The sequence below is a fragment of the Uloborus diversus genome, chromosome 7, assembly GCF_026930045.1.
Source record: "Uloborus diversus isolate 005 chromosome 7, Udiv.v.3.1, whole genome shotgun sequence".
Lineage (NCBI taxonomy): Eukaryota > Metazoa > Arthropoda > Arachnida > Araneae > Uloboridae > Uloborus > Uloborus diversus.
Window position 1 is genome coordinate 3256619 of NC_072737.1, and position 144179 is coordinate 3400797.

The 144179-nt window shown below is 34.5% G+C and overlaps 4 protein-coding genes across 4 annotated transcripts in view; 2 read left to right on the forward strand and 2 right to left on the reverse strand.

Annotated features, from left to right (window-relative positions):
• Nucleotides 1–16226: 16226 nt before the first annotated feature.
• LOC129226376 (decapping and exoribonuclease protein-like) lies at nt 16227–36400 on the reverse strand. The gene is made up of 6 exons (XM_054860979.1): nt 35841–36400; nt 28431–28654; nt 26107–26332; nt 24251–24386; nt 18707–18792; nt 16227–17211 (listed from the first exon to the last, which is right to left on the reverse strand). Exons 1-6 carry the CDS (start codon nt 36134–36136, stop codon nt 17097–17099), a joined length of 1083 nt encoding a protein of 360 aa, XP_054716954.1. The 5' UTR covers nt 36137–36400; the 3' UTR covers nt 16227–17096.
• Nucleotides 36401–37389: 989 nt separating this feature from the next.
• On the forward strand, nt 37390–99505 carry LOC129225642 (CCA tRNA nucleotidyltransferase 1, mitochondrial-like). The gene is made up of 9 exons (XM_054860109.1): nt 37390–37530; nt 49043–49364; nt 64574–64768; nt 72658–72784; nt 77092–77177; nt 84273–84380; nt 88781–88893; nt 95840–96004; nt 99274–99505. The coding sequence occupies exons 2-9, from the start codon at nt 49073–49075 to the stop codon at nt 99490–99492; spliced, it is 1305 nt and encodes a 434-aa protein (XP_054716084.1). The 5' UTR covers nt 37390–37530; nt 49043–49072; the 3' UTR covers nt 99493–99505.
• Nucleotides 99506–110658: 11153 nt separating this feature from the next.
• On the reverse strand, nt 110659–112212 carry LOC129225640 (RNA-binding region-containing protein 3-like). The gene has a single exon (XM_054860108.1). It carries the CDS (start codon nt 112210–112212, stop codon nt 110869–110871), a length of 1344 nt encoding a protein of 447 aa, XP_054716083.1. The 3' UTR covers nt 110659–110868.
• Nucleotides 112213–129146: 16934 nt separating this feature from the next.
• Nucleotides 129147–144179, forward strand: part of LOC129225643 (ubiquitin carboxyl-terminal hydrolase BAP1-like) — a 59706-nt gene continuing 44673 nt past the window's right edge. Inside the window, exons 1-3 of the mRNA XM_054860110.1 lie at nt 129147–129477; nt 131341–131425; nt 133542–133668. Of these exons, the coding sequence (XP_054716085.1) occupies nt 129396–129477; nt 131341–131425; nt 133542–133668 (294 nt within the window). The 5' untranslated portion in view covers nt 129147–129395. The remainder of the gene's footprint in view (nt 129478–131340; nt 131426–133541; nt 133669–144179) is intronic.

Sequence of the window (144179 nt, forward strand, 5' to 3'; positions counted from 1 at the left end):
GGCCAAAATATCCATTTTGAACACCTTCTCAGTTAATTATCGCAAGTTCTCTTGGGATGTAAACTTGCGTCACTCAGAAACGTTATGAAATAGTAAATTGAAAACTCATACGTACGTAGTATGATTCAAAAGTTTGAGGACAAGCAGTATAAAACCTTACCTTGAATAGTTCACATTACCGAAGCACATCTATCATCTATCTGCAAAATTGTCACCTTGAACGACTATGCACTTCTGCCAATGTTCGTATAGCTTTTAGAAGTACTCCTGGCAGCCATTTTTCGCGACCTCCTATAAGGCATCTTGCACTGCTTCTTTAACTTCATCCTGGGGTAGAAGGCGACTTTCACGTTGAGGATTCACGGTTTGATTAATCAATGGTCTGATATGACAAACAAATATCGTACCGTTTCGTCGGACTTAGCTCCGTGTGACTCTTACCTGTTCCCAGCAAACAAACATTTGCATGGACGCCGCTTTCTTCCGTCAGGAAAAGATAAAGCTGCATCATAGTAGGTTGCGAAAAAGGCTTCCAGGAGTGTTTCGAAAAGTTATATGAACACTGGCAGAAGTACATAGTCTCTCAAGGTGACCCTTTGAAGGTGGATGTGCTTCGGTAATGTGAACTATACATTTTATACAGCTTGTCCCCGAAATTTTGGATCGTACTACGTACAATCTATATAGGATGTAGTTATGCTTCTCTTTTTTGACTGTTGTAAGATGATAGAGAAAGAACTACAGCCGAAAAAAGAGAAAGAAAAAAAACAAAAGGAAGAAAAACAAAGACACTGTTTAATATCCAACTGATTTTTTTTCTTTTAATTGAACATATAACTAAGATTTCAGCAATGTTGTAATAATGTATGGATTATGTACGCTATACATAGTTAAAAAACGTTAAATTATGTTGTTTAATCATTCAAAAAAAAATTTAAGAATAAAAATATGAAACCGTCAACAAATTATGCAATTAATTGGAAAGATTGCACGTAGAAATGTTTTAGTCATGAAATTAAACAAAAAAGGTAACAGATAAATTACAATATTAAATCAAAATAGGAATATTTTAATATTTATTCAAAATTTATGAATAGAAAAATTTGCATTTTTCATAAAAGCTATAAGAGTGACATAAATTTTTCTGAAAAAAGAAATAGCCATGAAAAGAGCGAGCTTCTTAAAACTTAGCTACAATAAAAAAAAACTCGATATTTACTCCAAGTAAATAATAACGGAATACATATACTACTTGATCTGATGTTTGCGCACACAATATTGAACAAGTTGATTGTTTAAAATCTTTTATAAAGCACTACAAACAAGTTCAAATTAAAATTTTCAATTTAACAATAATTTTCTGAAATTTAAAAAATTGCTTAATAGAAAATCCTTGAAACTTTTATGTAAAATATTATTATAAATATGATGTAAACGAAAATAACTCGTTCATTGATGTTATAAAAATACATGAAAATAGTTACTTACAATAGAAAAAAAATCGATCGCTATAAATGATGCAAAAAAGATGGCGCATTACGAAATAAAGATAAATTAAGAATGAGAAATACGCAAAATGACATTTCTTGAGCAAAATAAATAATCGCTAAATATTTAAAAAATGCTTGAAACGACGAGGGAGGGGCGGGGGAGGGGGGTCACCCCCTGATTTTGGAGTAACTCACAACGTTAAACTTCGTTCACAACTTCGTCCTCATTTGTTTAGTACAAAACCACTACCACCAACGCCTCGGAAGAGTTTCTGAGTCGACTTTAGCACTTCTGAAGAAAAAAATCAAAAGTCCCTTTGATTTCCGCAATTATGTCACCATTCAAAGCGTCTTTAATCAATTTCTTACATTAATGCTCTAAATTCTTCCTAAACAATAGATTAAGTTTGAAAAAGAAAATCTCCAATTTTATAAATGGTGTTAGTTTTAAACAACTCAGATGTGCAACTAGAAATTAATTTCAGAATTACAGGGAGGGAGGGGGGGGGGGGCAGGCAAGAGTTCTAAAAATTCTCTTTCGTTCAACGGAAATCTACCAAAATGGCACAAAAATCGGTTTCTCCATCTCATATGTGTTTCCATGGTGTCCCCAATCCGGCAATATACACTCTATAACAAAAAAAAAAAAAAAATCGCGCCACTGACGCCTACACACTGCCGAGCCAGATTACAGTGGTTCATGGCTCGATCGGGTTGGTATGGTGCCGACTGGGGATGTATAGTCTTTAGCTTTTAACTGTGTCATGACGATCATCGAAGACGTGTTTGGAGACGCCCAGGGCAGAAGAGGGATCTTGGTTTCACTTTTGTACGCCACACTGGCCCTCAACAAGGCATTATGGTCTTGGGTGCTATTTCCTTTGATAACTGGACCCCTTTGGTCGTAATTAGAGGTACACTTACTGCACAGTGGTACGTCGACGACATCCTAAGACATGTTTTGTTGGCGTTCCTTTTGCAGTACCCTCGGCTGGTTTTCAGCAGGACAATGTAAGATAACATACGGCATGTGTTGCTATGCATGTCTGCAAACTTGTCAAACTCTTCTGTGGCCTGTTAGATCGTCAGATCTCTCTCCCATCGAGCATGTCTGGGATATGATGGGATCGCGATTGCCTCTGGCAAGGAATGTTGATAACCTCGTCCGACAATTGCAGCGAATTTGGCCGGAAATACCGCAGGACAACCTCCGGGAGCTTTATCGGTGTTTCCCACGTCGTTGCTTCAGCTTGTATCTAGGCTAGAGGCGGGTCAATACCTTATTGAACTTGTTACTGTAACTCTGACATAAATTATTCAATTATTCTAAAAATTTAATCATTTACTATTCTGTGCATTGTCTTCCTATCCACCAATTTTCGTCTCAATCGAATCACTCTTTCTTGGTGCGACGATTTTTTTGTTATAGAGTGTATGACCAAATGATCGTCAGTCTGAGACGCTGTATTAGTTTTGTATTGAAATAAGTAATTAATAGCCACAAACAATGAGTAAATAGGCTTTTTAGAACACCCGATCGAAAACAAAAAGGGAAATGCACAACTGGAACGTACACACACCCCACATGCGAAATTTTAACCTTCTACAGCTTACCATTTTTGAGTTATGACTTATAAGAGATACATACGTACATCCAGCCGCAAGAAACAACGCAATAATTAACTTGTATGGTACCTGAATGTAGTATTAAAAACTCTCTCTGGGGTGACTAAAATAGAAATTCATACTGAAGTTTAAGGAAACAATTTTATATGAAAACAATAACTCTCTTTACTTTGCATTAAAAAGTGAAACAGCAAAGGTCTTTTTTTTTTCGAAAACATCGGCCAATTCCATCGGCTTTTCGATGCTTTAATGCCGATGGGCCGATGTTTCCTGCAAGTTAGCATCGGCCGCCGATGCCGATGCCGATGGCTAAATTGTCGAACCATCGGCGCCGATGCATCGGTCGAGTCCTACATATCACATGAATCATATGTCCCATTTGAGTATTCCCGAAATTACACAAAAAAAAAAAAAAATGCTTCTGTGATGAGCAGCTAAATAACGCACCGCACAAGTCAATCGTCAAACAGGCTACTACTGTGCTGCCTTCTGGTCACTGTAAGACACGATTTCGGTTGCACAGTATTCTGTTTCATGTGTTTTGCTCTTTCTCTAGCTGTCTGCTGCCTATTCCTTCTTTACCATAGGGCAATTTCTTGGCTATCTGCTGCCTTGATTGCTTGCGGTGGAACATTTCTGAAGTGTCGGACAGTTGTTCTTGCAGTTTGAAATTGGTCTTCAAAGTAGTGAAACGATGCTATAAGCAATTCCTGAGCTCTGCAGTCACAATTGTCACGTTTCAACCAATTTCAATGTTTCCATTGATTTGAACTCAGCTAAAATCCATTAGATGTCGCTTATAGATGGATTGTTCGACATTTCATACTGAGGTAGTAACTCAACGTCGCGTCGTCTAAACTGAGACACGCAGTGCAATCGTTCACTCAGAAATACTTACCTATCACCACCAGAGTCAATTATCCCACTCTGACACTCCCCACCTAGCCAAGCTGGACGTGTCTGCATGTGTACATAACTAAAGAAAAAAATATAAAAATGAAAGAAAAATACTGCTACTTTTTTTCAAGCCGTACAATTTCATTCTTAGCCAAAAATCATATTCTTGGTTCCCAATACAGTAACATTATATCACAATAACAAAATAGTGATAAAATTATATCTTGTTATACAATTTCCAAATAACCTAGTTTATGAAGCCAATCGTATATTTAAATATTCTATATTTTATGAGCAAAAAATTAAAAACTCTTTTTTATTTGCCCCGGATTAAACTGGAACTCTTTGCTAGAGCTTCAGCTATTAATAAATAATAATTATAATCTCATATTTCTTCCTAGAAAATTTAAGATACGACATGAAATATACTGTGTAATGAAAACTAATTCAATATCTGAGGGTGATATTTTATGCACATGAAGACAGTAAACAAATTTAAACATTCCCTTTAATCCTGTTTCATTCAAAGAGGGATTAAATCGGAGTATCTAAAAGCTTTAAGCAATTACATAACACTGTGCTTTTGTTTGCTTGGCTTAAAGAGTAATCAAAGTAATTAAAATGACTTATTTTCCTGAAATATGTTCTCATTTGAAATTTAATCGGTTGTTCAGTTTCTGAGGATGGACAATCTTCAGGAAAAGATTTAAGAAGAATAAAAATTTGACTAAATAGAAAATCGTTTATCATTTACAGGTCAATTCAGATGAAGTAAATAATCCTAGTTATATTATTTATCATTCATTAAACTAATTAAACATAATTTGAACTATCTTTTTTAAATACCTTGTGATTTTACAGATTTCTAGCATTTTTATGATTAGCATAAGAAGAAATCATGTTTTTCTTTTAGGAATGAGAAAATGGCATTTTTTAACGAACAGATCTTTGTTTTATTTTGAGAAAAATTCGCATTTATTTCTTGGTCGAAAAGCAAAGTAAACGAAACATTTTGTGATAACTCGAAGTTGAAAGATAAGAAGACTTGGGGATGATATCGGTATAAGAGAAATAGGGAGACTTCGTTTTTAAAGGTTTTTGGTGCTTGGAGTATATTTTACTTTTACTTTGCAGGAAAAGAGGGATTACGCAACACGTACACACCGTGTTTGGTCATTGTATAAGTTTCTGGGCATTTGAAGATTTAAAAAACAGAACATTTAATTATTTAAACCGAGTCCTAAACAGGCTAAGTAAGTAAAAAAAGGTGGCAGTTATCATTTTTTACCAGTCAATCAAGTAATAATAGCGAATACAATCTAAAAGATAAAGTGGATAAGATATTATTGCATGTAAAGAGTAGAATAAAGAGAAAATAGTATTCTCAGAACTAGAAATTATGTTTCGGGAATATGTTTTGGCTTAAGGGGGTCCGGGACACAATAATTGTCTAATTTTGCAATTTTTTTTATCATGTGAAAAATTACTCCGTTTTTTTCTGCTTAAAAGGACGTTTGAATCTTGTTTCTATCTTAAATTGAACGAAAGATATAATTATTTTTGTTGCATGCACCTAACTAATGTGTACTTAACTTTAAAACTTTACACGCGTTTTTCTCCATGATGCAATTTTTCCCGATTTCTTGCACTCAAACTCTTATAAGTCAGGAACCGATAAAGTAATGAAACTAGGAGCATATCTTTTTCAAACAGTTTACTTTAATTTTTATTCGGCGAATTTGAAAAAAAAAAAAAACGTTTACTGCAAAAATTATGATTTTTTTAAAAAAAAGTATCTTTGAATTTTTCGAAATTTTTCTTCAAATATTTTTTATTTTTTATTGAATCAATATTTTTAAAATCGCCGAATAATAATTAAAGCTTAGATATTTGTGCGTAATTTATTTTTAAAAAAATGAAAATTGATCAAGAATGTTTTGAGTTATAGCAAATTTAAAGCAACCCCCTTTTTTAAAAGAACCAATTAAATTTAAGTAAAATTTTTTTTTTTCATATTTATGTTATGATTTTGCTTATTAAATAAATGGTGAATCAGTGTAAAAAAATTCAAAACTCTAAAGTATATAATAAAAAAAATTTCAAAATGTGTCCCGGACCCCCTTAAGGAATGTGGGTGGCTAAGACTGGATAAACGAATTTAATTCTTGAACTATATTATTGAAAAAGTAATCAAAATTTGAGTCTAAACCTAGTCGCTGCTATGTAGTTAAATTTTACATCAAACATTGTTTCTGTCTACTAAATTAATAAAATCCTTTTAAAAAGATTTTAAGCTCCTTAAAAAGTAGTTGCATACAAAAATGATTACAAGCCGATTCTGATGGTAGCTGTGAAGGCAAAAATTATAAATAATTTGTTTTATTTAGGGTTTTTGTTTCTTATAGCCATATGTGAATTATTTGGATGAACGAATTAGAACATGTAAAGAGGCTGTCACAAAAAATGCTTATGGCATAAAGCAGACGAAACCGGTCAAATTATTTTTTTTTAAAGTCATTTAAAGGAAAGAGATATTACCAAATCGATAACAATTGTAAATATAACCACTGAAAAAGGAGTTTAAGTAAGAAAAGAATTTATCCAACAGTTAACCAAAAAACGAGTAAAAGAAAAAACAATTTTACACACAGTGTAAAGTTATCTAAATACATATTTAAAACGCATTGGACAAATATTGAGAAAATCATACTTTTAACGAACAGCGTCCAAGTTCTTAAACGCCTTTTTTTTATGGATAGTTTCTTGCAGTAAAATTATTTTTAAAACCTAGTATAAAAGATATATTCTGCACTAAGTTTTATATTTCAACGCCCTAGGGGCATGTTTTATTAATAGCTGACTGTGCTCAAATTTTGAATGCGTTGTTTTTATCAAAGTGTCACAAAACTAGTTGAATTTCCAACTCCCTTCTCCCACACCCAAAATATCCCTACATACACGCAAATATATATGTATGTGTGTAACAACAGTTCAGCAAATTATTTGTTTTAAAGTTGGCACATTAACTTTTTTGTGCACGGAGGAGATTATTTTAAATGATAACAATTTCGGAAAAGCTCTTAATTTGTTCCGGAATTCAAATCGATACACTACTGCTATTCTCTTAGAAAGCGTCAACGTATTAAATTTCCAACAAAGAAATAATGGTTTTTGTTATTACTGATCCCACAAGAATTTCTTTAAGCGCAGCATCATTTATCTTAAATATTAATGATTAAGATATCAATAAGCAAAACAGAATCACTGAACTACAGCTATTCAGGAAACTCAAGTAATTAACGACTAACTTCATTTTTCTATTTTTGCAAATAAAACTCATTTAACGTTCGCGTATTTCCACATAAGATAAATTTGAATAAAAGTAAAAAAGTAAAATTTTACTTGTATTTAAGAAAACAGAATCATGAACGCAGTAAAGGAGAGAAATAAGTTAAAGTCAACTTGTTATTCAAGCTGAATTTAATTGAAATACATTGATTAATCTGGCTATTTGCTTAATTTTTAAATCTCTGACGAAATATAGATTATATATTAATTGCTAGTTGGTTTAAAGTGTGATATAAGGTATGTGCGGATTATAAAGCCTATCTAAGGGAAATTTGAAATAAAACAAAAACTATGCATCTGAATCCAGAAATTGTAATATTAATTAAACATACAGATTAATTACTACAAGAAACTAACAAAAAATCACTAGTTTTGCCGAAAACAAGCATGAAATAAAACATTTTTTAAATCGTTGTCATTAGGCTTTATTATACTATGATAGGATAATAAGGCATAAGAACTTCAACACTCTTAAATAATCAAAATAAGCTTCTAACATTGTAAATTGAGATCAATTTTAAATTATATACATTAATCATGCATAAAGTCTTTAAAATGACAAACAAATTCTTTGTTTAACAACCGTCAGAAAACTCAAAATTATCTTTGTCATAGATTGTCCCACCGCCGCTTTCCTTATGATACCACCTGCCGCATTTTAGATATAGTCTCATATCATGCATCTTATCCTCTCACAAGTGAGTGACAGTACCAAATAGCATCATTTTCTTTAGTATAATTTCCTGCATTACTGATTTACGTCTTTTTTTACTTTCTTCTCTTTCTTATTTCGGTCAAACAAGAAAGTTTTTTTGAAGAAGAAAGTTGTTTTTTTTTTTTTTCATAATTTTCTCTGGTGTAGGCATAAGCTCCTGAAATGCTGTACTTGTTAATTTAGCGAGCCGCACATTGCCCTTTTCAGCGTTTGAACTAGAACCGTAAACCATGTGGTAAAACTTTTCCGAAAGTCTGCTTGGGATACTACTATAACAGTGACCCAATTAGCAAGCAGTCGTAACTACTTATAAACATTCATAATATATTGAAAAAGATTTAAAATAAGATGTAAAACTGGCAAACATTGTTGCAAAAACAAAGAAGTATAATAAGGCCAGCGATTAAATTTGGTAGGCCTTATTAGCTGCTGACATCCGTGCAAACGAATCGCGTCGCACTGGTCGCAGCAAGTGAGCAACATGCCGCGATCAGTATGAATTGCCATCTATGAGTGTTATCTACCTACGAGTGTGTCCTTGAGTGAATACGAGCATTTTAAATTGTATTTTTATTGTTTAGGCCTTATTAGCCGACAGGTCTTAATATCCGCACCTACGTTACATTATTCTGACTTTTTTTTGTTAATAATTGGGACTCTTTCATACAACTTGTAATTTGATATTACACATTAATTGCATTTTTTTCCTTCGGGAAAATTTAACACTGAAGTCAAGTCTGAAAAGTCAAATTTTGTTCTTACCCCATTTTCCCCACACATGACAGAAATTTCTTCATAAAAACGAGGAAAGTTAAGCATGTGTAGCATCTAAGTTAAATTTGTTAGCGAGCTTTCGGAAAAATTAGCTCTAAAGGTACTTAAAATAAACAAATAAATAATGAAGTAAATAGACAAATGAACATATAAATATCTTAGTATATAAATAGTTGTAAATGGGCGTGTGTGTATGTGTTTATATTCCTTATACAGTTTACGTCGGCCTTAATTTGCAGCGGAAGTTCTTTGAATCTCAAGAATTCACATAAGGGGGTATTCACTGGAAAATCCGTGAAAAGGAAAGTTTACGACTAGTGATAAAAATGACTAAATTTTTCTTTAATTAAAAAAAAGAAGATCAATGAGAGCTAAATTTAAATTTTGAGTCAGATTTATTTTACACGTTGACGGGAAAGTTTACGATATTTCTTTTTTCCTTTACTTAAGCCAGATTGTTCAACTTGCGCCACTTCACACAAAACCTTTTTTTAGAGGCAGACCTTGCAACGCCAGGCAAACGCAGCTGGTAGATAAATAAATAAATTCATGAAAGAGTAAATAAATATTAGAAACTAAAGGTTTGACCTGCTTTCTTAAACGAGAGTTTTCTGTTTTTTTCTTACCGTTAGAAAATTTTCAAATTGACATCATTTGTTTCCTTAAGGTGCATGACAACTTTTTGTTAGCTAATTTTTTATTTACATTTTATATTTAATTTTTTTTCTGCTCATTTTTCGAGAGGGTCCAAGTTGTGTTGAGCTTTTCACTGTTTGACCCACAGGGGTTTAAAGTTACAGAATTGATGCTGAAATAATTACCTGTCGAATGACATGCTATTACAAGGTACGGGCAATAATTACATCTAAGGAAATATGTAAATTGTTAAATGAATTCAATATGAATCAGTTGGGATTATAATCGCTAGAAATGTCCCAGTCAAGTTTCATTTAAATAGCAATTCTCTCTGTGCCTCTACTGATCTACTGAAGATAGAGGAGTTTAATGACAACTGTTTTTTGGGTACTGCTTCAACATCTTATCTTTTTAGAACAAATTAAAACTGAAGCTCAAGAAAACTTATGGAAAATTCAGATTCACTCAGTTTTATGGAGCAACCAATGTAATTGAGGAAAGTTTAGAGGACTTAACATTTTACAAAAAATCTACAATTTCAACGATACAACAATTATTTACAAGTCTTTGAAATTGCAATCTATAGCAATGGAGACGCGAAGTTATTTTTGTTCGGATTCCTCACATTCAAAAAAATGTAATCAAAACTGTTTTATTTGTTTCCTGGTTCTGATAATATTCCTTTATCTTTCCCCTATTGTGCATCGTTTCGATATTTGCTTTGGCAAGGGTATCATAAGATACTTGATTTGTTGCGTTTTCTATCACATTTGGTTTTTCTAGGTCTTTATTTTATTGCCTCCCATATTCCGAAATAAAAGGCACTTGAGTTTAAAAAAAAGTTTACCTAATGATTAAAGAAGGTGAAGAAGGAGTGAGTATCTGAATAAGTTAGTTAACAAATGAAAAAAATCAAGTTTTAGTTGTGTTTAGTTGATTAAAATAATATATTACCAGGTAGTGCCGCAAATGAATAGCAATGTTCTGATTGCAAGTTAATACCAAAAATACTTCTTTTATTTTAATTAATAACGCTTAAGAAATAATATTGACTAAACTAGTTAAATGTTGTATACAATTTATAAATTGGTACATCGTCAAATGAAACTAAATGGTGAGGCTTAATCTGCGTCAAACCTACCAGAACTGACGTTGGTCGAACCTCCTTTAACAGCCTTTTCAGCAAAAAGATAAAAAAACACATTTAAAAAAACAGTGAAAATAAAAAACAAGTATGATTTCTTTCAGTACATCAATCTGAGAACACAAATAACTTAAACTAATTTTGTGCAAATAGCGCAAGAGAACTTACTTCAAAAAATTACTTTTTTGCCTTAAAAAGACATTGCATATGCTCCTTGATTCTGCTTCAAAATGGTCTGAAATAGAAACAACTTTAGATTCTACTTGACACCACGCTGTCATATAATTCTCATCAGTTAAACAAGCATTTCGATATGAAAAAGAAAGAGTGGGTCAAACCTTCCTATTCGAATCTCCCCAGTTTACCCAAAATAAAAGACTATAATTAACTTTGTAAGTGTATGAAAAATAGAAAAATAGTTAAGACATCGTGAAATAGCAAATGTATGTTTTGCGGTTTTCTAATTCTGCATGTGATTCTTTTACGATAATATCTTTTTAGTGGTGTTTCTCTATTCAGCAAAATACGTTTTAGAACGAAGGAAATAGTTCACTCATTTTTGATTTCCTATAATATTTTAAAAGATTATTTGAATCGAGGAATAATTGTTCTTTCTGCAGAGTAATGTTAAAATGTCTGCGTATAAATATTTTACAACTCTAGAGTACATAAATGTATTTATGGTACAAAATAATTTCTTGATCAGAAATGTTCACAAGTATTCATTTCGTGAAATTGAGTGAAATTTTTCTTAAAACTGGATTTCTCAGTTTAAAAATTACACATATTGAGAAGTACGGTTAGTACAAATGAAATGTTATTTGCGAAGATACAAAAAAAAAAAAAAAAAAAAACTTTTTTGGACTTTTTTCCAAAATAATTTTTTATATCGTTTTTATATCGTCGTTTGTTATCTGTATTGATTGGATTTCGTTTTCAATTCCTTCTCGAAATTCCTATATAAACGAGCATGATATTTTCAACTAAACGTTTAATAAGTTAGAATGAGTGTTTAATGTTTGGTCAAAGTAGTTAATATTTATTACGAATTTCATATTGGCTATCAAAAGTAATGTTTTGCTTTAAAAAATGCTTCCTGAATTTGCAGATTTTTTTCTGTAAATTTTTTTAAAATCATATTTTAACATTTTTGACTTTTTAGGTACACATTTTGAACCCGTTCAAATTAATCTAGAAGTCGGTTCATTGGAGGTATATTCAAACAGCGATAAGTAAAAAACCTATTCTTAGGGCAAAAAAAGGGTCACTGCATTCAGAACTTTCAACCTAACCCTCATCAGAAAAGCGGGTTAGCTGAAATATATACCGGTACACTGAGAATTGTCATATAAACTGGAGTTATCGGTAATCTCTAATCTCGGATTTAATTTATATTATTCCATTTCCTTCGAAAACGCACCATTTGTAACTGATTCGCTAATGCATAACATTTTGGGTCAAGCCAGGAGTTTAAAAACATTCTAAAAGTTCTAAAATGTAACTAGTTGCGCAGTTAATTAAAAATTAACGTAATTTCATATGTAAAATATTTTAAATGCCCCTCCCCCCATCCGCACGAAAAACATTTACCGTGGTTTGCCCCATAGATATGTATGTATATATTTTGTCTCCAAAATGAAGCGTATACGGGTCTCTCTTTCTTTACACACACACACACACACACACACACACACACACACATATATATATAACGCACATTACATAAGAATCAGCAAAAATTATATCAGAAGCATTTTGAAAGCACTTTTTTTGCCGCACGGTGTTATTGAAGTAAAAATACAATTAGCATTGTAACTTTTCATTGCTATTGAAAAAAAAAAGGAAGTATCGTAGGGTTGGAGGCCCAAATATCACAAATGTTTCGAATATCGCACAACATGCTGACTAGTGAGGTGGCGACGTAGGCAATAAATACTGTAACTATTACTTAGCTTATTAGTTTAGCGATTATTGGTTTCCAAATCGGACTGAATCGGACCTAAAACCGAACTGAACACTGCATGTGTTGAATTGTGATTGTGAAAGCTATCCATTGCAGATTGAGTGAAACAAATAACTTGCTGAGTAGTGGAATTATAACTCCTAAAACCGGACTAAAAAGATGACAGAATATTATCATTTTCCAAATTCCACGTGTCTAGAAGCGACCTTACGGTTCATGATTTTGGAAAGCATACTGGTTAGAAAGATAGGTCTGTAGTTCTACAACTGATTGTTAAGATTCTTCTTTTTCAAAATTGGGAAAATAATTGCCTTTCTATTTATGGAAAGAATGGCTTCATTACAGCTATGATTAAATAATCTTTAGATTCGAACGTTTTAGAAATTCGGGATGGATTTTGTTCGGAAAGATAAATATGTGTATATTAAAGTGCTTCGTTACAGAGAGGGCATTTAAATTTTTTATCATCTTGTAAATCCAAAGCAAGTAAAACAGACGTAATTAACAAATTAGCGTAAAGTATTAAAACCAAAATTTGAGTTTTCATCTAGTGATTAATGTGCAGTAGCTTAATATACACCAACTCCTTACTTATAATTTAACTTTCGAAATAATCATTAAAATCCCTTTTAGCCACAACTGAAAATAATTAATCATCAATTTTCTTGAATTAAATAGTACTGTCGCCCCTTTCTACGTAGGAGAACACGGTTATATTTTTAAAATTAATTGCCAATATTTTCGCTCAACGAAAAAAATAAAAGGTTGACAGAAAAAGATATTGTATAGTTTTGGTCTATTTTAACTGTAAACCAGCAATTATAATCATTTTTAGCTGTTTTGTTTTGTCCAAAAATGTAATGTACATCGTAATTTCATTGATCTCATGTTAAATGTCTGAATGTCTGTCTCATAGTTTTTTTTTTCTAATTATGATTTGCACTTGTTGGTATTTCTATTATTTATTTTAACTTATTTTTGAAACAAATAAATAAATAAAATAAAATAAAATAAAGCGTGCAGAAAAAGAGGTTTTAAGACAATGTTCAATACATCGGACGAACCTTGCATAGTTCTCAACTAACTTGACCCGTAACGGTTTATGAAACATTTTGCGACGCAAGATGGTGAGGCGGAGTGTATTTAACTCCAACATTATATCTCTTGTGTACTCGAAATAAAACTAGGATATTAAAATAGTAAAATTTTCAATGACTTTTTGTGTTCTTTATAGAAATTCAACTGATACAGCACCCTAAGTGTGCGTGCCTAGCCTATATTAATAAGTATTCTGCACAAAACTTTAGTATGTAGATACAGAAACAGCGTCTTCGTTTATTGTTATCACTTTTTCATAAACTTTCAATTTTTTTCCCTGTTTTTGTTCCTCAATTAACAGAAATACACAGGCAAACCCTGACGAGACTAACTTTCTGTGTAGCATTTTGTGGTTTTCAATAGCAGTTCAAAGTTTTTCTAGGAATGAAGATACAGAAAGTTCGCCCCCCAGTGACCACTGACTCCCCCTAAGAAAACTTTCTTTTGCACCTAAAAATATTCAGTCGCTGGACATGTTGCAGGCATTGATGTAGGACCTCCATTGTTGCCATTACTTTGTAAACTATTAAAGAATTGTGTCGAGATTGAAAACAAAGCGAAGTTAAATTAAAATTCAAACAACAAGCAAAACCATGCTGGAAAAGAGAGAAAAGCTGAAAGTGCTTTGAAACTGGTTTACGAATGTCAGGGAAAACGGTCATATTTTACTTCACCAATTACTATGTGATTACAAATTGCATAATTTAGCATTAACTTTTTATAATTCAGATATTTCCATTCTGTTAATTTATTTTTTATAATTTGAAACTGCGCTTAGTTGAGTCACTGTGATTTTAATTTGAGGTTGCCAAAATAAATGCACCTTAATTGGAAAAAAAATCATTACTTTGTGTCTCCTGGATTCTTTTCGGTTATTGTTATCAGTCGGTTATTGTTATCAAATTGTATTTGTCCCAAAGTGATCACATTAAGCGGCGCCTACTGTAAGATCTATACAGGTTTTATTTTAATTTTTCGGACATTTAGCCACTAGATGGCAGCATTATGAACTTCGGTTAAAATCCTATGACGCAATAGTCTCCGTTTCTGCTTTTTAACCGTTCAGGTCGGGAGTGAGGGGAATTTCCCTTTTGTTTTGATGCCAGATTCTGTAGCTAAAGAGATTCAAAATAATCAAAGTGTTTACTAAAAAGCGAATTCATTTATCTTTTGATCTTAACTCAAGTTGAGCACTTCGAATAAACAACTCCGTCGTTTTAGGGCCGATGGCGTTGATAAAATAACAGTCAGTTCATTACTAGAAAACCAAGACTTGTGACAAAATATCAAACTCAAAGAAATTATAACAAAGATGAAGATGATGATAGCTTTGCAGCATTCTAACTTTCTTCCAACATATGTACTACAGTCTCAAGAATCATCATTTCTATACGCTTAGTTCGCGCGAAAAAGTATGAAATAAAATAAGAATATAATTTCTTGATTAAAACACTGAAAAAAATGCAGTGTTGATCTTAAGAATAGAGGCGGTACAGTAAAAGCTATTCGTTAAAAGCTGTATACCGCTGAGTTCTTTTTCTCCCAATTTTCAATTTAGATCTTATTGCGTGCTTTAGAGTTGCACTAAATATAAAGATATTAAGATCAAACGCATTTTTTTAAGTGCTTTAAATCAAAAAATTATATACTTATTTTATTTCATACGTTTTAGCACGAATTAAGCATATAGAAATAGTCTTTAGAGTTAGAAAACATTTTTTATATTTTATTTTAAAGTTGCTTGGTTTTAAAATCTATTTGAGGTGAAAATTTTTGAAAGTTACAACATATTTTCTTGATACCTATCCTTATTAAGGGGGGAAAAACGGCATGGATTTTCATTTAAAAAATTTACTGGGCATGAAGAAAGAATAACTTTTTTTCCTCATTAATCATAATATTTTCAGTATAGCTCGAATTTACACTCGTAAGTTCAGCCTTGAAACTGATTTGTTAAATTGATTGACAATTCATTTATTCATTTTATCATTGTTTATGGCAACAATTAAAAAGCGGAAGTATTTTAAATTTATAATTAATATTATTTTGGCAACAATGCAAAACAGGAAGCAAAACGCAGGATCATGACAGATAATGTCAGATAAGAAATATTCTTTAATAAATTGAACATAACATATTCAAGTTATAACTAAAACAAAATGAACCAAGACAACGAAATTAATAAGGTGACTAATATACTAATGCTTAAACTTAAAAATTTTTCACTATTCTCGAAGACTGATAACTAGTTTTTAAAAAAGTCTAGTGGCTGCTTCTAGAGGGCTTTCTCTGCTGACGAAGTTTTTCGTATAGTTTTTTTTTTTTTTTTTCAAAATGTTTTACAATGAAAACAACCACATTCAAACCAGTTTTGACGTGTCACAATATTGTTAAACATTTGAAACTAAACACACACACGCATACAATGAATTTTAAAATAAATAAATAAATAAATTTAAAAAAAAACGAGACATGTGTGATTAAATTGATCTGTGTTCATTTATTATTAAAACGTATACAATTAAAAATAATTTTTAAAATATTTTTGTAAACAAATTAAAATACTTTGAGATGTTAAAGTGTGATAATCCACTGTGAAATGAGTTTGCACTCTACATTTAATGAACAGCTTGTGATAATTTATCCTATTAACATAAAACTAAAAACATTAATATCCTGATAGTTTCATCACAAAAAAAAGGGGGGGGGGAGAAGTAAAGAATTCGTTAAAATAGAAATAAGAGTATGGTTCACATTTAACTTAGTAATAAAAAAAAGACTTATTTTAACCATTCGGACCTTTTAAATAAAAAAAAAAGTTGAGCAGAACAACAAAAACTGATACCAACCTCATGCTCTCTAAATTAAATTAGCATTTAATTCAAGATTTATGTAAAATAAAACATAATTTGTTTTTATGATACACATTTTAATATTTACTTCAATAAAAAAAAGTAAAATTACCATTTTTTTATAATTATTTGATAGTTTATTGATTATCATTATTTGATAGTTTAATTTAGGGCATTGATTTCTGCTATTTCATGATAAAAATAGTAAAAACAAGATAAAATTCCTTGCCCTTTCCAAGTTTTGAAAGAAAATTTCATAAAACCAGATATTTTCCCTGTTTTTTTTTTTTTTTTTTTTGCTGAATTTTGATTTCCCTGCATTTTCCCCGTTCTTTCAGGTGTTTCCCTGTGGGCCTTAAAGTTTGAACACAATCCCAAAGCAATGAGCCACTTTCGTTCATAAAAAAAAGGAAGTCTCTGGCTCCACAAGCCAGACCATGATTGGCCATGATTGTCAGTTTAACATCACTATCGCCTTAATCAGTGATAGAATTGCTTTCGGTTAACAGATGCTCCGGTTCATCGGCACTCGGATAATCCGTCTCGTGGAAGGTCAAAAATGGACGTTGCCCACGTACCAATCGGGGAGGATCTGGTACTTGTGCGGGGGCGTCAGCTCTTCGCAAGTGATGTCCTGCCTCGGACTCCAACGGAACTGGTAAACAACACTGCAAAAGAAACAATGCAGACAAATGTAGGGGAATGTGGGGCAAATTGATATGGTAAAATATTTTTGCAGTTCTCAGCGCCACCTATGTATCAGTATTTTACCAGTGTTTTGAAACACATAGTAAAATTCGCTACTCATATCTATTAATATTTTGTGTTTCATCATTTTCACATCCTTTTACAAAAAAGGAAGTATTGTATTCGCAAAAAAATTTTCACTCAAAAATCGGCCTTCATTTCCATTTTGCTCACCTCCGAATGAATGTTGAATTTTTTTTTTCGACCCGACCACACGTGGATATATGCCTAGGAACCTACAGACACCCGAAATATCCATTTTGACGACCCCCGAGTTAATTACAAAGAATTTTCTCGTGACGTCCGTATGTACGTGCGTATGTGTGTATGTATCTCGCATAACTCAAGAACGGTATGTCCTAGAAAGTTGAAATTTGGCACGAAGACTTCTAGTGGGGCCTAGTTGTGCACCTTCCGTTTTGGTTGCATTTGGATGTTCCTAAGGGGGTCTTTTGCCCCTTTTTGGGGAGAAATCATTGTTAATTTCGATTTAATCTCAAGTGGTGTTATAATCTGTCGAACACTTGGCGATATATCGCCAGTCTTTTGGTCGCCATGTTTTGTCGCCAACTTGGCGACAAATTTTGCGATTTTTTTTTTTTGTGAAATCTGTTTCAATTTGGCCACTGTTGATGATATTTAGAGAGTAAACAATTGAATGACATTAAAATTGCCAGTAATGGGGGAAATGACATTAAATTGGAGTAAAAGGAAGTCATGTGATGCACACATCAGCTCGTTTCTCACTATTATCATAAAAGGATAGTTTTAGTGATTAGCATTTCAAGTATTGATTCAGATCTAATGATGTCCAGTGAAAAACTTCTTTACTTAATATTAGGCATGATTCAATTTTAAATGCAATGAGGCAAAGTCAAATAGTTCATTCTCATCTTTTATTCATTCATTCATCACGTTACTTACGTACTCATTTATTAAATGATTAATTTCCGTTCCTTCATTTATTAATTAACTTATTTATTCATTCCTTCATTTATTTGCTCATTCATTCACAATTTTATTCCTCCATTCACTTTTTCTCGTATAATTATTCGTTACTTACTCATTTATTCATTCATTCGTTCGTATATTCATTTGTTCGTACACATTCATTCTCTAAAAAAATATATTTAATAATGAAATAGAGATTTTTTTTTGTAAAATACTTATTTTTTTTACTTTGCCTGCGCCTTTAGTAAAATATTTTATTTTTTACATACTCATTTTGCTTGAATTAAAAAAATCTGACGAGGGCACTACACTTTACATCAGTCAAACTCTGTTTGCCAGCGACTGGGGAAAAAAATTCCGCATAAGCAGAAAGGTTCAAAGACGGCTCATGCGACTGTGCTTTATCATAACCATCAGGTTTTCACACACACAGAGAGAGAGAGAAAAAATAGTCCGGCAACTTACTTGGGATCATCCTTGGTGACGCACTTGTTCACGTGATCAAAGAAGAGAGACAGAAAGTTGAGGCAGGCAGCAGGAGACCACTGGCCCTGCAGGAGAAAATAAAACACAGGTCGAGACCTCTTACTACGTTACGTTGCCACATCACTGACAGGTGATTGACACCGAACTTTCCGTGCAGGCTGCGTCAGTTACTGAAGACTAAAAAATGCGATATGAAACTTTTAAAAAAGAGTTTAAGAGTAATGTAAGGACCAGTAAAGTATTTAAATATTATTTATAAAAAATAGGTTTTTTTAATTTTTTTAAAGAACTACATTTTCGCATTGCGCGCCTGGTCTGACTTGTAAAGGGTGTTCCAAAATTAACGCAAGATTTGAATTTGCCACCATTTTTTCCATAAATTGTTGGCAGCCATGAAAAAAGAACAATTTGACAGTTGAGAGTTTAGGGTTCGTAAAAATGGGGTGTTATTGTACCATACAGCTAGAGAGAGAGTGAAACATTTCAATGACTGCATAAGGCATTTCCTTGTCGCGTACTCTCTCATTTCGGTCATCAGAATTGGCACCCTAGATCGTGTGATTTAAATTTCTTCTTATGGGGTTATTTGAATTCAAAGGTCTATGTCAACAACCACCCGTGCATTACCGTGTTGCGATACCGAGCGCCAATAACAGTAACTGCTTGACCAGCCTCAACTTTCATTATTTTTGAAACAATTGTTCAATAATGAAAGCGCGTTATTGTATCGTATAACGCTCCATTTTTGATTACCCTAAACTCTCAGCTGTCAAAATTGTTCTTTTTTCAGGGTTGCCAACCATTTATTGCAAAAATGGCGGCAAATTCAAATCTTGCGTTAATTTTGGGACACCCTTTATTTTTTCTGAAAAATACACCCGTGTTAACAGAAAATAAAGAAGCAGAAAATTTTAGAAATAGCAGCAACCGTCAATAAATCAAATATTTAAAATTTCCTTTTTTTTTTTAAATTCTAGTTTAGGAGGGAAGTACCTCCCCCACCTTCTGGATACGCCCATACAACGAGTCATTGAAGATTGGATTTCATAATTCATTACGTTAAGCAGCAGTTAGGGCCAACATTTGAAAGAAGTTACATTCAAAAAAATATACTGTAACGGATTCGGTGAGACTTCCAACTTTCTTGAAATGACGACACAGTTCTGGATTAAGAATACAGGAAATTTATTTACACTATGTACAGGGAAGATCGTCAACAACTGCTAAATTAATCATCAGCAATTAAGCAAATATCACATAACACCGTAAACTCAACGGTTACACACGTATTTACTTCCAAATACGAAAAAACAACACAGCGAAATGCCTCGCAATAAACAGAGCTAATACACTCTCAGTTCGAATTCTCAATCGAAACTCACTTTTTATCACGCGGGACGCTTTTATAAACATCGAAAGAAATCTCTCAAATATTCCACAAGATTCCAAACGCTTTTCGAAAACAGTAGACCGTTATCAAATTTTATCAAAAAAGAAATAGGGGGGTCGTATACTTTAGCCGAATGTATAGGGGTTGTATATTCATTACGGGAAACTATTTACAGGTTACGTTACTACAATAATTACTATTTACAGAATTTGTAACAATACGTTAACAATGGTTCTTTAGTATAAATTTGTTCAGTAAAATTGTACAAAACCGTGCAGTAAAATTGAATTGTTAAATTGTTTTTCATTTTTGAAAATAGTATCGGTGAATGAATGACGCTTTACAAGTACAGGGTGGTTCAAAAAGAACTATGCTGTTTCGAAAAGCTTGGGTGCATTAGAGTCAAGCTCTCTGATAAAGCGTGAAAAAAAAAATTAAAAATTACTTTGAATTTTGACATCTGGAATTCAAATTATGTATTTCGCAGTCACGTGTGTGTTTGTGTCTGTGCGCAGGCATACGTATGTAAGTACAGTCGGACCTCCATATATCAAAGTAGCAAATTGCCGGAAAAAAAATCGATATATAGAAATTTAGATATATGGAAACGATCTTATTTTATTATAAACTAGTGGTACCCGCACGGCTTTGCCCGTAATCGAAAAATTAAAAGGTTTTTTGGTTCGCCTGTATATTTACAATTAATGTATGATGAATTTTCTCGCCAATTGGCTTGTACCCATGTTACGGTTCCACGTTATGATAATTTCGTATCTCGCCAATTGGCTTGTGCCCATGTAACGGTTCCACGTTATGATAATTTCGTAATTTACTCGTACATCTTATGATAATTTTGTTCTTAAAATTGGAATAAAAAAAGAACAAAATAGAATTTTCGAAAAATCGCTTCGAGGTGCACACTCCCATGCTACAAACTAACTTTTTGTCAAATTTCATGAAAATCGGCCGAACGGTCTAGGCGCTATGCGCGTCACAGACATCCTACAGACATCCAGACATCCTCCGGATAGAGAGACTTTCAGCTTTATTATTAGTAACTAGTGGCACCCGCACGGCTTTGCCCGTAATAGAAAAATTAAAAGGTCTTTTGGTTCGCTTGTATATTTACAAATAATGTATGGTGAATTTTCTCGCCAATTGGCTTGTACCGACGTTACAGTTCCACGTTATGATCATTTCGTATCTCGCCCATTGGCTTGTGCCCATGTTACGGTTCCACGTTATGATCATTTCGTAATTTATGATAGTTTTTTTTCCTTAAAATTGGAATAGAAAAAGAACCACATCGAATTTTCGAAAAATCGCTTCGAGGTGCACACCCCCATGCTACATACTAACTTTGTGCCAAATTTCATGAAAATCGGCCGAACGGTTTAAGCGCTATGCGCGTCACAGACATCCTACGGACATCCTACAGACATCCTACAGACATCCTCCGGACAGAGAGACTTTCTGCTTTATTATTAGTAAAGAAGTATCCTAAAACATTAAAATAAAAGATAATTTTCATGTATGAAACCCAATTTATAATTTACACGAGTATCGGATTAAACGAAAGTTGATGATTAAAAAATGAACAGAAATTACATTTTTACGCCAACCATACATCTTCATATTTTTCGGCAATTCAACTTGATCTGCAACATGAGGGGATTTTGGTTTTAACAATGTCATCGAGAGAAAAGTAAAAAATCAATCTACTTAACTTGAAGGATTTCTACTGAAGCTAAGAAGACTAGAAATGATAATCAACAAACAAAAGGGATAACTTGAAACTGATTTTACAGTGTTACTGGTTACAACTAAGATTTGAAATAAACTTGAGGGAATTTAAGAACTTCAGAACGGAACAACGACTTAACTACACACCGTTCAACCTCAGATTTCTTATGACTTTCGTAGCAACCATTAGTGAACGTAATTTTATCTTCTAACCTTCATTTTTCATGAGACAAACAGTCTAAAGTGGAAAAAAAAAAATCTACGAATGTCTCGAAAAAAAATTCGATATATAGAGATTTTTTCGATACATAGAAACAATTTTTCTATATAATGAGCAGAGAAATTTGCTGGGATTTCGATATATAGAATATTTTGATATGTGGAAGTTCGATATATGGAGGTTCGACCGTATGTGTTTGTGTGTATGTGTGTGTGTATATGCTTGTGTGTGTAGGATATGGACGCAACCCGGAGACGGTTTTCGCAAGAAGAGCAGCATCGTGAGGTCGGTCGACGGTGCTGCTGCAGAGGGAGGTGGGAGGAAAATAAAATCATAGGAATTCAAAACTGTCAAGTGAGAACAATAAGCAATGTGATTGCTCAAAAAAAAAAAAAAAACCGAGTAGAAACCGCTTCAACTGACTCTATTTTTCTCTACTAAATGTCTCTGCGTGTTGTCGCATGTGCCCAACAAGTTACTTATTATTCCGTTAGTCAAGATGGTGATCAAGAGAGATTTAATTTAGAACTTCATGGTTGGCCCTTTTAGGTTACCAGACTTAACACCACGTGACTTTTTTTTTTTTTGAGGAGATTTGTAGATGATACTGTGCTTTTTCACCTCTTACCTGCTCACCGTGAAAACTGAAAAATCAGATCACTGCAGCAATTGCTTCTGTGACTGCTTATATGCTTTGCTACAACGTTTATGGCCGAGATTTGAGAACAGGTGTAATGTTGTTCAGTCGGCAGGAGAAGGGCACATGGAACGTGCATACAGTAGAAGACCGTTATAACGCACACCTTGGGACCAGAGCTTTTGCGTTATACAGGTTATTGCGTTATATAGATTATTTCACAAATTTTGAAACTAATATTCAGAATATATATCTATAGAAATGCACTTCAGAGTGAGTTTTATCTGCAATGAGTATTAAAGCACCATTATTACAATTAGTTGTTCACAAATAAATATGTTTCACAATCAAAAGAAAGTGCATTATCCTGCACTTCTGCTAGCTTCATGGTTCGCATAACAGCTGCATTTTCAAGAGCCATCTGGTATTTTCTGTTTACTATGAGTACTCATTTTCAATTTAAAAGCTTTGAATTAAGATGGAAAGATGAGAAACTATTTCAAAATTTGATTTTCCTTACAATTTTAGTGCTTACAAAGCAAAACAGAGGGATTTTTTAAACTTCAAAACATATTGTTTACTTCTGAAAAGTAGTGCATTTTATAGAGAATTGCGTTATATAGGTTGGCGTTATAACGGTCTTCTACTGTATGTAAAATTCCGTTTTTATGCACTGTTAAAAATTTCCTTGAAATTTTACGGTAAAAAGTACTGCGATACATGTTGCCGGCACTTTTTATTGTAAAAACCGATTTTACTGTAAAGTTTCACGATAAAAAAAAAGCATGGACACACGGCTTGTTGTGCTGAATAAAAATGAGAAAATGCGTGTAGCGGGTTTCGAACCAAGATCTCTTTGATTGGATACAGCCGTCTTAACCACAACCGCGATTGGGCTCGCAGAGGGAAAGGGAAAGGCGAAGCAAGTGCTTCACTCCGTAAATCACGTGGTATACCAATGGGAGCTGCAAACGCTTGCTTTTTGCGGTACAATTTACTGTAAAATTTTCTCTGTACTGTAAACTCCCTATTTTACTGTAAAACTTCCCTTAAAAAATTCCTGATTTCTATTTTTTTAAACTCTTAGAAACATACACGTTTAGGACTCCATCAATCTCTATGGTTGCGTTCGACGGTTACAAACCACAGCGTTCTATCATCTATCGGTTACCTCACCGGTTACCATTTTCAGCTGTTGATTGGTTGATTGGAGCACGTGATCATTAGCTGTCACGTGATTAACTAACCGGTCGCTCCCGGTCGAGCTCGTCGATTGCAATTAGGACTCCATCAATCTTTTTGAATTACCCTGGATACAAAAATGAATCAATTGTTTTGGGCGTAAGTAATCAATTCAAATATACCTCAACGAAATTCGCAAAGCAAATCTTTGTAGTAGTACTTTTAGTAATAATTTGAACAGCAGAAGAAAAAAAAAAAATCACACGTAAATTATGAGGTTCAAACAACAGCTGAGGAATACTTTTCGCCATTTGAGGCTTTACAGTCACACATAGGGGAGGCTGAACCGACCTGCGCCATCTTGGGAATATCTCTGACTGGGAACTCTTCCAAGGTTCGGACGATCCCGTCATCGTCTCGAAACCCACAGACGATTTTGGGTATTCCCGCCAGAAAAGACTGTAGCCACCATTTCAACAGCTTGAACCTAACAAGATAAAAAAAATATACTTAAGTGAATGGAATATAATAATTTAAAAAAAAAATGTTGTAAAATTAGGATAATAGCTACAATCAGGAAGCTGATGAAGCTGTAGTCTGGTATGAGGCATCCAAATGATTCACATTTAGACGCCATGGAGACTAAGCGGTAAGCGCATATCAGATGCGCAGCTGGGATAATTTGAAAGCATGATTGCTTGTGCTGTTGGCGTAATCAAACGGATGTGTCGACTTGGATGGATGCTGCTCTGACCAGAGATGCCTTTGAAACGTAACCGGAACAATACGCACAGTTGTTGGATTTTGAGGAGTGGTGTACACTATCACATAAGCGGGTTGGTCAAACAGGCGTATCGTCCGCTACTTCGGCCGGAGCGTTAAGGTAGTTGCTAGGTGTTGGCGACAGTAAACCACGGAAGGGATAGTTCACCATTGCAGAGTCGTGTTCCAGGAACAATAACGAGCGTGCAACCAAAAGAGCGAACCCTTCTACATCAATAACGTCGCTAGCATTCATTCGACATCATTCACCACCTTCCACATATCTGGTGATATTAATGAAAACCAGTTGAAGATGACTGGTAGACGCAGTTAAGCGGAGCAGCATCCACCAAGACCCTTACTGAAGAACAAAACATTGGACTTTCGTCGAGTTCGAGCAAGCTGGATCGTTGCTTACTAGAGGCATATAATCTTCAGCAATGAACCCCGATTCAGGCTCATTGGCAATGATCTAAGTGCACGCTTGTGGAGGGGGTCAGATCCAGAATTTGATATTAGGCGGCATATGGCAATTAGACAGTGGAGGGAACTATTTATTTGGACAAACGATTGCCTCTCTAGTTCTCCTTTAAGGCACTAAGCGGGCTCGCAGTTACGTGAACGACATTTCAACACCGGTCGTATCAAGTCGCCAAAATGCCATTTATCAGCTACACAATGATCCTCTACATATTAACGAGCCTTTCTCAACAATATCCTCAAGGAAATGACACTCCCGTGGCTTGTTAGGTGTACCAGACCTCTCGCTTCAGACTTGGAAGGCTACTACATTCCGTCCCAGAATACTGGGGAGCCCAAATGCGGTTTGGTGCTCTGCATTTGGTCATTGGTGACTTTAAGGTCCGAACCGTGTTTCCGTGTGCATCACAGTCAGAGGAGATTACAAAGCTTAATGTTTTGTAACATATTTCTCAGGAAATTCTTTAAAAATGGACAGAATAATGTCCATCCTCGATGACAGTAAACTAATACGCTCGCGCGCTATCAGATCCAAGGCTCACGCTTGAATCTGATAGCCTGAAACGAAAAAGAGGAATTGAAACAGTGCACTCAGAGGATAGTTAGCTAAAACGAACGTCCATGTCAGAATAGGCGTATGACTTCTATGTGCTTCAGAACATTTGCAACTTCTGCTTTTCCACAACGATCTCGGTCATTTCCAGAAAGTTAAAAAAAAGAGAACACAAAGACTGAATTTTACAAGTAAGTGAAAGTATCCATATTAAAGCACCGTTTTATACGTTATTGAAGGCACTGTATTAAAAAAGAAGTATAAAAAAAAACGTACAATAGGTATTTAGGTCTTCATTAATATGTATTGAACTATGGCGGAACCGATTTGAACAACGTATGATTGCCAATTCCTGAATTAAGTGGGAAGGGGGGGGGGAGGGCACAAAGGTGACGACGTCAAGATTTCTCACCTGCAAAAGCTCCTCCTTTGTCTCTCGGTCTCGATGATCCGCGACGTCTTGAATTCGACGTATTTACCCATGGAGGCGGGGTCTCTGCCTATGTGGGCGGGGTCTACGCCATCCACCTCAGCACTGAAGAGGAGGGCGTGGCCGTTGAGGCGGCCCTTCATCACCGCATTGAACTCCTCCTTCTCGTTGACTGGGACGGACGGATCGGGAGCAGAGCCCGGTGCATCTGGAAAGTGGACAACCCCCATTACATTGAAAGCGAATAACAACCAGCTCGTTACGGCACTCAGACATTGCAGTTTCACGCTTGTTTAGGGCCGCAAGTCCGGCTATAGTACAGTAATAGACAGAAAACAGTAAGGATGTCTTCACAATGGTAGCAAAAATTATTTGTGATGGCCTATCACTTGGTCAAATTGTCAAGCAACATTTCACAACGTTTACTTTTTTGATTTTACCTTTTCTCTCAGATGATGTTGAAGAAATATATTGTCCATTTTTCACGAGAAGGCACTTTGCCCCGCCTTCACGAAGGCGAAGTTCAATTTTACGCAGGGATGATCGGTAAACATACCCCCTCGCGTGTAAATGAGACAATCAGACAAAGTTAACTTTTGACGTGCATTTTACTATGCAAAAAAAGTCAAGTGTCCTTAGCATTACTTGTCTGTTACTACTTTTGTTCTCACATTTTAAAAACAGCTGCTTTTACGTCAAAATGCTATGATTCGAATATGCCTTCTGCCGAAAACAGCGAAATGGAATCATCGGACACCATCTGACGAAGGCGGAGTCGAGTGCTTTCTTGTGAAAAACGGTCGACCTTAGCAATTCCAATAAAGTATAGTGGGTAGGAGGCGCTGCAGCCTCAGGCAAATTGCGACTGAGAGGAAAAATCAAGACCGAAACACATACGTACGATATACGACCTGACTAACAAGATATCTGCCTTATCCGCACAAAATTGAAATGTTTTACCTCTTTGGCTAGTTTCTTAACTCACCGCAAGGTCTAGCGAATAGTACAGTGGTCGGCGATGCTACAAGATAAACCAGAAAACTTCGCAATAGTCAAAAGTACTTGTTCCTTAAGTCCTTACATTTTTCCATAAAATACAAACTGACGGAGAATCCTACACGACGCTCTGTGGAACTCAAAGCAAATAACTTCGACAACTTTTTTTGTCGTTCTCCCTATCAGCAATTGCCATTTCAGTTTCAGTAAATATACAGGGCATTTGAAAACGCCCCCCCCCCCCGCATACAGATCCCCCCTTGATCTGTAAAACAGGAAGAAACACTGCCATATATATATATATATATATATATAATCTCATGACACAACTGTAACTCAAATACATGTATCTCAACAGATCAATGTAACTAGTCTAATCAAATCAGTAACACATTTTGTTTTGCGCGAAAATACCTAATTTTAAACGGGAATAGCCAAATGTGCTGCGTTTTCCTCACAAAATCTGCAGAGGCTCACTTGCAGAAATTTTGAAGAATCCTGCAGATATTTTAAAGATATGAGGCTTTACCTTCGGGAAAACTGCAGTTTTCATGCAGAAATCTGCAGCTTTCCTGCAGAAAATTGATGATCTTTGATCAACCCGCCCGGTCTCCTACCCGCCCTGGCAGACCAAGCGATAAATGCTTGGCTATGTATGTACTTTCTCTCCATACAGAAATTTTTAATGTACCTCATGAGTACTTGTTTTGTGTAGTCAGCTCTTAGTCTAAATCATCTGCTCATTCGAATAGTTCCCAATAAAAATAGATAATTGTTGAATAAAAATGTTTCAAGATCGTCTGCGTACATTAACATACTAACGGAAGTTTAAAAAGAATTGGCAATGTAAATTCATGATTGCAGCTTTTATCTTGCACTTGGCGACATTTTAGCAGCAACGAATTTTTTAAACCAGCAATTTAAATTAGGATGACCTTCTCGTGGATGCAGCGTGTCGTTAGCTCCTGAGGTGCGAATTTAGAATAATTTTACAATAGGAGAACTATTCGCAATTCAAATAAAATAGAGGGGCGTCGCAGTCTCTGGCCGATAGCTGCATAAAGATGTAAAACAAACCACCTGCTTTTAAGCCAAGTGAATGACAATCAATTTTCTTCGCGTGTATGAGTGTCTTTTTGTATTATTTTGAAATTAAATTCGCATCACTAACTATCTGAAATCTACGTTTTAACCTAAAGGAGGAATGGAATGCTTTCCCATTTTGGCTAGTTTCTTAAATCAACGCAAGGTGGCGTATTCAAGTTTTAGAGCAGAGAATTTAGGAAATCCAGCCGGATGTCGTGACTCACCGGATGTGACGTACTGCTCGAACTTGTACCCCCAGGCGCTCATGAGGCGGTCCCTCTCGGTCATAGAGTCCCTCCTCTCCACGTCTTGCTCGGTGTCGAATGCCACCAGGTACACGACCGACCGATACCGCGTTGCACAGACCAACCAGTCTTCGCGGTTCTCGTACACAGTGCAGCACAGTTTCGTCAGCAGTCCCCTGTAGCACACGAAGTCCACGCCCGATCTGCGGGGAGAACGAGAAAAGATGAGGCACAGTCTGACTAGGATGAGATGAGGCTTGACCTCGAAAGAGTTCTTTTTCTTGGAGAGAACCCGCAGTATGTGGAGGGACAGCTATATTTAGCACGAAGTAGGGTTACAATCGCAGTATATTACTTTAAACTAGTTTAATCCACTACGAAATTGCCTAGTTACTTTATTGACTAGTTACTTTATTATACTGATTTCAAACACAGTACGTTCTTGATACACATGTGGTTGCTTAAAATTAATAAATTTACTAACAAAAATAAATAAATAAATAAAAGAAAGAAAAAGGAAAGTGAATTTTTTTTACGAAATTCCAAGAATTTGAGGAATGAACTTTAACTATGTTCTTTTCTGTTTAGAATGAAAACAAAGTTTAAATATTATTATAACATATTGAAATATCAAATTGGCCGACTTCTATAAATATCAAATTCGGAGGGGGGGGGTCTACCCCTAGTGTCACCCATCTGAGGGGTGACACCCGAAGTGAAATTGCAAGTTTTTGAAAAATACGAACCTAAAATACATTTTTAAGACTACAAATTTGAAAAATTTCTGGGGGGTAAACCGCCAGACCCCCCACGTTTTTTTTTGAGCAATCACTATTGCTTATTACTTTTATTTAACTGTTTTTGAATTCCTGTCATTTTATTTTCCCACCGCAACCCTCCGAACCACCACCGTCGACGGGCTCCTCACGATGCTGCTCCTCTAGCGAAAACCGTCTCCAGGTTGCATCCATGTCCTACACACACGCGCATACATACACAACTACACACACACGCGCGCACACACACACACACAAACACATACACACAACTACCCACACATTCATGCCTGCACACAGACACAAACACATATGCCTACACACATACACATACCCCGCCTCCACGCACACAAACACTCATACACAGAACTACCCACACACTCCTGCCTGCACACAGACACAAACACACATGCCTACACACACATACACATACCCCCTACATACAAACACACATACCTTCCACACACAAACACACACGCCTACATACACATGCACACTCGTGATTGCGAAAAACATAATTTGAATTCAAAATGACAAAATTCAATTTTTTTTTTTTTTGTACATTAGCCCACTTAAAATTTCGTAATAACACAAATAAGGCAATGAGAAGGAAAGGGATGTTAAGAGGCAAAGTTAAAAAATTGGAGATAACCAGTACAAATGGTAGGTGAGCCTCTCCTCTGTCTTGGGGCAAGAGATGGTTGTAGTAGCCCTGGTAGGTACGTTATACACAGAGACTGATTTACGTCGGGGCATTCTGGGCCCGGGCCCGTGGCACCAAAGGAAAGGGGGCACCAAATTTCTGTCATCATTTTTTTTTTTTTTTTTTTTTGAGCAAAAAGACAAGAGTGCAAAAAGACAGAAAAAAATTCCAAAACAGTTTTATGATGGACAATGTGAAGAAGTCATATTAGACTCTAAGCAAAGTTTCAAGGTTTCCTGTTTTTATGCAATCTGTGATAATTTGATTACAAAACTAAAATTCCGAATGTCAGCCTATGATGGCGTATTAAAGAAATTTTCTTGCTTGTTTGAATGTGACAAGCAAAAGATTCGAAAAAATGCAAAAGATCTTTAAAAATCTTACTCCTGTGATTTGGAGGAATCTTTTCCTGGTGTACTTATTCATATTAGTTCAATCATTGGAAAAGAAAGTTCAGTCACCGAAAAGTTAAAAAAAACCCATAAACTTGGTATTTTATGGATACTTTTGCCAATGTAGCTACAGCCCTGAAATTGTTTTTGACTTTGCCAGTCTCCAATTGTAGTAGAGAACGATCATTTTCGCTACTGAAGAGAACTAAGTGTCCTTTGCGTACTCTCATTTCTGATAGTGAATTATTTACATTAGCTCTATTATCAATAGAAGGAAGTTTGACAGCAAAACTTGGTTATAAGGACATTATAGATGAATTTACCACAAGAAAACAAAGGAGAAAACAAAGCAACGCAGAAAGCACATTACGATTTATAGAAGACATTTACTACAAGAAAACAAAGGAGAAAACAAAGCAACGCAAAAAGCACGTTATGATTTATAGAAGACATTTACTACAAGAAAACAAAGGAGAAAACAAAGCAACGCAGAAAGCTCATTATGATTTATAGAAGACATTTACTACAAGAAAACAAAGGAGAAAACAAAGCAACGCAGAAAGCTCATTATGATTTATAGAAGACATTTACTACAAGAAAACAAAGGAGAAAACAAAGCAACGCAGAAAGCTCATTATGATTTATAGAAGACATTTACTACAAGAAAACAAAGGAGAAAACAAAGCAACGCAGAAAGCTCATTATGATTTATAGAAGACATTTACTACAAGAAAACAAAGGAGAAAACAAAGCAACGCAGAAAGCACAGTATGATTTATAGAAGACATTTACTACAAGAAAACAAAGGAGAAAACAAAGCAACGCAGAAAGCTCATTATGATTTATAGAAGACATTTACTACAAGAAAACAAAGGAGAAAACAAAGCAACGCAGAAAGCACATTATGATTTATAGAAGACATTTACTACAAGAAAACAAAGGAGAAAACAAAGCAACGCAGAAAGCACGTTATGATTTACCTTAAACATCATAGTTTCTCCATCTGCGACTGTAAAAAATTCTCACATGAAAATCAGGAATTTATTTTAGAGTTTTCTTTTTATCAAACTAAATACCAAAAAATTACCTTCATATTTTAGGGGGGGGGGGTGCGCCACAATTGTCAGTGCCCCGGGGCACCCAAGTGTGTAAATCGGTCTCTGGAGCATGATTTAGAAAAACTTTGCAATGAAAAATTCATTTTACTCGAAACTTGAAAATGTCCACTTACATCCCTTCGCTTCTCACTGCTTCAAACGTAGTTGTTTCTGAAAATTGTTGAATTTCATGTTTTCATGTGAACATAGAGTATCAAAACTTTTTATTCTTGGGTTTGTAAGGGGACGGGGGGGGGGGGGACACACACACCACAAATTACCGCACCGGATGTCACCAATGCTAGGCACGCCACTAAGTTGTTCATTTTCTCAAGAATCAGCACAACTTAGTTCTTTATCCTCTTCACCAAATAATTCACCTTTAAAATATTTCATTTCTAATTCTTTTAAGAAATTTCATTTTTGTGGTCTTCTAAAGCTAAACCGACCTACACCAGGTTCCTGGTATGAAAAACTTTTACCATTTTTCCCCCTTTAGGACCAGAAATAAAGAAAAGACAAATAATTGTGAACTAAAAGAATTTACTTTGGGAAAGAATTTAACTTTTTTGCTCCATTTGTTACGAAAACAATTTGGAAAAATTAAATTTCAGACTTCTGAAAGTTGATTAGCACTGCCAAATAACATTTTCTGTTAATTAAATTTATTCAGTTCAACTGTAGCATTTGATTTCATTATAGGATTTGATGGACTATATTGATTACTAGTGGCTAGTGGCACCCGCACGGCTTTGCCCGTAGTAGAAAATTTAAAGGTCTTTTGGTTCGCCTGTATATTTACAAATAATGTATGATGAATTTCTCCCCAACTAGCTTGCCCATGTTACGGTTCCACGTTATGATAACTTAGCAATTTACTCGTCCATCTTATGATAATTTGCTGGGTAAAATGTCCTTAAAACTGGAATAGAAAAAAAAACAAAATCGAATTTTCGAAAAATCGCTTCGAGGGGCACACCCCCATGCTACAAACAAATTCGGTGACGAATTTCATGAAAATCGAACGAACGGTCTAGGTGCTATGCGCGTCACAGAGATCCTGACAGACAGAGAGACTTTCAGCTTTATTATAAGTAAAGATCAACTAAAATAAAAAATATTAATAGCATTGAAATTATCGAGAATGGTTCAACAAACCCTGATTCCCTACTTGTTTTTATCTTATTCGAAAGTTTTTCTTTCTCTCTAAAACAGATTAATTTGAGTTTTTTGAAATCAGAGCATTTTCTAAAATAGACATTAGAAAAAAAAAGTCATACAGTAAATTAAGCAGTTTAAAATTAAATCAGTAAGCCAAAATAAGCATATGACCTAATTAGGGATTTAGCTACTCATCAGATTTGCCAGCATTTCGCATAAATATGTAGTTTATTATCATTTGTGATAAACCATAAATAACATTTGATTTTTTATTGCATTTATGTTAAACATTTCAGATTTAACAATGATATACAATTAATTCAGTAGGATTTATTTATTTATTTATTTTTTTTTTGGACTGCCCCTCCCCCCTTCCCCTTTCTATTCCTGGGTTCTGGTAAGTATACCAGAAGTTTCGTCTAGAACTAAACGAGCCTACTTTCCCGTACACCCATACTACTTTCTAGTACCTGATCAATATTCTCAAAAATAGCTAAAATCGCAAATTGTTTCAAACATATTGTTTTAATATTTTAAGCAGATTTCTAGGAATAAAATATTCCTCACTTATATCTAAAAAATTAGATGCGTAAAAAAAAAAAATATATATATAAATAAATAAATAAACGAACAAATAAAATAGCAGCACCCTTTAAACAAAGCAGCTAATAAAATTTTTCCCATTAAAAAAAAATTCTTTAACAGCTTCCAAAACGAAAAAGTAATAACTAAAATTAATAAGCTCATTAAAATAAATACATCATATCAAAAAAAAAAAAAATCGTTTCTTTTTCCCCTGTTGCCAAAAATAATTTTTTAAATGAATTAATGCACTTACCAAAATAAATAAAAACAATAAAATGTCAACTCAAAGAAATAATTTTCTGTCAAAAAAAAAAAAAAATCGTCTGTGCATATCTTTATGTAGAAACATTAATGACTTCGAGTTTATCCGCCGAAAACTGAATACCTAAATTAAAACTTAGTGAAAATAAAAAGTCATATTAACAATAATTATTTCACAGTTAAAACCATAGCTGCGGATTCGGAGTCGGAGTCAATCTCATTTTGGGAAAAAGGAGTCGGAGTCGAATATCCAAGAATCGGAGGCAGTCATTTGTCCTCCGTGTATACATTTTTGCCAAAGCTACGAAGTCAGAGTCGAAGTCGGGGAGTCGGAGTCCGACTAATTGTCAGGCACAGGAGTCGGAGTCTGGAGTTTTGTCGTCAAGAGCTATTTCCAACAAAATTTGTTAGAAGCAAATCTGCCTTCAAGTACGGAATAATCTACATTGACTTTCAGTTTCCCCGTAGGCGCTAATGTTAAGGGATTTGAACTGTTCAAAATTGAACGGGAAATTGTTCAAATCAAAAAGATGTTTTATATACAAGTTTTTCATCAAAAGCTTTTTCCTACAAAGTTTGAAGCAAATTCGCCTCACAGTGCTGAATCGCCTTGCATTTTGCTGTAGGCGCTAATGTTAATTTTTTTGAACTGTTCAAAATTCAACAAAAAATAGTTCAAATCAAAAAATGAAATATAGGAATGAGGTGTCTTCACCGAGATCTTTCGAACAAAAGAAAATTTGTTCGAATCGGACTACTCACTCAAGTTATTAGGGGGAAGGGAGACAAACAGACAGACTGACCGAACGACAGACATCTATCCCCATCTCAAAACCCTACTTAACAATTTTTAATTTTTCGATATTTATTTAAACTTTATTTTTTTATTTTTGACTTTTTTTTTTGTTTTTTGTAATATTTTCAAGATGCATTAAGCCTTCTTTCATGCTTTTTTCGTCTTTCGCCGACTTTTACTGGGAAAGTAGGCTAAAGAATAGTACTACAACATACACCTGAAAAATCAAATTTTTAGTTATTTGCCAGTGACCAATAGATACAGTGGTGTCGCTACGGAGGCCACCAATCAAATTGGCCGATTTCAAATCTCAAACATGAACCAATTTCCAATAGTATGACGGAGAGGGGAGGGGCAGTCCACCCCAGGTGTATGGGGGACACCCAAAAATGGAATCGCAAATTTTTGAAAAATATGAAGCTAAAATGCATTTTTAAGACTACAAACCCATATGGTTCATTCAACAGGTCATATTGTTAACACTTTCGAACCTGTTTATCTCGAACCTGCCTATCTCGAAAACCTCTCTATGTCGAAGTTTTTCATTTTCCCCGTACCATAAAGTATTAATTCAATGTTTTCCCTCCATGTTTGCCTCGAATGAAATTTTCTGAAAAACTGTATATCTCGAATTTCGACTAAAGTGTCTTTCTTGAGTTCGATCCCCAATGATCTTTATTAACTGGAATTTTTAGACAAAAATCATTTTTCTTAATATTAGCAGTCGCATAATGCTCCAGAATTAAAACTTTATGTACCAGAAGCAAGTTTTCCAGCTATTATATCCATACGGAAACTGAGAGGAAGGGGACATTGTTGATTAGTAAAATTGCTTCCAAAGTTTTACTTTCGAGTCATTGCTAGAATTTCTTATTTTTAGAACTTTTTTCAAAACCTCTGTGCCTCGAAACCTCCATATCTCGAATTTTTCTTCTCTCCCGTAAACTTCGAGATAGACAGGTTCGACTGTACTTTGACCTAATAGTGACTTCCTTTTATGCCCAAAAACTGAGCTTCATTATCTTTCCCTGTGTTAGTGATACATGTGAAGTAATTAAGAAGTCATGAATTTTATGCACCCCCTTATTATTTTTTTTTTTTACATCTTGATGGCCTACACATTTGCGTTTAGGGAAAGTTATACATAAAAATCATGCCAAGTTTTTGATTGTCTTTTGTACATTAGTTCACTTAAAATTTCGTTAGAACACAAAAGTTGTTTCTGAAAATTGTATAAATTTCATGTTTACATATTTTTTTTTTGATGTATGTAAAGAGGGGGGGGGGGACACACACACATACCACAAATTACCGGGTGTCACGCATGCTAGGTACGCCACTGGTGGATACTTTTAGTTTAGTAGCCACTTTTTTTTATCATTTTACAGTGATCTTGTCATCCAAGAGTATATTTTTTAAAATGAAAATAAAAAAGGTACTACAGTTAAGTAAGCTATGGAAGAACGCATCTCACTAAAACACTGTAATTATGAATATTTTTTAAAAAAGTTAAGTAATAGAACAAGTTAATTAGAATTAAGTAATATAAAAATTAAGAATAGAATAATATGCATATTTGTGCGTTATAAAAGTTTTGAGCAAAGTTTAGGTCACTCACTTATTCGTTCGATTGGGGAAGTGGTGCTGGACATCTTCCTGATGATTCAGCACCCAGTGTAGGAGGGAGTCGATGTTTTCGGTCTTACCAAATTCTTTTCTGATGGCCTGTTCGTAGCCAGCACTCAGATCGAAATGCACTTGAGGTGAGCGAGGCAGGGACACGTACTTGAGCTGGTGCTTGTCGTCACAGAACTGACGATCGAAGTCCAGGGAAAAACCACCGATTTCGGAGGGTTCCCTCAAATCCGGAAAATGCCCTTCGTAACTATGGGCACGGTGCACTTTTAAAATCATTTTTCCAAAATTAAAATTGATCGAAGTGAAGAAAAAAATCAACTGAAGTAGAAAAATATCCAACTTCAGCTTTTGTTCAGAAAATAAACGCAGCCAACACGACTGGGGTCGAAATGAGCATCATCCGAAGACTTGTTTTAGTTTCTAAAATGACTTTGGAACGAACGAAAATGAAATAGACAAGCCTTTAAGACATCTGTAATGCTCATAAGTTTTCAGACATCCATAAAAGTGTTTACAGACTTTGATGAACGATTCATTTTATCATTTCTCTCATATTCTAGCCAGCAAAACTAACATTCTTGGAAACATCATTGTTTTGTTTACATAGAAACGCCCATGCTGCGGTTAACAGGTACGCATTTCTGCGTGAATAAAAGATCAAATTTTATAAAACATTGGATGCAAAACCCCATTATAAACATTGAGGTATCAATGAGAAAAACATATCTTGCAGTAAAAATCCTTAAATATTATCTAAATATGTATTTTTGCAATGGTTGCGTTCGACGAGCTCGACCGAGAGCGACCGGTTAGTTAATCACGTGACAGCTAATGATCACGTGCTCCAATCAACCAATCAACTGCTTAGAATGGCAACCGGTTGATCATAGAACGATTCGGTTAGTAACCAGTTACTTAACGGTCGACCGGTGAGTTTCGTCGAACGCAACCAATGAAAACAGTTATTTATTTACTATAAAGGGGGTCCTGAGTTCGAACCTCGATGCTGGAAGATCCACAGTAGTCATGAAAGGGGACTGGGCGACGTCAAATAGGCTCGTGGTCTCAATGTCCTCCAAGTGAAACGATACCTCTGGGGGTGCTAGCACCAGGTAGCTATTAGCCCCTGGTCTAGTTCTAAATTTTCATTAACTGTTCGATCCGGTGATGGTGCTGCTATCTATCGGTATAAAAAAAATAATGGAGGCAAGGCACTTAGTATGCAGTCCTCGATATAAATACAGTTGTATGCGTTGTAGCATGACTCGGAATCGAAATTGAAATCGAAATACCTCACCGGTTGCCATTTTAAGCTGTTGATTGGTGGATTAGAGCACGTGATCATGAGCTGTTACGTGATTAACTAACCGGCCGCTACCAGTCGAGCTCGTCGAACGTAAGCCTCATGAAACATTGGATGCAAAACCCGTAAAAAACATTGAGATATCAATAAGAAAAACATATCTTGCAGTAAAAATCCTTAATTATTGTTTAAATATGTATTATCCCAATGAAAACAGTTATTTATTTACTATAAAATGCAGTCTGTAACCGTCACGGGAAAGCATGCGAATGATGAAAGAATGCGAAAAGTATCAACAATTGATCCCAAGGCTCTTCGTTTTTAAGTATAACTTCTTTTTGAACTGAAATTAAACGCTAAGAGTTAGGTATTCACTTTAATATTTATTGTTGTATTGTTTTAGAAGTAGTCTGTGCTTAGCGAGCGATTAGTTAAACTTCAAAAAGCATTTGATTCTTTGAAATCGACTCGGCCATAAAATTCCATGTCTCGTAAATGAATTTTTCTTCCATTATTTTTTAAAGAACATAGATTAAGGGCAAATAATTGTGTTCTTTTATAAATGAAACTTGTATGGAAAACTTTCCTAGTTATCAAGAATGGTTTCTCTCTCCAGAAGAATTTGATATTTTTAATGAGGGATGAATGGATGCTTTAGTGGATTTTCGATTGAATAAGTTTTTTTGAAAGTAATTTTTCATTCTCAGCACATATTTATAATTTTATCTTTTAAAAATGTCTTCCAAAATGTATGGATTTTTTTTCATAATGTATTATTTTAATTACAAAATTTTAACTGATCGTTACCATTTAGCCCGACACGTTGATTTGATGACGTCAATGTTCATGAAATATTTTGTACATTTTGGGCTAACCAGTAACTCTATGCTGGCCCGGATAACCCAATAGGCCCTGGCAGGGCCGCCAAAAGGTAGGGGCAAAATCCCCAGGGCCTGACCCGAGAGGGGGCCTGGGCACCTGCTCAAAATGAAAGAATTTTTTTTTTCAGAGTATATGCTGCTAACTGAACTTCTTTTTGGTGTTAGAAAAGCAAAAACAACTCTCATTCAACATGTTAGCCCATTATTGAACATCTGCATGTTCACAGCATCAAGTGCTTGTTCCTTTTTTATATTTTTTACAAAGAAAAACTACCAAATACGATTCCGTTTCTCCACTGTACACTGACTCATGGTACGACGCCTAGAATTACTATGAAGCAGATGTCGCGGTATAGAAGGCATACTTAAGATTACTGAAATGTAAATAAGAGGTGAGGGCAGTCAACACTCTTTTTTTTTGGTTGAAGAAAGGCCCTGCAAATTACTATTTTTGCCTGGGGCCTGGGTTGAGCTCTCGGTGGCCCTGGGCCCTGGCCTAGGGTCGCAAGCCGAAAAGCGCGCACATCACAAAGGAAAAAATAATAACCGTTGTTGTATAGTTGTTGTATAATTGTTGAAAAAAAATTTTGCGTGCTGGTATATAGCGAAGCGAAATTCAACTAAAATTATTGCAGTCAGCCATGCTAGGCAGAAAAAAAGCAATTGAAGGAGAAGGGAGGAGCGTAATGCTTCATTTGAGATTGGGGTCCTTCTTCTGTACAAAGCAGACGATTTTCAATATCTTTGATTTGAACAATCATTTCTTCAAAATATAGCTTTGCCCAGGGATGGACTAAGTCCTCCAATAACCTTGACTCCCAAAGGGCGCACAGAAATAGAAAAGTAAAACCCCACAAAGTCGCACAGGTTCGATGGCATCACAAGAGAAAAAAAAACAGAGTTGCACAGGTTCTGGGGGGGGGGGGGGAGCAGGAAGTCACACAGGCTCAATGAAAAAAAAACTAAGGAAGGCGCACTGGCCCACGGGTCAATAGGCCAGTTCGCCCCTCGTTTTGCTAAAGTAAAAAACTGAAGAGGTAAGTCAGACACAGAAAAATAAGTACAAACAATGATCTAGAAAATGTTCAGTAATAAAACTTGTTTCCTAAACTATTTTTCTCTCTTGATGTTTCTAAATTATGTCAGTATGTGTTTTGCAATTAATAATTTTTTTTTTTATATTTATTTATGACTGCCACATGGGTGCCCAAAGTTGAAGTTTAGGGGGGAGAGAAGAGTTATCAATTTACCAAATGAAACTTCAAATCTTGACGAAATACGAGCATGCACGCGTACCAACATCTAAGGAAAGGAGATATTGAACATCCTTACAAAAAAAAGGGGGTCCCCAAATTTTCCGAATTGTCAGACATTTTTTGTCAAATAAAAAAAGATTGGAGATGTCACGGTGACCTCACATGACCCCCTCCCCCCACCTCCTCAGGGCACCTCTGCCAATCATATCACCTTTGCACAAAATATTCAACCATAGTCTGCTTCAATTCTATACACAAACATGCATTCCATGTAAGTCCCTATACCTTCGTATAATGTTATCAGAGATGGTTACCAATTTTCGTAATTAAGTCTTTGATTTTGGAACCCTTCGGGGAAGAACCCCACCCATTTCCCGAATGTCATAAAAGATGTCCTACAATTTTTCGTCTTGAACTTAAAAAAATTTTCTCACTAGAGTCACCAAATTGTACCCGCATAAAAAAAAATTTAACGTTGCACTTTAGGACCTCAATTTTCAAAAAATTTCCAGGGGAGCTCTTAAGACTCCTACCATTCCCCAGCATCATTAGTAAAAGTAGTCGAAACATTTTGTTTTCAATGCTGTAATTTCTATGGGCGGGGGGGGAGGGGTAAGAATCCCCAAGTTTTCCCCTTCTTTAACAGCATCAAAGATAACATAAGGACTTCAGTTTCAAAAACTTTCCGAGGGGAATTCCGAATGCCAGTACTTCCTGCTTTAAAGCCTTAGATGATGAAAAATTGCTTTTCTAACTCTTCAATTTCAAAAAAATTACCAGGGAAGAACCCTTGACCCCCCCCCCCCCCCCCCCCCCCGCCACACACATTTTTAAATGTCATCGATGGAAAACACAGAAAGAAGCAAATTCCTTATTTTGTCAAACAGGGGAGTGCAAATAAATCCTCACTTGTAACTTGTTACGCCTCTCAGAATGGCTGGAGGGGGGGGGGGAATGATTTTGATAGAGTTCGCACATGTGACGTGGGGCATAATCTCTAAGTTTCGCCTAGGGCGCAAATAGATGCTAATCCGGCCCTGACTCTGGAACCTTTCTGTTATTCCCCGGTGAACCTGAGTTGATCAGTAGCTTCATTTGAACATGACCTATGAGATGGTTCCATCCATTGAAAGTTTACATCTCTGATCAATGACGGAGAAAAATAAAGCAAAATGATTAACCATATGCTACCTCAATATTTTTTTACAGGGTACAATTTTCGAGTTTCCATGCCCGGGGCACTTTAAGTCATTAACATAATTTTATATGGATTAACCCATATATATTGATTGTTCCATATTAAATCAACAGTTTATTTCATAAATTTTTGTACTGCACCATTTTTAATTCCGATAAAATTTGATATAATAAAATGTATCAACTCTCAAACTGCTATTTTTTTTTTCTTGGAAATTTTTTATTCCTGAGATATATAGCTATTTTTTGCTCTGTGGCATTTATTATTCAATTTCAAAAAGCTCTAGTAAATTTATTTAAATTGGTAGGAAGATGACTTATTATAAAGCTGAAAGAATGAGCCTTTATGTGTGCATAAAAAGAAACTACTAGAGTGAAACCTAGCAGAAAAAAGTCAATGAGAGAGTTTACAGTAGGAGACTATTGTCTTTTTCTGTTGCAGTAAGTTATGCACACTAGAAGCAGAGAAAAAAAAAAAAACAGTGATAGTCCTTTATTATGAAAAAAAATAAGAGAAACTAAAAATGGCTTGTGGACATGAGCGACCATATGGGGGACAAGTGGGGGCTCAAGCCAAGCCCCCCCCCCCCCCCCCGCTAGAAATTAGAACTTTCTTGGTTCTAGTTCTTTTTTCTTTGCAAAAATTGAAAAAACATTTCTTCTTCAACCATTAATGAATAAGTTATTAAAGATGTCAAATTTTAATAACTCTTATCTGTAATGAAATCGGTTTCCATGGGGAAACCGATTTCCTGCTAAACCATGGGGAAAGTGTCTGAGCCCCCCACCCCCCACCCCATAAAATTTTGCATATAGGCGTCCATGCCTGTGGATTAGGTGATAGAAGTTTTAAAATGCTAGGGTTAAAATCTGTTGTGTTGTTCCTTTAAAACAAAACGAAAGGGTTTCATTTCAAGGTGTACAAGAGATATAAGCCTTTAAAATAATTCAATAATAACTTTTGCATATTACTTAAAAGAGACAAAGTAAATTGCCATCAAACCATATTTTATTGAAATATATTTTTGCAATATAATTTTATACAACAAATAGCTTTTATAATTTTTTATTCACTATATTTCCTATTTATAATTTTTCTCCAAAAACCAATGTTTTATTTAAAAGTTTATGTATCTTCAACGTCCTCTATGTAGAATTTCAAACATGTAATACAATTTAAGATTAAAATATCCATTTAGGATTTTAGGTTCATCAAACCTAAAATGTATACAGATCTTGATTTTCTCTTGGATATCCACAAACATGGATATCCAGGCGAATCACTAATTAGTATAGCAATTAAAATGTTGTGGACAATGTAGCATCATTACAATGCAAGTGACAACACTGAATATTTATAGAATGCGAGTTATAAATCAATAGTTTAGAGTTGAGTTTGATTTATGCTTAGATGCTGAACTTATTATATTGCTCATTTGGAAGAAGAGTGCCACAATATGAAAAAATTAAATTTTACAAGAGAAGCGTTTGAAGTTGAACTCCTCAGGCAATTTGCATTAAGAAAAGTAAGTTTGCTGTGCTCTCTGGTGGTTTATATATGAACAAAAAATCTCATTTTTTTTCAAAAAAGATAACATTGTTTGAAGGCCTTTAAGTGAAAAAAAAAGAGAAAATTACAAGTTTTGTATTGTGGCACTTTTTCTAAACGAACGATATCTGCTATATTTTAGGGACGACAATGAGATTATTTTCCAAACATATGTTTAGACTTGTCAGGTTTCTGAAATGCTCAACCGGGACACCAGAATGGCTCCCCCCCCCCCCTCCTGTGTCGCTGGTATGCAAAAGAGTACATACCAGTGCTAGAAAAATCTTTAAAATGTTGTAATGCCCTGTCAGGCATGTTTGTCTAAAAGATAAATGACTGAATAATGCTCGTTTTTTTATTGTATATAGCAACAAAAATATTTGAATTTGTAGTATGGCATTAATCAGACAAAAAACGTAAAGCTTTATATCTGAAATAAGAATTTTTTCAACATAAAACAGAAATAGTAGTTTAAATGAAAACTCGCCATTAAAATCACCAATATTTTCAATTATAATAAAACATGCCCAGCCAGGCATGTAAGAGTAAAAGATTCACAGCCAATCGGAATTTTTGCATGCCATGGGCATGTCGGGCAATATAATTTTTGAGCCCTGGTACATATACACCCTGGGCTAGTTTTTAAGAGTTTTTTAGAGAGTAGTTCATTCTCAATGCTATGAATGAATGGTTACTAATTATGAACCAAAACCAGGCAGGTAAAGGAAAACATTTTATTTCTCGCACGTTAATATTATATTAGTTACATTAATTAGAACTAACCCTTTGGATGAGGAATAAAAATTTGAATAATATTTACCCTGCCAAGAACTTTTTCAATTTTGAGCTTGTTGAGATCTTTACAATAAGCTAATCCAATACTAGTTTTACATGTTAATGTTATGTAGGATAAAGCAATTACCCCAAATAATCCTTCACCATTCATTATTTTAAAACATTTTTGGTCATCTTTTCTCCGATTCATTTTTTTACGGGACGGGAAATAAACGGGCCGGTATTTTGTCTGGAAACCAGGACGTCTGGCAAGTCTACATACCAGGCAGTGAGAAGCGAAGGGATGTAAGTGGCAAAATTAAAAATTTGGAGATAACCAGTACAAATGGTAGGCGAACCCCTCCTCTGTCTCGGGGCAAGAGATGGTACGGAACAAATCTGATATACCCCCCTCTTGGCGACTTTTTCCTGTTGGCGCCAAAAAAGCGTCGCCAAGAAAACTATGTATGACGTCATATGTCATACATCGTTCTTAGCGATGCTTTTTTAGCGCCAACAGGAAAAATTCAAATTATGTCATTAATTATTTAATGAAATTAATTTTTTTCCGTTGTTTCTCCGGGATACGAGCCCTCGGTCTCATAGTACTTTCGTAATGAGACCCCTGCCTCGGTCTCATTACGAAAGTACTATGAGACCGAGGGCATCCCTCCGACTGTTAATATACATCACAGTCGGATATAAGTCACAGATCTCCTCCGTTCAGTATACAATAAAGTCACAGATTTTATGTGAAATTAACACCATTTTTGTGCTACAAAAATGCCAACCAGACCAAAATACAAACTACCAGAAACACACTAAAAACACAATAATTCAACACTTACCTTTTTTACTTTTCTTTTACTTCCTCACGTGAGGCAGTGCACATATGTTCCGCTCTTAGGGAAATTATCCCATTTTTTATTATCATTACTTTACAAAAATATTTAAATTATGTTTGTTTTGACAAAAAAAACAACCTTATTTTACTTGTATTTTGTACTCCACCCAATTAATTTCGCGAATTATTTCCAAAAACTTTACAAACATATCCTCATTTTTGTATTCACAATTTTTCATTCAAAAATTTCAATTGATACATTTGGACAACATCACAAACCGAACTCATAATTAAAATAGAAAATTCAACTAAATTAACATTAAAAAACAACAAGAAAAAGAATGCTCTAAAATAAAGTTTGAATTGAAACTTTATTTTAGAGTATTCAACTTAAAATCTCCCTAAGAGCGGAACATATGAGCATCTACCTCCTACCACAGAGACACGTGCAAAAAGACAGACTTCGAGAAACTACTTTCCAGCGTTCAAGTTGCAAAACCAGGGTTGCCAAGTTATCGCCTTATTGGCGATTTTCGTATCGAGCGAAAAATTAAAATCTCGCCAAGAGGGGGGCATATCAGAGGAGAGCCGATATTTCTAATAAGGGGTGAATGGATGCTTTAGTGCATTATCGATTGAATTGTTTTTCTTAACTTATTGTTCATTCTCAGCACATGTTTATAATTTTAACCTGATTTTTCTCATGCACATTCATAATTAGTTTTAAAAATAAGTTAAAATGGTATTTCCAAAAAAAGTCTCGTATAACACCGGTTTCGATACTACATGGAACGAATTAACTGTATTATACGAGGGACGCTCCTGTATTTTCCAAAGAAGACAATATCCTTTGAAGGCCTTTCAGCCAAAAAATAAAATAAAATAAAGATTTTATATTGTGGCACTCTTTTTTCCAAACGAGCGATATATGCTATATTTTGGGGACGAGAATGAGATTTTTTTCCAAACAAATGTTGCATGAATTACAATAGTTGAGGTAGGAGATTTTCTAATCTAATAGTATCTCTTCAATTGTTTTTTGAATATTTGCAGAGTGAGCAGTAAATCTAAAAGCAAGTCAGTAAATGATAAAATGTACTTAAAACGTAACAATTCCAATTCACATTTATTGTGTTTGTTATTCCATCACACATCACTCGAGCACACCACATGCTAGGTGCTACTATGTACGAGATGACTAATCAGGGTTGTAAGAATTTCGGCCAGTGGTGGTCTTAACCATGGATAAAACCGGTTTAAACCGGCCGGGATGAAATCAGTTTTATCCAGTTTTGGCCACTTAGATAATTATCAAATTTTAAATGAAAACCAATTAATAATTCATTAAAAAGAAATGCAAAACAAACCACAATCAATCATCTTTCATTATTTAACTAAATAGTATGTTTTACAGTTTGAAGAAATTACAACATGTTTAGAAGATAAGGTTTACATGAAAAATATGCAGCATCATTGAAAAAATAATAATAATAGAGTAAAACATTGTAAGTTGAATAGATAGATTTTAACTCTAACGCACAAATGTACAAAGCATTTGAAAGTATTTCAAGTAATTTTGAAGAATAAATGAGAGAAAAAAAAAACTTCTTTTTTAGAAACATATATAGGCATTTTTTAAAAAAACAAAACTAAAGGTACAGGGGGGAAACACTTTTGAATATTAAAAAGCAACACTACTGAAAAGTTACTATATTTATGTTACTGGCTGTTTTGTATTCCTTATGTCTTTTGTTTTAGTTGTGAGCCATTTCAGTTATTAATTTTGAAGAAAGTTGAAATGTATTCACTACCATTGTTATAATAATGTAAATTACTTCACTAATATTATATTTAATTAACTAAAATTGCTGTGCTTAATTAAAAAACTTCCAATTAACAGATTTATTAGTTGCAAAACACACATCTCTCACATACATTCAAATTAGAAATGTGTTTTCACGTAATTTAGTTTTGCCAGTTCTATGGTGGTTAAATCCAGTTTTGGCCGGTTTTAGCCAGTGGCCTGGATAAAATCAGTTTTGTCTGGCCAAAAATACAACCCTGTGACTAATAAAAAAAAAATTATAAAAACTAAACTGCGTGACTATCGACTAAAGCTTTGATGTAAAAATATAAACCCATTGGAAAATAAGCTACTACAAGCTCATGATATTGCAGAGAGGCGAGTAGCACCAACAAGCAAGTTCGAATGCTGTTGAAGCAACTACCTACGATCATGAGAGATTAGCAAAGAGCAAGGAATGTAGACCGCAAGCAGTTTAAATATCCCAAGGTCATTAGCATATCCAAGTAACGTGAACACACCTGTCACTGCTATTGCTGAGCACACGTGCCATCAGATTCAATCTAGAACAGGGTTGGCTTTCTGCCGGCAGAAACTGGTTTCTGCCCTGCCGGTGGCAGAAACTGGTTATAACCGGTAAAAACCGGCAGAAACTGACAAAAACTAAAAAGCATCTTTATTAATTCAAGTAATTACAAAATGATGTTTGTTTAAGTAAACTAAAAAATGTAATTCTATTTCATCATTATAAAAAATAAAACTGATTGCCCTTGATTTAGTTTGATCAGAAAGAGAACTGTTTAACTGCAGATGCTCGTAACATTTGTATTAATCTAAAGTACGAAAAACGTAAGGGCACTTAAGAAAAAGAAGTGACATACAGATTTAAACAGCCAGTTACTGGTTGTTATTTGCTAGCTTATAGGTGTCATCTAAAATGCTTGGGATTAAAATTATCATTTGCTTGAGAAGAAAATGCCAGAATTTTACTTGCCTATAGTAACCTCGATTTTATACCTAATATCACAGTTTTACAAAACAAATTGATCCTATTTCCCAAAACTTATTTTTCCAGTCAAATTTTAAAACCACCCAAGTTACTACATAGTAGATCATTTTATTTAAAAAATATATACAATTGATGAAAGTTTCATGAATCTTTGCTGTATCCTTGATGGCATTGCCAACTAGTTCTTCTGTTGCGAGAGTATTCTGTTATTTCTCCTCTATTCATATTAAATTAAGAAATTATTTATATTTTCAATTCACCTTTTCTTAAAGACAGCTGCAGAGGGCAAAAAACATAATTTTTGATTTTTAATGATATTGTAAATAAATTGTGCTTTGGCTAACATTTCATTATTTTCCTGTGCTAAATTCCTATTGGATATCAAAGATCTCTTTTATGTTATTTTTTGAGTTTTTGCCAGTTTCTGCCACAAATGTGGCAGAAAAGTGTTTTTGCCATGCAAGTTTTAACCAGTTCAGGGGTCTGGCTAGAGGATATTTGGGTCCGTTAACGGACCCTTCACAAAAATCCGATCAACCAAAACGGACCTTTCACAAAATCCCGATCAAACAAAACGGACCCTTCACAAAATTCTGATAAACAAGATCGGATCTGTCAAATTGTTTATTGAAAGAGCAAATCTGAAAGCAAAATAACGCATATTTCTGTGTATAAACCGATAATTTTTGGAACCTTTTTTTAAGTCAAATTAGAGGGATCAGCTTATACAAAATCGGCTAATTTTGAAAAAAAAAAAAAAAAAAATCGGCACTTTTGGGATGCTCCTGCAAGAGATAAATAATTGCTACTTGCCAAATAAATATAATGGTTGTTTGTTTTATCACAGCTAATTAGCAGCGGTGGTTTTTGTAAACTTTTCTGAAATGGCATTGGTTAGCACTTTTCTCTGCTCATGATTTAATAAACAATAATATTATATATCTGCGAAATGAACTTAGAACTGCAAAGGGATAGTAAGGGTGAGGAAAAAAAATATGATCGCTTCAGATAGGGTTACCAACTTCAAAATTATCACCACTTAGCGTCTGGTGTTGAACCTTTATAATGACTTGATTAGAAAATATTCTCATCATTTTGCCAGCTTGTCAATATATGCGTTTTTATGGTGCGGTGCGATGTTTAATTGTTATTTTGGGAGAAAATTATATGGGTTTTGATTTTTCGATGCTAACAAGGATGATTAACTTTAAATAAACTCTTTTAATTACCGTTTTTTTTTTTCTTTAGATGTCTACATTTTTGAAAAATGCAATCTTTTAACATCCGATATGAGAATCATATTTCGTTCTTTTTTCAAGCTAACTTCGCTTAATTAGGATTCAAATAAATGAAAAGTCTCTTTATTTCTGTTAGAACTCTCATTTCAAGTTTTTAAAGCAAAATTCCATTTTCTGTTATGAGTCAAAAATCAAAATGCTGAATAGATTGGTTTATTTTATTTTATTTTTTGGGTCAACTGTGTCCACAAGATATTAATGATATGTTTGTCATAGGACTCTAAAATGCAATTTTAAAATAATTTTATCAAAAAATATTTCTTTTACAAGCCGTTTTTATACTTCTGATGCCTTCACTTTGAGAATTGCAATCTCTTTGCATCCGCTATGGGAATTCGATTTTTTCTAATTTTTAATGATTATTACGCTTTTTTAAGAGGTAAACAATTGAAATATCTTTTTTATTTTTGTTAAAATCACGGAATTTATAAGTTTTGAACGAAATTCTGTGCTTTTTAAGAGTGTCTTGGGTCAAAAAGTTGAATGTTGAACCCTATTCTGAATTTTATTTTATTTATTTATAGTTTTGTTACAATTATTTTAAGTACTGTACAGAAATATATCTAGTATAATTTAACCATAATGTAGAATGGTAGATAAATATTGATACTTGAAAGAGCGATGCCCCCCCCCCCCCCCGCCAAATATCAGAAAAAAATCCGGAATGATTTTCTCGACGTAGAAGAGGAAAACACTCAACTTTAAGTTTAATTGATGCAGTTTGTGCCATCTCTAAATTCTAAAATTTCGTTTTATAACATTTTTTTTTTATTTTTTTTTTGCGAAATTTTTTGATTTTTTACAAAATTAATTCATTTTTCACAAAATTATTTGATTTTTCACAAAAAACGGACCCTGTGAAAAATCCTGGACAGACCCCTGCAGTTTCTACCAGTGGTTTTAACCACCTCGGCAGAAACTTGCCAACCCTGATCTAGAAGCTTCTATGTGATGTCATTCACTGCAGAGTTCTGCCGAGGTGAACGGCAGGAAAAATAAACATTCGGTAGATTCGACCAACACGAATGAGTGTTCATAAGCGTTCGCCCCCCCTGTCATGCTGATTGATAATACATTGGAAATAACGAAAAACATACTCTTTTACTATTGTTGTTGTGAGGTGATGGAAAAGATTATTTACTGTTGCTGCTAAAAGACATTTATGCCTAAGAACAATGAACATTGCATGAATTGTATAATACTTGTGCTATGATCTGTTTGAAAAATGTATGCATTGAAATCTCAATCGGGCCTCAATCCCTTGCAGTGGTGCCGGCGATGCTCTGAAGTCCGATTGATGAAGATAGCGTCCCTCGGCCTCCTCCTCCTCGTCCCCATTGGACGGCGGCTGTCCCATTCCGTGCGTCCCGAGTCCCGCCTGAGAAAGATGCTGCTGGACACCCCCCACTTCCGAGCCCTCTTCGATCCGGAGACGGAGAGGCTCTCGGAGCTCTTCCGCCAGTACAGGCATGAGCTCCGAATCGCGGGCGGAGCAGTCAGGGACCTGCTCATGGACCGCCGCCCGGAAGACATAGACTTTGCCACCACCGCCACCCCCCAGGAGATGCGGGAGATGTTCGAGAAGGAGGGTAGGGATTCCATCTCTCTGTTCTGTAGAAGTGTTATTCCGCAGGGGGGCCCGTGCCCCCCCCCCCAGGGCCCAATACAGGCTGGTTTTGCTACCGTTTTTCGGTACCTTCACAAAAATCTTGTTTTGAAATCGGTTCTTTCACAAAAATCAAGTAATAAAATCAGTGGCTTCACAAAAACATCGAAAATTTCACAAAAATTCGCATTTTAAAATATAAAATTTGTTTCTCTGTTTAAAACAAAATATACTCATGAAATAAAATTATAAGCAGGTTTATATGAACAATCGCTTAAATAGCAACCTTTTTGTAGTATTTTAACTCATTTTTAGCTGTTTCTCGCCAAAGTGTATTTATGCAATATTATCCCAATCTTTAAACATCTGTTTTGAGGAACCGTTTTTCTCATAATTTCCTATATTATACACAGTACATAGACCATTAAGCTGAAATTACGATGGTATTTTCAGTACTTCTTGGGTTTTTAGCTACCCCCCCCCCCCCCCCAAAAAAAAAACGAAACCTGTTAAAAATACTAGATGACATTTACACTTTTCGAACTAAAATTTCACTTGTTCCACTACTTCTTTTATAAAAATTAGGATGTCTCTAAAATTTCACAAAAACAATGCTGATAAAAAAAAACCTTCACAAAAATAGAATGATGCAATCAATACTTTCACAAAAATAGGTAGCGAGAAAAAAATCCTGGATTGGCCCCTGCCCCCCCAGAACGCTAATTTGAACAATTTTCAAAAATACTTAAAAACAGGGGTGATTGTGGTCCGGTATTTTACCGAATTTCCGGTATTTTCGGCCGTATTTCCGGTATTTTCGTGCCCGAAAATACCGGAATTATGTTCTTTTTTTGGTTATGCTTTTATCTCCCTACCTCCGCAATTTATTTTAAATTATATAATACTCATCAAATATACCTGCAAGAGCCTTAAGATGGACACCTATCCCTTAAGGTGGACAAATGTCAAGATAATTTGTATGACAGCAGCTTAAAAGTGATTTTGTAATCCATTAAAAATTTAATTAAATGTGAACGCAATATTTTGACTCGGAAACTATGGCAAAGGTGCACTTAAGTAATAGGGGCCAAAGATTACCCCTCTCCCGTTCTCGCTTTGATACTTTCAGGTATTTTTTGATGAACTCACAATCACCCCTGATAAAAAGTAGTCGAAAACTTTGTACTGCATAGTGAATAAAATATGACAACGTATATGAAGTACAAATTGAGAATGGAAAAAGGTTAAAAAACCAGCAAACAGCTGTTTCGGCACTCTAAAATACGAGTGCCATCATCAGTGGAAAAAGGTTAAAAAACCAGCAAACAGCTGTTTCGGCACTCTAAAATACGAGTGCCGTCATCAGTGGAAAAAGGTTAAAAAACCAGCACGCAGCTGTTTCAGCACTCTAAAATACGAGTGCCGTCATCAGTGGAAAAAGGTTAAAAAACCAGCATGCAGCTGTTTCGGCACTCTAAAATACAAGTGCCGTCATCAGTGGAAAAAGGTTAAAAAACCAGCAAACAGTTGTTTCGGCTCTCTAAAATACCAGTGCCGTCATCAGTGGAAAAAGGGTTAAAAAACCAGCAAGCAGCTGTTTCGGCACTCTAAAATACAAGTGCCGTCATCAGTGGAAAAAGGTTAAAAAACCAGCAAACAGCTGTTTCGGCACTCTAAAATACGAGTGCCATCATCAGTGGAAAAAGGTTAAAAAACCAGCAAACAGCTGTTTCGGCACTCTAAAATACAAGTGCCGTCATCAGTGGAAAAAGGTTAAAAAACCAGCAAACAGCTGTTTCGGCACTCTAAAATACGAGTGCCGTCATCAGTGGAAAAAGTTTAAAAAACCAGCAAACAGCTGTTTCGGCACTCTAAAATACGAGTGCCGTCATCAGTGGAAAAAGGTTAAAAAACCAGCAAACAGCTGTTTCGGCACTCTAAAATACGAGTGCCGTCATCAGTGGAAAAAGTTTAAAAAACCAGCAAACAGCTGTTTCGGCACTCTAAAATACAAGTGCCATCATCAGTGGATAAAGGTTAAAAAACCAGCAAACAGCTGTTTCGGCTCTCTAAAATACAAGTGCCGTCATCAGTGGAAAAAGGTTAAAAAACCAGCACGCAGCTGTTTCAGCACTCTAAAATACGAGTGCCGTCATCAGTGGAAAAAGGTTAAAAAACCAGCATGCAGCTGTTTCGGCACTCTAAAATACAAGTGCCGTCATCAGTGGAAAAAGGTTAAAAAACCAGCAAACAGTTGTTTCGGCTCTCTAAAATACCAGTGCCGTCATCAGTGGAAAAAGGTTAAAAAACCAGCAAACAGCTGTTTCGGCACTCTAAAATACGAGTGCCGTCATCAGTGGAAAAAGTTTAAAAAACCAGCAAACAGCTGTTTCGGCACTCTAAAATACAAGTGCCATCATCAGTGGATAAAGGTTAAAAAACCAGCAAACAGCTGTTTCGGCTCTCTAAAATACAAGTGCCGTCATCAGTGGAAAAAGGTTAAAAAACCAGCACGCAGCTGTTTCAGCACTCTAAAATACGAGTGCCGTCATCAGTGGAAAAAGGTTAAAAAACCAGCATGCAGCTGTTTCGGGCACTCTAAAATACAAGTGCCGTCATCAGTGGAAAAAGGTTAAAAAACCAGCAAACAGTTGTTTCGGCTCTCTAAAATACCAGTGCCGTCATCAGTGGAAAAAGGTTAAAAAACCAGCAAGCAGCTGTTTCGGCACTCTAAAATACAAGTGCCGTCATCAGTGGAAAAAGGTTAAAAAACCAGCATGCAGCTGTTTCGGCACTCTAAAATACCAGTGCCGTCATCAGTGGAAAAAGTTTAAAAAACCAGCAAGCAGCTGTTTCGGCACTCTAAAATACCAGTGCCGTCATCAGTGGAAAAAGGTTAAAAAACCAGCATGCAGCTGTTTCGGCACTCTAAAATACAAGTGCCGTCATCAGTGGAAAAAGGTTAAAAAACCAGCACGCAGCTGTTTCGGCACTCTAAAATACAAGTGCCATCATCAGTGGAAAAAGGTTAAAAAACCAGCACGCAGCTGTTTCGGCCCTCTAAAATACAAGTGCCATCATCAGTGGAAAAAGGTTAAAAAACCAGCACGCAGCTGTTTCGGCACTCTAAAATACAAGTGCCATCATCAGTGGAAAAAGTTTAAAAAACCAGCAAGCAGCTGTTTCGGCACTCTAAAATACCAGTGCCGTCATCAGTGGAAAAAGTTTAAAAAACCAGCAAGCAGCTGTTTCGGCACTCTAAAATACGAGTGCCGTCATCAGTGGAAAAAGGTTAAAAAACCAGCATGCAGCTGTTTCGGCACTCTAAAATACCAGTGCCGTCATCAGTGGAAAAAGTTTAAAAAACCAGCAAGCAGCTGTTTCGGCACTCTAAAATACGAGTGCCGTCATCAGTGGAAAAAGGTTAAAAAACCAGCAAGCAGCTGTTTCGGCACTCTAAAATACCAGTGCCATCATCAGTGGAAAAAGGTTAAAAAACCAGCACGCAGCTGTTTCGGCACTCTAAAATACAAGTGCCATCATCAGTGGAAAAAGTTTAAAAAACCAGCAAGCAGCTGTTTCGGCACTCTAAAATACCAGTGCCGTCATCAGTGGAAAAAGTTTAAAAAACCAGCAAGCAGCTGTTTCGGCACTCTAAAATACGAGTGCCGTCATCAGTGGAAAAAGGTTAAAAAACCAGCACGCAGCTGTTTCGGCACTCTAAAATACAAGTGCCATCATCAGTGGAAAAAGGTTAAAAAACCAGCACGCAGCTGTTTCAGCACTCTAAAATACGAGTGCCGTCATCAGTGGAAAAAGGTTAAAAAACCAGCAAGCAGCTGTTTCGGCACTCTAAAATACAAGTGCCATCATCAGTGGAAAAAGGTTAAAAAACCAGCACGCAGCTGTTTCGGCACTCTAAAATACAAGTGCCATCATCAGTGGAAAAAGTTTAAAAAACCAGCAAGCAGCTGTTTCGGCACTCTAAAATACCAGTGCCGTCATCAGTGGAAAAAGTTTAAAAAACCAGCAAGCAGCTGTTTCGGCACTCTAAAATACGAGTGCCGTCATCAGTGGAAAAAGGTTAAAAAACCAGCAAGCAGCTGTTTCGGCACTCTAAAATACCAGTGCCGTCATCAGTGGAAAAAGTTTAAAAAACCAGCAAGCAGCTGTTTCGGCACTCTAAAATACGAGTGCCGTCATCAGTGGAAAAAGGTTAAAAAACCAGCACGCAGCTGTTTCGGCACTCTAAAATACAAGTGCCATCATCAGTGGAAAAAGGTTAAAAAACCAGCACGCAGCTGTTTCGGCACTCTAAAATACAAGTGCCATCATCAGTGGAAAAAGGTTAAAAAACCAGCAAACAGCTGTTTCGGCACTCTAAAATACAAGTGCCATCATCAGTGGAAAAAGTTTAAAAAACCAGCAAACAGCTGTTTCGGCTCTCTAAAATACAAGTGCCGTCATCAGTGGAAAAAGGTTAAAAAACCAGCACGCAGCTGTTTCGGCACTCTAAAATACAAGTGCCATCATCAGTGGATAAAGGTTAAAAAACCAGCATGCAGCTGTTTCGGCACTCTAAAATACAAGTGCCGTCATCAGTGGAAAAAGGTTAAAAAACCAGCAAACAGTTGTTTCGGCTCTCTAAAATACCAGTGCCGTCATCAGTGGAAAAAGGTTAAAAAACCAGCAAGCAGCTGTTTCGGCACTCTAAAATACAAGTGCCGTCATCAGTGGAAAAAGGTTAAAAAACCAGCATGCAGCTGTTTCGGCACTCTAAAATACCAGTGCCGTCATCAGTGGAAAAAGTTTAAAAAACCAGCAAGCAGCTGTTTCGGCACTCTAAAATACCAGTGCCGTCATCAGTGGAAAAAGGTTAAAAAACCAGCATGCAGCTGTTTCGGCACTCTAAAATACAAGTGCCGTCATCAGTGGAAAAAGGTTAAAAAACCAGCACGCAGCTGTTTCGGCACTCTAAAATACAAGTGCCATCATCAGTGGAAAAAGGTTAAAAAACCAGCACGCAGCTGTTTCGGCCCTCTAAAATACAAGTGCCATCATCAGTGGAAAAAGGTTAAAAAACCAGCACGCAGCTGTTTCGGCACTCTAAAATACAAGTGCCATCATCAGTGGAAAAAGTTTAAAAAACCAGCAAGCAGCTGTTTCGGCACTCTAAAATACCAGTGCCGTCATCAGTGGAAAAAGTTTAAAAAACCAGCAAGCAGCTGTTTCGGCACTCTAAAATACGAGTGCCGTCATCAGTGGAAAAAGGTTAAAAAACCAGCATGCAGCTGTTTCGGCACTCTAAAATACCAGTGCCGTCATCAGTGGAAAAAGTTTAAAAAACCAGCAAGCAGCTGTTTCGGCACTCTAAAATACGAGTGCCGTCATCAGTGGAAAAAGGTTAAAAAACCAGCAAGCAGCTGTTTCGGCACTCTAAAATACCAGTGCCATCATCAGTGGAAAAAGGTTAAAAAACCAGCACGCAGCTGTTTCGGCACTCTAAAATACAAGTGCCATCATCAGTGGAAAAAGTTTAAAAAACCAGCAAGCAGCTGTTTCGGCACTCTAAAATACCAGTGCCGTCATCAGTGGAAAAAGTTTAAAAAACCAGCAAGCAGCTGTTTCGGCACTCTAAAATACGAGTGCCGTCATCAGTGGAAAAAGGTTAAAAAACCAGCACGCAGCTGTTTCGGCACTCTAAAATACAAGTGCCATCATCAGTGGAAAAAGGTTAAAAAACCAGCACGCAGCTGTTTCAGCACTCTAAAATACGAGTGCCGTCATCAGTGGAAAAAGGTTAAAAAACCAGCAAGCAGCTGTTTCGGCACTCTAAAATACAAGTGCCATCATCAGTGGAAAAAGGTTAAAAAACCAGCAGGCAGCTGTTTCGGCACTCTAAAATACAAGTGCCATCATCAGTGGAAAAAGTTTAAAAAACCAGCAAGCAGCTGTTTCGGCACTCTAAAATACCAGTGCCGTCATCAGTGGAAAAAGTTTAAAAAACCAGCAAGCAGCTGTTTCGGCACTCTAAAATACGAGTGCCGTCATCAGTGGAAAAAGGTTAAAAAACCAGCAAGCAGCTGTTTCGGCACTCTAAAATACCAGTGCCGTCATCAGTGGAAAAAGTTTAAAAAACCAGCAAGCAGCTGTTTCGGCACTCTAAAATACGAGTGCCGTCATCAGTGGAAAAAGGTTAAAAAACCAGCACGCAGCTGTTTCGGCACTCTAAAATACAAGTGCCATCATCAGTGGAAAAAGGTTAAAAAACCAGCACGCAGCTGTTTCGGCACTCTAAAATACAAGTGCCATCATCAGTGGAAAAAGGTTAAAAAACCAGCACGCAGCTGTTTCGGCACTCTAAAATACAAGTGCCATCATCAGTGGAAAAAGTTTAAAAAACCAGCAAGCAGCTGTTTCGGCACTCTAAAATACCAGTGCCGTCATCAGTGGAAAAAGTTTAAAAAACCAGCAAGCAGCTGTTTCGGCACTCTAAAATACGAGTGCCGTCATCAGTGGAAAAAGGTTAAAAAACCAGCATGCAGCTGTTTCGGCACTCTAAAATACAAGTGCCGTCATCAGTGGAAAAAGGTTAAAAAACCAGCACGCAGCTGTTTCGGCACTCTAAAATACCAGTGCCGTCATCAGTGGAAAAAGGTTAAAAAACCAGCAAACAGCTGTTTCGGCACTCTAAAATACCAGTGCCATCATCAGTGGAAAAAGGTTAAAAAACCAGCACGCAGCTGTTTCGGCACTCTAAAATACAAGTGCCATCATCAGTGGAAAAAGTTTAAAAAACCAGCAAGCAGCTGTTTCGGCACTCTAAAATACCAGTGCCGTCATCAGTGGAAAAAGTTTAAAAAACCAGCAAGCAGCTGTTTCGGCACTCTAAAATACGAGTGCCGTCATCAGTGGAAAAAGGTTAAAAAACCAGCACGCAGCTGTTTCGGCACTCTAAAATACAAGTGCCATCATCAGTGGAAAAAGGTTAAAAAACCAGCACGCAGCTGTTTCAGCACTCTAAAATACGAGTGCCGTCATCAGTGGAAAAAGGTTAAAAAACCAGCAAGCAGCTGTTTCGGCACTCTAAAATACCAGTGCCATCATCAGTGGAAAAAGGTTAAAAAACCAGCACGCAGCTGTTTCGGCACTCTAAAATACAAGTGCCATCATCAGTGGAAAAAGTTTAAAAAACCAGCAAGCAGCTGTTTCGGCACTCTAAAATACCAGTGCCGTCATCAGTGGAAAAAGTTTAAAAAACCAGCAAGCAGCTGTTTCGGCACTCTAAAATACGAGTGCCGTCATCAGTGGAAAAAGGTTAAAAAACCAGCACGCAGCTGTTTCGGCACTCTAAAATACAAGTGCCATCATCAGTGGAAAAAGGTTAAAAAACCAGCACGCAGCTGTTTCAGCACTCTAAAATACGAGTGCCGTCATCAGTGGAAAAAGGTTAAAAAACCAGCAAGCAGCTGTTTCGGCACTCTAAAATACAAGTGCCATCATCAGTGGAAAAAGGTTAAAAAACCAGCACGCAGCTGTTTCGGCACTCTAAAATACAAGTGCCCTCATCAGTGGAAAAAGTTTAAAAAACCAGCAAGCAGCTGTTTCGGCACTCTAAAATACCAGTGCCGTCATCAGTGGAAAAAGTTTAAAAAACCAGCAAGCAGCTGTTTCGGCACTCTAAAATACGAGTGCCGTCATCAGTGGAAAAAGGTTAAAAAACCAGCAAGCAGCTGTTTCGGCACTCTAAAATACCAGTGCCGTCATCAGTGGAAAAAGTTTAAAAAACCAGCAAGCAGCTGTTTCGGCACTCTAAAATACGAGTGCCGTCATCAGTGGAAAAAGGTTAAAAAACCAGCACGCAGCTGTTTCGGCACTCTAAAATACAAGTGCCATCATCAGTGGAAAAAGGTTAAAAAACCAGCACGCAGCTGTTTCGGCACTCTAAAATACAAGTGCCATCATCAGTGGAAAAAGGTTAAAAAACCAGCACGCAGCTGTTTCGGCACTCTAAAATACAAGTGCCATCATCAGTGGAAAAAGTTTAAAAAACCAGCAAGCAGCTGTTTCGGCACTCTAAAATACCAGTGCCGTCATCAGTGGAAAAAGTTTAAAAAACCAGCAAGCAGCTGTTTCGGCACTCTAAAATACGAGTGCCGTCATCAGTGGAAAAAGGTTAAAAAACCAGCATGCAGCTGTTTCGGCACTCTAAAATACAAGTGCCGTCATCAGTGGAAAAAGGTTAAAAAACCAGCACGCAGCTGTTTCGGCACTCTAAAATACCAGTGCCGTCATCAGTGGAAAAAGGTTAAAAAACCAGCAAACAGCTGTTTCGGCACTCTAAAATACGAGTGCCGTCATCAGTGTCCTCTGGAGTTCTGACGTAACCTTGACGTCATCGTTTCCGGTACTGCTCTCATATCTTTTACAACTCGTCTCTCATTCCAGTGTTCGCCTCGACTGTGTTTCAGTCGGGTGAACCTGTCCTCGTTTTTAATGCACTGATGATGTGTATTTTAGAGTGCCGAAACAGCTGTTTGCTGGTTTTTTAACCTTTTTCCATTCTCAATTTGTACTTTATATACGTTGTCATATTTTATTCACAGTTTTCAAAAATACTCTTTTTTTTTATTCAAACAAAGATGAACGTGCTTTGAGAAAACGAAGTGGTTCCAAAGTGAGCGGGGGACGACGAGAGGTCATTTAAGACTTCCCCCTCTCTCTCGTTTTTGGTATTTATTTTTTCTGTAGTTAGGAACTCATTTGAAACGTCAGTGATTACGAGATCGTATCTTCTTCCGTGTGACAGTTGATGGATAAGCAGTAAATCTGAGGAGAAAAATTCACACCACTTTCGTTTTTCTCGGAAACGCTCCCGATTGACGACGGGTGAAAATGTTATGCTGCAGGGGGGACTAAAAAGATGCCTGCTTGTGTTCATTGTAACTAATAATAATTTTTAGTTACCAGGGGATTTACGTTTAAGGAATTTTACTAAATAATATTGATAATAATAATAAATATGTATTGATGTAAAGAGAGGGAGAGAGAGAACGCTGATAGAGTGTTGTGAAAAAAAATTGTGCCCCCCCCCCCCTAAAAATATTTTCTGGTTTCGCTCCTGTTATTCCGTCAAGGGAACCCAAAAGTGGGGAACGTGAGGCGGGGTGCATGCTTGCCAACACTACTGTTTTTAATGGGAGACTCCCGTTTTTTGCTTCCATCTGCCGATTTCCCGTTTTTTACGATTTTCTCCAGTTTTTGCATTTTTTTTCAGTCATTCATCAAAAAGTTTCACTTTCTTCTCAATAGATGGCGCCCTTTTCTAGTCTACCAATGTCAGGGAAATAGAATTGTTTCCTATTAATAACACATTAAGGAATAATTAATTTTTTTGGAAAGCTTTCCGCATTGCACGTTCAACGATGCACGTGCTTTGGCGAAAATTGCAGCAGATTTCAATCTTTTTGCATCTTGAAAGTTTTTCCATTATTTTGAAAGTTGGAAGTTATTTTAACATGTACTACCCTATACCTACTTATTTTATACTTTAGTTTCATTATATATTGATTTTTTTTTCTTCAGATTTTACGAGATTTTAGTAATTAAATTTTTGTGGCTTCTTTTTTGGTAGAGATGAGGGAATTTACGAGACTTTAAGCAATTATATATTATCCTTATTATTTGATTTTTTCCTTTGCAGTATATTTTTCTTGCTGACTACCAATTAGCTAACATCTGCAAAAAATCCTCATTTCACTTTAAAACTAGTATTCATGTTATTTAAAAGCATAATTTAATAATTCTGTTGTGAAGATACATCCCTAATGAATCACCTATGTACCTCTCGTGAAATCTCCTGTTTTATTTTCTTCAAAGGTTGGCAAGTATGGAGGTGAAATTCTGTGATGACAGACCACGTAAGGGGAATTTCGTTGGAATGGAATCAAAGCTGTAAAATGGAAATGAAATTGGAGCTGAAAACTTTTTTCGTTGTAATAGATATTTTACTATACTGCCGTGCTCACCAGAATAGTCGTATCTGCAGCTGAGTTCAAAAAGAGAAATAGCCGTGTAAAGTTTTGCGCCTCCATGTATTTGATTCAAATGCAACTTTTTAAAAAAATTTAAAAAATATTTCCATTAACAAATGACCATAAAACTTTGTATTTAGGTGAAATATGTGACAAAGAACCATCTGGCGGCTGTAACTCAATTTTGACAAAAAGTGCAGGTACGACTTTTGTGGATAGCACAGCAGTATATTGGTATTTGTTGCAACGGGATTTCACTGTAGTTAACAGTTTTCAAAATGAACTAATTGAGAATTTGTTTTAACACTAGAACAACTGACATTTTCTGTATACCTAGAAAGACTGAAGGGGCCTGTGTGGCCCCTACCCATTTTTGGGGTGAATTATTTTAAAAATTCTTCCTGAGTGTGTCCACATGCCCAATGCACCTTCTTTCATGACTAAATAAAAACTTAGTATGCAATTATTTGTAGTGTTTCTCTCTATACTGGCCAAAAGCTTGGATCCGTTTTTCTTTTCAAGAGCAATGGCTACCATTAGGCTGGTAAGCTGTCAGTACTGTTTATAGCATTTGGATATCCAACTGGCTGTATAAAGCGGAAGTTACAGGTTAAACCAGAGAGAATGGCCTTTTTTTATGCTAGACCAATTAGGAGAAAGAAAGAAAAAAAAAATTTTAATTGTAAAAAAGCTTAGGGGCCACTGTGGCCCCTCCCGTCTTTCTAGGTATAAGTATCAATATTTACAGTACTATGAGGTGAATGATAAAATGATTAAACAAGCATTCAAACAGTGTCATATAATGAAAAGTCAGGAAGTTACATTACGTTCCGTTAGACATTATCCGAGTTATTAAACAACAAACTATGCGAGGGGCCACACAGGCCCCATCCGTCTTTCTAGTGTTAAAATTGACAGCACATCGAGGTAAAGCAATGTAGTTTGTTATAAAACTTGCATTGAAACATTTTTACTTTCTTCTATATCTAATATATAGAAGAAAGTATTGGATTCGTGCAATTTTTCAAATTTTGAATTTTGATGGATTCGAACGTTTTGAGGTGTGCTGAGTCCATTTCGACCATTTTTGGAAAATGTCTGTGTGTGTGTCACGTGTCTGTGTGACCAGTTTTTTGTGGTCGCTCTACAGCAAAAACTAAATGATAAGTCTTATAATTTTCTTATGATTGGTGATTTGTTAAATTGTTCATTGAAAAGGATCTTGAGGCGTATACTTATGTTTTACGATGAAATCATTACTCCAATTCGAATTTATTAGTCACTAAATTTGGAATTCTCCTGAGTATAAAAGTATGGAAATTCATGAAGTCGAACAAGTATTAACTAGGTAATGGTTACCTGATTATGTTATTATTATTATTTTTTTTTTTTGAGTTATATAGGGGGAATGTATTGTATGGCAAATTGAAATAGTTAAGACTAACTTCCCTGGTTCAAATTAAACAAATTTGAATATTTTGAAAATAAGAGTACGTAAAGAAAGAACAATTTATTTTGCAGTAAGACTAGCTTTGAAATATTATTTTTCATTTTTGATAGTACATTTTTACCTTAAAAAATCTAGACTCTCACTTTTTTTTTTTTCCATCACGCAAAGTGATTATTTTTTTCTAATGAAATATTTTCAATTTAATGGTGAAATTTTTTTTTAATCAGATGAATAAATACACAAACAATACAGGAATAAGTAAATAAACTAATTATAGTTAGAGAACACATAAATGAGTGAATAAAATAGTGACTATAAGAAAATAAGTGAATGGATTCACTCATCATAAAGAAAATCAACTAGTTAGCTTTGCCCCACATGTACCTGACAAATTGTAAAATGCATTTAAAATAAAAATAAGCTCAATATTAACTAAATAAGTTCCGCACTGAACATGAGTAGGTTTCAATGAGTATGTGACTGTTAATAACAAAAAAACTTTATCATTTTAAAATAACAATAATAATTTTGGACCTGCTACAAAATATTACAATATGAGTATCCACTAGGGTGCGTCTTATTTTTTAAGGTGTTATTTTTTCATGAGGCACCCTCTCATTTTGTTCCTTTGGATGAAAAAAAATTCTCATGTATGAAAAATAAATTTGAATAATATTTAGAGAGTGCTACCACTGCTGAAAAATTTGTCAACTCTCTCTTTTTTTTTTTTTTTATTTATTTATTTAGTCTGGATAATAAGTAGCAATCAGTGAAAAGTTTGTATTGTCACATGGAGGTAACAAAGAGAAAAATTACAATAATGCTGAATGTAAAAGACCGAAAGTGTACACCTGTGATATGAATGGCATTACCGAACTTTCAAATGCTTCTTTGACATTATTACATAAAACCATTAAATACTTATTATTTTCTGGTATATATAGGAAATAGGTATTTGTGTTAGGTTAAATCCAACCAACCTAATTTCGTGTTGATTAAAAATACGTCAAGAGTTGATTTTTACACCATTTTTTTCACAATGAATGTAATTTTAATCCCTAGTAGCACCCCCTAAATTATGTTCAAATTTTATGAAACTTTTATGTGTGTATTTTTTCATCAAAAGGAAGCAATTAAAGGGGTGCCCCATAAGAAATTCAAAACTTTTTTAAAAAGTGCATTATAAGACACACCCTAGTATCCACTTTTGAAAATCACATGCATTATTAAATGCTGTTATTTTCAGAGGTCACTTTTTCTTGACTGGAATAGACTACATGTGTTACTACATAATTGAAATATTACCAGACAGGTAACGCTAAAAATAAAAAATTCTGTCTGATTATCGATTATATGGAAAGGCTAATATCCAGTTTACAGGTGGAAGTGGACGTGTTCATTACCTTTCAGGTGTGTTAGTTTTCTGATATAGTTTTTCTGATGTGCGTTTGCCTCTTAACTGTTTCGACTCACTCTGTAAAAATGACAATTTATTCACTGCAATAAATTTTAAATCAAAACTATATTTGATCCATATTATCACTCAAAACTCAATTGGATTATGTTGTTTACAGCATGGTTTTGAGCTTACAATTTTGCTTTTAAATATTCGAACAAACTGAAAACATTTTATTTTCTTTTTGTTGTTGCCATAGAAAATCATTTTGTTTCCTCTCATTTCCACCTCAATGAAGAAAATAAATAAATAAAGTCCAAGTGAAATTATGAAACTCATGCATCAAAATCCCATCGCTATTTTTCCTTCTTTCCTGCTAGGTTCATTCAGATGGAATCGTCTTAACTTGGCCAATGGCCAAATTACATACAACCCGTGGTCCACCATTTCAGTTTGCCACACATTCTTCTACATACTTTTCAAACTCAGCCATTTCCTGGAGTGCAATTTGTAGATTATGATCCGACATTTAAATGAAACACTAGCTGCGTTGCCCGTCTTTGCATGGTCTACCTTGAAAATAAAAGTTATGTCGAGTGACGCGTGTTCAACTATCAGGTTTTGAACAAAAAACATCAGTAAAATTTTGAGGCAGGTTGCTGAAAAATAACCAAAAAGTAGACATTTTAAATCGCCTGATGACAGGAAAAGCCTATAAAACAAAAGCAAGAATTTATTTGCTCATATTCGAGACAAAAAATGGCAACAGATCTTTCGTCTCAATGATTTTCTTCACGCTATAAATTTTAATAAAAGCGTTGTTACGGAAAGTTGAGATGAAGCACCGAATAATCATTTGAATGGAGGAAAGCCTTCGAAAAATAGGGATTTTATGTCGAAATCTAAGTCTCATTAGTTTTTAATTGATATCTCTGCTAATTATCATCGTAGGATTATGTTAAATAGCCAAACATGAAGACGGAAAGATGACGAATCCATTGATACCTGATTCGATGGTCAGTTCACTGTGGTTCCGGAAAAGAAACTTGGGCATACATACATAGGGACATACGCTCAGTTTTTAATTATATAAGATTAAAATACAGTGGAACCTGTCGATCTCGAATTTCACGGGATGGGAAAAAATTTCGAGATGAAGAGGTTTCGAGATGCGGAGGTTTTGAGAAACTTATTGAATCTGATGATGAAAATTTTTGAATTTTATGCCAAAGACTAAACATGCGAAATATTAAAATTCTTCTGTAATAGTTTTGTTAAGTATTTATTCTACTATTTTATACTAAGTACTTTATTTCAAGTTTAAGGAATCATTTTGACAGTAATGAAATTTTAAGCATACCTTTTGCAAGCAAAATATGTAGTCTTTTACTATTTTTCGGTGCCTGATTTTTTTTAGATTCAACTATCCTCTCTTGAGGTTGGCAATGTCTGAAAACCCATCTTGCTCTATTGTACATACTTAACTTGGCGGCAATTTCATTTTTCTTCATTAATGGATTGCAGTCCAAAAATTCTAGAAATTTCACTTTTTCATCATTTGAAAAAATCTTTAGCTTTCTTTTCACGCCTATCATCTCGGTTTTCTACGCAATCACTTCAAGCAAGAGATCACTCACGGATCAGTACCTAAACCAGATAACAGATATTGAAACGGGTTTTAATTTGAATGACCTTAAACTACGAACTTGAAAAAGTCACCCCACATGTCAAATCTGTCAAGCCCAACCCTCTCCTCATTGTCCCATTGTCTGCCCTCTGCTTTGCATCCGAAAAAGTGCTCGAAATGACTGTCTTTTCGTTAGTCTTACTGAAAAAAATAATATCTAGGTGCATTTCTCCTTTTTTTCCCCTGCCATGAGAATAGTGCTACTGTTTCTGTGTTTAAGGAAAGTTTGCTGTTTTGAAGAATGCTGGGCTTCGAATTTGAAAATGTCAGCATTGCTGGAATTCGAGATATAGAGGCATTCGGGATTTTTTTCGAGATAAACATGGAAAATACATTAAATTTTGGCTGAAAATGCAGGGAAATCAAAAAATTTCGAGATAGACTGGTTTTTGAGATAAGCAGGTTCGAGATAGGTTCGACTGTATTACCAGACAGGTAGCACTGAAAACAGAAAATATTTCACCGTTTCATATTTGCCTCACATTCTTCTGCACGCTTTTCAAATTAAAACATTACCATTTCCTGGAGAGGAATTTGTAGATTATGATCTGAAATTTAAATTAGGCATTAGATTGTGATCTGACGGTATTATTATTATTTTTGGATTCTGATTTCTCGATTGCAGGTGTGCGCATGCTCCACAAGAAGGGGGAGGCTCATGGCACTGTGACCGTGCGCATCAACGACCTCCAGAACTTTGAGGTCACGACCTTGAGGGTGGACGTGAAGACCGATGGTCGTCATGCAGAAGTGGAATTCACTACCGACTGGGAGCTGGATGCTGGGAGGAGGGACCTCACCATCAACGCCATGTTCCTCGGTAACTTTCCCGCTCTCGGAAGGATATTTGATAGAATACCGTATTTTCCATAGACTAATAATAAGAGTAGACCGAGCTATGGCAACCCTTTTGCTGCTCATAAACCAAACCATGTGACTGGTGGATATCCTAGCAACAGCGTGCGTTGATCGTAGCAGACGATCAGCGAGAAATAAAATAAATTGAATTGATGGAACAAGGATGAATGATCTTTTATGGAGTTCGATTTGCGAATTTGCTATTCTAAGTTGCAAATATTTTGTTGATATAGTGAGTTTTTCGTCTAGATCGTATTGTGCATTTTCTTTAGTCAATTTCAATAACTCTCTACGCAATTAAAGATGCAAGCGCTTAAAAAAGAATCCGCAAACGGTAAGATTTTTACTTAAAATTTCAATTTAAGATACCGATGAGTACATTTACGCGTTAACGCAAAACGCTTACGCCATTACGTTCACGCCAACGCTGACGTAGCAGTTCCGAATGAAATAAAAGTTGCTGAAAACTGTGATCAAAAACTAATGCCAAAGTAATGCATAACTAAAAGAAAAACAGTTCAATCTCTGCACCTGGAAAAAAAATTATAATGAAAATACATTACGTCTTAAAATACATGTCGAGTGCCAAACTGTAGATAATGTTGCCATCTAGCAACCATTCCGCCAAAGGTTTCGTCAAGCCTTCCACCAGTCACATGATGTATCCATGAACCCATTTTTTCATCAGCAAGTCTGGGAAAGCTCGGTCAACTCTTATTATTAGTCCATGGTATTTTCCTGCGTATAATCCGCGGATTATACGACTCAAATGTTGTTTATTTTATGAAGCATGCATGTTCTTCCTCGCTGCCTGCCTGTATGTTGGTTATTTTACGTTGCTTGAATGTTCCTCTTGGCGATTCAGGTCATGTAAAATAAGCAAGATTACAGTGAAATAGGTAGCCATTTGCACAAGATTAGACCGTTTGCTCCTTTGTCTTGACTCTTTGTTTTTCAAGTAATTAGCGTACTGTAATCAAGATTTCAAGGAGAAATCATTATATTTTACATTATATTTCAAATTAATTTTGATTATGCCTTCAAAGTAATTACTTTTTCACGTTTTTAGTTTAGTTGCTCAAATGGTATGTTAAATTCAAACTTTATCTTTTAACATCGTATTATCCGCAGATTATACGAAGCTTTTTTTCTTCAGGCTGATTTTAGGACCTGGGGATTATAGGCCGTCCGCGGATAATACGCTGGAAAATACAGTATTTGATTTTTAGTGTTTGCCAATACAGGCGTCCCTCGTATTCTTACACTAGTGGTACCCGCACGGCTTTGCCCGTAGTAGAAACTTAAAAGGTCTTTTGGTTCGCCTGGTATATTTACAAATCATGTATGGTACATTTCTCGCCAACTGGCTTGCCCATGTTATGGTTCCACATTATGATAACTTCGTAATTTAATCGTCCACATTGTATATAATAATAATGATAAATATCATGATATATATAAAGATGTCCCTCATATGACGCGCTACTTGTACAACATGGTTTCGATATTACACGGTATGAAACTTGAATTTATTACTTCATGGTTTTGATATAACACAAATGTTATGTTTAAGAAAAGATGGAATTTGATGTTTGTTTGATACATTCTGTTCATGTTTGATAATAATTCTAATAGGTTTTTACTTTGTTTTAATGAAACTTAGTTTATTAAATAATGATAATATTAACAAATATTATCATTATTGTGATAATATTTGTTAGTGATAATATTAACAAAATTATCACATTGTGATAATTTTGCTCGGTAAAATGTTCTTAAAATTGGAATAGAGAAAAAACAAAATCGAATTTTCGAAACATCGCTTCGAGGTGCACACTCTATTGCCATGCTACAAACTAATTCTGTGCCGAATTTCATGAAAATCGGCCAAACGGTCTAGGCGCTATGCGCGTCACAGAGATCTAGACATCCAGACATCCTGACAGAGAGACTTTGAGCTTTATTATTAGTAAAGATTTAACAAAATTTTACTGATACAAGATGAGTGAAAAATACAAGATACAGACACACACAAACAGGACAGATACTCTACGAAATCATGACGACAGAAATGATGCCAAACGACTTCTCAGATATATGAAACTTTGGTGTTGCCACACAACAACTTCAAACTTATCTTCAACACGTATAACACGGTTAATGCGTTCCGTGCAGTATCCAAACTGTGTTGTACAAGACTGTTTTAAAAATCATGTCAACATGTATAGTGTTGTATCGAGACCGTGTTATATGTGACTTGGAAATAAGGTAAATCAAGGAACCTGTACCATGTTGTATCGAAACCATGTTATACATGACTTGGAAATAAGGTAAATCAAGGAACGTGTACCGTGTTATATCGAAACCGTGTTATACATGACTTGGAAATAAGGTAAATCAAGGAATGTGTACCGTGTTGTATTGAAACCGTGTTATACATGACTTGGAAATAAGGTAAATCAAGGAATGTGTACCATGTTGTATCGAAACCGTGTTATACATGACTTGGAAATAAGGTAAATCAAGGAATGTGTACCGTGTTATATCAAAACCGTGTTATACATGACTTGGAAATAAGGTAAATCAAGGAATGTGTACCGTGTTGTATCGAAACCGTGTTATACATGACTTGGAAATAAGGTAAATCAAGGAACGTGTACCGTGTTATATCAAAACCGTGTTATACATGACTTGGAAATAAGGTAAATCAAGGAACGTGTACCGTGTTGTATCGAAACCAAGTTTCATAAAAACAAAGTAAAAACCTATTAGAATTATTATCAAACATTAACAGAATGTGTCAAACAAACTTCAAATTCCATCTTTTTTTTTAAACATAATATTCGTGTTATATCAAAACCATGAAGTATTAAATTCAAGTTTCGTACCGTGTAATATCAAAACCGTGTTGTACAAGTACCGTGTTATACGAGGGACGCCTGTATATATATCATGATATTTATCCACTGCTTATTCGTTTTGAAAAATATTATGGTATCTGATATTTTCGATATTTATTTTTGGAGTTATGATCAGTATGGGTCCCAAATATGGATCATTCTTGTTTCTCCTTTTTCATGTCAAGAAACTCAGTAAATAAATGTATTTCTGCACTTCAATAAATAAATCAAATTCTTACTACTTTTTTTTAAAAGAAGACTTTTAATGCATAATTATTCAAACAGTATAAAATACGTTCTCTGTCGACGTAGAGCAAGCCAACATTCCAAATCCATCATAAAAAGAGTTCGTGCTGGTCATGGAAATCCTGGAAAGTCATGGAAGAAAAATAAACAAATTTCAGGCCTGGAAAAGTCATGGAAAATTAATATTTTCATTAAAGTTCATGGAAATTTATTTAAAGTCATGGGAAAATGTCTTGGGAAGTAAGAAAATAACAATAGCTAAAAGAGCGCTAGAAATTTTGAGTGATTTAGTAATATTGCATGTAAATTGAACGATCTCTAAAACAAGTCCGAGTTTTGGAATCCGATTTCATCCGCTACTGTAACAGCCGCTCGCCTATTTTCGTAATGTGATTTTACTACTGAAGCATCACTAATTTTAAATTCACCATCATTTTCAGCACTTCTTTTATTTTATATTCTGTAGTAGTAGACATGCACGTTCTTGATTTAGCCCCCGCCCCCTCAAAAAGTGCAATTAAATTGCATCCAAGTTTGTTTCAACTACTTGTAAAAAATTCATTAATGAAATAATTCAAAGAATTATGTACATTGCAGACTTTAATAAATCAAAAATTAAATAAATTTACAAAAGCCGTATCCAATCTGAACCTTATTTTTAGAGTTTTCTGTATTTCAGGTCCTGATTCCATTCATGTGTATTATCCCTTTGCTTTGCTGTTGCATGCATAGCTCCGGGCCCTTTTCAGGGTTCAGTTTTTGATGTCAAAAACCTTTTTTTGACATGGCGCACCAAAAGCTAGTGGAAAACTCAAAAACTATCACAAACTGAAATACTGACATTATTGTCGAATAGTCTTTAATCAGATTTTTTAAAAATGAAAAAATTTCTTCATGCTGAAAACTATTTAACTATAATTAACTGTTAATATAATTAAACTCTTCATATCAATCAAGTTAATCAAAAGTTACAATTGGTTTAATTGAGCTAAAATTTTAAATTTTCCCTTAAAATAATTTGTTATGCTGTTAAAATAGTAACCTATATTCAAATCATTAATTCCTGTTTTCAAGGTTGTTCTGTTTGATTTTTTTAAATAACTTAAACAATTATTTACAAGTCTAAATTTTTATCAGTTTTTTTATCAGTCTAAAAAACCTCCAGGCGGGCAGGAGAAACCTGGCAGGATTTATATTATTATTATTACTTTTAAGTAAAAGTAAAACCAAGTTGATCAGCACTCAATGATTAATTACAAATGACGTAAATATTTTTGATGATGATATTTTTTTTCTAATTTATTTTTTTCTATAAACTAATATAATAAGCACTTATGTCAAAAAGGCGTTTTAGAAATGACAGTAAAAGCTGTGTTTCAAACAGAATAAAACTGCTAGCTGTCAAAAACCTGTCAAACCTTTCTTGCACTGGCAGAGAAAATTGCTTTAAAAAAAAAAGTCTTTCACATTTAGTCAATTCTTTTTTTTTTATCTTGTTCTTTATCTCAGACAGTTTTATTCACAACATTATTGCACTTCTATATGTGCACCTTTCATTGTTTTCAAAAGATTTAGATGATTTTTGACTTCGTGCCAGGCACTCGGCTCTGGCGAAGTAAGGATTTTTACATTATGATGCATTGCCAACTTTATATCGCGCTGTTGCGATACATCACTATGCTTTTCAAGCAGTTAAAGTTTAAAATGAATTACTGTGTAATTACTCATTAATATTTGAGTTCAAGATTTGAAAATTCAAATGACTGCCTGTGGCCAGGGTTGGCCAGATTGGACCCAATGGGTTTTTTCGAAAAAACCCATTAAAAAAAAACCATTATTTAGCCCACTTTCGGGTTTTTTAAAATTTTCTGAGAAGTTTTTTAAAAAATTAATTAATTTAAATACTTTCACGATTTAAACTTTTTTATTTGTTCTTCACCACAGACAATGGACATAAAAAAATGAATTTTGAACATTGATAGTATTTCTTAACTCTTAACGGTGTTAAAAAAATACTTTAAAGATTTTAAATAAATATATTTAACTTTTTTCTTTATAACTCAAATTATCTCGACTAAGTCCTGTCACGTGTGATTTTATCGATATTTGTAGATTGTACAGAGGAAACTACTCTAGCTAAAAGGCTTTCATGTGAATTATTTTCTGCAAACCAACACGTCTCAAATCTCGAACAAACATGGTATATTTTTTAGAAATTAACAGGTTTTATAAACGGTCGGACAGAAAACAGAATAGGATGTGCAGCATTTTCATTATCTTAAGAAAAAGTTTAATATTTCTTACTCTGTATACAGAAATAGAAAAACAGGCAACATAAAATTCAAAGAAATGTCTTGATTAAGTTGGAATTCAGTAAAAAAGGATTTAAACTATTTGAAGTTCTACAGTAGTTTTGCATAGCAAAATAAAGTACAATAAAGTAAAAAAAAATGTAGTAATTAAAAACGAACAAAAGATTTTATCACTCGAGAAGTATCTTTGCTTTAACTGTTGATAATCATGGAAACTAAAAAATCTGAAACTTCACCATTCTTGTGTTTCGTCGTCTTTTGTACTTTTCTTCAGAAAAAGCTGAATTTTCCAGCTGTTTTTACCCCAAGACAGTTTTTTTGCTTTGTACACATACTTACCCCAGTAAGCATGAAATATCTTGCCTCAGTATTGCATAAAGGTTGACATGCAAGAAAAATCATCTTGCATTAATGCTGCCTCAATGTTGTTATGTTACTCCATTTATGCTGTCAGAAGGCTGCCACAATATTGACTGACAAGGTGTATGCAGCATAATATCAGGAAAATATCAAGGAAGGCTGCTTTTGTAATATTGCATACGTATTGATATGACAGAATAATATCAAGATTTTGTCATGACAGCATAAAATCAAGGTCTAGGCAAGATGATCTTGCTTTTGTAATATTGCATATGTATTGATATGACAGGAAAATGTCAGGATACATTGACATGACAGTATGAAATCAGCACGTTTGCAAGGTGTTTTATCTATTTATTTATTTGTTGTATTTTCACTTTAAACTCGAGAATTAAATTTTATTCTTTAATTATTTCTGTTATTCTTCAAGAAAGTTTTTTAGCCTAAGCTGACATCTGATCGGAAATTCATATAAAGGTATTAATAGTACTCCCAATTTAATTTAAAAAATGAAAGTTTCTTCGTTTAGCTTAATACTTGATTTATTTTTTAAATTCATGCTTCTAATTGTATTATAAAGACATAATATGCCTGGTTAAAAATAATTGCGGAAGTTTTTATAACACATTTTGGAGTAAAAAAAGCAAAATAATAAATTAGTAAATAAATACAATAAAGTACATTTCCAAATGGATGTCAGCATTGAAAATATCCCATGGACAAAACACATGAATTTATCTTAAAGAATAACATAAATAACCATCGAATAAAATTAATCTTACTCGTGAGATTGAAGTGATAATACGAAATTCTGGGCTTCATGTCCTTTGTTTCAAAATCTAGGGACGAAAAAGTTATTTTCGGCCATTTCTAACATTGATCGCACATCGTCTGCGATATGACTTGTTTAGTACTATATTAATAAACAAGTGCAGTTATCAGTCATTTATAAGTTATTCCTAAAACAATACTAATCCACACTAATAACTAAGCATCCAACTTAACGAAGCCTAAAGAACGCTACGCAGCTCCTCTGAACCGACTGAATCGTAGGTCGAAGGAGAAAGATGTGCTAGCGATGCGAGAGACGCTGGGTAGAAAAAACTGTGCGCATGCGCAAGTATCGACAAAGGTCCACCTGTTCTATTGTGTACTAATTACCTTGACAGCGACAGCATGAAATCAATACATCTTGACGGCGTCAACATTTGTAAGGTAATATCAATATTGATATTTTAAGATGAATGCAATGTTGCATACGTGTTGTTATTGTAATATTGCTTTTTAATCTTTATGCAAGCTTTATGCAGTATGAAACTGTCAGTATTGACGCCGTCAGTATAATATCAAGATCTATCAAGAAATTTTGCTAGTAGGGACGCTATAATATGCTACAAGTACCCCACATTTTCCCTAACAAAAGTCAAAAAACACATCTTTTTTAAAAAAAACCCAGCTTTAGTTGGTTTTTTTGAGTTTTATTTAAAAAAACCCAAAAAACCCTGGGTCCATGGGCTTTTTAAAAAAAACCCAGATTTTTGCCAACCCTGCTTGGGGCTCGATGTCAGTAAGAGTGATTTGTGATAAATTTTGTAAAACAAGATGTTTTTTGTTATGAGCTACAAAAAAAATTTCATTTCTTCATCTCTGAAAAAGAGGAGACATTTGGAATGGAATTTTTTGAAAACCCTCATACATTTTTAAGGGTTGTAAAGTAGACACAGTAAGGAACAAAACAATGAAAGTAAAGGTTTTTTTCTTGAGTAAAACACTTTTAAAGTTGAAATCCTGCGTAAACTTTAAAAATTTTTCTAAATCCTACGGTACTGCCACACCTACAGAGGCTACTCTACCCTCAAAACAGAGGAGAGGATCTCCTACCATTTGTACTGGTTATCGCCAATTTTTTTCATTTTGACGCATACACCCTTTTCATCACACGGTCTCAGATGAATCTACTGTTATTTTCTGTGTATAAAATGAATGTTGAATACTATTTTCCTGACCTCGAGCGGCGTCTTTTCTTCCCACAGGACTAGACGGCACTTTGTACGACTATTTCAACGGCAAAGAAGACCTGGAGAAGCGAAGGGTCAGGTTCGTGGGGGATCCAGAGTGCAGAATTAGGGAGGACTACTTGAGGATACTCAGGTATTTTAGGTGAGTGCTGAGAATTTGTTTGCTCTTGCTATATATATATATATATATATATATATATATATATATATATATATATATATATATATATATATATATATATATATATATATATATATAGTAGGGGAATGTGGGGGCAAAGTGAAAGGGTTAAAATAACGTAATTTTCTCAAAATGAATGTATTGGGAATTTGTTTTTGAACAGTATTTTATAGTTAAACTTGCATTGAAATATTATTTCTTATTTTTGGCAGTCAATTTGTATCTTCGAAAGGAAAGAGCAGAAAATTTTCGCTTCTGTTTTTCATGGGGCAAAGTGAAAAATGAAATGTTTTTTCCAATTAAGTATTTTTTATTTGATTACTCAAAGTATTTTTAATTGACTGAATCCGTAAAAAAAAGCAATGCGGTTGTTTCCTTCAGTCAAAAGTAGTACTTTTTGTCACTGAAATTGATAGAATAAGCAAAAAAAAAAATATGAACCCAGAAAAGTCTTTCATTTTCCCAACAGTTATTTTTTAATTAATTTTCTAAAATGTCCGATTTTTCAAACAAGGCGTCGTCTAGATGATGTCACAAATGATGCACTGTAGCGCATCTTTCTACTACGTTTCCACGTTATGATAACCAAGAAGTCGGTTAAAATTGTACTCTACTCTTGCTATCAAGCCTATCGTTGCCAATACACGTCAGTAAAAATGCGAATTAAATATTTTGTTCTGCGAATGGCAACGTGAATGGCGTTCCATCATTTGTGGTGTCACACGACAGAAGCGTAAACAATGAAAGATCATCGATTCAAGTAATTTTTTAAAAATACAAAACTTAAACAAATTATTTAAACAATGGTTAGATCCAATGTTTTTAAGCATGTTCTTTCAGAAAAAAACACTTTTAAAATATTGGAAACGACCCCATTATGAATAAATGAATAGATCTTGAAACAATAAACAAGTAAACATATAAATAAGTTCATTAATTTGTGAAAATAATGATGAAATAAGTGAAAATTAACGAATAAATGAATAATTAAGTAAAGAAATGTAAATGAATTAATTGATAAATGAATACATGAGTGATTTCATAAATGATTGAATAAGTAAACGAAATGAACTAATTCGCTTTGTCCCATCCACTTTGCCCCCACGTGCACTTGGCTAATTCTACGAAAGATTTGAACATTTCTATACAGTTAAAATATTACCAGATCGCAAAGAACAGTGCATACTTCACCATTTCATTTTGCCCTACTATTCCACTTTACCCCACATTCCCCTACATACATGCATGAGATTCTTCCTCGAATCAGTGATTTTCCACTTTTTTGAGCTTCTTTATTTGTCCTAAAATTTTGTCAAATCTTGTTTGCGATTTTAGATGAATCTATAATCTTAATATATTTTTGAAGATATCTAATATTAAATGCCATTTTCTTAAGGTTTCCTTTGTTTAACTAAAACCTATGTTTTGGAAGCATGCCAACATTGAGAACGTGCTTTGCCGCTAATTCCATGCCTTGCCCAAAGTTTCAATCCTGTTGATCCTAAAAATATTTCAATTGCGTCTCTTGAAAGTTATTTCAGTCCATGCTTCTTTAAATCGTCTTATTTTATGTTTTTTAAAAAACAATTGGTGTATTATTATGTTTTTGAATTTCATTTAACATTGCTTTGAGACCTTCTAGTTGTAGAACAAATATAGGAATGAACTGCATAATAATGAATTAGAATTTAGTTTTTAATGAAGTAAGCAAGTGTTTTGTTGGAAATTACTTCTCGAAATAATATTTTTGGTGTACACAATTTTGATGGACTTAAAAGATTAAAAAGATTTTCTTCAAATATTTCATCTGAGTTTTCTTAATTTCCACCACACATATAAATCCGTGTTTCGGAAACATGGCGACTTCAAAAGCATGTTTCGTCAAAAGTTAGGGTTGTGCTTGAGGTTTCAATCCTTTTGCATTTTGTTAATCTTTTAAATTATTTAAGACTAGTGGCTTTGCCCATAGTATAGAAAATGAAAAGGTCATTTGGTTCGCCTGTATATTTACAAATAATGGATGATGTTCATTTGATAGCCCTTGTTATGGTTCCACGTTATGATGATTTCGTAATTTTCTCTTCCACGTTGTGATAATTTGCTTGGTTAAATGTTCTTAAAATTGGAATAGAAAAAGAACAAAATCGAATTTTCGAAACATCGCAAAACATCTTCGAGGTGCTCCCCCCCCCCCATGCTATAAACTGAGTCTGTGCCAAATTTGATGAAAATCAGCCGAACGGACAAGGCGTAGAGATCCAGACAGAGAAAGATCTCGATATCCAGACAGAGAGACTTTCAGTTTTAGTATTAGTAGTAGTTATTTTAACTTAAGCTAATTCAAAATGGCTTGTTTTATTATTTTTTTAAGTAAATATTTTATTTTTTAAATTTGATATTAATTGTCGCTATATTATAAATTTTGTTTTGTAAATTCATCTAAAGAATCAAAAATCCCTTTGTAAGGTATGACTTCATTCTAATAACAATAAAATATTTTTTAGTAACTTTTAAATTCCAAAAGATTCCAATACACTTGTAAGGGTGCGATGTATATTTACTTTTCTCTTCTGGGAAAATTTTCAAACCCTGCCCCATATTTTTAAATCATGAAAAGTTACTAAAGTGACTATGTGTATACCAGTTTACACCATTTGCAAGAAATGTCTAGCAGCATATGTAAACCCATAAAAATGTGGTTTGGAACTGCTCCAAAACCACAAGTTCTCCAAAAGTCAATTTAATATGCTCTGAAACTGTTCCAGAAATGGGCTTTTGATTTTCCAATCCTGTAGTTAGGTTTTTTAAAGTTACCAAACTTAAAGTGATATTTCGCCAAATTCGGCACCTGAAATGAAGCCAGCCGTGCGATCTTGTCAATTTCTTGCCGTGGACATAGACAGCAATTCTAAAATACCTGGCAAAGCTTCAAAAAGCGGCGTTGTATTAAATAGAGACGTAACGAGTACTCGGTACTCGGCCAATTAGCCGAGTACTCGGTACTCGGCCAAATTCTGATCAGATACTCGGCCAATACCGAGTAGTTGCAAAAAATTGAATATTGTCCAAGACAGATACTAAAATTTATAAAAAAAGAGCAAGCATTAAATTCTGCAATCATTTACAATTAAAATTTATAAGTCAAATTTAAATTTTGAGAATAATGAAGTTTGTAATGCTTCAATGGAATAAATCTTTATTTTAATGTCCTCAAAGTTAATAAAACTTATTAAAAATTATGCAAAAAAGGTAAGTATAGAAAATATAGAATTTTTATATTAAAAATGGATGTTTGCTCGAAACAAAAATTAGTTATAAAAAATGTAAAAATACCTTTGCTTAAAAAATAAAACAACCTTAAAAGCACAGTGCAGGAACTCTGCAGACACGTGTTTTGGCATTACAAGGAATTCCTTTTTCAATGCACAAAATGGGGGCTCGTAGATTTAAAGGCATCCGACAAAAGTCGTATTTTTTTGTTGAATGTCTTTACATTCTTTAGCTCACATGTTATGCACTGAAAAAGACGTTCCTTGTAACCGGGGGGGGGGGGGGGGGGCAGAAACACGTGTCTGCAGTGTTCCTGCACATTTGTTTTATCTGCTTTTAAAAATTATTTATGTTTGGCGGACTAGAACTGTAATTGATTGGTATACAGTGAAACCCCTCCTAACGGACACCCCTCTTATGTGGACAGGTTTTAATTCCCCAGTTCCAATGCAAATAGCATTATTAAACCCCTGTCCTGCGGACACCTCTCTATTGTGGACAAAAAAAAATTGTCCCGTTAGTGTCCACATTAGAGGGATTTTACTGTACTTTGTTTTAATTCCAACTTGATTAATCATACCTTTTATTTATTTATTTTTAATTAAAAAAAATATTTTTTTGTAAAATTTTTGACACAAACGAAATTGTATATATAATGCGTAATTAAATTTCAGCAGGAATTTAGTTTTAAAAACTATTATATGGACAAGGAGGTTTATACTCCTATTCCAATAAGTTCAAAATTCATCACATGTGTGTCTGTGGTTCTTCTTAAAACATAATTGGTACTTGGAACTCGGCCGAGTACTCGGTAACTCGGTACTCGGCCGAGTAATAAAAGGCCGAGTACTCGGTACTGGGCCAAAGTGCTACTCGGTACATCTCTAGTATTAAATGAAAATGAATAGAATGATGACTAAACTCAAATTACAATGAATGAATCACATAAAAATAACATCTATTTGCAATGTTTAACTCTATCCATAAATCCATTCCAGGTTCTACGGGAGGATAGCTCAAAAGCCAGAGGACCACGAACCGAAAACTCTCGAAGCCATAAGGAGGAATGCAGAGGGCTTGAAAAGTGGGTGCTTCTTTGAAATTCCTTTTTTCATGCCAGCGTTACTTATCGTGTGGAAGTTAGTCGGTCTTTTGTAGTGACGCGAAACAAACCCAAACGAGCTGATGTGTGCATCACATGACTTTCTTTTACTCCAATTTAATGTCATTTCCCCATTAATGGCAATTTTGATGTAATTCAATAGTTTACTCTAAATAACACCTACAGTGGCCAAATTGAAATCAGATTAAAAAAAAAAAAACTTTAAAAATTAAAAAAAAAAATCGCCAAATTTGTCGCCAATTTGGCGATTAAAAGACTGGCGATATAGCCCCAAGTGTTAGTCACCCAAGATAATTTTGTCAATTATGTCCCAATTTGAATGAAATTTTCATGTGCCACAAAAAAATAAATAAATAAATAAATAAATAAAAAAACTAGCTGATGTGTGCATCACATGAACTTTTACTCCAATTTAATGGCAAATTTGAAATCGAATGTAAAAAAAAAAGAAAAAAATCTGCCAAGTTGGCGACAAATCTTGGCGTCCAAAGGACTGGCCATATATCGCCAAGTGTCCAACAAATTATAACGCCACTTGAGCTTACATCGAAATTAACAATGATTTCCCCCCAAAAAGATGCAAAATGCAACTTTAGAAACACCCGAATGCAACCAAAAGGGGAGGTGCACCACTAGACCCCACTAGGAGTCTACATGCCAAATTTCAATTTTCTAGGACAGACTTTTTGAGTTATGCGAGATACATACACAAACACATACATACATATGGACGTCACGAGAATATTCGTTGTAATTAACTCGGGGATCGTCAAAATGGATATTTCGGGTGTCTGTACGTTCTTAGGCACTTATCCACGTATGATCGAGTCGGAAAAAAAAAACTCAACATTCATTCGGGGGTGAGCAAAATGGAAATTTAAGGTTGATTTTTGAGTGAAATTTTTTTGGGAATACAATACTTCCTTTTTTGTAAAAGGAAGTAAAAAGGGTGGACGTAGATAAGATTCCAAAATTTGCTTTTGTAGCTCAATGTCAATCAACGCAAGAAAGGGGGGAAAAAAGAAAGTTCTGTTTCTGATACACTTGAGTCTGAATGAGATCTAACTATTTCATGCGCAATTTTTCGTCAATGAAGTTAGTTTAATATGAGTTTTCTTTTTTTCGTTTTTACATTTCATAATAACAATCATAGTTTTTTCGCTTCATATTTCAATTATTCTGATGCCATAGCCAAATTGGTGTTGCTCATCTGTTAAAAAATAACTATCTGTTATAGTTAATTAACTTAATAGTTCAAACCAAAGTCAGTGAGTTATTATTATTTGCTCTTCACATTCATGGTATTTGTTTAAAAGTATTTTAATAAAGCTGTAGAAAACTAGATTGCTGTTTCAATGATGCAGGGGCGTAGCTAAGGGGGGGGGGGTTTGGGGACAAACCCCCCCCCCCCCCCCCCCCCCCCCCCCCCCGAAAAGTTAGTCTCAAAAAAAAGAGAAAAAGAAGAGAGAAGAGAAAGAAAAAAAAAGAAGAAAAGGAAAAAAATTCCAAGCGATTATATATATATATATATATATATATATATATATATATATATATATATATATATATATATATATATATATATATATATATATATATATATATATATACATATATATACATATATATATACATATATATATACATATATATACATATATATACATATATATATATATATATATATAAAAGAAGTAACCCCCCCCCCCCCCAAAAAAGTCGGGTCTAGCTACGCCACTGCAATGATGCATGAATATTTTAAGTTTAAAAACATAAAAGTATGGGTTTTGGGTTAAATTCTCTAAAAATGAAACAAGCTACATCCGATCCCGGTAAAAGAAGCTTTTCTATTTTTGCCAGAGTATTTTCAAACATATTTTTACCAGCTTTTTCCATGGTTGTTTTTTCCTTTGGCAAAAACGTACCAACCCTAGTCCATAATAAGGACAGAAATGCAGTCTTTGGATGTCAGAACCAGAATGTTGGTGTGTTGCATGTAAAAAGATTTCGTTTTTTAAGTTACATGAGCATGCTTTCAAGTTTCTTTTAGAAGAATCAATGAGTTTAAGATTTATACATTTTTTAATTTTATTTTTTCTCATTTTGTAAAAACACGCGTGCAGCAACAGGTCTGCTATGCCAAACCTTTCATGTACCTTTCTACATGGAGGCTTAAGATTGCTTTCATGTTTTCATACACAAAAAAGAAAAAAGAAAAAAACGCTGGATGAAGTGATGACGAGTAATAAACAACATGAGTACTAAATTTTGAAAAGTGAGACCAAAAATTTAAGTTTTCAGGTCTATTTAAATGAGTAAAAAAACAAAAGATGAAGGGATTTCTTGAAAAAAAAAAGGAATCCTGGTGCAAGGGAAAATTTAGAAGCTCCATTCCTAGGGAAAATGCAGCTCTGATATGACTTCTAGAAAACAGGGTTGGCTTTCTGCCGGCAGAAACTGGTTTTTGGCATGCCAGTGGCAGAAACTGGTTATAACCGGTAAAAACCGGCAGAAACTGGCAAAAACTAAAAAGTGTCTTAATAACTCAAGCAATTACTCAATGATATTTGTTTAAGGTAAACTAAAAAAGTTAACTTCATTTCATCATTTTAAAAAATAAAAAACTATGCTAGTGCCTTTGATTTAGTTCAGAAAGGGAACTTTTCAATTGCAGTGGCTCGTAGTATTTGTATTAATTTAACAAAAGGATAAAAAATCATACTGGGGTGCTTAGGAAAGAGGAGTGACATACAGAATTGAACAGGCATTACTGATTGCAATTTGCTCACTTATATGCTTCTTCTAAATTGTTTGTGATTGAAATTATGTCACGTGCTTCAAAAAGAAAGTGCCAGAATTTTACTTGCCAATATTAACGTAGATTTTGTACCTAATGTCACAGCTTTGCAAAACAAATAGGCCCTATTTCTGGAAACTTATTTTTCCAGTCGAATTTTTACCAGTTTCCCAGTTACTAGATGGTGGATCAGTTTTAAAAATTATACAATAGATGGAAGTTTCACGAATATTGCTTGTTCCTTGATGCATTGCCTGCTAGCTCTTCTGTTGCAAGAATATGCTAAAGCTTCTCGTTTGTGCGTATTAAATTGAGAAACTATTTAGATTTTTAAACCACCTTTTCTTAAAGGCAACTGCAGGGTCCAAACAATGTAACGTTTGATTTTGAATTGTGATTATATTGTAATTAAAATTTGCTTAGGTTAACAATTAATTATTTTTTCCATGCATTTTCTATTATGTTAATAATTGTCATTTTATGAGTTTTTGCCGGTTTCTGCCGCAAATTTGGCAGAAAGTGGTTTCTGCCGTGGCGGTTTTAACCGGTTTCTACCAGCGGTTTTAACCGCCTTGGCAGAAACTTGCCAACCCTGATAGAAAACCATTAAAATATAAATATACAGTGAAATACATTAACTCAAAAACACTTAACTTGAAAAAACAGTTAGAACAAAATGATACATCAGTTCAGTGTACTGTGCAAATGAATGCTAATCTTTTAACATGAAGAAATATTTAGGTCCCCTCAGTTTTGGTGTTAAAACATTTTCAGCTGTAATTAAATTTTGATACTAGACAGTGATAAACCTTGCAATTCTAAATTCTTATTTATTTAATTGCTATTATTTTTCAGTCTTTGGCATTTCAAAATAGTGCGCAGAGCATATTTCAACCAAAACCTCATTTACTACCTTATTTGCTTGATTACTTAAGATTTACTGAGACAGATTATGCATCATTGAAACGATGAATAGTGCACATAAATACTAACTCTAGAATATGTAAATGACAGGAGAAAAACATTACTAAAGAAGTCCATGAGCACTTAGAGTTGTTGTAAAATGGCTGTAATACCTCGACATATGTTGGCATCCATGATAGATGATGCAATCAGAGCAAAAGAAAAAAAAATAATAATAAATAAATTAATTTGAATTTTGACATCTTGAATTCAAATGATGTTTTTCGCAATCACGAGTGTGTGTGTGTAGGCGTGTGTGTTTGTGTGTGGGGGGTATGTGTGTTTGTGTGTGGGGGGGGGGTATGTGTATGTAGGCATGTGTGTTTGTGTCTGTGTGCTGGCATAAGTGTGTGAGTAGGTGTGTGTATGAATGTGTGTGTGGGGGGGGGGGGTATGTGTATGTGTGTGTAGGCATATGTGTTTGTGTCTGTGCGCAGGCATGAATGTGTGGGTAGTTGTTTGTATGAGTGTATGTATGTGTTTGTGTGTGTGTGCATGTGTAGGTGTCATATGTATTTGTGTGTGTATGTGAATTGAGCATCGTGATTGCTCAAAAAAAGATGCATAAAATTTTGAAATCAGACAGCACATCTATGTAGATTTGTGTGCTCTTATAATAAAGGTTTACGCTGAATTTTCACCTTTCAAAGAACTTTTTTGATCCCAATATAATAAAAGAAGTTCTGTATGAGTAGTGGAAGAATTTTTTAATTAATCAATAATTTTTTTAACATAAATGATTTATGTATTTATTTATTTATTTTTTGGATAAAAAAGTATATTCCTAAATGCATTGAACCAGGAGAAATAATATCTACAATAGAAAACATGATGATTTTCTTAAAACTTATTTTTTCTATTTTTTATAAGACTTCTCATTGATACATTAGGTAAATTATTATATGATTTTTCTTTTTTTTTAAATATTTAAACAAAATAAAGTCGGACCTCCATATATCGAAGTAGCAAATTGCCGGAAAAAAATTCGATATATGGAAACAATCTGTTTTTTTATCACAAAAATCTCCTGAAACATTAAAATTAAAGCTCATTTTCGTGTATGAAATCCAATTTCTAATTTATACGAGCTTCAGATTAAACGAAAGTTAAGAATTAAAAAATTAACAGAAATTACACTTTTGCGTCGTCATACATTTTCATTCTTCGGCAATTCAACTTGATCCGCAACATTAGGGATTTCCATTTTGACAATGTAATCGAGAAAAAAGTAAAAAACCAATCTACTTAACCTGAATGATTTTTACCGAAGCTAAAAAGACTAAAAATGATAATCAACAGACAAAAGGGATAACTTGAAACTGATTTTACAGTGTTACTGGTTACAACTAAGATTTGAAATGAGCTTGACGGAATTTAAGAACTCCAGAGCGGAACAACGACCTATCTTCCCACCCCTCAACCCCAGATTCCTTGTGAGTTTCAGACCTTGAGTGAACATAATTTTTTCCCCTAAAAGTCTAAATTGGAAAAAAAATCTACGAATGTCTCAAGAAAAATTTCGATATATAGAAACAAATTTTCTATGTAATGAACATGAAAATGTGCTCGGATTTCTATATATAGAAAATTTCCATATGTGGAAATTCGATATATGGAGGTCCGACTGTATGTGTTGATCTTTTGATTTTAAAGTTGTGTAATGTACATCAGTGTGATTCATTTGTAGATACTGCAAAATGCTTTCCGTGCTTAAGAATACATGATTTTAATTTTATAATATTTATTAATCATAGAAGTCAATGAGTATAAAGAAATCAATTGACAACATTTTATTTTTAATTGTTTATGATTAGTAATGCCTGAACTATCACAGTAAATTATTTCATTGATTATTTATGCCAAGACCCATTTACGTGGTGTTTTATTTTAGTAGTTATAGATTTTCAAAATATTTTCCCTGTAGGAAACTCTGTGTATGAGGAAATGAAATTACAAGATTTCAGCCTTAATTTATTAAATTAATTATGAAAAGTTAGGTAATAATATGAATATGTAATGTTCATTAACAATTAAGTCATAAAATCATGACTTTCCAAAAATAAAATTGTTCTTCTTACATATTGTGTTTAAACCAAATAAACCCTGTTTAAACCAAAAGGAAAAAAAAAACTTGGTTTAAACCATCAAAATTGGTTGTTATGGTTTCTTTTCAAAAAGAAAAAAAAAAAAACTTTTTTTTTACTTTCAGGTTTGAACTTCAGTTCAAATTAACCAATAATTCAAATCATCTAATTTTTGAAACCTCTTCTTACATGAGCTAGGAAAAGGTCCTTTTAGACAAATGTGTATTTCATTTTCCTTTTATATACTATGAACATAATGTACAGATTTTTCTGTTTAAATAAAATATCTAAAACTTTGAAATGAACTAAAGAGAATGCTATTAGATTCTAATGATTACCATTCACCACAGCTAGCACAGAAAAATAATGGGAGGAAAAATCGAGGAAATTCCAGATTCCTAAGAAAAGGGAGTTGACAGATGTGTTGGTAGTTTGGTGTTTGAATCTAGCGGTTTTTTAACGACTTGGGGTTCTCGAGGGACTTTTAAATGTTTCTTTGGAAAGCAAGAGAAACACAATTTATCACTTATATCTGAAACAGAAAATAAGTTTTTACAAAAATCACGTCTGCTAAAAAGGCAGACCTCTGTTTCTGGTTTTATCTTCAGAAATTGTTGTGGTAGTAGTAGTAGTAGCAGATCTGAAAGTGTGTAACATTTTCCTCCCTATATTTTCTACTTTAAAACTTTTAATATTCTGTCATAATATTTTGCACACTACTTTTCTAAAAATTCCTATGATAAAAAACATTTGGGCATTTACTTGGGCATGCATGATGACGGTGTACATTTTTTAAATTTATACCTCTTATAACGACCGCTCGTTATAAAGACCTTTTTCTCTGGGACGGAGATGGTCGTTATATCGAGCGTCGACTGTAATAATAATAATAATAATAAGATCATGCTTCTATGTTTTGTCATTAACCAGCATGATATGATTTAAAATTATTCGAAAAGCATGAAATTTGATTAAAGAATGACGAAGATCTCACGTAGCGATGGAAACGAACATTGTAGAGAAGTAATAAATTAGATTGAAAATAAGTGTTTTTATCTTTGAATATTGAACTATTTCACATAGAAGGTTGCTTTAACAGTTACGGCTTAAATGCCTGCACATGTTTCTCTTTTAATCGAACACTTAAAATTCAAAACCAAAGCCAGTTGAATTGAGTCCGTTTTTTAAGTGTAATTTTCCCTACCTTTTCAGGCATTTCGGGAGAGAGACTCTGGATGGAGCTGAAGAAAATTCTCGCCGGAAATTACGCCAAAGAAATAATGCTCAAGATGATCAGCTTGGGTATTGCACCACACATAGGTAAAGATGATATTTTAAATTCTATGAATACTGTCTGTCCAGCTTAAACAAATACCATTAGTTCCAACAAAGTATATTCATTTTAGTTGTGTATTTGATGATGCGGGTAAAGTTCTTTACGTTAGCGACTCGATAACCCTCGTTTCAAAATGCAATTATAAATCTTTAGCTATTTAAAAACAGCAATAAATGTAAGTGATAATTTTTTTTTTTTAAATTGAGCTCAATGTACAAAAAATAATGTAGTTATTAAATAAAAGTACATTGCTTGGAAAGTAAGTATCTCACAACTTTAATTACAAAACCTTTGAATGACACCATTTCTCAATGTTTTTTCAATAAAGTTGCAGTAGTGGTATATTAGATTCACACTAATCATTAAAATAGTTCATTGTTTGCACAATTAACGTAAGGTAGTAAATATACCTCTATTTCCAAACACTGAAATCTGTTTTTAAATTTATTTAATACTTTTATTTCCTTGAACAAGATATTTTTTTTAATTTATGAGTAAAATAATTGGAATTTAATCTGGCCATTGTTTATGATTACTTCTGGTATGATGCAGTTTCATGTAAGAATGGAAAAAAAAATTGATATTGAAAAGTATTTCTGCTCAAAAGTAACACATTCTAGAGAATGACCCAGCACCAAAGAAAGAATTAGAATACGATTGAAAGGAAGAGTATTTTAACTGTTTCCCCTACTATTTAGAGAAATTATGCAGATTAAATTTAAAAAAAAAACAGGAAGGAAATTTTTTTTTTGCTTTACTTAAAAGAAAACTTCAGATTTTGTAGTAATTATAGTCACATTCAAAAAATAATAAAGCATGAAACAGATCAATGCCATTTTCTTCTCTTCCCTTTTGTTTGCTCGCACTCCACCAAACAAGTGAATTGTCTAAAGTGAAAAAACCAACGTAAATAAAGCACAAATTTTGAAGAAAAATTTTTCTTCAAAATTTGTGCTTTATCTACGTTGGTTTTTTCACTTTAATCATATCGTAGCACAAAGCTTATATGATAATTTTTTCATTTTAGTGAATTGTTTGCTCCATTTTCAAAATTGCGCTAACTGCAGAAATGAGTTTTTGAGATATTTGAAGAAATACATTTTGAATTTCCCACTACAGTAGTGAAATGTTGGATATATATATATTTTTTTCATGCTTTATTTGAAACGTAAACCAATCAAGCTAGCATGTGTGGTAAAGCAAAAGGACAAAAGATGACAGAAATGCAAAAAATAAAAAAGGTTGGAGGGGGGAGAAATTGCAGATACAGTAGAAGACCGTTATAACACACACCTTGGGACCAGAGCTTTTGCGTTATACTGGTTTTGGCGTTATATAGGTCATTTCACAAATTTTGAAACTAATATTCAGGATATATATATATATATATTAGCACTTCAGAATGAGTTCTATCTGCAATGAGTATTAAAATAGTAATTATACAACTAATCATTTACAAAGAAATATGCTTTACAATTAAAATAAAGTGAATTATCCTGCACTTCTGCCAGCTTCATAGTTTGCATAACACAGGGTTCGTACGCTCCTTCAAAACTCCTCCCATGCTCCTTCATTTAGGAAATTTTTTTGAAGGGCCCTTCAAACTCCTTCATTTTGGTTTGAACTCCTTCAAAACTCCTTCTTTCTTAGTTCAAGACATACTCTTCCTGTATGACAGTAGCTTGAAGTACTTCGGTTGACAACTTTGTCACAAGGGTGAAGGTATAAGGGTGATTTTAATGTAGTAATTTCGCATATTTATTTTTTCATAAAGATGTGATTTACAAATCGACCATAGAAGTTATAAAAGTTTAAGGTTAAAATATTTTAGATGACGAAGACATTTCATAAATAAAGTAAACCATGCTTAAATGGTGCTTGGCTATTTTTTTTTTTTTTTTTCAATTTTTATGATTATTATATAACTTTTCCCTCCACCTCACTCTCAGCCGCAAAAGTCAGTTTGTCAATTGTTATTTAAATATTTAAAAATACACAAGTAGTTGTACTATATTAAGTGATTGTGTTAAAAAGGAACAATTGTTTAGCAAATCACCATTATGATATGAGTCATCCACAAGTGACCTTGAGGGGGAGACGGGTTCATGAAAATGTGACAAGGGGAAGAGAGAGAGAGAGAGACAAAAAGTAACATCACACAGTTATAACAATATTTTTTAAAAAATATGACATGATAAAAGAAGGAGTAAGATAAAGTGTGACACTTTGTGACAAAGAGGAAAGGGGTCAAACATGTTGAAAAAAAGTGTGACATTATTTAAGGACAACCCATTAGTACTCCTTCAAAATCTCATTTTACTCCTTCAAAACTCCTCCAAAACTCCTTCATTTTATTTCTGAAATTGAGTACGAACCCTGTAACAGCTGCATTTTCAAGAGCCATCTGATATTTTCTCTTTACTGTGAATATTAATTTTCATTTAAAAGCTTTGAATTAAGCTGGAAAGATGAAAAACTGTTTCAAAATTTAATTTTTCTAACAACTTCTATGTAAGCAAGGCAAAACAAAGGGATTTTTTAAACATAAAAACCTATTGTTTGCTTCTGAAAAGTTGTGCGTTTTATAGAGAATTGCGTTATATAGGTCGGCATTATAAAGGCATTCTACTGTAAACTGTTTAAAAATTTAATTTTCCTAACCATTTTTAAATTGGCAAAGCAAAACAAAGGGATTTTTTAAACTTAAAAACCTATTGTTTATTTCTGAAAAGTTGTGCAATTTATAGAGAATTGCGTTATACAGGTCGGCGTTATAAAGGTATTCTACTGTACTGTGCTTTACCTTCTCACAGCAGTACAACCCCCACTTCGAATTTCAAAGTACCTTTGTATGACATCAAATAATTTCTGTCAAGGTTGGCAATGTTTTGGGCACATTTACCGTTCTGCCCCAAACTGCAGTTTTAGAGAAACTGTATTTTGTGTGAAAATATCAAAAACAGAATACAATGTGTCAAAGTTATGTTTTCTATTGAATATTTATTCAATGTGAACATTCAGGTATAAATATATATGTCACTTATTTATACAGCTGATTAATATCTAGTTACATGGATCTTGGAATCTTGATCTAAAAATTTCAATCTGAACGTATTTTTTTTTCATAATAGTAACCAAACTTTTCGACATTTATCCATATGTGCAAATGAAAGTTCAAAATATTGTGCAATAATTATCTTAAATACAATAAATGAAGGGAAAAAATATATATTTGTGAGTCTTTTACAGCTTCGTGCGTGTGAAGATTTTCTTCTTTTAAATATGGTGCCATTTCATAATCTAAAACTAAATTGCCACCAAACTAGTTTAGGAAAATGCCAATATTTTTTTTTTGTAAAAATTGTCAGGCTACACCATAGTTTTTGTTTATTGCAGTTACAGATTTAAAATTTAAACTGAAAAAAGAAATTTCACAAATTTTAAAAATATAAATGCATATTATCAATTTATTGTCCTTTAATCTGTGATTTAAAAATTTAAAAAGAAAAAAAACCGACTGAGTCGCAACTGTAGAATTAAGAGTGCAAATTGAAAAGCCTTTTAAAAGCCTTGTACTATTAAAAATCAATTTCAAGTATTTTATTTGATAACAAATAGAAACTGGCAACGTATAAAAATTTTAAATCATTGCATTTAATTTGCTTGTCGGCCAACAATGAATTTGGTTATCAATCGCGTGAATAAAGTCTTAGTCGTTCTAAAATCTGCTTTAAAAAGGTTATAATTCGAATTCTATGAAACATGGAAGTTCCAAACACATTCTATCAGACGCGGAAAAAAAATCTTTTTATTTCGGTACTAAATTTTAAAATTTTTTAAATGTGTTTTTACTGCAAAAATTGCAAAAAACCTTTTAAAAGGTTTTTAATTAATATCTTCGTTAATTAGGGTCATCTGAAGATGCAACCTAGCTAAGAACACTCTCAATCAACTTTTCCTTTCGAAAAATTTAAAAAAAAATCTGTCCATCCGTTTTGGTGCTAGAGTACCACAGACAGACACACAGATACACAGATAAACAGACATGTCAAACTTATAACCCCCTTCTTTTGTGTGTTGGGGGTTGAAAAAAGAATTTTTATTAAAACATTATGATGAAATTTATATGCAGAAACCATTAAAAAAAAATAAAAGAGTTATATAAAAGTTTTCAAAATTAAAAGCAAGCAATGCCAAAAAGCGTAATTTCCTGCCCTTGCATGCATGTTTTTGCTTCATGGGGGAGGGGGAGTTATGACCCCCCACCCCCAGCTACACCACTGGTTGTTTAATGTCTTGTTTTCAAAGTATTTTATATGCATTGACTGAAAGTGAGCTCAGCTATTGTTTGATTTTCGGTGTTGAGACATCCGATCTTTCCCAGGTCTCCCTGCTCATCCAGATGTTGTGGAATTTGCCTGTATGTGCGACAGGTCCCACTCCATGAAGCCCCATCCTGTCACCCGATTGGCTGCCCTCCTCAGGACAGAAGAAGAGGTGAGACTCCGCCCCTTTTTGGGTGACAATCAGAGTTTAAAAATAAAACGAGCTGATGTGTGCATCACATGACTTCCTTTTACTCCAATTTAATGTCATTTCCCCATTATTCGCTATTTTAATGTGATTCAATATTTATTCTCTAAATATCACCAACAATGGCCAAATTGAAACCAAAAAAAAAATCGCCAAATTTTTCGCCAAGTTGGCGACAAAACTTGGCGACCAAAAGACTGGCGATATATCGCCAAGTGTCCGACAAATTATAACGCCACTTGAGTTTACATTGAAATTAACAATGATTTCCCCCCAAAAAGGGGCAAAAGACCCCCTTAGGAACATCCGAAAGCAACCAAAAGGGGAGGTGCACAACTAGACCCCACTACGAGTCTATGTACCAAATTTCAACTTTCTAGGACATACCATTTTTGAGTTATGCGAGATACATACGCACATACATACAGACGTGACGAGAAAAGTCGTTGTAATTACCTCGGTGATGGTCAAAATGGATATTTCGCGTGTCTATACATTCTTAGGCACTTTTCCGCATGTGGTCGAATCGAAAAAAAAACTCAACATTCATTTGGGGGTGAGCAAAATGGAAATTAAGGGCGATTTTTGAGTGAAAATTTTTTCGCGAATACAATACTTCCTTTTTTGTAAAAGGAAGTAAAAACCGGTATTTCAATCTGGACCCATAACCAGGGTTGGCCGGATTGGACCCAATTGGGCTGGACCCAATGGGTTTTTTTTGAAAAAACCCATTTAAAAAAACCCACTATTTAGCCCACTTTTGGGTTTTTTTAAATTTTCTGAGAACTTTTAAAAAAAAAAAAAATTAATTTAAATACCTTTACAATTTAAACTTCTTTTTTATTTCTTCTTCACAATAGGCAATGGACATAAAGAATGAATTTTGAACTTTAATACTATTTCTTAACTCTTAAAGGCATTTGAAAAATGCTTCAAAGATTTTAAATAAATATATTTAACTTTTTTCCTTCAACTGCTCAATAAGGAGCTCAAATTATCTTGACCAAGTCCTGTCACGTCTGATTTTCTCAATATTTGTAGATTGTACAGAGGAAACTATTTTAGCTAAAAGGCTCTCATGTGAATTATTTTCTGCAAACCAACACGTCGCGAATCTCGAATAAACAAGGTATTTTTTTGGAAATTAACAGTTTTTGAAAACGGTCGGACAGAAAACAGAATAGGATGTACAGTATTTTCATTATCTTACAAAAAAGTTTAATATTTCTTACTGTGTACACAGAAGTAGAAAAACAGGCAACATAAAATTCAAAGAAATGTCTTGATTAAGCTGGAATTCAATAAAAAGGGATTTTTTAAACTACTCGAGGTTCTACAGTAGTTTTGCATAGCAAAATGAAATACAATCAAGTAAAATGCAAAAAGAAAAAAAAAAATGTCGAAATTAAAAACGAACAAATAAACAATAGATTTTATCACTCAAAAAGTAACTTTGCCTTAACTGTTGATAATCATGGAAACTAAAAAAATCTGAAACTTCACCATTCTTGAATTTTGTCGTCTTTTATACCTTTCTTCAGAAAACGCTGAATTTTCCAGCTTTTTTTATCAAGGCAATTTTTGTGCTTTGTCCATATACTTATGCTACAATATGCTACGAGTACCCCACCTTTCCCCTAAAAAAAGACAAAAAACCCCACATTTCTTTAAAAAACCCCAGCTTTAGTTGGGTTTTATTTAAAAAAAACCAAAAAACCCTGGGTCCATGGGCTTTTTTTAAAAAACTCGGGTTTTCGCCAACCCTGCCCATAACCCCGATTTTCAAAAGGGTTCAAGAAGTTTAGGTTAAATATCACCCCCCAGCTCAGTCAATTCCAGCCGAGGACTGCAGTTTCGTGCTTATTAGCACTCATCAGCCCGGCATAGGAAAATGACCGAGCTGGAGGCAGAAAACCTTTTAAGGAAGCCAAGAGTTCCAAACAAACAGGTAGCTAATATAGAATTAGGAGCTGATAGCTAATATAGAATGAGCTATTCCATAGCTATTCTATATTCTAACTGGTAGCTAATATAGAATTAGCTATTCTATATTAGCTACCAGTTTGTTTAGAGCTACAAACTGGTAACTAATATAGAATTAGGAGCTGGTAGCTAATATAGAATTAGCTTCTAATTTCTAATTCTCTTGGCTTCTTTAAGAGGTTTTCCACCTCCGGCTCAGTCACTTTCCTATGCCGGGCTGATGAGTGCTAATAAGCACGAAACTGCAGTCCTCGGCTGGAAATGACTGAGCTGGGGGTGTATTTCATTGTATTTCTTCCTTAACCCTGGGCTATAGGGCGTTAACTTACTAAAAATACCATGCCTTGCCTTCAATCTTTGAGTTGAACCGAACCATTGCTTCGGTCACTCATCTGATCAGTGCTACTGTCCAACCACGGATTGCATGGAATTTTCAAAAGTCCAGATAAGACAAATCTATCTGAATGAGGGGGGAAAAGTAAAAATTTCATGCTGATATTCCGCTCATTTCATAGACTAATAATAAGAGTAGACCGAGCTTTCTCATTCTTGCTGATGAAGAAAATTGGTTCATAGATGTATCACGTGACTAGTGGAAGGGCTTGGCGAAGACTTTGGCAGCATGGTTGCTAGATGGCAGCATTATCTATAGTTTGGCACTCGACATGTATTTTAAGACAATGTGTTTTCATTAAAAAAAACTTCCAGGTGCAGAGATTGAACTGTTTTTCTTTTAGTTATGCATTATTTTGACATTAGTCATTAGTTTTTGATCACAGTTTTCAGTCACTTTTATTCCATTCGGAACTGCTACCTCAGCGTTGGCGTAAACGTAATGGCGTAAACGTTTTGCGTTAACGCAAAAATGTACTAATCGGTATCTTAAATTGAAATTGTAGGTAAAAATCTTACCGTTTGCCGATTCTTTTTCTGGCGCTTGCATCTTTAATTGCTTAGAGAGTTATTGAAATAGAATAAAGAAAATGCACAGTACTACCTAAACGAAAAACTCACTCTATTACCAAAATATTTACAACTTAGAATAACAAATTTACAAATCGGACTCCATAAGAGATCATTCTTCCGTGTTCCATCAATTCTATTTATTTTATTTCTCGCTCGCGTTGATCGTCTGTTACGATCAACGCCCGCTGTTGCTAGGATATCCACCAGTCACATGGTTTGGTTTATGAGCAGCAAAAGGGTTGCCATAGCTCGGTCTACTCTTATTATTAGTCTATGGCTCATTCGAATGAGGCTCTGCTTCTGCAAAAGCCGACATCGCTAAAAAATAATAGATTTGTCCATTTCCGGCCGTAAAACGGATGTTTGTCTTTCCATACAATCCGTGGTCAGACAGAAATTCTTATATTAGCTACCAGTTTGTTTGGCACTCTTGACTTCATTAAGAGGTTTTCCAACTCCAGCTCAGGCCCTTCCTATTCTGGGCTGATGAGGGCTAATAAGCGTGAAACTGCAGTCTGCAGATAGAATGACTGAGCTGGGGGTGTATTTCATGTGTTTCTGCTTTAGCCCTGGCTAATGGCCCCCAGTAATTTATTTTATATACCATGCCTTGCCTTCAATATTCGAGTTGAACCGAACCATTGCTTCAGTCACTCATCTGGTCTGTGCTAATTCTGTATTAGCTACCAGTTTGTTTGGCACTCTTGGCTCTCTTAAGTGGATTTTCGCCACCAGCTCAGTCACTTCCTATGCCGGGCTGATGAGTGCTAATAAGCATGAAACTGCAGTCCTCGGCTGGAAATGACTGAGCTATCGGTGTATTTCACGTATTTCTACCTTAGCCCTGGCTATAGGGCGGTAACTTACTGAAAAGTTGACTTTGCTTGCCTCAGAAAATTTTAAGATTTTTAAGTGTAAGAAGTAACTTCTTTCAACTTATTTCTAGTCATGTGAAAAAGATAACTTTTTTTTCAAAGAAATGTTTTAAATTGCCAGAAAGTCGACTATCTTGGCCTGTCCAAATCTTTTTTGCAGATATTCTTTAATTATTTTTAAAATTTTATACTAACTTACCTCAAATTAAACGAGTTCTAGTAAACTACGTAGACTTAAAGGGATAAAATAATACTCTTTCAATCTTTTTAATTATCTCAATAACTCGAAAGTCTCGAGGGACCGGCCGAAACTTTCTCGAGAGTTTGAGACCCGATGAAAACTTTGCGCTGTACACTAAACAGTAAATGTATTAATAGATTTTGATATATTTATTGCTAGAAAGTGGTCAGTTAAAAACCGGTTTCTGTTTGATTGTAAGATTCCATCTCTCTAAATAGTAAAATTATTATTCTTAAGTCTGATTAAAAGTGTTCTTCAAAAAAAAAAAAATTAAATCTTATATATATATATATATATATATATATATATATATATATATATATATATATATATATATATATATATATATATTTATATATATATATATTTATTTTGTTTTACTACCTTTTTTGATTTTTTTTCTCATGTATGCTACCCAATTTGCCCCCCCCCCCCCCCGCCTCATTTTTCTCTATTTATAATGTATAACTATGATATCTATCGTCAGGGGGCAAACCTAACCTGGCAGCAATGTAAAGGCTATGCAGATCATAATTACAGTGCAGCCTCTTTAGGTTTGCCCTAACTATAAAATCTGATTTGAATTATATGCATCTGTACTAAATTGGTTTGACATTACATTATAATTTTTTTTTTGTTTTGAAATGATAGTTTTATCAATTCTAGAAACATCAATCCCAAGTATACTTATAAATGTAAATTTCTGAGGACTGAATCTTCTAAATATTTAAAAGAATAAATAAACAAACTTTATTACTTTAGAATTTTATTTTATATTTTTAATATATTTTTTTGTACCTAAAGGATATTTTCCCTTCAAAATTCCTAGTTTCCTCCCAAATTTCCCAATTTTTTTCTAACTCTTAAGTATGTGTGAAAGATAAACATTTGGTTCGCTCGCAGTAGTAGTAAATGTAAAAAGATTGCAAGAATTTAAAAACCAAAATTTTACTATACGCGAAAAGAATTGGCAAAAATCATAGCAAAAATGAACTCTTGATAAAAATCGAAATCTTCAAAATTGAACCTTTCTTAAAAAAAAATCATGAACCGAAAACAAATCCTTTTCGTACAGGAACATAAAAACAACACATTTCTGATCACAAACGTTTTTATTATACCTTACATACTTGTGTATAAGCCGAGAAATTTATTACAAAAACTGATGTTTGAAGTTAGGGGGTCGACTTATACGCGGGGCAGAATTCCCGAAAATTTTACCCAATTTTTCTTAGAAAAAAACATTCCAAAACGTGAACATTTCCCCAATTTTAGTCCACCCCTTTTAAGCAGTTGCTAAAGAAGTAACTACTTAAACATTCTGCTATGACTTTAATTGGTCTGACCGTGATATAAAGAATAAACAATTACAGTAAAACGGCCGACTACGTGAAAAGTGCGGAGGATTGCCGTATTCAGGCTCATTAAAAGAAAAATAATGTGATATGGCTGTAGCATAAAATTTTATTAATATAAAATCAAAATAAAAGCAACCAGTAAAAAAAAAGACGTATCGGCAAAATCGAATTTTTTACAAGAATCGCGATTGCAAAAGTGAACCCTTTTGATGCAAGAGACTAAACTTCGAACATTTTTTAATATAAAACTGTTCATTACATTTCATTTCCCTTCTTCTTGTAGTGTTTAAATTCAAAAGTAGCGGCAAAATGGTCCCATTTTTTTCCAAAAATAGGGACTACTTATACGCAAGCTTTCAATTTTTTTCCCGATTTCTCATTTAAAACAGGGGTGATCGTGTTCCGGTATTTTACCGAATTTCCGGTATTTTCGGACGCATTTCCGGTATTTTTACGTCCGAAAATACCGGAATTATGTTTTCTTCTTTTTTGTTATGCTTTTATCTCCCTACCTCCGCAATTTTTTTAAATTATATAATACTCATCAAATATACCTGCAAGAGCCTTAAGATGGACACCTATATCCCTTAAGATGGATAAATGTCAAGATAATTTGTATAACACCAGCTCAAAAGTAACTTTGTAACCCCATTAAAAATTTAATCACATGTACACACACTATTTTGACTCAGAACTATTTAATACTGTGGCAAAGGTGCACTTAAGTAATAAGTGGTCAAAGATTTTTTGATGAACTCACAATCACCCCTGTTTAAAAGTAGACTTATACGCGAGATTGACTTACACGCCAGTATATACGGTACTTCATCAGGGCCCAATACAGGCTGATTTTGCTACCGTTTTTCGGTACCTTCACAAAAATCTTGTTATGAAATCGGTACTTTCACAAAAATCAAGTTATAAAATCAGTAGCTTCACAAAAACATCGAAAATTTCTCAAAAATTTGCATCTGAATTTGCATCTCTTATATGAACAATCGCATAAATAGAAACCTTTTTGTAGTATTTTAACTAATTTTTCAGCTGTTTCACACCAAAGTGTATTTATGCAATAGTATCGCAATCTTTAAACATCTGTTTCGGGAAACCGTTTTTCTCATCATTTCCTGTATTGCACACAGTACATAGCCCATTAAGCTGAAATGACGATGATATTTATCGTACTTCTTAGGTTTTTAGCTCCCCCTCCCCAAAAAAACGAAACCTGTTAGAAATAATACTAGATGACATTCATTCTTTTCAAACTAAAATTTCACTTGTTCTACTTCTCTTTTACAAAAATTAGGATGCCTCGAAAATTTCACAAAAACGTCGATAAAAAAAAAAAAAAACTTTCACAATACTTTCACAAAAATAGGTAGCGAGAAAAAAATCCTGGATTGGTCCCTGTTCATTTTCCTTCTTCGAAGGGTGTTCTTGTCAGTGTGAAGGATTAAAGATGCTCTCTTCTTTCTTTTTCCGTGCAGGTGTTGTGTTGCCACTCCCGCCTGAAACTCTCCAAGTATGACAGGGACCTGGCCCTGCATGTGGTGAATCACAGAGTCCCTCTTCCCGAGTCCACCAAGCCCTTACAGGCCCTGATTCTCGACTCGAAACACAAGACCAGCGATGTCCACGAATGGTGTTGCGAGGTCTGTTGATTATTCTTTCATGAAATGTTTATTTTCTCATGTATTATTTAATTTTCTATTAAAAATGAAATTTAAAATATATTTATATTCATTAACTAGTGGCACCCGCACGGCTTCGCCCGTAATAGAAAAATTAAAGGTCTTTTGGTTCGCCTGTATATTTACAAATAATGTATGGTGAATTTTCTCGCCAGTCGGCTTGTACCCATGTTACGGTTCCACGTTATGATAATTTCGTAATTACTCGTCCATCATCTTATGATATTTTTTTTCTTAAAATTGGAATAGAAAAAGAACCACGTCGAATTTTCGAAACATCGCTTCGAGGTGCACACCTCCATGCTACATACTAACTTTGTGCCAAATTTCATGAAAATCGGCCGAACGGTTTAGGCGCTATGCATCCAGACATCTAGACATCCTCCGGACAGAGAGACTTTCAGCTTTATTAGTAGTAAAGATGCAGGATTGATTAGGTTAAATATTCAGTGTTAAAAGAATGGCGTGGTTTCCTTCAATCGAAAGTACTACTTTTAGTCACTGAAATGGATAGAATGAGCAAAAAAAAAATAACATGGACCCAAAAAATACTTTCATTTTCCCAACAATTTTTCTTTAATTAATTTTTTGAAAGGTCCGATTTTTCAAACAAGGCGTGGTCTTGCTGACGTCACAAAGGATGCACTTTGCCGCATCTTTCTACCAAGTTTCCAAGTTATGATAATCAAGAAGCGAATTAAATGTTGCGATTTGTGCTTTCTATCAACCCTATATCGTTGCCAATACACGTGAGTAAAGATGCAAATTAAATATTTTGCACTGGGAATGGAAACACCGAATGGCATTTCATCATTTGTGATGTCATTGGCAGAAGCCGTAAACAATGAAAGCGCTCTGATTTAAGTGGTTTTTTTAAGTAGTAAACTTAAACAAATTATTTAAAAAACGGTCAGATCCTATGTTTTTAAGCATGCTCTTTCAGAAAAAAATACTTTTAAAACTTTGGAAACCCCATTCTTAACGGTAGCTAATGTCTGATTGGTTAAGAGCGAGAAGCTGATTTGCATAAGGGTATTTAAATGGACCTATCAGATGTTGACTTCCTGTTGGATGGACCTGTGATTTCAACTGTTGTGGCAGCCAATGTTTTTTGATTAATCATGTGTTCTGGTCCAGCCTTCTGTTCTGCATCGTAATTTCCTGCATATTATCCATGGAGGCTCATTATCCTAAAATTTATCTGAAGAAAAAGAATCTTCATCTAGTCCGCAGATAATACAATGGCAAAAAACAAAGTTGATTTTGATTCAAAATACAATTTTAGTCACTAAATTAGAAGGGTAAAAAATTGTTATAATTTTTAAGCTATGACCAAATGAATCTGAGAAATACTTTCTTCATAAAATTGTGATTTTGTACGCTGAATACTTTAAGACAAAGGTAAAGGTGGGAAGTCAGTTATCAATACAAACGGTTCGAGCGAATGGAGGCTGTTTCTTTTTTGCTTATAGGGTTGCTTATTTTATGTAGCCTGAGTCATGTCAAAGTAATTCAGGCTACTCAAAATAAACAATGCTACAGACAAAGAAGCAGTTTCTATCATTGAATCCTACTGTTAATTGAAGTCTAATACTTAATCAGAGAGAGGGAAGAAAAAAAGAGGAACCCACAGATAATCTTCATTTCATTAGTTTTAAATGTTTTTAACAGGTAATCCACAGATAATGTGTAGAAAATTATGTTAAATAATTTATTTATATTCAAAATTAGCAAAACTTCTGTAATTTAAAAGATTTTTCCGGCTTTCTCTGTTGGTCCGAAATTGCGTGCCTTGTTTGAGATTTCAATCTTTTTGCATCTTGCAAATATCTCAATCGTTTTTAATGTTTGAAGGTTTTCTACCATATGCTACCTTTTATCTGCTTATTTTATTCATTATTTCAAATATATTTTTATTTCTTAATCTTTTTTTTATATCTGAAATTTGAGAAATTTCAAATATAAAAAAAGGGTCAGGTACAAATAAAGTATATTTTATTCGTAGAAAACTATGCTTCAAGGATAATATGTGCCATGCATTAATTACTACCTAGTTACAGTCGAACCTCCATATATCGAATTTCCACATATCGAAATCCCATCAAATTTCTATGTTCATTACATAGAAAAATTGTTTCTATATATTGAAAATTTTTTTTGAGACATTTGTAGATTTTTTTTCCACTTCAGACTTTTTCTCATGAAAAATGAAAGTTAGGGGAGAAAATTATGTTTACTAAAGGTTGCGTAGATAGGTCGTTGTTCCGTTCTGGAGTTCTTAAATTCACTCAAGTTTATTTCAAATCTTAGTTGTAACCAGTAACACTGTAAAATCAGTTTAAAGTTATCCTTTTTGTCTGTTGATTATCATTCCTAGTCTTTTTAGCTTCAGTAAAAATCATTCAAGTTAAGTAGATTGATTTTTTACTTGTCTCTCGATTACATTGTCAGAACGAAAATCCCCTAATGTTGCGATCAAGTTGAATTGCCAAAAGAATGAAGATGTATGAAGGCGCAAAAATATAATTTCTGTTATTTTTTTAATGATTAACTTTCGTTTAATCCGATGCTCGTATAAATTAGAAATTGGGTTTCAAGCACGAAAATTAGCTTTAATTTTAATGTTTTAGGAGATTTTTAGGATAAGATAATATCGTTTCTGTATATCGAAATTGCTATATATCGAATATTTTTCCGGCAATTTGCTACTTCGATATATGGAGGTCCGACTGTAATAAAAAATTGTGCATATGTATCTATCTATGCATGTATCTATGTCTGAGTTCCTTTTTAATTATTAACTTTCATTTAATCGGATGCTCGTAAAAATTAGAAATTGGGTTTCATACACGAAAATTGGCCTTAATTTTAACGTCTCCGGAGATTTTTATGATAAATTAAGATCTTTTCTTTGCATCGAAATTTCTATACATCAAATTTTTTCTCGGCACTTTGCTACTTCGATATGTAGTGGTCCGACTGTATTTCAAACATAGTTAATATGACAAAAAATTCATATTACAAATCATTATATTACAAAAAATGACCAATTTACCAGTTTCAAAACTGGTAAATTGGTCATTCTTTGTTGAATTTTTGAACATCATGGCTTCTAGGGGCTATTTTGACATCATCCCCTTTCCGCACGATTTACGATTATTTTTTTCCGATGTCCCCCTTTTTGCTCCCCGTGACTTTTACTTTTCTCAAAGCATTCCCTGTGTCCCTAGGTGCTCAAGTACTGTGGGCAGGGCGCCCTCTGGCGGCAGCTGAAGGAGTGGCAGGTGCCCAAGTTCCCGATCAGCGGCCACCTGCTCATGGAGCGTGGGCTGAGACCGGGGCCCCAGATGACCCGAGTCATGACTCGGCTGAAGGGGGCCTGGGTGGAGAGCGGGTTCACGATGACTCGAGAGGAACTCTTGCGCCACCTGGAGGAGGAAGAGTCGTAGACGATGTACAGTTTTGGTGTAATAAATTATATTTTATTTGTAACGGGGGAGAGATGTTGTTATTTGAGTGACGAGCAACATATTTGTGGCATATATCGGCATGACACTAAAAGTCTGGGATGGAAGTTCCATCTCGTGACAGCCAGACTTGGAGCTACTATATATACGGGTCGACGCATCAGCTTAAGTTTTGCCATTTTGAATGGATTTTTCATTGTTGGGCTGCTAGGGTTACCACAGCAAAGTTTCGGGTTTCGCCAAGTTTGGCGAAAATAATATTTTATTTAATTAACAATTCACTCGCTGCTAATGATCAGTTGCAGTGGACAATCACCAAACGTGATAACTCGCCAGAAAAGGCAACTACTAAAACACAAATTTCAATCCAAAATGGCTGATCTTAAGCTGATGTTACTTTATTTCCAAACAAAAAGCAGTTGCTGCCGTTTCAGGAGTACTTACGTTACTCTTTATTGTAAAAATAAAGAGTAACGTAAAATTAATAAACTTCAACCAACAATGGATCCATTTAGAGTTTAATCTTTTCACTCAAGATATTAACCAAAATCTGAATTAAAATAAATTTTTAATTCAGATTTTAACTCCCCCTGAACTTTTGAATCCGTGGGGCTGAATGTCTGCATTGTGTAAGTGTATATCTGTATATGTGAGCATTGTCGAATTTTATGAAACAGGCAAACAACAATATATTTCGGTAACATTTAATAATTCAATTTTCAGTACGTGAAAATACTGCACAATTATTCAAATATTGTGCTTTATTACAATTCAATCACTGTACAAACAGGATTTTTCAAATTTGATCTCCAAAAATATTGCACATCTTTGGTACGTAGAGGTACTGCTTCGTCGGTGCAGCACTTTTTGGCAAGAAGTGACAAGAATTTCTATGGTTTGGCACCAGATATTGTGGCACCTGATTTAGGCTTTCACCTCACATTACATATTTCATTCTCGTCAGTAATTGGCACGGCATTAGCCAAGGAGAGTGAAAATGGCATCAAACAGACAAGTTTCTTTTCTTTTGATAATAGAATGAGGATAAATGTTGGACCAGATTTTCAAAAAATCATGCTTTTGAAACTACTGCACATATTACAATAAGTAATACATGAATGTAAAGTTGCATAACAAAAGTATGCCACATCGAACATTTGCAACTGAAAAAAAAAAAATCCTCTGCATTTCTCTTCCAATTCACTTTATTGTAATGTCTACCGTAATTTCGAAAATGCGATTTTTTGAAAATGGTCCATTTTGTTTTGCATACCCTGCACAGAGTGGGGCGGTGAAATGGTACTAGTTCCTGATGCTCGTGTGATGGGTGTAGTTATTGTGGGGGTAATAGGCAATAGTCTCCACATCCCACACAGTAGGAAGTTTAATAAACATGCAACATTGGTAGGAAGGGCCAAGGAACAACGTCGTTTTGCTGTCACAACGTTCACAACACATTCTCATCGGTAGTTTGAAGATGGTCTGTGGTCAGCATGAGATATCCTGATCTCTGCTCTAGTGATATTAATGGGGATATCTCTTGAGTAGGAGGTTTAGAGACAATATCAAAGGAGTTAAAGGTTAGAATTCGAAAACAAATTAATTTTCCGTTAGAACTAAAAATGTGCATAGACAACGGTGCTAATCAGTTCTCAAGTAATTTTCAAGAAAATGAAACTTGGTACAGTTTCCACTCATAATCTATCATTTGATACAACAGGGTTCGTACTCAATTTCAGAAATAAAATGAAGGAGTTTTCGAAGGAGTAAAATGAGATTTTGAAGGAGTACTAATGGGCTGTCATTATATGATGTCAAATTTTTTTTCAACATATTTGACCCTTTCCCCCCTTGGTCACTAAGTGTCACATTTCATCTAACTCCTCCTCTTGTCACATGTCATATTTTTTATAAACATATTGTTACAATACTGTGTGATGTCACTTTTTGTCACCCTCTCTCTTCCAGTTGTCACAATTTCATGAACCCGGCTCCCCCTCAAGCTATGACATCAAACATGGATGACCCTTTTTACATTGTCAGAACTGCGATTTACTACAAAATTGTTTTCTTTAACACAATTGCTTAATATAGTACATCTACTTATGTAGTTTCAAATCTTTAAATAATAATCAGACAACCTGACTTTTGCTGCTGGGAGTGTGGTGGAGGGAAAATCAATAATTTTAAAACTTGAAAAAATAGCCAAGCATCATTTAAGCATGTTTTACTTCACTTATAAAATGTCTTAGTCTTCTAATAAAATTTTCACCTTCGACTATTATGACTTAACTATGATCAATTTGTAAATCACATCTACATCTTTATGAAAAAAATAAATACACTAAATTACTACATCAAAATTGCCCTTGTGACAAAGTTGTTGTTGGTCGAAGTAGTTCAAGTTAATGTCATAGAGGAGGATTATGTTGTCTTGAACTAAAAAAGAAGGAGTTTTGAAGGAGTTAAAACCAAAAGGAAGGAGTTTGAAGGGCCCTTCAAAAAAATTTCCTAAATGAAGGAGTATTGGAGGAGCTTTGAAGGAGCGTACGAACCCTGTACAATAAAAGCTATACAAGCATATACTAACAGCCCCGCTACGATATCCAGAGACTGCAGTTTTGTTTTTGTTGTGGTCGACTCCATAACAAGGACGAAACTGCAGTGTTTGGATATCGTAAACCGACTGTTATTAGTATTATGTTTCTAGTTGTGCCAAAGCCTAGGCTTGAGGGTGGTGACTTTCAGTTTTGTAAAAGCCTTACTCAAGTTTTGCGTAGTCTACATTAACGTTACTGCAGGCATGAAGATGCCAGTTTGTAAAAAAAAACTGAACTCCATGTGGAGGACTCTAGTTAGAATTACATTGGTAAATGCACAATAAAATAAATTAATGAGACAAATTGAAAATTAAAACTACCAACTATTTCATAATAAAAAATAAAGGGGAAGAATAAAATTACTAACGTAAATATTAAAGTGAGACGAAAAAAGGTAGAATATGCTGAAATAGCTTGCAACTTTCAACTGAAATGAAATATTAGCAAGATGCAAAAGGATTGAATTCTAGAACGAGCCAATTCGAGCCATTTTCGGCAATGCATGTGTTCGATGTTGGCATGCTGCCAAAACATATTTATTTTCCACTTATATGTCTTTAAAATAATGAAAATTCCTTTTAACTATAACAAGTTTTTTCGAGTTACCTCCATCCACATTTTTGGACGAGACTTCTCAACAGATTTATATTGATCTCAAAAACAGCAAAAAAAAAAAAAAATTTAAAAAAAAAAAACAGATTTCCGCGAAAACGTGGAAAACTTTCATGAAATAGTACCGTTTCACTGCCCCACCCTGTACTTTACAATCAGTCAGCGATGATAAGTGATTTCCAATGTCATCAGCCACCACTGAGAGCAGGAAGAACTCCGATCTGATCTCCGGGCCTGAGCTTCACTTCCATCCCAGGGTCCAGGTGTTCCAAATTGACGGTCAACATGCAGCTGGGCAACAGAGACTCCAGTTCACTGCAAATGGCGCCGATCTCCTTCTTCAGACTCTCCGAGTCCCAGACTCGATTCGGGACTCGAGCTGCACATTGAGCGACTCCCGTTGCTTCTCGAGTCGCAGCGAAGAACAAGAGTGTGACGGCAACCTGTTCTTCTTCCATTCCTCTGGACTAGAGTAAAACAAAAGGTTCTTTAGTATAGGTGGCCATATGGAAGGGAAGGGGGGGGGCAAGTGGGGCTCGACAAAAATTAAAAAACATTTCTTCTCCAGCAGTTAATGAATAAGTTATTAAAAACGTCAAATTTTAATAATTCTAATCTGTACTGAAATCGTTTTCCATATCTGAGGCCTTTTCCCTTAAAATTTTGCACATGGGCACCAAGGTTGGCTTTCTGCCGGCAGAAACTAGTTTTTGCCGTGCCAGTGGCAGAAATTGGTTATAACCGGTTAAAACCGGCAGAAACTGGCAAAAACTGAAAATCGTCCTAAAAAACTAAAGTAATTACTAAATGATATTTGTTTAGGTAAACTAAAAATGAAACTTCATTTCATCATTGTAAAAAAATAAAATGTTATGCTAGTGCCCTTGATTTATTTCAGAAAGGGAACTTTACGATTGCTAATGCTCGTAATATTTGGATTAATCTAACAAAGGACGGAAATCATATGGGTTCTTAGGATGGAAGAGTGACATACAGAATTAAACAGGCTGTTCGTAATTTGCTCGCAGATATGCTTCATCTAAATTGCTCGTTTTTGAAATTATTATGTGCTTCAAGAAGAAAGTGTCGAATTTTAGTTGCCAATATTAATCTAGATTTTGTACCTAATATCACAGCTTTGCAAAACAAACTGGCCCAACTTCTTGAAACTCATTTTTCCAATCGAATTTTTACCACTACCCTAGTTACTACATGATAGACCAGTTGAATAAAGTATACAATTTTAAAGTTTCATGAATATTGCTTGTTTCTTGATGCATTGCCAGCTAGCTCTTCTGTTGAAAGAATACTCTAAAGTTTCTCATTCGTGCATAAAACTATTTAGATTTCTGCAACCAACTTTTCCAAAAAGCAACTGTAGGATGAAAAAAAAAAAAAACATTTGATTTTGAACTGGGTTAATATTGTAAATTAAACTGTGCTTTTGTTAGCAATTATTTTTTTCCATGCATTTTCTACTGTCTGTCAATGGTGTTTTTTTTATTTTTTTTTATTTTTTTTTTTGTCATTTTGAGAGTTTTTGCCAGTTTCTGCCGAAAATGTGGCAGAAAGTGGTTTTTGCCATGCCGGTTTTAACCGGTTTCTACCAGTGGTTTTAACCGCCCCGACAGAAACTTGCCAACCCATGTCCTTTAGTACTGGATAGTATTGGTGTTGTGAAGGGCTGAAGCAATCCTGGAACGAATGCAACATCAATTGGTTTTTTGGTTGAAAAAGTGTACAGAGGTCACGGACAGATATAAGGGAGGGACTTTGCGCCAACAATATTTCAGAATTGAAGTCCTAAAAATGCAATTTTAGGCCATCTTTTATAACGTTAGAGGAAGGAATAAGGTTGGGAACTCTCTCATGAAAAATTTTTGAAATTGAAGTTTCAAAAATACACTTTCAGGTGATCTTTTCTGATGTTAGGAGGAGGGAAGGTTCAGATGCCTTCTTGGACATTTTTCAAAATTGAAGTCGTATTTTCATGCGACTTCAATATGATGGGCTAGGTTTGGAGATAGTTTGGAGAAATGATGGTTTGGAAAAGAAATAAAGAGTTAGGGACTTAATCGCCAGTCTTTTTTTAAACTTAAGCTTCAAAAAAGCGTAATTATAGACGACCTTTAATGACATTAGGGAGAAAGGGGTTTGGAAATATCCTCCACCCCCTGGAAATTTTTCATAGTTTAAATTTTGAAAACTCAATTTTTGTTTTCCTTCATAGACGTTAAAGGAAGGGAATAGGGGTATTCGACCTCCTCTCTCTGACTACATTTCAAAAGTTTGTTGCAAAAAAGCTGTGCCCCCCCTCCCTCCCCTGCATGTGTAAATCAGAATCAGAGAGATTCAAAAAGAATTGAAGAACATACCTCGGCGGGTGCAAATAATTTTGTGAGTTTTTATTGATGACGATTTTTACAGTAAATTATACTTTTTCAAATCTGAATTTTTTGTTAAACCTGTTTCCTTCTTTTTCATCCCTCCTCAAAAAAAGGAGAGAAGAAAACCTATTCAGGCTGTAGGACCCAAAATATTTTTTCATGATTTGACATCTCGTCCCTATATAATATTTGGAGCAATACAATTATTTTGTCTTAATATGAGGGGGAGTCACAATCTTACAGAACACTATTGAATGGAAGTCCCGACCCCTCCACCCCCAAAAAGGGTTGAACTTCTGAATTAAGAGTACTTAATGATGATATCCCCTCTTGTCACCCCCAGTGATATTAACTCGGAGGCAAAATTTAAAGATAAACCACCAAGCACTACAACGAAAGTGGCTCTCCTTCTGAATGACTCTCCAGAGAGAACTGCCTTTTAATTGCTGAAGCTTTGGGGACCACTGGGCTGGATTTAGGGGAGGGCAGGTGGGGCTACAGCCCAGGGCCCCCCCCCCCACACACAGTAAAATTTTTACAAAATATCCTAACTTTCACGGTTCAGCAAATTTTATGTTTTTTCTCCCCTATAAATTATAATAATATTTTAAAAAAAACAGCAGTAATTGCAGGACACATTTACTATTAAAGTGCTGATCGAAAATATCGATTATATACATATATATCAAAATATTCAGATATATATCAAATTATCGGATATTTTCGAAAATATAATCTTTTTGAACCCTGATTAGGGGCCTCCACACTTCCAAATCCGGCCCTGGGGGACCATGCATGGTCCCATTGGATCTTTGACACTATCCATGGACACAAGGACCAACCATCAATTAGTAGTTGAAAAACAAGTTTTGCCTGTTGACTGTGGTCAGAGTTTGCATGAAAGTCAAAAAATAGAATGATACATTAACGATACCTTGTGGAAAAACTCAGGGTTATGCATACGGAAGAAACTTTCAACGTCTTGTTTAACTGTAGTATTGCTTCTAAAGCGTCTTCTGCCGAGATTCTGCTACAGAGCCAGAAGTCACTTGGTGCGAATTACAACCAAAGTGGCTCTCCTTCTGAATGACTCCCCGGAGAGAACTGCCTTTTAATTGCTGAAGGAGACCATGCATTGTCCCATTGGATCTTTGACACTATCCATGGACCAACCATCAACTGGTAGTTGAAAAACAAGTTTCGCCTGTTGACTGTGGTCAGAGTTTGCATGAAAGTCAAAAAATAGAATGATACATTAACGATACCTTGTGGAAAAACTCAGGGTTATGCATACGGAAGAAACTTTCAACGTCTTGTTTAACTGTAGCATTGCTTCTAAAGCGTCTTCTGCCGAGATTCTTCTACAGAGCCAGAAGTCACTTGGTGCGAATTACAACCAAAGTGGCTCTCCTTCTGAATGACTCCCCGGAGAGAACTGCCTTTTAATTGCTGAAGGAGACCATGCATTGTCCCATTGGATCTTTGACACTATCCATGGACCAACCATCAATTGGTAGTTGAAAAACAAGTTTTGCCTGTTGACTGTGGTCAGAGTTTGCATGAAAGTCAAAAAATAGAATGATACATTAACGATACCTTGTGGAAAAACTCAGGGTTATGCATACGGAAGAAACTTTCAACGTCTTGTTTAACTGTAGCATTGCTTCTAAAGCGTCTTCTGCCGAGATTCTGCTACAGAGCCAGAAGTCACTTGGTGCGAATTACAACCAAAGTGGCTCTCCTTCTGAATGACTCCCCGGAGAGAACTGCCTTTTAATTGCTGAAGGAGACCATGCATTGTCCCATTGGATCTTTGACACTATCCATGGACCAACCATCAACTGGTAGTTGAAAAACAAGTTTCGCCTGTTGACTGTGGTCAGAGTTTGCATGAAAGTCAAAAAATAGAATGATACATTAACGATACCTTGTGGAAAAACTCAGGGTTATGCATACGGAAGAAACTTTCAACGTCTTGTTTAACTGTAGCATTGCTTCTAAAGCGTCTTCTGCCGAGATTCTTCTACAGAGCCAGAAGTCACTTGGTGCGAATTACAACCAAAGTGGCTCTCCTTCTGAATGACTCCCCGGAGAGAACTGCCTTTTAATTGCTGAAGGAGACCATGCATTGTCCCATTGGATCTTTGACACTATCCATGGACCAACCATCAATTGGTAGTTGAAAAACAAGTTTTGCCTGTTGACTGTGGTCAGAGTTTGCATGAAAGTCAAAAAATAGAATGATACATTAACGATACCTTGTGGAAAAACTCAGGGTTATGCATACGGAAGAAACTTTCAACGTCTTGTTTAACTGTAGCATTGCTTCTAAAGCGTCTTCTGCCGAGATTCTGCTACAGAGCCAGAAGTCACTTGGTGCGAATTACAACCAAAGTGGCTCTCCTTCTGAATGACTCCCCGGAGAGAACTGCCTTTTAATTGCTGAAGGAGACCATGCATTGTCCCACTGGATCTTTGACACTATCCATGGACCAACCATCAACTGGTAGTTGAAAAACAAGTTTCGCCTGTTGACTGTGGTCAGAGTTGTCAAAAAATGGAATGATACATTAATGATAAGACCTAATTTTATTTTTCCATTTAAGTAGCAAGGACATTGAGACGTTGTCTTATGATAAGCTTCAAAAGCCCTTGTGGAAAAACTCGGGGTTATGCATACGGAAGAAACGTTTAACGTCTTGTTTAACTGTAGCATTGCTTCTAAAGCCGGGGGTGATTGTGTTCCGGTATTTTACCGGATTTCCGGTATTTTCATCTTGATTTCCGGTATCTTCATCTTCGAAAATACCGGAACTTCTATATTTTCAGAAAAACCCACTTTTGTAAAACTTAGAGCGATGTTTAATGAAACACCAAAAGTCCAAATTGAAGAAGTTTTGTTTGGTATAAAGCGTAAGCTACGGTCATATTTTGTAAACTCTATGGTAATTATCGAAGAACGGCTGGGTTGGGGGATGGAATAAAGGCTAGATAAGAAGAATCTTTGAAAAATTTCAAGAAATGAGAAAAATTAAAAGAATTTAACTCCCGCCATGCACATGGACGTATGAAGTCCAATTAAAGCTTCGAGTTTTAGCCCCAACAAATAATTATGTATATAAATTATTTATATACATAATATAATGTGTACATACACGTAATATGTATATATATATGCCCATCAAAACACTTTTTCTTCTTGGGAAAAAAAAGTTCAGGTATTTTTTCATGGAGTCACAATCACCCCTGTAAAGCACCTACTGCCGAGATTCTTCTACAGAGCCAGAAGTCACTTGGTGCGAATTCAGGACTGTATGGTGTAGGTGCGCTGAACCAACAGTTGCAATACGATTTAGCGTTGCCCTTGCCTAGTGTGATCTCTAGTTGCCATCCCACATCTAAATGCAGTCGTTTTTTTTCCAAATTCATCCATAGCGTTCAAGGCTTTATCCGAAAGCCTGGAGAGCTCTTTGGAACTTATCAAGAGGTATGACAAGTGTCTCAACGTGCTTGGCACTTACGTAGGCAGGGTTGGCAAGTTTTTTCTGGGGGCGGAAAAAACCACGGGAAAAACCACAATTTTTACCGCCCGGCAAAAATAGGTTTTTGCCAAAGTGGCAAAAATGAATTTTGCGGTAACAATTTACGGGCAGTTTTTTTTTTCTTTTTACATAAAAGTAAAAGCATGAAAAGATTTTGATAAAATTTTAATTTAATTATTTTTATAGTTTAAAAAAATTTAAAGTTTAACTTACTTTTAAAGTTATGGAGCATTTTTACTTTTAAATTTTTAAACATTAACATAAAATTTCAGTTTGTAACATCTAAGACAAATAATTAACTTACAGTGAAAATGTAATTAGCTTGTTTATTATAGCATTTTTTACAGAATACTAAAAGTATACTTAATCAAGATGCAACTATAAAATAAAAGAAATAAAAGTTGGCTCATTGTGAAAAAATTGTTTTAGCAAACATTTAAAATCTTAAGTTTTGCAATCCCAACATTTATTTATTTTTCACCTTATAAATTAGAAGTAACATGGAGAGACATAACTAAAACATTAAAGTGCATTATTTATATTATATTGTCACTATTTCTCGATTAACAATATAATGCTACTTTATTTGCAATTAGGTTTTTGCTGTTTTTTCCATTTTTGCCATGGTTTTTTCCACTGTCCTGGCAAAAATGCAGGGTTGGCAAAAAACCCAACCCTGTATGTATGCAAACAGGATGAAAATCTAAATGCATGTTCCTCAGGAGAACCTGAGGCAGAGCTACGTCTGTAATTGGATAAGATTAAGCATGGACTGATTTTAAACCAATGACAAGCTGGTATTCGTTGTGGGTAGTAATTGAGAGTTCAAATTAAAAAATTTAAAATCAACTGAGGGTGTCGAGTAATGTAGTTGGGTCGTATCTTTCTTGTCTCTTTATATTGTTTGATTTTCATGCACCTCTGTCTACAGTTGCCTGGGGAAACTTATGTCCCGATAACTCTTGTAAATATGAACATGTTAAAAAAATTGAGATGTCGCAAAAAGAAGGATTGAGTTCAACAGGTGCATGCTATTGTATTTCTTACTAGAAAAAAAAAAAAAAAACAATTTCAATTTTTTTTTTAATGTTTTAAAAGCAGAATTAATCCAGAGCGTATGTCGGTATCATTTGCCGATTCGGTTTAGGCTATCTGTAAGTGAACCAATGAGGCCAAGATTGATCGTTGACACACTGACTAAATAAAATGTTACTAAGAAATTAAATTCTTATCTTTGCAATGTGATGCCCAGTTATAGTCGAAAAGAGTAGATCAATTCATTAAATTCCATAGTTTTATGTTTTCATAATGCATTTTATTTTAGTATTATTTATACACAAATATCATTTTACAAAAATGCATACTTTAAATAAACGTTTCACTTTAGTCTGTTGAGCTGATGACAAATGACAGAATATGTTTGCACATGCACGAAAAGTGTGGATCACAGTCAATGAAATGTTCGTATATTTTTCATTTTATTACACAATCATGGGTTTATTTTACACCTTAGCACATTCAAGTCCAACTAGATTGTTATTCGATATTTGTCACAAATCGATTCATCCTGTTCTCCACCTTATAAATTAGGTGATATTTATCATTCCATTGTATTCTTGAACAGTTTTTCTTGCTAATAAAATGTAGTCAAACTTCGGGTCAGTCTCTGCGAAAGAGAACTTTTTCTCTGGTACAGGGCTCGCAACAGATTTATAGTTCATACTAGGGAGGAAAGGGACTTCCAATTTTAAAAAAGGGGTACTTTTATCTTAACTTTCAATGGTTAAAATTTGAGTTACATTGGTTCATCGGCAATTTGCCGGGTTTTTTAAAATGTCTAATCTTTACCGAAAATTTCCAAAATCATTGCGGTAGGGGTGCACACAACACGTTCACATCAAATGAATAAAAACACAGTCATATTTAAAAAAACATACAAATGGATAAAACAGATTAGTCAAAATAAACAGAAATACTTTTTAAAAAAACGGAGCATATTGAAAAAAAAAATGGGATCAAAGGTACTTGGAAGCTGAAAGAGGGACCAGTTGAGAGCTCTGCATTCATAACCTCATTAATCACATGGTATTTATGTTTGTTTGGACATTCGAATACTTAAATAAAAAATATGTACAGTCAAACTTTGAGCCAGACTAGAAGCTTGGCGTAAAACCGAACTCTTTAATGAATTGTTCTGTTTTGACATCCGAGATGTGTCTATTTCCCGTCCTTCGGCTTTGCGGACCTGGCAAAGTGGACCACCAGCGGCTTCGTGTGGAGGACAAACCCGTTCGTCTCCCGGACCGCCTCCGCCGCCCGCCCCTCGCTCGCCAGGGTGACGAAGGCCTGCCCCTTCATCCTCCCCTCCTTCATGAGCTTGACGTCGAACATCTCCCGCTCCCGCTCCGAGTCCGCGTCGACGAACCTGCCGAAGATGTGGCGCAGGTCCTTCTCCACCACCTGCTTGGCCAGGTTCTTGATGTAGAGCCTCAGGGTGGGCTCGCCCGGGGAGTAGTTCCTGAAGACGGACATGGTCCTCATCTCCCTGCTCGACAGCCTCTTCCGGCGCAGCTCCTCCAGGGATATGAACCGGCCGTCGTGCCAGTCGTCCTCCTCCGCCGCCGCCCTCTGCTCCGAGGGGTCGTCCCCCGAGGGCGGCGCCCCGCCGAAAGCTCCGAAGCCGCCCGCGGGCTCCTCTTCCGGTTTGGGTATTTTCTGGTTGTGATCCGCCAGCGCCGTCGGGTCGATCTTCATGCTGATCTTCTTCTGGCTCAGCGGCCGAGATTCGAACACTTCCGAAGGTTCCGTCTTTTCCCGGGAAGACGCCGGGACCACCACGGGCACCAGATCCGCCAGCCTGCGCCGCTTCCTCTTCGGCTTGGGCCTCGCCGGCGGCCTCTCCCGGACCGCCTCCCGCTCCTCCCTCCTCTCCGGCTCGCTCTCGTACTCGGACTCTTCCTCCTCCTCTTCCATGACCACTTCTTCCACCTCTTCTTCCACGGCCAGGGGCGGCGCCGGCGTGGGCGGCCCGAACGGCGCGGGGAGGTTCATCTTGTTCATCAGGTGCAGGACCTGGGTGTAGAACTTGGGGCAGGAGGCGAGGGCGTGGCCGATGTTCCGTATGACGGTCGCCGTGGGCGGAGGATACTTATACTTGAGCATGGGCGACGGGAGATAGTCCAGCCCCAGTGCGGGGGCGACCCCGTGCAGCCCCTTGGAGAACGCCTCCATGTCCGTCCTCAGCACTTCCTTCCCGGTAGGTTCCGGACCGGGGGCCTCCTTGACGACGGGCTTCGGACCGTCCCCCACGGGCGGCACCTGTTGCTGTTTGGCGAACTCCACCGTGAGGCGTCGGCCCAGGATCTCCCTCTGGTGCAGCAGGGAGAGGGCGTGCCGGGCGTCCTCGTGGTTCTGGAAGGAGGCAAATGCGGCGTGTTTCATCTTCCGGTCGTCAGGCATGATCCGGATCCGGACGGCGCCCACGAGCCGCAGCAGCTCCTCTCGATCCGCGGGGCTCAGCTCCGAGGGCAGGTGGCGCACGTAGAGGGTGGTGGGCTCCATGGTCGCCTTCATGTCTACCGGAAAACAACAAATCAAATCCAGTCGCTCGATTCGCAAACAACAAGTCAAACGAAACACTGATTCGCAAATAACAAGTTAAATGAAATACTGATTCACAAACATCAAGTCATGTTGTTTAAGCGGATGATTCCTCACTAGACATCTGATATCATTCTTAAAACTATAGCAGCGTGAGTGGTTTGAAATCAGTCGATGAACGAGGCACTTTTAAAATCAATTAGAACATTTATAACAAAACATTAAAAACAACTTAAAAGCAAAATATATAAATAAACCAATGGTTTAACATTGCTGCCTACCTGATCCCAAATAAAATTGATCCACAATCTTATATGACTAAGTCAACACAAGGAGGAAAGGCAATCCTTATTGCCGACTAGCTCATGCTCAACATTCTGGCAAAATGCCCAAACAACCCAACTGGTAAAGAGTAGCAGCTCGCTACTTCAATGTAACTAAAAGTAATATAAGAGCGCGAAGAGCAGTGGTGAAACATCCGCTTACTGTCTGGACCACGGATTGTATGGAAAGACAAACATCCATTTTACAGCCAGAAATGGAGGAATCTATTATTTTTTACCGATGTCAGCTTTTGCAGAAGCAGAGTCTCATTCAAATGAGCGGAATACGCACATCAAATGTTTATTTTTCCCCCTTATTTACATAGATTCGTCTTATCTGGACGTTTGAAAATTCCATGCAATCCGTGGTCGGACAGTATATCTGAAACAAAATAACATACTGATGCATGGTGGGACATGAAAGTCATTCAGCTCCTCCCATACATGTGCAGAACAATGCAACCAATCATGGCTAAGCATGAGTACGAATCTACATAAACATCCGATACACACCCTCTAAACGAGCGAAAGCTTGAGATCGGCAACTATGTCATACGAAGCAACAGAGCGGCGTTTTAACTGAACGTAAACAAAGTTAAATGAATGGTAAGTCATGAGGACTGACAGTCACACTAACTCTATCAAGTCAAACAAGATAGATACTGATTCGCAAACAACCAGTCAAAGGAAATAGTGTGTTACAGTTCCGTGCAGCTTCAAACTTTCTTTAAATGACGACACAGTTCTTGAGAAAACACAGGAGATTTATTTACAACTAGCTGTACCCGAGGCGCGTTGCTATGCCAACAAAAAAATGCATCATTATACTGATTTTCATGACAATCGGTTGAACGGGGCAGAAGTTGCTATTCTGCAGTGCCACCTGGTGGCGAGTGGCTTCAATGAGCCTATTATGCACCTTCTCCGTGAAAAAATACACATATATATATATAGCCATTTTCATAATAATCGGTCCTGGTATCCAGTGACTCTACTCAAACTTTGTACTCACGCAGTTTGCAAGATCAATCCATCGCTAAAAATATCAAATAGAAAAAGTTTTAAATCCCCCCGTTGCATGAAAAGCCATAAAACATTAAAGAAAGAATTTATTTATTCAAACTCAAGAAAAATGCTAACTTCTTATCAATGAGATCTTTCACGCGAATTCATTTCTTTTTATTCGTATTTATCCAATGGATTGTGACTTAAATTGGAATAAAAAAGGAACGGATTTTTTTCGAACGGGTCTATAAACATTCCCAGTACCAAAAATAGCAAACGGTGAAAGTTTCAGCCAAATCTGCCGGGTAGTTTTTGAGTTCATGGATGACATACAGACAAACATTCATTTTTATATATATAGATTATGTACAATAATTGTAAATAAATCAATAATCAATACTAATTAATACAATCAATAATAATTAACAATATTTCTTGTATTATCAATAATGTAACAAGAAATATCGTTAACAACTGCTAAATTAACCATAGCCATTAGGCAAGTATCAATTAACACCGTAAACTCAACGGTAAAACACATATTTACATCAAAATACACAAAAACACAGCTGGAAGTGCAACGACAAACGAATCCCCACAGTTAGAAAGCAAACCAACTAACCCCCCCCCCCATTCACAAGATGCCCGGCATTTTATACCGAGCGAAGAAATATCTAGAAAATCCTACAAAGTTCTACAAATTTCTCATATCTTCTTTTTTATTCCATTCACAAACCTTATCGTTCAGAAATGGGGGGAACCGTATACCTCAGTCGAATGTTAGGGGGTTGTATGTACATTACAAGAAACTATTTACAGGTTACGATGCCAAGATAATTTCAGATGAAAGATGATGGAATAAATGCCAAATTTAGCTAGATTACAACAAATTAATCACAAAAATAGTTACTATTTACAGAATTTGTAACAAGTGATTTGCAAACAACAAGTCAAATAGGATACTGATTCGCAAACAAGTCAAAACGAGATACTAAATCGCTAACAACGATTCGAATGAGATCCTGAGTCACAAACAAGAATTCAAATAAGATTGTATAAGATACAAATAATACACTTTGTGCTTTGCCTGTTTAGCAAAATATAAGTGCACAAGATGGTCGATCGCTGGGTCACGAATGAAGTATCAAATCTGGTAACTGCGTTTGCTTCTGTTCAATTTACATGTCTCATCTTTTCATAAATGTTTAAAAGTGCATGAAACTTGACGGAACAAGAAAGTTTTGACCCATTTTCAGCAGGTTTGGCCAGATTGGACCCAATTGGGTTGGACCCAATGGGTTTTTTTGAAAAAACCCATTTAAAAAAACCCACTATTTAGCCCACTTTTGGTTTTTTTTAAATTTTCCAAGAAGTTTTAGAAAAATTAATTAATTTAAATACTTTTACAATTTAAACTCCTTTTTTATTTGTTCTTCACCACAGCCAATGAACATAAAAAATGAATTTTGAACTTTAATAGTATTTCTTCACTTTTAACAGCATAATAAAATACTTCAAAGATTTTAAATAAATGTATTTAACTTTTTTTTTAACTGGTCAATAAATAACTCAAATTATCTTGACTAAGTCCTGTCCCGTCTGATTTTCTCAACATTTGTAGATTGTACAGAGGAAACTACTCTAGTCGAAAGGCTTTCGTGTGAAATATTTTCTGGAAACCAACACGTCACAAATCTCGATTAAACAAGGTATATATTTAGAAATTTACAGGTTTTACGAATGGTCGAACAGAATAAGATGTACAGTATTTCCATTATCTTACGAAAAAGTCTAATATTTCTTACTCTGTACACAGAAATAGAAAAACAGGCAACATAAATTTCAAAGAAATGTCTTGATTAAGCTGGAATTCAGTAAAAAGGGAATTAAACTACTTGAGGTTCTACAGTAGTTTTGCATAACAAAATGAAATACAATAAAGTAAAATGCAAAAAAAAAAGTAGTAATTAAAAACAAACAGATTTTATCACTCGAGAAGTAACTTTGACTTAACTGTTGGTAATCAAGGAAACTAAAAAATCTGAAACTTCATCATTCTTGGGTTTCGTCGTCTTTTTTACTTTTCTTCAGAAAACGCTGAATTTTCCAGCTTTGACAATTTTTTTGCTTTGTCCATATACTTATGCTACAATATGCTACAAGTACCCCACATTTTCCCTAAGAAAAAACAAAAAACCCATATTTCTTTTAAAAAACCCAGCTTTAGTTGGGTTTTTTTGGGTTTTATTTAAAAAAAAACCCTGGGTCCATGGGCTTTTTTAAAAAAACCCGGGTTTTTGCCAACCCTGATTTTCAGGCTTGCTTACTCCTCAAACAGTTGGCGTAGATTCAAAAGAATTATTCTTAAAGTCAAAAACTCTGAAAATCTATCATTCATCAACAGGTCAACTTCTCATAATTCTGAGGGAGAGGTATTTTACCGTTATACAGAAGTTTGGTAACGCCTCATTTGGAGAATGCTTTGCTTAGGTTTTGCAACCTTACTTCAAGAAAGGTATTTCGTTTCTGAACGTCAGATGCAATTTGTTCAAAGGAGGACTGCTATATCAGTAAATAAACTCTCAGATTTATATTATGACTAGCTGCGTTGCCCGGTCTACCTTGAAAAAAACCATTGAGTCAAGTGAAGTATCTTCAACAACCAGGATTAAATGAAAGAAAAAAAAAACATCATGCAAAGTTTTCTCGCCAAACAATGACGACAGATACTAAAATGCTTTTAACAAATTAAATGAGAAAGATGGATTTAAAAGGCGCAACCATGGAAACCCAAAATAAAATAAGTTTAAGAATTGAAAATGAGAAAGATGGAAATAAGCAATGGATTCAAAAAGCGTTACCGTGGAAACGCAAAATAAAATGGTTAAAAACTTGAATAGAGAACAGATTTTTGAATTTCATTCAATTCGCTTGTAACTTTTTTTCTAATGGAGCTAGAGGGTTAAACTTCCGACCATAGGTCGAGTTAGATCTGGAGTAAAAAAAGTAGCTCTTTCCAACGCTGTCAAAAAGAAAACTGTGGGACAATTCCTTCACTTTTTATTGATGGATTTAATGAAGAAAGTAGTGCCTAAATTTCAGCTAAGCCTAAAAAAATTCGAGCTAAAAACGTAAAAAACTCCCGCCGCAATTAAGTTAGAGCATTGAAACAAATTGCGTAGAACGCGAAAAATTCTTCCCTTTCCAACGATATGAAATATTACTATTTGCGAGTAATTTTTCACCCCCATATTCGGGAATTTATGTGAAAATTGGGCCAACATTGGAATAAAAAATGAACTATTCATCGAAGTGTTTTCGAACCGGTCTGCAAACCTTCTCCGGACTTAAAGGAACAAACTGTGAAAATTTCTGCAAAATCGGCCGGGTAGTTCTCGAGTTTTGCGAGTTCAAACACACAGACGCTTTTTGGAGACTTCATTTTATACTATGTAGAGATATCAGACTTAAAAGGCTAAATATGGGACAAATTTTTCTATGGATGAATCTCATTATTTTAAACTACTCCAGCCCCAAGCTTATCTTGAAATGAAGAAAGAAAAACTACTTCAGGATAGTTATAGGCACTTGTAATAGAACCCCAAGAAGCTGTAACAAGCAAAAGTGTTAGAGCTTTAATTTGAAAAAAATTAAAGAGACTAAGGCTCCGGGACCAGTTGATATTTATCCGAAAATTTTAGTTGAATGTGCAGAGAAATTAGCAGATGTAATCGTAAATATTTTCAATGCTTCTTATAACTCGGGGACAGTGCCAGAGGACTGGAAGCTGGCTAACATTACACCGCTCTTCAAGAAAGGGTCTAAAGGGAGTGCGGGAAATTATAGACCTGTGAGTCTTAACTTCGGTGGTTTGCAAAATTTTTGAAACATTGATAAAAATTAAGATAGTAAATTTTCTAGAGACTAATAATCTATTGACTAGTTTTCAGTACGTTTTCAGGAAAGGTAAATCTTGTGCAACTAATTTATTACATTTCTATGACAAAGTTACCATGGCATTGGACAATAAGAAGCCTGTAGATGTTGATTTTCAAAACGTTATCGATAAGGTACCGCATGTTGCTCTACTTAGCAAATTAGTTGATATAGGAATAGGAGGGCAAACTTTAATTTGGGTAAAAAACTGGCTGACTGGAAGGAAACAAAGAGTAGTTGTAAGGGGAAATTATTCTAATTGGAGTGAGGTTTTAAGTGGGGTTCCTCAAGGATCAGTGTTAGGGCCTGTTTTGTTCATTGTTTTTATGAACGATATTTATAAAAATATTTCTGGGAACATGAATTGTTTTGCTGATGATGTCAAAGTTATGGGGAGTGTAGAAAATGAAGAACAAGCAAATCAGCCGCAAGAGGATCTAGATCATATTAGGGAGTGGGGCTGATAAATGGTGTATGGCTGTCAATGTTGGGAAATGTCAAGTGCTACATTTAGGGCATGGAAATAAGTGTACAAGTTATTATTTGCAAGGTTCAGTCATTAGTCAGGCAGACAAAGTTACTGATCGCCCAATCCAAAAAAAAGTGGACATGAGGATGAAAATTCAAATTTCATTCAATATGGTTGAAATTTTGCATACACACTGTTAGAAGTATACTATTTCATATTTTATTGAAAAAAAATTTCATTTATGTCATTAACATTCTTATTTTAATTACTAAAGTGGAACTATATTAGTGCGAACTAGACTGCACCAAAACTGCTTATGTTGCATGGTCTATTACAGCTTAACAAATAATTCTAGAAATCTATAAAGTTTCACACATAATCTGACATTCATTAGCAACAGTTTTTTCCTGAAGAGAAATGTCTACTAATCTTCACTACAAAAGGTAAGCATATTTAATTATTCTTAATTATTGTGTCACACCCGCAACAAAAAAATGCATTTATATTTCCACAGAAAAATTTATTTGCCTAAAAGTTTTGAAACTTTGTATTCTAAAATAGTTTACTAAAGTACTTTGAATAACAAACAGAAAAAAAAAATTAATGTTTTAATTGGAGTTATTAAGTGTTGCGGGTGTGACATGCTCCTGTTGCGGGTGTGACATTTAGTTAAAGTCACACCCGCAACATCTTTTTAAATTAAACACAAATGTAATTCTGGAATGCATGTAGATGACAGCACAAATGTTTTAACCTTTGACCTAACCTTTGGCCTTTGACTTATTTGTCTAGACACCAGTTAATTCAAAATTAGTATCTTTAGAGCATGTGCAGTTGATTTATTTAGCTTGGTATTCTATATTATTGGTTCTAATAAACATTTTTGTATTTCTTGATTTATAATTAAGGCAACTATTCAATAAGGTAAGATTTTTTTTTTTTTAATAAAACTTTAAAAAACCAAAACAATATTTTATCTTTTTTAATATGTATAAAAATGTATAATTTTGCTTTCAGCATTTGACTTTTTCCCCCTTTACTTTTTAAAACAAATAATGTAATATTAGGGACAGATTATTTTTTACTTCAAATTCAAAATAAATATAAAGAAATAATAAAAATAGTAATGAAACTTTTATTAAAATATTTATTTAAAAAAACTTTGTATAAAATTCTGTCAGTTAAAGTTTTAAATGAATCAAAACTTAATGTTTTTAATTTCAATTGGGGTTAAAAAATTCAAAGAACTTCAAAAAAAAAAAAAAAAAAAAAAACATGTTCAACAATATATTTTGGGACTTGTAGTGCTATATTTATTCACTTTACACATTTTTTTTTTTTGCAGAAGAATGAACAGCACTGAAAGATTCCGAAATCATCGTAAAAAGATGAAAGAAAACTCGGCTAAATACTCGGAATATTTTCTAAAAGAAAGGGAAAGAAACAAAGCAAGAATAGAAATTACAAAGAAACTACTTTAAAAAATTACATCTGTGGCCATGAAAGAAAAGAAAATGTAGAGGCAAAACCAGAATGAGAGGCAGAGAAAGTGTAGAGAGAGAAAGAAATCTTCGACAAAAGGGGCACACACCATCTCCAGCTGTAGAAGCAGAGTCGATGGCAATTTTTTGAAGAGCTCAAACCTTTGGTAATGCAATCCATAGACAGGTACAATCTTCTGTTAATGTCATACAACCATAAAGACTACAATATTAAAATTGCATGGTCATATGCAAGGACTCATAGATAAGGAGCTGTGGATAGTGTTGGTGCGGTAACAAATAAAAAATGGTGTCACTTGCCGTTACAGCGTAGAGCAACAGTCAATTCTGCATCGGATTTTGCCATTTGAGCAGAAAAGGCTCTTAAAAAAATCAGAGTACTTTATTCTGCGGAGAGCGACATCACAAAAGATGTTGCAAAAATGCTTCACGCACGCTGCTGTCTTGTACAAAGCTATACCAAACTTACAATCGGTACACCATGTTGTAACGATCGATATGGGTACAATTCAAGTGGCAGGCACTAACTGCAGAAAGTGCACTGAAGATAGTTTCATTGCTGCCTCAGTCGGAAACGATCTCCCTTGGTATTATAAATGCTATTGGAGATTTTGTAGAATTAGTTTTGTTTTCTACCTCAAAAAAAAAAAAAAAAAAAAAAAAAAGGTCAAATCAAGCAAATAGATGGAGAAGACATACAAGTAGAATACTTGGAAAAAAACCTTCAGAACATGTATACATCTGGCCCAATCAGTCAGACATATCATGGAAGAAACAGAACATTGTAATAAGAAAACTAACACCCCCCTGAAATCATCAATTCTAGATTGGAAATGAGATTTATGTAAAAAAAATTTCCTTAGTTATTTGCAATTTCTCTTATTTATTACTGTGCTAATCATAAAATGTCTGATTGATAACTATTTGTGTATGTTGTTATTTTATTGGCCACACAAGTCACACCCGCAACGGCAATTTTGAATATTTTTTACATTGAAACTAATTGAGTGAGTATCTAAATTTTTGTATGGAATAATTAGTTAAGTATTACTGTCAAACCTAAAAAAAACCAGTTTGATCAGTTGATATAATTCACAGAGTTTTGAATGTTTTGATCGCAAGGTGAAAATGCATGTCCTTTTTATGTCACACCCGCAACGGGTAGAAATTAATTTTTTAAAAAATAAATAAAATATGAATCAACTTGCGAATTGGCATCAATGTACCTGCAAGTGATCTTTATTGAAAAATATAAAAATTGTAACCTATACTCTAAAATATTTTTGCTGATGACTAATTTAGTTAGTGTAAATGTCACACCCGCAACTTTGGATTGGGCGTGATCTGGGGGTCTTAATAAGTCAGGATTTAAAGTTTAGCCAACAGTGCAGCATTGCTAGCAACAAAGCCAATAAGATGCTTGGGTTTATCAATAGATCTATTTCAAATAAATCTTTAATGTATTGGAAAGGGTTCAAAGGCGGGCTACAAGGCTAATAAGTGGACTTTCCCACTTAGATTATGATTCCAGGCTTAGAAGGTTAAAAATGTACAGTCTTGTGCAAAGAAGAGATCGAGGGGACATGATTCAGCTGTTTAAATTTATTAAAACGAAAGATGTTACGGGGCTGAAGTTTAGCACTGAAAACAGGACAAGGGGTCATTGTTTTAAGCTATTTAAATCTCAGGCTAACTTGGATATTAGGAAAAATTATTATTTTAGCAGGGTAGTTGAACCTCGGAACAGCTTACCGGAAGAGGTGGTAATGAGTAGAGATGCAACGAATATTCGGCCTATTCGGCCTGTCAGCCGAATATTCGGCTTCGGCCGAATACCTAGTTTACTATTCGGCCTTGGCCGAATACTTGAAAAAAAGCTTGTTTGTCACTTTTTCGTTGAAAATTTTACATCTTTAAATTTGTATTCATCATGTTTGTTGAATATTTTCAATGAAGTCAGCCTCTAGCACATTGTCAGGTTCATTATCCAGTGCATTGTCATATTTAATGGTGGACATTAATGAATGGTTACTAAGATATATCTACAAAATTACCTCTGAAAAAACCACACAAAATAGTTTTCCCCTGACATATTAGGAAGGGTTGATACTTCTTATTAAAGTAATTATAATGTACTGATAAACCATACTTTAAGAATAACTTAAATAAAAAGACTCAAAAAACTTTTATTTTTCTTATTCTTTAAAATATAAAATTTCGTCCAGACATAAACTATTAAGATTCCTTTTACAACATTTTGAAAACCACCTTTGTAATGTCTGCAGTAGTATGATATGTCCAGGTTCAAACCAGATTTTTAATTAGCCGCAAGGGAAAAAAGGGACCTGAAGTCTAAAACTACTAGTACTTTGTATAATAGCTAAACTTAATACATAAAAATTAAAAAAGTCTTTTAATCCACTTTTATATACTATTCCAACTAAAACATTAAAAATATATATACAGTGTGACAATGCTATTTTTCAAGTAATAGATTATGAATGAGAAAAAAAAGTAATTGTAAATAATAAATTTTCATTTTGAATAACATAGAGCAATTGGTTCATTAGCAGTAAATATTGCATATGCATAATCCTGATCCTGACACTGCAATAAGTTTTTTTTTTTTTTTTTCAAAGATAATGAAGTTCTGTTTCATATTAAAATAGGATATGATTGTTTAAAAATTAGATTCAATTGTTTTAACCAAATAATGAACATTTTTATAAAGCCTTCACAAGGGAAAAAGAAACATTGCATGATTATAGAGGGACAAAATCATTATTTTAAAAATAAAAATTTAAATCAAGGGACCAAGAATAGGTGTAATGGTCAATTGTGAATGTGATATTTACAAAATAAAGGAAATAAGACTTATCAAGTTTTAAAATACAACTAACTAAAGGATTCAGAAATTTTGGTATAAACATATTTTGGGAAAAAATATCAATACAAAAACAGAAGTACACTGATTTATAAACACCATATGAAAAATTACATTTCAGCTAAATAAAAAAAAATTATGATTGCAAAAGTGGAACTGTTTTCTTTGGATGTTTTAGAACAAACGAAAATAAAAAATATTGCAAAAATATTCAGTGTCGTGAAACTTTACGAAATCTCAAAATGCATCATTATTTTAATTACAAAGGCAGAGAGAAAAATAAAAATCATTTAGAGTACAAGTATTTCTAATCTAACCTAGTATTCTATCACTTAAAAATGGAATTTTTTGCACTAAACAAAAAAAAAAAGGGGGGGGGGGGGTGAAAACTGCCCCTCTTGGCATTAAGCAATAACTATTGGTGTAGATTGGCTTCTTCAAAAATAATTGAATGGACACAACAACTAGAGATAGAGAAGTGGTTAAAATGATAAACATAAATATTACACAATTACTTAGAAAAAAGAAATGCGGGAAAAAATGAATTGAAACTTGAAAAAAATAATTTTGGGGACTTGGGAACATATCATAATTTTATCATATGTTATCATAAAACAGTTACTTATTTTTATACGCACGCAAATTATGATGTAAGAACAATAATTTTTCAGCATTTTCAGGAGAAAGTCTATTTCTCTTTTTCTCATAAATGTTTCCAGCTTCTGAGAACAATCGTTCACTATAAACAGTGCTTCCTGGTGCTGAAAGGTATTTCCTGGTTAACTGAGATAGATTAGGATAAGCTTCAGTGTTTTGCGCCCACCATTTTAAGGGACAGTCAGTTCTTCGCAAAAGTGGTTGGGAAAGATATCGGTCAATTTCATTTTGAGTGGAGGTTTCTTCCGGGGCTTCACTTAGTGGTTGCGTTGCAATTTCATTGAAACACGCCCACAAAGAATTTTGTGCTTCAGATGTTGGAAGGAATGAACTTGAAATATTTTTCTCCAGTAATTCAGCTGGTTTAGTGCTGGTACTTTTCATAATAGCTATAAGTTTTGACTTAACTTCAGTGTCTTTTGCTTCAATTTTGTTGAAAAAAAATAATTTAAATCTCGGATCTAACACTGTAGCAATGCAGTAGTGTTCATTGTTTTGAATTGATGAAAATCTCTTCTCTAAACTTTGGCTAAGAGTATCCTTCATTGTACCAACTCCAGAAAAGTCGCTTAATTTATCCAAATATAATTTTAATGTTGTAAGTATTGGGATGACTTCAGAAATAAATGATTTTGATAGTGAAATTTGTTTTGTTATTTCTTCGAATGGTTTCAGAAGATGGAGCACCTTTTCCAAAACTGTCCACTGATTTGAACTTAAGTTGCTTATATCCCCAAATTTAGAGGCATATAGAGAAACTGCGTTTTTTTGATCTAATAATCTTTCCAGCATGTAATATGTGCTGTTCCATCGAGTAGACACGCTTTGTATTAGTTTTTTCTCAGGAACTTTTAACTCATTCGCTTGAATGCTTCTCAATCTTGAACATGCTAAGGGAGAATGACTGAAATGTTTAACAATCTTTTTTCCTTGAGCAATTAAATCGCTTATTGATCTTTGTGATGCTAAACCATCGCATACAGTCAAATGCAAGGAGTGTAAAAAGCAGGATTCATTTTTCAAGTTTGAAATACGTACTCCTTTCTTGATATTTGATCCTTCATCACGTAATACTATGTGGATTTTGTCATTCATTTTCCAATCGTCAACCACTGTTTTGACCATATCACAGATAGCTTCACCAGTATGGCTTCTTGGAAAATGCTTCGCTTCCAGGGCAGCGTGATGATAAATAAAATCCTTTGATATCCAGTGGGCAGTAAAGCTCATGAAACTTTCATTGCTGACAGAACTAGTCCAAATATCCGATGTTAGTGATATGAATTCTGCATCTGATATTAATGTTACAATTTTTTTTTGCAATCTTCATAAAGAGAAGGAATAACTTTCTGTTTAAAATATTCCCGGCTGGGAATTTTATACTGTGGCTGAGCTTTTTTCATTAAATTAATGAAGCCTTCATCTTCGACAAAACTAAATGGTTGATTGTCGCATGCTATCATTTCCGCAATTAAAGTGTGCAGTTCTACTGATCGGTTGTCATTAATGTCCCGTTTTTTTTTTCTTTTCAAAAAGTGAATCAATGGTTTCTTGCTTCCTTTTTACGCCTTGACTTGTACTGGGTGTAGATGTAGATGGCATATTTGCTTCCACAACTGCATCACAAGTTTGGTTTTTGCTTTTTTCATTATATTCTTCTGTATGCTTTTTAGCCAAATGGTTCATCAGTGAGCTTGTAGTTGCTTTTTTTCCAACTCCTCCTCTTGACAGAATACTTTTGCACAATTTACATCTTGCTTTTGTGCAATCATTTGGTATAGGTTCAAAAATGCTCCAAACAATACTTCTTTTATTGACAGAAAAATCCATTTTGCTTTCTTTGAACTCAGAACAGAATAAAATACTTGCTTAGAGCAACTAATATTACTGACCCTTATCAGTTAGAGCTATTCCACTCTTTTGAAAGGGGTTCTTATCAGTTAGAACTAGTCCACTCTTTTGAAAGGGGTTAGGGTAGTGACAGAACAACTATTGAGCCTATTGAAAGAACAGGTTTGTAAAGTAAAAAAAAATGTAATACCAGATTAAACCAAAACCTGGATCTGCACAGAGCTACTGCCTTCTTGCCATTTACAACCCTTATCAGTTAGAACCAGTCCATTAGTTAGAAGGGGTTAAGGGGAAAAGCATACAGAACAAGCTTTGGTAGGGAGTCAAAAGAACAGATTTTGAAAGTAAAAGAGGAATGTTGAAAAAGGAAGTTCTTATGAAAGGGAGGTAAAAAAGAAGCTTATTTGAATAGATTCTTTATTTTTTAGATTACCAGTTTAAAAAGAAAATTAAATAGGTTTACATAAGATGAATAGGATTGTTCTTAGTGCCTGCTATTAGTAATTATTCGGCCGAATATTGTTAAAGATAATACTAATGCTTTCAAAAAATAATTAATTCACTCCAAAACATTTTTTTTCTAGTGTGATATAGTATTTTAAGCTGTTTAATGCACACAAATGTGCTTTCAATACAAACTGTGCTTTGTTTTTAGACAAAAACAAGTTAACTATTCGGCGGCCGAATAGCCGAATATTCGGTATTCGGCCAAATTACTATTCGTTGCATCCCTAGTAATGAGCAAGGGAGTGGATGGTTTTAAGAGGGCCATTGATCTTCACTGGGGATTGTAAATGGACTAGGACCAGCCTAGCTGGGCCCAGAGCCTGTTGCTGGTCGTCACTTTTGTGACGTATTTAAGAGCACTATTTTCATTTGGGTCCAGCTAGGACCTGCTTAACTGTGGCCCACGGACATCACTATAGCTTTGCCAAGAAAATAATCCAGTTATGCAAAGTTAAATAAGTCTCGCCTCATGTTAAAACATTGTTTATGATTAAGCGTTCCCGTATTTGTTGATCTCCTCCCAGAATTTTTTCAAACTGAAGTTGATTGTACGAGTATTGTACTCATACTATGATGAATAACTAGTATTAATGATCGTACTTGTATATGAAACCAGTATTTTAAGACTACCTTTGGTTGAGGCAATTTAAGGGAAAGGGTTGGGGTGTTTCCCTCTAAATTTTTCCAATGTGAGTTCCTAAAAAGAAAGCTTTAGGGTATTTTTAGTGACCTTAGGGAAAGAATGGAAGTTCAGGGATCTTCGAAACTGGAATGCTAAAAACTCAAATTTTGGCTTTTTATGGTGAAACAAAAGAGAGGCTTGAAAATGGAAAATTTTGGAAGCTGAAGATTTTTGGCTCTGTTTGAGTGTAGTGGCTTTCCCCAAAAAGTTTCAAAATTGCAGTTTCTAACACGCAATTTTAGGCTACATTTATTGACATGGGGGGGGGGGGGGAGGAGAGCAAGTTCAAACTCTTTGAATCATACACATAATTTGAAAAAAAAAAAAAAAAAAACACATACACTATGCACCCGTTTTTAAACTTTTTTAAAATTTATTTTTCATCAGTCCCCCCCCCCATAATGCATTAGTCATTCACCACTCCCAAAAGGATCGTCTGAATCTGCCATTGAGTCACGCTCTTTTTCAACTATGTACAAGTAACATTTGATGCAATAATTAAATACTTAAGTCTATGTTACAATTTTAGGAATGTCAACTGTATAATTATCAAGTTGTTAAAAAGCAATAACAGTTATAATGAAGTAGAAACTAAAAGCATGAAGACTGAAGAGCAAAAAATGGAGCATCCATTTCAGCAACAGAAAATGTTTTCTCCTATTTGACTTGTTCCAAGTTACAATAATATCCCTGAATAAGGAGATCGACTTGCTTGGAAAAACACTGACAGTTGAATAAGAATATAGTTTCATCGCAGGAAGAAAAATAAACATAAGGGGAAGATTTAAAAAAAAAAAAAAAAACACTCAAACTGAAATAGCATGGTGACTGAATATGTATTAATAAAAAGAATTCTCCTCAACATTTCTTACTCAGACCTTGTAAGATAAAAAATGAAAAAGTTCAGCAGGACAATGAGCATGACAACTCATTTCATGCTCCGCAAATTCAAGTTAGGGAAATTAAACATGCATTTCAAGTACAAACTTTCAGTATTTTGTGATGCTATGATAGACATTCCATTGAATATATTACTTTAAGAAAAGAGCTTTACCTTCTAAATAAAATTACCTTCTTCTTTTCAGTTTTTTTTCTTATTTGGACATTAAGTAGTTTGAAAAAAAAAAAGGGGGAAGAAAAAATTCCTGCACTCTCCAAGCTTTTTAGGAAATTTTGGGAAAATTGCAATATGGTAGACTCTTGGCGACTTTTTAAACTGTCGCCAAATTTTTTGGCGCCAAAGCCTAGATGCTATTTTATTTTCGTTCTGCCGATGAGAAAAAAGGGAAAAAGTATATATTTTTTTTACTAACCAACTGATAAACGAATGAAATAGTGTTTTTGAAACAGAATAAAAAAAGTAAACAGTAACTAATTTAAAAAATACTTCAATGCTCAAAAACACTAATTATCAACTAAGAAAACTCTCAAAATTACATTAAAATACTATCAAACTAGAACAATACTCAAAAAAAAACCCCATTGGAACAGAGCAATTAATTTGAATAATTTAACTCTCAAAAACACTAACTATAAACAAATCTAAATAAACAAACCCTCAACTAAGAAAACCCTCAAAATTACGTTAAAATACCGTCAAACTAGGACAATACTCAATATAACCCATAGGAACCGAGTAATTAATTTCAATAATTTAACTCTCAAGAACACTAATTTATAAACAAATCTAAATAAACAAACCCTCAAAAGTACATCAAAACTACTAAAACTGGATAAATTAAAAAAAATCGGCATTAAAACAAATTAACGCATCAGAGTAATAAATTCGAATAATTTAATACTCAAAAACACTAATTATAAACAAATCTGAATAAATAAACCCTCAAAAATACATTAAAACACTACTAAAACTAGATAAATGCACCTACCAAATATTTGGATGATCAGAAGATGATAAAGAGAAGCTCTTTTATTTGCGTTCTAACGCGCAACCATTGAAGAAATTTAAATGAAGACGCTTTCTCTGACAATCAAAATACTTTAATTCGATGTGAAACTATATCTGGAGCACTTTTTTGATACAAATTATCAAACGCTACAACACTCAAAAACTCGAGTGTAAAAGCTGGAAAAGTAAACAAACAAACGAATTAGGTACAGTTACGAGCAAGCTATGAGTGCGTTCGTCGAGCACGACTGGTAGCGACCGGTTAGTTCATCACGTGACAGCTAATGATCACGTTCTCCAATCAACCAATCAACTGCTTAGGTTGCGTTCGACGAACCTCACCGGTCTACCCGGTTATCACAAATTTGCCATTTCAACTGCGCTTGCGCGCGGACTTAGCTGATTTCAAAACTCTTGCTAAATTAATTACAAGCATTTTAAATTTGGTAATAAATATGAGATGGCAAGAGATAAAAATTAGAAATCGTAAAGTTTTTTCTGATTTAGTTTTTAGGCCTCGGTAAAGATTGAATTTTGCGTCTTAATTATTAATGGATTCGGTGTCTGAATCGTCTGTCCTTTTTCAGGACCAAATTTTTAACCTCAGAAGAGCGTACTAGAATTTCAGCATCACTTCTAATACAAAGCCGAACCCTCAACCTAAATAAAAATGTATAATACTAAGTTGTTTACGCCTAACGTAAAATACCCGCAAAAAACGGATTTCTGTACTCATATTCCAATCATTTTTGAAGTACACAACTAGTTTTACGTTTATGTTAAATAAATATTTCCAAACTAATAAATATTGAAGTGTCATTTTTCTCTTAAGATTATCAATTATTCATAACCGGAATTTCACGTCAAGTCAATCTATGATCATTCGGTTACCATTCTAAGCAGTTGATTGGAGCACGTGATCATTGGGGATCACGTGATTAACTAACCGGTCGCAACCAGTCGTCGCACTCTATGAATCCGATTTGGCTGGTGCGAACATAAAAAGTTTCGCCATAGAAACAAAAATAAATGATATGCGTTATTAGAATTCAATATTCGAGTGCTTATTAATTCTATTTATCTGTTCATTTAATTTTTCGTTGAGTTATTAATCGGTGAACAGTAACATTTTGCCGAACACTTACAAATGAAGTGAACTGAAGAGTGCAGTTTAATGTTTTCATTTCGTTTTTCAGTTTTGCCTCACAGTGGCCAATTTAAAAGTCAAAAAATTGAATTGAACCGCTATTTTATAGAGCCTATGGGCTCATCTCTCGCTTTCGTTGCCTTTGAGATATATTTGGGGCCCATTGTCAAGGATAAATAGTGTTATTCTTCTCTTGTTGCAGTTCCGTCGTCGCCGTCTCTGTCGATGTGAAATGTCGGGGTCGAAAATGAGTGACGCAGGACTCATTTTGAATGATTGATTCCAATGTATTTACTATGCCAGCCGATCTGAATCGACTCACCGAAGGATGGTTAGAACTAGAAAGCGACCCCGGTACGTTCTTTGGCGATTCATTATTTTGTTTATACAGATTAATGTGTCATAGTTAGGTTGTCCTGTGATCGAAAATCAGGACAGTTTTTGAACTGCACTTCTCAAAATACTCTTGAAAATAATAATGTAACCTCGGGGTTTCCATGGGTCAATTTCCCGGGCAAATTCATTTTGACCAAACCTGTGAAACGTCGCATTCAAACATAGGATATTGGACAATATCTTGCCGAATAAATTTTTGCTGTCAAAAATTTTGCCTCTCAATAATGACAACACATAATGTGTCTTGTACGACGTACTAAATTATAGAAGCTTCAGTATTGTGGTTTTTCCATTAAGCATGAACGATATTTCTGGCATATGAATCAAAAAGATTTTGGCTTTGATTATCCTAAAGTTTAACAGGCGTTCAGAACAAATCAGGCTTAGAACCTGAATTTTAGATAAAAACCAGTACAATCCAGATAGAATTAAGACACCTTATCAACCTAATCAGAGGTCTGGCCAGAGGAAATTTGGGTCCTGTTCACAAAAATCTAATCAACCAAAATGGACTGTTTTCACAAAATCCCAATCAACCAAAACGGACCCTTCACAAAATTCTGATTAACCAAAACGCATTTTTCGCAAATTGTTTATTGAAGGAACAAATCTGAAATCAAAATGATCATACTTTATTCTTGTTTTAAGCTAATTTCATTTCATTGGAATGTAAATAAATGAAAAGCCTCTATTTCTGTTGTGCGCTTATTTCAAGTTTTTTAAACGAAATTCCATTTTCTTTTATGAGTTAAAAGCTAAAATGCAGAATCAATGGTTTAATTTTATTTTTGCTTCAACTCTGTCTATAGATATGTTTATTTTGGACCTATATGATACAATTCTAAAATAGTTTTACAAAAAATATTTCGTTTAGAAGCCGTTTTCAAACTTTTGATGCCTTCACTTTGAGGATTTCGATCTCTTTGTAGCCACCATGGGAATCAATTTTTGGTGTTTAGTACGCTTTGTTAAGCAGTAACCTCTTTTTATTTTTCTGAAAATAACAAAATTTATAAGTTTTAAACAAATTCTGTGCTCTGTAAGAGTGTCTTGCGTCAGAAAGTCAAACACTGAACCCCAGCCAAGGACGGATACAAGGGACCCTGCACCGGCAATTTTTCTGAATTGAAGTCTTAAAATGCAAATGTATGCCCTTTTTAATGGCATTAAGAAAAGGAATAGAGTTCGAATGAACCTTCGGCAAAGTTTTGGGAATTGAAGTTTCAAAATCACAATTTTAAACGATCTTTGGCGATGTTAGAAGAAGAAGTTTAGAAGCCTTCCAAGGGTATTTTCCAAAATTTAAGTTTTGAAGCGCATTTTGGACGATTTTAGAGACGGGAGGTTCGAAACATTCCCCAGGAATCATTTCGAAATTGAAGTTCTAAATCACAACTTTGGAATACCTCTTTCAATAGTAAAGGAAAAGAATAATTTCGGGACTTTTTTAGCTAAATCTTTATATTTTAGTTGTTTTAGATAACTGTGACACTCCCCCCCCCCCCCCCCCCCTCCTCGAAAAATGTATAAATCAGATACGTAGTAAGAGGTCAATTAAAAAATCAATCGCCCCCTCCTTGAAAACTTTCTGAATCATCGCCCTTGACCCCAGCCTTAATGTTGTTTTTTTGTTTAATTGATTTACATGCTTTTCATACTACTCAAGTCAAGTATGTTTACATTTGAGTCAAAGTACAACAAAAATGCTCTTGACATTTGCATATTAAGGATTAAAAGAAAAAAAAAATTACAACTGATTTAAATGGGAAACCCTGGGTTTGGTGACTTTCATGTTGGATTTATTTATTGATTTCTATTTAGGATTGTTCACCCTGCTTCTGGAAGACTTTGGAGTGAGAGGAGTTCAGGTGGAAGAAGTGTATGACCTCCAGAAAACCATTGAAGGGTGAGTCTTGAAATTTAAGCCAATTGATGGATAACGTGCCGAATGGGCAAAATCACATGTTTGGATAGTTATGACCAGACCTTTTACTAAGGCTTACATAAAAGTTTAGTTCAAAAATTAATTTTAATGTAGCTTTTCACTTTAAAAGCTTGGTTCTGTAGTTAATAAGTATAAATGGAATATTCTGTCATTTCTATCAAAGCAAAATAGCCCTAGCTATAGGGCGGTAATTTACTGAACAAAATATAGTGTTTCCTTTAGGTCCTAGGGCACAGTGCCCTGCCCGTCTTCCAGCCAGCAAATGAACCCCACCCCCAAATTGCACCTTAATTTTTTGTGAATATATATACAGTCAAACCTGTCTGTCTCGAACCTGCTTATCTTGAAAACCTGTCTATCTCGAAATTTTTTAATTTTTCCTGCATTTTCAGCCAAAATTTAATGTATTTTCCATGTTTATCTCGAAAAAAAAAAAAAAATCCCGAATACCTCTATATCTCGAAATCCAGCAATGCTGATATTTTCGAATTCGAAGCCCAGCAATCTTCAAAACAGCAAACAACTTTCCTTAAACATAGAAACGGTAGCACTATTTTCAAGGGCTGGGGAAAAAAAGGAGAAATGCACCTAGGTATTATTTTTTTCAGGAAGACTAACGAAAGGACAGTCATTTCGAGCACTTTCTCGGAAGCAGAGCAGAGAGCAGAGAATGGGACAATGAGGAGAGAGCTGGGCTTGACAGATTTGACATGTGGGGTGATTTTTTCAAGTTCGTAGTTTAAGGTCATTCAAATTAAAACCCACTTCATTATCTGTTATCTGGTTTAGGTATTGATCCGTGAGTGATCTCTTGCTTGAAGTTGTGATTGCGTAGAAAACTGAGATGATAGGCGTGAAAAGAAAGCTAAAGATTTTTTCAAATGATGAAAAAGTGAAATTTCCAGAATTTTTGAACAGCAATCCAGTAATGAAGAAAAATGAAATTGCGGCCAAGTTAAGTAGCATGTACAATGGGGCAAGATGCATTTTCAGCCATTGCCAACCTCAAGAGAGGATATTTGAATCTAAAAAAAATCAGGCACCGAAAAACAATAAAAGGCTACATATTTTGCTTGCAAAAGGTATGCTTAAAATTTCATTACTGTCAAAATGATTCCTTAAACTTGCAATAAAGTACTTAGTATAAAATAGTAGAATAAATACCTACCAAAATATTACGGAAGAACTTTAATATTTCGCATGTTTAGTTTTTGGTATAAAATTCAAAAATTTTCATCATCAGATTCCAAATTTCAATAAGTTTCTCAAAACCTCCGTATCTCGAAACCTCTTTATCTCGATTTTTTTTCCCCATCCCGTGAAATTCGAGATAGACAGGTTCGACTGTTTATACATATATTTTTAATCATTTTACTCTCAAAAATAATTTGATGTTAACTAAAAAATTGAGAATTTACAAGTCAGGGCAAAAAAACTACTAAACCCAGTCGTCAAAAAAAGGAAAAAAAGATAAATATTATGTCAAGGTCTCCTTAATGAAATGCTCAGAAGCCCCATATTTAAGCTAATTTGTTTCTTTATAGAAATTAAGGCAGTGCTGGTGGAAGATGGAATTACAATAGAAGTAAAAAGGCTCGTCATCTTTCTTCATATTTTCAGTCCCTAATTAAAAAATTCTTAAAAAAAGTCTTAAAGTTTGGTTTGTGAGAAAGAAACTTTCATCATTTTCAATTCATAAAAAAAAAAAAAAATAAATAAATAAATAAAAATAAAAAATAAATCATTTTAGTGGAAAATTTTGTAACTAACAAATATCTCATAAAATTGTAAGCCATGTTGATTAAAATCAGAGATTTGTAAAATTTAGCAACAGCTGTTCATGCTACTAAATCAAGTTTTTGTTAACAAGGTAAAGTGATTGTTTTGGTTTTATTTGCTATTTATCTTCATCAGTAATTATGTGTGCCCACAATCTTATACCTTATCAAGTATAGTTCAAAACTTTTGTTCTGAACAATTTTTCTGCTTGCTGAAAAATTCAATTTATTTTGGTAAATAATTGAAAAATAATTATTCATACATGCCCACTTATTTATATTTTTAAATTCTGTTTTAGGCCAGTATTTGGATTCATCTTCCTGTTCAAATGGATCGAGGAGCGCCGATCTCGCAGGAAAGTCGCTTCGGAAGAGACGTTCGTGGAAGATGAAGAAACGATTAATTCAATATTTTTCGCACAGCAGGTAAGCATGCAGCACTTTTTAAAAATCCTTTAAATTAATATGCTGGCTGCCAACTCGCCTATTTCATTTGAGAGACTCAAGAATTCTGATGCCTTCATCCAATTTTGTATTTTTTGGCGATTAAGATTTAAAAAAAAGATTCCTGCGGTAAAGCAATCAAGATTCCATTTATGAAACCTTATCATTGTTCTAATTCTAAGCATATATGTAGCAAATGTAATTACAAATTTGAAAAAAACTTGCGTTGTGTTATCACCATTTAAAACAAGCTCAGCAAGGTGAGGGAATCCATCAAACATTTATTTTCTTTTCTACATTGATTACTACAAAAAAACAAAGAGAGCTCAACGCTACACAAATTTTACAAGGGGGGCAATAATTTATGATTCAAATCAAAGGCAGTTCAGTCTTGCAGGCAGTTCATTTTTTTTCTTAATGTTATAATTTTGCAAATCTCATACCTTTTGAGGAGGGTTCTGGTTGGGTAAGGAGGTAACTTGGTAGGTTACACCAGAATACTTTCCTGTGTGACTTTCCACACAATGGCCATTCTAGCTCCGACGTTCCACACTGCAATCAGACTGCATCTGGAAAATTCTCTTGCAAGGGGGGCCTTTCAGGTTCTTGTTCAACCCTCTTATGCCTTGTACATGCTAGCCTCTTCCATATTTCTTTTCTGGGTAGGACACTTCTCCTTTTCAAGCCTTGGGATTTTTATACCATTCCCCACATGGCTTTTCTCTCTTCTCTTTTCAGCCTCTATCCACCTTGTGCTTTTTCCTCCTTACTTCTGTTGCCAAACCACCAAAGAAAAACCCCTTCCCCAAAAATGTCAGGAAAACCTCTTAAGGAAGCCAAGAGTGCCAAACAAACTGGTAGCTAATATAGAATTAGCACAGAGCAAACGAGTGACCGAAGCAATGGTTCGGTTCAACTCGAAGATGGAAGGCAAGGCATGGTATATTCAGTAAATTACCGCCCAATTAGCCAGGGCTAAAGCAGATATACGTGAAATACACCGCCAACTCAGTCATTTCCAGCCGAGGACTGCAGTTTCGTGCTTATTAGCACTCATCAGCCCGGCATAGGAAAGTGACTGAGCTGGAGATGGAAAACCTCTTAAGGAAGCCAAACAAACTGGTAGCTAATATAGAATTAGCACAGAGCAGACGAGTGACCGAAGCAATGGTTCGGTTCAACTCGAAGATTGAAGGCAACGGATGGTACATTCAGTAAATTACCGCCCATTAGCCAGGGCTAAAGCAGGAATACATGAAATACCACCGATATACTGAATAATACCATGCCAGTCCTCGGCTGGGAATGACTGAGCTGGCGGTGTTTTCATGTATTTCTTCTTTAGCCCTGGCTAATGGGCGGTAATTTACTGAATATGCCATCCGTTGCCTTCAATCTTCGAGTTGAACCGAACCATTGCTTCGGTCACTCGTCTGCTCTGTGCTAATTCTATATTAGCTACCAGTTTGTTTGGCACTCTTGGCTTCCTTAAGAGGTTTACCATCTCCAGCTCGGTCACTTTCCTATGCCGGGCTGATGAGTGCTAATAAGCACGAAACTGCAGTCCTCGGCCGGAAATGACTGAGCTGGCGGTGTATTTCATGTATTTCTGCTTTAGCCCTGGCTAATGGGCGGTAATTTACTGAATAGTATGAAAATTGTGCTTGTTGTCTAATCATTTTTTTCATTTTCCTTCTTTTAAATTTCCTTCTTTTTGTTTTTAAAAAAAATTTATCTCCCAAAAAATGCAGTAAAATGTTTTTAATTTAAAAAAAAAAGTTTTAACTGCTGTAACTGGAACATGTGTCTGCACACAATTTTAAATCATTTTAAGTATAGATGAAAAATTTGGTTCTGAACCATATTTCTGCTTGCTGAAAAATTCAATTTTGACTTTTTATTACATACAAGAGAAGCAAACCTATGCCTATTTTAAAACGTATTTTTGTACCTAAAAGTTGTGTTAGTGTTTTTTAACAGAAAAGTAATTATGGTAATCTGAATGCGAGGTTTGCTATTTATATTTCTGGCCCAACAATGAAAAATCAGATAGTTATGCTTAAAATCAGTTTTATTATTTTTCAAAATATTCTCCATGAATTGTACTTTTGCACCTTGTTGTATGAACCAATTTTCAAAGCATTTCTTCCATTGAAGTTACTTTAAAATGTGCATATTGAAATCATTAACCGCTTCTTAGGGTGTTGAAAACTGTTGAACTATAAATTTATTTTTGCTGTTTGGGAATTTTAAAAAAAATCATTGCTGTATGACAGAGGACCCATCATTTAGATGTTTTAGCCAGTCAAAAACTCATTTGCCGATACATATGAGCTCTCATATCGTGGTAAAGAATGATTCACTGCATCTTCTGCTTTTTACAATTTTTTCTGATGACTTTTGGCAAACAAAGATCAGTTGCAATTCAGAATCAATTGTTCTGCCTTGAGATCCAATGGGAACACATTTTTTTTACGGCTAAATGTCCATGTAATACCTTATTGATGTTTGTCCTTCTGATGCCCAAAAATGCCTCATTTTCACATTATTTCACATGACGATCTTGCTCTATCAGTTCACGGACAGAATCAATATTTTCTGACAGAACAATGGAGTGGGGTCGTTTCCAAAATTTTAAAAGTATATTTTTCTGAAAGAGCATGCTTAAAAACATAGGATCTCACCATTTTTAAAATAATTTATTTAAGTTTAATATTTAAAAAAAATTACTTAAATCGGTGCGCTTTCATTGTTTACACTTCTGTCGTGTGACGTCACAAATGATGAAATGCCATTCAATGTTGCCATTCACTGAACAAAATATTTAATTCACATCTTTACTCACGTGCATTGGCAACGATAGGGTTGATAGCAAGCGTAGAGTGCCACTTTAATTCGCTGCTTGATTATCATAACGTGGGAACGTAGTGGAAAGATGCGCCAAACTGCATCATGTGACGTCATCAAGACCACGCCTTGTTTGAAAAATCAGACATTTTAAAAAATAAATTTAAAAAAAAACTGTTGGGAAAATGAAAGTAATTTCTGGATCCATGTAATTTTTTTTTGTTCATTCTATCCATTTCAATGACTAAAAGTAGTACTTTTGACTGAAGGAAACCACCCCATTTGAACGACCTTCACGGAATTCATCCCCGAGTGAACGCTGACCACGATTAAGTTTGTTACACCAGTTTTTTGACTGTTTTGTGCTGCAGGATGGTGCTTTACCACTGTATAAATAATCTAGGTTTTATCGATGCACTCGTCAAAAGTTATGAAAAATAATGACCTGAAAATGTTCACGATTCAATTCCATTTTCTGTCTGAGATGAAATTTTTCAATCAACTATAAACAAAAAATTTGTGATGAAAATGAGAAACTGTTCCAAGGAATTTATGATTAAAAACATCAAATTTTTGTTTGGAATCGTCTGTGATCGCTTCGCAACTCTTAATTATGAAAAGGCCAGAAACATAAATAACAGTTCTTGTATCTGAATTTCGGGTCCTTCCAGATTTCCGAATGTCAAATTTCGAATGCTGTATGACAGTATGACTTTTTTTACTTGAGGGCCGCATCTTGTGTTAAGATGAACCTTGCTGGCCACATTACATATAAAAATTATATAGATTTATTTTTTTTTGGGAAAAAAAAAGGGAAATTGTGTACCAAGAATTGCTGTTATCATAATCACATGCTTTTTTTAAAAAAAATCAATACCAAGTTTCCACCTGTCTTTTAGAAACCAACTTGTGACGAATTGGCTTCAAATTTGCAACAAATATTCGCAATACTTATTGACTCTTGTTTACTAAATTTTGTTGCTTACAGTGTGATAACTATAAGGTTTAATTAATTCAATCAATATAAAATAATTTTAAAAACAGAAGAAAAGTCAGAACATCTTCAAATCTTAATTAAAGCAAAGATCAAACTCATTCATTTTACTGGAAATTGTTGTAAAAAGAGAAATAATTTCTTTCTTTAAACATTATCGATTCTGAACACAAATTTTGAAGTTTATGCAAAAACAGGGGATAAAATCATTAATAAATTACAAGTATAAAAGTGAATAAACCCAGATTCTTGTTGACTGCATATTTGCATAATAATACAAACATTTTGTTCCTAATTTTGAATGGGATAAATGGAAAAATAGGAATAAATCTTTGTTGTACATGATTTTATCTGTTGTTTTTGTGCCAGCTTCAAAAAGTATGCTTTTAAAATTAGAATGGATAGTGTTTAAAGAAGAAAAAAAAAACATTCATATTTTTTAGAACAACTTTAAGTTCTTTAAATGTCAGTTTGATTCTGTTCTTTAATGCAGTTTTGAATTTGGTTCTATTTATTTTCAAAATTTTTCTTATTTTCACTGTAAATGTGTTTTAGAATTAGTATCTTGTTGCTTTCTTGAAAATTTATATTAAATGTTTTATTTAAATGCTTTGTATAAAAAAAAAAGTATTCCTATCTGGAATTTATTTGTATGCTAATTTTTACAATCAACATAATTTATTAACGTAATTAAATCAATCATAATTTAAAATTTGACTAAATAAAGCCACAGCTTGCAGTAAATTGTTGTTTTATTGCATTCTATTTTATTTCTTTATTTTGTAATGAAATAAGTTGGGTGGGAAAACCATTTTTAACTCTGCGTTTGGTATACTGATTAAAAATAACGAGTGCTGATTTAAAACAGATTGATAACTTGGTATTTTATTTGAAATGTCATGTTTCACAACATTATTCCCAAACTAATTTATACTTTACGTTACAAGTTGCTCGTGATAAAACTCCTGTCTTCATACTTGGTTCTGATATTGTATATTATTGGCATAGGTAAGAAGAAAAATACTTCTAGAGCAAAGAGTGAATGAATTTTGTTTGTTTCAGAGAAGCCTTCCTTGAAACCTCTCATCATAATTACTAGAGACGTACTAAGTACTCGGTAACTACTCGGTACTCGGCCAAAATCTGATCAGATACTCGGCCAATACCGAGTAGTTGCAAAAAATTGAATATTGTCCAAGGCAGATACTAAAATCTATAGAAAAAAGAGCAAGCATTATATTCTGCAATCATTTACAATTGAAATTTATAAGTCAAATTTAAATTTTGAGAATAATGAAGTTTGTAATGCTTCAATGGAATAAATCTTGATTTTAATGTCCACAAAGTTAATAAAACTTATTAAAAATTATGCAAAAAAGGTAAATATAGAAAATATGGAATTTTTATATTAAAAATGGATTTTTGCTATAAACAAAAATTAGTTATAAGAAATATAAAAATACCTTTGCTTAAAAAATAAAAGGAAATAAAGCAACGTTAAAAGCACAGTGCAGACATGTGTTTTGGCATTACAAGGAATTCCTTTTTCAATGCACAAAATGGGAGCTCATGGATTTAAAGGCATCCGACAAAAGTCGGATTTTTTTGTCGAATGACTTTACATTCTTTAGCTCACATGTTATGCATTCCTTGTAATGGGGGGGGGGGCAGAAACACGTGGTCTGCAGTGTTCCTGCACATTTGTTTTATCTGCTTTTAAAAATTATTCATGTTTGGCGGACTAGAACTATAATTGATTGGTATACAGTGAAACCCCTCCTAACGGACACCCCTCTTATGCGGACAATTTTTAATTCCCCAGTTCCAATGCAAATAACATTATTAAACCCCTGTCCTGCGGACACCTCTCTATTGCGGACAAAAAAATTTGTCCCGTTAGTGTCCGCATTAGAGGGATTTTACTGTAATTTATTTTAATTCCAACTTGATTAATCATACCTTTTATTCATTTATTTTTAATTTTAAAAATAATTTCTTTGTAAAATTTTTGACACAAACAAAATTGTTTATATGATGCGTAATTAAATTTCAGCAGGAATTTAGTTTTAAAAACTATTATATGGTCAAGGAGGTCTATACTCCTATTCCAATAAGTTAAAAATTCATCACATGTTTGTCGGTGGTTCTTCTTAAAACATAATTGGTGCTTGGTAACTCGGCAAATTAGTGAAAGGCCGAGTACTTGGTACTCGGCCAAAGTGCTACTCGGTGTGTCTCTAATAATTACTATCAATATTACTGTTTCATGGCAACCATACTGTTTCATGGCAACCAATGTTTTTACAATGAGTTTCATATTTCTTCCTTTAAAAAGGGAAGCATCAAAGTTAGCCTTTCTGATTTATAAGAGTACTTCATTTTCACACATAACTTTACTCTAAGAAACAATTATGGTTAATCAATTATAAACAACGATGAGGGACCGAAGGTAGACCATCCACATCTATTGAAAAAATAATATTCAACCGAAAATCATCAATCCAAAATAATAATATTCGGTTCACTCAGCGAGAAGCCTTGATCTAAGAAACTAAGAAAGAAAAAAACATACATACAGCGTGAACTGTTAACAGCCTCCTTTTTGAAGTCGGTTAAAAAGTAGCATTTCACTGAAGAAAACTGAAAGGGGTCCGAAAGTATATATCGTCATGTACAACCTATATTATATATTATTTATTTAGAATTGATACTTAAATAAATAATAATTTTTGATATTGGGTCCATCATTTGTAATAACCCTTTATAATGAATGTTTGGTTAGGATTTCCTGAAATATAAGCTCAATAAACAACTGAATAATATAATTAAATACAAGTTTTGTATCATGAGAACAGTTGTAAAAATGCAAGTAATTTCAAACTTAAATGACAAAATCTTTATTTACCATATTACCCCTCATTATCCGACTTGCGGCAAAATTCAGGGGTCCTCAGATTTTCAGTTACATTCTCCTGGTCCTTTCCGGCATGCCGGAAAAATAGAGGTTAGGAAAGAAAAATAATACTATCAGAAATATATATTCAGCCTAAAAATGAATACTAGTAGTGTTAATACACAATTTAATTTTGTAAAAATTTTTACTAACAACAGGGTTTAATACAGGCTGATTTTACTACCCCTTTTCGGTACCTTCACATAAATCCTATTTTAAAAATGGTACTTTCACTAAAATCAAGTAATAAAATCAGCAGCTTCACAAAACTAACTTTGAAAAATTAGCAGTCACAAGAACAATATTACAAAATCAAAAGCCTCACAAAAATCAGCATTTTAATTTATTTCTGTTTGAAACAAAATTTACTCATAAAATAAAATTTTTTTAGCTGATTTATATGAACAATCGCTTTAGTAACTAATTTTTCGTTTGTTTTAACTCATTTTTTGCCGTTTTTCTCCCCACCGTGCATTTACGCAATTTTATTGCAATCTTTTAACATCTATTTTGGAGGCCCATTTTTCTGACAATTTTCTGCATTGTACACAGTACAAAGCCTTGTGGGGTTGAAATACGATGGTATTTTTCGTACCTCTTAAGTTTCTAGTCACCCCCCCCCACACACACATAAAAAATGTTAGAAATATTAGTAGATGACTTTTACACTTTTTGAACTAAAATTTAGTTGCTAAAATATTGTTTTAAAAAAATTAGAATTTTCCTTTAAAAAATCACAAAAACAATGCTTATTGCTTATGCCATACTTTCACAAAAATAGGTAGTAGGAAAAATATCCTGGATTGGCCCCTGAACAATGTCATTTGTTATTTTAACAAGAAAAATATTGTTTAATAACGAATAATTTTATAAAAATTAAATATAAGTAAGCAAACATTTTAGCAGTAAGTTATCACCCCTAAACCAGTGCTGAAGAATTTACCATAGCTGTTCAATAAATAAAAAAATTACCTCTCTAAAAGAACCTAAAACAATTTATTTATAAAAATTATGAACAAGTCGCAGTAACGATGATTTGCTTCTGAACTGATTACTTTATTGGAAATAATTAAATCCATTAATAATGACCTACCATAAATAACAAGCACATATTATAGGCAACACACATTTTATTTAAAAGAAGGTTACTTTCGGGATTTATTTATTTATTTCCTTACAGTGGTTTGCTTTCTGATTGGAACTGAATTGGGAAATTTACTTTTGTTTTGTTATAAAATAAACCTCAAATTATGCGGCCAGCCGGAAAATTCGAATTTCCCGGCATGCTGGTCTTTTCTGGCGTGCCAGATAATGCAAGCTAATATGGTATTTATTTTTTTTGCCACTTTTTGAAAAACTCAGTAATTGGGAATTCCTTGCTGAAAGTATCCCTTTTGTATATATCTATTTCCAAACTATGAAGGACATACTAATCCCCGCTTAGATTTTCAATGTGCATATTATTTCCTATGGGGCTAAATTATGACTTATTGTATTTTTTTTTTCTGACAAATATTATCTTTACATTCCAAAGCCTTGTGAAACTCTCCATTTTACTTCAAAAATTGTCTATAAAAGAGGAATTGTTTAGTTTTGTCATTTCATGCTGTATATTCATTTATTTCATTATTATTATTTTTTTTTTTCATTGACTCAACATTTTTCTCAGCAAAAATATTTACAGTAACAGATCTGTTTTATTATATTAACTGGGGAAATTATTAGATTAAACTGGGGGTGTTTGACATTGCGTCTATGGGGAAATATTCAGTTCCAGGAAGCTTTATTCTTATAAGTGGATTTTTTTTTAAATCCTTTTTCCCAAAAAGCGTTTTTTTAAATCTCCCAACAATATCTTGAATGTTGGAAGTAGGGTTCAAAAATGTCATGATATTTTCGAAAATATCGGAAATATCCGATATTTTGATATATATCGGATATTTTGATATATATCCAATATTTTCAACTAGCACAAACTAAAGTCTTTAGTTAATAATAAATTATTATTTTTTTTTTTCATTGACTCAACATTTTTCTCAGCAAAAATATTTACAGTAACAGATCTGTTTTATTATATTAACTGGGGAAATTATTAGATTAAACTGGGGGTGTTTGACATTGCGTCTATGGGGAAATATTCAGTTCCAGGAAGCTTTATTCTTATAAGTGGATTTTTTTTTAAATCCTTTTTCCCAAAAAGCGTTTTTTTAAATCTCCCAACAATATCTTGAATGTTGGAAGTAGGGTTCAAAAATGTCATGATATTTTCGAAAATATCGGAAATATCCGATATTTTGATATATATCGGATATTTTGATATATATCCAATATTTTCAACTAGCACAAACTAAAGTCTTCAAAATAGTAAATGCAATCTCAAATCACTGTTTAATTTCTTACATTACAATTGCAATATGTAGACTTAAAATTAAGGTTTCTTTCATTATTTATATCTAATGTTTCAGTTTACATTTTTATCCATTTTAATGAAGTTAATTTATCATTAGCTGCTTTGGTCATTTTTCTTTTGTTAGCTACTTTTACAGTTATATGATCCAGAAATAAATAATATGCGTTAGTCAGTGCACAGTCATAAGACATTTTCTTTTTTTTTTGAGGAACATTTAAAATATAACTAGGCACTTTTAAATATGAATTAAAATTGTTAAATTACTAATAATTTTATTCATATAAAACTCAAGTGATAAAGGAATTTGTATTAGTTCGTTATATTAGTGATGTATTGTACATTATAAAAATATAGTAGATAACTTTTTGCTTATTTTTAATAATAAATGAACAATATTACTATGATTAATCTTTTTTTTTTTTTGGAAATACCATAGTTGAAAAAATATTGAAAATATCATGATATTTTCAAAATAAATATTGGATATATATCATGATCAGGGTTGGCAAGTTTTTGCCGGAGGCGGAAAAAAAACATGGAAAAAACCAGGGTTTTTACCGCTTGGCAAAAATAGATTTTGTGTTAACAACTTACGGACAGTTTTTTTCCTTTTATATAAAAAAAAAAGCATGAAAAGATTTTGATAAAAGGCTTTGCCACTTTCTGTACAGTGAGCTAGTATCACTAAAAAGTAGAGTGAATATAGAATGCACATATTGACCAGCTATTTTTTCTTCTTTTTAAATTCTTTTTTTGGCTATCCATTTTCCCAGTAAGTGAGAAAAAATGCATTATTTTTTTAGTGAGGAAAAGTTAATATTTTTCTATATTCAAGTAAATATTCTGTTATTAATTAAATAACTTAAAAATCTTAGTGGGATCAAAAAAAAAAGTGAATTATTAAATATATATATATATATATATATTAAAGAATTCAAACTTTTTATTAATTTACTAAGCTTAAGTAAACATTCTTTGTTTTAGCATTGAAGGAATTGGCTCATTCTGAAAAAATTGTTTTAGCAAACATTTAAAATCTTAAGTTTTGCAATCCCAACATTTATTTATTTTTCACCTTATAAATTAGAAGTAACATGGAGAGACATAACTAAAATATTAAAGTGCATTATTTGTATTATATTGTCACTATTTCTTGATTAACACTATAATGCTACTTTATTTGCAATTAGGTTTTTGCCGTTTTTTCCATTTTTGCCATGGTTTTTTCCACTGGCCCGGCAAAAATCCCAACCCTGATCATGATATATATTGACTGATATATACCCTGG

Coding starts and splice junctions, on each gene's coding strand:
- LOC129225642 (XM_054860109.1), top strand. CDS start 49,073: ATGAAGATAGCGTCCCTCGGCCTCCTCCTCCTCGTCCCCATTGGACGG. Junction 77,178..84,272: donor GAATGCAGAGGGCTTGAAAA/GTGGGTGCTTCT, acceptor CTACCTTTTCAG/GCATTTCGGGAGAGAGACTC. Junction 96,005..99,273: donor TCCACGAATGGTGTTGCGAG/GTCTGTTGATTA, acceptor CTGTGTCCCTAG/GTGCTCAAGTACTGTGGGCA.
- LOC129226376 (XM_054860979.1), bottom strand. CDS start 36,136: ATGATTTTAAAAGTGCACCGTGCCCATAGTTACGAAGGGCATTTTCCG. Junction 28,655..35,840: donor TTCCCCAATCGAACGAATAA/GTGAGTGACCTA, acceptor TTCTCCCCGCAG/ATCGGGCGTGGACTTCGTGT. Junction 17,212..18,706: donor GTCACCAAGGATGATCCCAA/GTAAGTTGCCGG, acceptor TTTCTTTTGCAG/TGTTGTTTACCAGTTCCGTT.
- LOC129225640 (XM_054860108.1), bottom strand. CDS start 112,212: ATGGAGCCCACCACCCTCTACGTGCGCCACCTGCCCTCGGAGCTGAGC.